Source organism: Cynocephalus volans, chromosome 4 (assembly GCF_027409185.1).
Source record: "Cynocephalus volans isolate mCynVol1 chromosome 4, mCynVol1.pri, whole genome shotgun sequence".
Classification (NCBI taxonomy): domain Eukaryota; kingdom Metazoa; phylum Chordata; class Mammalia; order Dermoptera; family Cynocephalidae; genus Cynocephalus; species Cynocephalus volans.
Genome location: NC_084463.1, coordinates 158,913,596 through 159,056,196, shown reverse-complemented (window position 1 = coordinate 159,056,196; position 142,601 = coordinate 158,913,596). Strand labels below are relative to the sequence as shown.

Below are 142,601 nucleotides of genomic sequence, written 5' to 3'. Positions count from 1 at the left end.
TTTGTAGCTGGCTTGCTAGGAAGCTGTGAGGTCATGTTGATAGGAGGATAGCTTAGGTTTTGTTTATGGTTATAGCTAGAATTTTGGGGAAATCAGCAGAATTTTAAGTTTGGTTACATGGCTATGGTGTTTGGTCTAGGGGTGATACTGGAGGAGAGAGCCTGGGGAGGTCGGATAGCTGACCTCAACCCATCCTGTCCTCTATCAGGTTTTTGACTCTGCCACAGGGAAGAATTCAAGAGCTGAGTCACAGTAGAAAGTGAAAACAGGTTTAATGTAAAGAATAAGAAATACAGACTTCACAGGGAGAGTGTGACCTAGTTCCAGAGACTGAGCAGCAGCTGCAGCAAGTTTAATACAAAAGTAAGAAATAAACAATTTATAGAAAAAGTGCGGGCTGGCTCCAGAGACTGAGGAACAGCCCCGCCTTCTTCCTGGATTCAACTTTACAGCTTGGCTATCTATACATATTCATGCTATATAATGAATATTCAACTAAGGGACTGGTCCCCAGTTATGTACTAGGTTATGTAACAGGTTTGCACATGCTCAGTTCGTCTCCCTTATGGCATGCTCATTGGTCAAATTCCATCACATGCATTGAATACACTTAGAATATTCAAAGTGCTCTATAGTACATCCAGTGAGAAGTCACTCAAGTAAACTCCTTCTTACTGAGCATGCTCGGCCACCAAGATAACACAAGTCTCCCTCCTGTGGTCTCAATCTCCACGTGCTGGTACCAAAAATAGGTGCTACAAGCAACACTAGCTCAAGACTCAGAGGAGAGGCTTGAGTCCTAGGGGAGTGGTTTGAGACCCTGGGGAGTGGCCTGGAACCCAAAGCCAGGGAGATCGAGCACCTCCTATCTCAAGGGTATATTCAAACTGTGGCCTCCGTTTTGATTTCTCTTTAACAATATACTCATATATCTATTCAAAATTAGTTTTTTAAAAATTAGACTTGTTGAAGAATAATTTACAAATGGTAAAATTTACCCTTTTAGTGTACAATTCTATGAGTTTTGACAAATGCATATGATCATATAACCATCACCATGATACAGACATAGAGGAGTTTCCTTGTGTTCTGTCCAGCCAAACCCAGGGCTGGAGTTGCCCCAAAAGTGGTGGTAGGAAAGTTTGTGCAAGGGAGCACCCCAAACCAACCCAAGATAGGGTTGGTTGGGATTCTGAACAAAGCAGCATTTAATGGCAGGCTGAGCAGTCCGAAGCATTTATCAGGGAACTTATTTACAGCAGGCTGGAGTGTCTTCTTGATAAGCAACAAGACAGAAGATGAGGGCCGGCTGTGGCTCACTCGGGAGAGTGCAGTGCTGATAACACCAAGTCAAGGGTTAAGATCCCCTTACCGGTCATCTTGAAAAAAAAAAAAGATGATCGAGACAGAAGATGATATGAGTTCAGGCATGTCTGTAACGAGGGGGTTGGTTTATGAAGTTTATATGAGGGTTTAAGGAATTTGGTTCATGACGGGGGCCAGTTTTTACATGTTTAGCACCATGTCTGATTTTTTAGTGTTTCATTCAACAACCTAAAAACCTTTATCAGTGGCTGGGAATGTTCAAGGCCTTGGTTGGGTTCAAGCCTGCAAGGGAAACATGCAGCTGGCCAGATCACAGATCAGTCAAGGTAGTCTGTTTCTCAGACAGGACAAAGAAAGAAAGTGGGGGAACTGGGGGACTCTACACCTCCCCACCTAAATTCCTCCAGGCCCCTTTGTTGTCAACCCCCACACACCCTCCCACACCTCCAGCTCCTGGCAACCTACGGTCTTCATTCTGTCCCTATAATTTTGCCTTTTCCAGAATGTCGTATAAATGGAACTGTACAGAACGTAGACTTTTGTGTCTAGTGACTTTAACTTACCATAATGCATTTGGGGATCTTTTATGTTGTAGCATGAGTCAGTACTTTTCTACTTTTTGTTGCTAGATAGTATCCATTGTATGGACGTATTGCCCTTGGTTTATCCACTCTCCCGCTGAAGGACATTTTGGATGATTTTCAATTTTTGACACTAATTATTAGAGCCACTATAGGTATTCCCATACAGGCTTTTTTTGTATGCATAAACATAGATTTTCATTTCTCTTGGGTAAATCCCTAGGAGTGGGATTGTGGGGTCATAGTTAAGTGAATGTTTAACTTAATAAGAAACTGCCAAACTGTTGTCCAAAGCACCTCACCAGCAATACAGAAAAAGGGGCCCTTAACTGGGTGAAAGAAGAAATTCATCCTAGAGACGGGAGACTGAGGGACAGGACAGGGAAAATTACAAGCTGAGAAGGAGAGATTTGGGGTTGGTGGGTCCTGAGGGGTACAGATGGAGGAGACAGTGTATTTTTCTCGTGAAAAAGAAATTCTTGGCGACACATTTTTATGCCTGTATTAATCTTGTTTCCTCCAGCCTCCCCTTGTTTTTGGGATCTGTAGCCCAGGCAAGGCTGGGTGCTAAATCTTGTTTTTCTCCTTGCCAGAGAGTCACTCTGCCTCCATCTCTGCTCCTGCAGCTGGAGTAAGCTGGGACAGAGACATTTTAAAAATGCCCTTTGAAAAGAAAATAAAAACTGGTGAGCTAAAGCGTCAACACACACACACACACACACACACACACACACACACACACACACACCAAGTAAGTTGACATGAACTGGCTGTTCAGAGGCTGACATTATACCAACAAGCTTTCTAGAGCCAGGCTGCTTCCAGCAGGTCCATCATAAACCCCGACATCCATCAGCCACTGCCTGAGGATTCCAGGTGTCATCACTTTGTGACTGTCTCATTCCAGCTTCCCAGGAAGCCTGGGTGAGGCCAGGAGGCTGGGGTCCCCTTTACAGCTGCCCTGCTCGGGACCAGCGCTGAGCCCCCGTGGCCCTGCCCAGGACTGAACTCACTGTTTCTGCAGGTGATATCATGTCTCCCATGACTGACAAGGCCATAGTGAAGAAGGAACTACTGTCTGTGGTGGCCGGGAGAGACAAGTACTGGGTCAATAACAAACACGATGGCAAGTATCCACCACTGCCTGGAAATAAAATTGTCCAGCGGGCGGAAGAGCTGGTGGGGGAGAAGATGCCCTATTCGCTGATCTGCAGGAACTGCGAGCACTTTGTGAATGAGCTGCGCTACGGGGTCGCCCGCAGTGACCAGGTGCGTCCTCAGCAGTGTCCTCTTCCCCAGGAACTGGACCATTCCCTCAGCTGACGCTGGCTGGGTACTAGGATGGGTAGAGTGTATTGTAGGGGCTATTGTCGGAATCCTGCCAACATAGCCAGTTGTATGGTTAGGGCCCACAGACCCTTCAAACCTGTTATACAGACTAGGTCATAGACCCCTCACATGCCAGGCTGGGACACCAGACCCCTCACGTGCAGGTCCACGAGCTAGGTAATTTAGAAAGATCCTGGGAGCCACTGACAGATGACATGAGCTCAGTCCTCAGCTTCCTCAGCAGCAGCAGTAGTGGTGGCCTCCCTGTGGGCCCCCTGGGGGGATCCCGGGGGCAGGGGGCACTATGGATCAGAGCCACTCGTCCTTTATACTTAAGTCAGATAGCCCAGGACACCTGGGTGTGAGTCAGACGACCCAGGAACACCTGGGTGCACATGTGCAATTACATTAGACAATAACCGAGGAACACCTGGGCACACATGCATATTTATATCAAATGCTCGGCAAGACTCTGAATCCCAGAGGGACCCTGACCATTTATCGTGACTCCCTACAGTAGAGATAGAGCATGAACAAGACAAAATAGCAGAGATGGGATCCTGCCTTCGAGGACGATACAGCGGGGTGGGGGTGAGGGTGGGGAGAGAGGCAACTGTGCAGATCAGTGCAATTAGGCGGGTGATGGCCAAGGAAGCGGGTCATGGACATGACAATCACCCCCTTGCTGAGCCCTCCCTGGCTGCCTGGCCCTGAGATGACCCTCCACAGCCCTAGAGGCAGGTTTTAATATCCCCATGTTACAGGCAGAGAAACTGAGGCTACAGTGCTTAAGTAACTTGTCCAAACTCATTAAACTATTAGGTGTGGGGTGTCTAGTACCTGTCAGCCAGATGCAGAGGGGGAAGTTGAACCCGGGTGTGTTTCTGCTCCCAGGGCCCTGATCAAGGAAGCCTTCACAGAAGAGGTGACACCGGAGCTGGGCCCAATTTACTTCTTTTTTTTTTTTTTTTGTCTTTTTCGTGTCCGGCACTCAGCCAGTGAGTGCACCGGCCATTCCTACATAGGATCCGAACCCTCGGCAGGAGCATCGCTGCGCTCCCAGCGCCTCACTCTCCCGAGTGCGCCACGGGCTCGGCCCCCAATTTACTTCTTTTGATTAATCTGAAAGTGGAAAATGAGCTGGAGATTTCCAGGGATGAGGGGCGATAAGGAGCGTAGGCAGAGGGAACAGTGTGAGCCAGGAGGAGGCAAAGCCTGTGTCGCGTTGGGCTAATGTTTTCTGTAAAGGGCTGGAGAGTAACTATTTTGTTTTGTTGGCCAGGTGGTCTCGGTCTCATTACTGTTCTTTGCCGCGGTAGCTCTGCAGCAGGAAAGACGCCGCAGACAATATGTCAGTGAATGGGCGAGGCTGTGCTCCAATAAAAGGATTTAGGATTTTATTTTTATCTATTTCCAAAAGGAGATGGCAGGCTGGGTTTGACCCTGTTGGGAAAAATAGGAAAATGTCAGGGCCCCTCCGGTGTTCAGAGTCCTGCCGGGCATTTGCTGTGTACGAGTGTATGTGTAAGTTGTGTATGGGCACCCAGGGGTCCAGGGCTGTGGACTTACGTATTAAAGACTAACAGCCCTGATCCACAGCGCTTCTCAGAACTCTCAGAGAAGCCACTAGGACAGTTGCTCCTAGATCTGAATAAAACCCATTCATTTTTCTATACCCACGGCTCCCAGAACCTTTTTCCCCCTATTACCTAGCTCACAGACCTGCGTGTGGAGGGTTTGTAACCCAATCTCTGCAACAGACTCGAGGGGTCTGTAAGCCCGAGCTTTACAGACCCATGGGCCATAGTTTGCCAACTCCTGGTGTGAAATATTCTGAAAAACACATAACGCCTCACACATTTTTGCGTGACAGCAAACATTTAAGAAATCCTAAATGTAAAAAATTTGCACAGGATGGAACTTTCGGCATATTGCGTATGTGCTTTATGTGCATATTTTCTTCACACCTTGGAATTGCACATGTAGCTTATCCAATTAGTGAAAAATGTTTTTGTGTAATTTAAACAGCCAAGCCAGGCCTCATATCAAACCAATTAGCCAAATCAGACTCAATTTCTTTTAGGAAAAAGACAATTTTTCAATTCAAATAAGCGTGTTAGTGCACATTTCCAGGACACCGTCGTGTCACTTTAGAATTCTAGTGCTGTGGTGGCACGTGTAAGGCAGGGCGCCTCCCTCCACAGGCTGCGTGTTCCTTCCTGGAGCCCTCGCTGTCCCCGCTGGGGGGGTGTCCAGGGGTGTTTACACATTAGCCCCTGCACATAGATTCAGGATGGGGGAGGATTCAGCTCTTCTTTCATGAAGTAGGGGAAGGGGAGGGGGTAAAAAGAGGGGTGGGCAAGGAGAATCCACACCTTCTGGAAGGGAGCTCCCCCAGGATGGAGCCCACGCTGCTGTGGTCACCAGGACACGGTGGGAAGTGCTCCTTGGTGCCCAGCAATGACTCTGCTGATGGGGTCTCCCTCCATTGAGCTGGGGAGGGCAGACCTGTCTCTGGATGGGAGGGTGGCTTGCTGGAGGGTGGGCTGGGCCGCCTTATCGTGCATCTAGCAGCACTTCCAAAGGCTGTGCAGAAGCCCAACGATCAGTCTGGCAGAGCCTGATGTTAGCGGGCGGTTGGCATCTGCAGTGCTTCTGAGCGCTCAGGACTCAAGTGAGCAGGGGCTGGGGGAGGCCGTTCTCTCATACCAAGTTCGTCCCTTGCCCTGGGGCCTCCTTTTTGAGCCTCTTCTCCTCTGCAGGTGATGCATCCACCTGCCCTTCTCTCTCCCTCTCACTCTTCCTCTCTGCCACCTCTGTCTGTCTAGAAAGACCTTCTCTGTCGGTCTCAGCTCATCTCTCTTCTTCTCTCTCTTCAAGAAAGTGGGCTTGTGAGAACTGCAGAATTCTCCATACATAACGACTCCATCCAAACCCTGCCCTAATGGACGACCAAACTCTCCCATGGCTTGTAGCAGCACAAGCCTGTGTCCCTGGCACGAGCCCAGCCCCCCATTAAAGTGCCTGCTGGAGAAAGCTCTGTGCTGCCAGGAGAATTACCATTTGTTGTAGCCACACCTGACCATAGACCCTGACCTTCCCAAGCACTTCCTAAAAAGGTCTTACATTTGTGAATCCTTCCTCTGTCCCTTGGAGATGCATATTTATCTCTTACAGCTCAGAAGTGTCTTCCTCGAGGACCTGAAAGTAATTCCTTTGACATATCATCATGGGAAGGACAGGCCTCTGTGTCCTAATCTCTGTGTGAGGACAGAATCCTAAGTCTGATCACTGCCCACCCCAGGCACAGCTGTCCTCACCGAGATGCCCCTGACCAGCTTTGGTCCTTTTTCACCTCCCTGCCTCTGCTGAGCCCCTGCTACAACCCCTCCCCACCCCATCATCTCCCTTTAAAACACCCAGTCATGGGACTTCTGGTCACGGTCCCCAGCATCACTCTCTCCCATAAATCAACTAATTTACTACTATTAAAAAGCAACAACAGCCAAGCTGGGGCTGCTAGAGTTCAGGGGAAGAGGAGGAGAGACCTATAGAGTTCACGAAGGCGGGAGAAGCCACGATGAAAGAAAGAAAAAAACCTCTCCAACCATTTCAAATCCCAGCCACTTCCAGGCTGGAGCTGCTGAGTGCACAGAGCAGGAGCTTGCAAAAAGCTGCAGCTGTGCCCTTTGGATGACGTTTCTTGGAGGGGGCAGGGGAGAAGAGGGCCTTGGTGTCCGCCAGGCCAGCGATCCCACTTATTGGGTTCCTGTGGACCCACATAAAACCGAGGAGCCACAACAATTGAAAAAAAGGAGCCACTCAGAGGATAGTGAGAGATTGCAAGGGACTGGAAAGCACGGCCTGTCCCGTGGGAAGTGTTTGCAGCACAGGTGGTGGGGGAGACAGGCCCATCGGGGGAACACTGGGGCACAGCAAGGACAGCTGATCTGTCCCCCAATCAGTGTAGGACCCCTCAGAGGAGACTGGTCAGGAATATAGAATTGCATGGGGTGCAGTTTGATGAAAAGAATCAGGCCCAGACCAGTGTTTCTACACAACCCAGGTGCACTGCATTTCACTAAACCCGGGAGTACCTATAAAGTCAACCATTGAAACCAGAGCTGCCTTCCCAAGGGAATCAGCAGCAAAGCAGCAATTTAGCCCAACCACAGAGCTCAAGTACTGGTCCCCACAGGAAGTTCCCCCACTTTGGAAGTAAGCAAAGGACAACAAATTAGTTACAGTGCAGAGTTTAAGTTGTGGGAACTGCAAATAATACAACACAGAACTGAAAGGAAAAACAACGTACCCAGAGACAAAGTTTGATATTAACTAGTAAAGATCTCATTTCCCCTAAGAACACCTGTAACACTTAGAAGGACCTGAAGTCCCCTGGGCTACCAAGCCAGAAAGCGGGGAGAGCAGGGGGCCTCAGCCATGACCTGTGACACCTGCAACCAGTCCTGAGGTTGGGGGCCACAGGCCTTGGTCACCCCCCACAAACATGAGCAACCAGCCCAGCGACGACCAAAAAGCTGCTGCAGGAAGTGCCCTGTGCTGTCCTGAGCTGGGGCGGTGAGGGGCCGAGGGTCCTGGCCACATTACCCTACATGTACAGTTGCCCCATGATGACCACCGAGCCACAGAAAGAAGGGCCCTGGGTTCCCGAGTTGGGGTGGTGGAAGGCTGGGGCTTTTGCCACACCCCCCTGACATCTGCCCTGTGGGAATGAGGGGGTGGGGGGTGCCACAGGCCTCAATCCTGCCCCTCCTGTTTCCTTCACCACATTTCCCTCCCCTTTTCCCTCTCCCCATCCCTCCCGACTGTTTTGCAACAACATCATTGGATGTACAAAATAGGATTAATAAAATAAATAAATAAAAATAAAAATTAAACCAAAACTAAACAAAAAACAAAACGCCCAGTCACCTCTGCACAAATCAGAGTGGAGCTCAGCTCTTTCGCCTGTTCAGTAGCCATCGCTGAATGGTCTGTTCTCACTGCTTTAACTAATGTCCACCTTTGTTCATCTTTGACACTGGAAACGTTTCTGAGTGTCTTTGAATAAAAGAAATAAAGCCTTTTCCCCCCTCTGGTTTCCAGCCACTCACATCGTTCAAATTCATTGATATTCCACAGAAATCTGCTCTTTGGTCGCTGTTTGGAATACCTGCATCCTTGGTGGTGACGGACTTAAATGCACGTGGTGGGAAGTCAGGCGGGTCTGAGCCTCGTCCCTCTCCCCCGTGTGGCTTTTCCTGAGTTCTTACACTGTCTATCCTCAGTTTTCCCCTCTGGAAAGTGGGAATAAGAATGCCTACATCACAGGGTTGTAATAATAACAATTAACAGGCAGATGAAGAAGAGTCCAGAGCCCGTGATGTGCCCAGCCCAGTGCTGACAACTAGAAAGCAGCCGTTCTTGTCTTGTTTTTGGTCCCCTCCACCTCCAGTTCCACCTGTGCTGGTCTCTTAGACACAGTGACGAGGGCAGAGGTGGCCCACAGGATCAGAGTGGGCAGTCTCAGCTGCTGTCTCTCCGGTCCACACCAGCTGCGCTGGGACCCCAACGCTCAGGGTCACCCTCACATCTCCACCGTTTTTTCAGAGTTTCCGCTTCCTTTTGCAGAAGCCCCTTCCTATCAGCGCAGGCGAGGCCGTCTTATTTCACGGGAGCACATCCTCGTGCTACGCACAGTCCAGCCTTTGTCAGCAGAGGAACCCTGAGCACCTGCTCTGTGCCTGGTCATGTGCCGAGCACTGGGTACCAAGAACACTGCAGGCAGGTCCCTGCCCTCAAGCCCTGGATGCTGAGAGTTCCCTGGGTGATTTCCCCCATGTCACACCCGCTTCTAGGCTCCCAGTCGGCCAGCCCTGACCTAGACCGTCGGGGCACTGTCCCTCTGTCCTTTCCACAGCCACCCCCTGCAGGTTTATTTGGCTTTAAACGCCCACTGGGTGTGTGGAGTCTCCCTGCTTTGAGTCTGTATTTCACACCGAGGGCTCCTTCTTGCATTCATTCTTTCCCCCCGGGCACCTCCTCTCCTCTCCTGGCTGGCCTGACCTCTGGGCATCCTCCATCCCTGCCAGTATTTGTTCCTTCTGTGATTCGGGAAAAGGGGACAAGTCCAGATGGATCTTTCCTGAGCTGCAGGCTCCTGGTGTATGTATTCGAGGTCTGACCCTTGGTGTTGAGTGTGACGCTCTTTCTCTTCTGTCACAGGTCACTTATGCGTTTGTGGCTGCAGTTGTGACTAGCCTGGTTCTTGTTGTCACCATCGGGATTTCTGGCTTCATTGGGATTATGCTGGGCAGCTAGAGGAAGAGCAATAAATCCAAGGAATCGTCCAGACAGCAGCCAGTCAGGATGGGGGCATCCTGCTTAGCCAGCAGGAGTGGGGCTTGATTTATTGATTTCACTGTGTGATTATGAATGCTTATTTTAGCAGAGCTAAATAAAAGCTTAAGAAGGTGTTATTTTAGAGAAATGTCACTTAGCATGAACTCTGTTAAAGACACAGTAGGGTTCTGTTCAGGTTGAATGTGTGTGTTCCCTTCCCACCTCAAGTTCATATGCTGAAGCTCTAACCCCCAGTGTGATGGTATTTGGCAGTAGAGCCATTGGGAGTGTGAAAGTTGTCAGAGTCAAAATGGGGTGACATGTGTCAAATCCTAATGACATGGAGCTGGGGAAGGGCACGAAGAAAGAATTCTCATGCACGAATGCCTGATACCAAGAAGTATCATAGAAGACTCTGCCAAACCACAACCTAGCACAAAAGCCATTACAACTTAACACAAAAACACTTCTGCTAGGACATCTGCCCAGCACCTGCCTGTCTAACATTGGGCTGACACCACACTTGTTACTGATCCTTGTGGTAAAGCACAATTGTTTCAAAACAACTTATGCAGCCTTCATTGTTTTTTCCTTTAAAAACCCCATCTTCCTTTGTGTCCCTGAATGTGCGCATAGTTTACAAAGGCACTGTATTCCACATTGCAATGCCCGCTTTACATAAGAATAAACTTATTATCTTTGAAGAATCTCTCTTTGTCTGTTATTTAGTTTGAAATGATGTAATTAGGTGTAGGGGAGATCATGAGGGTAGAGCTCCTATGATGGGATTAGTGTCCTTTGAGGAAGAGGAAGAGAGACCAGAGCTCACTCTGCCATGTGAGGACCTAGTGAGAAGGTGATTGTCTGCAAGCCAGGAAGAATGCCATCACCAGACACCAAATCTGTTGGCCCCTTGATCTTGAACTTGTGGCCTGCACTACTGTGAGAAATAAAGGTCTGCTGTTTAAGCCACCCAGGCTGTGGCACGTTGCTGTAGGAGCCTGAGCTGACTAATGCAGGCTCCTGCCCTGTGACGGGGACGTGGGTCCTGGCCGTCCACTGCTTCTCTCCATTTCCTCTTGGAGGGCTGTGTTCTTTTCATGGTGTGAGGATACACAAGGGGCAGAGGGGACACAGATGGGACTGATGGACGAGAACAGAAAGCACTGGCCTGCCAGGGATGGAATTGTGTGTGGATTCTCGGCCATGGACGTGACTCAGGCCCCAGGGCTCCCCACCACCCTGATTCCAACACAGATTAGCGTCATTCTTTCCCCCTGCTCGGCATGTCTTTCCTCTGCCATGTCACTTCCTCCTCCTCAGCAGTCCTGCTTCCTCACTCCTTCTGCTTGCCACAACCCCCGAGTCTCTCCTCCATGCCCACCTGGCTTCCCTTCCCTATCAGGTCAGATTCATCTGTCCCAGCTGATGCTCTGTGTTCCCAGCCTACTTCCCAACAGGGAATCTGATTGGCTCAGCTCATCACAGCTCAGCCAACCCATAGGCTGTTCTTGGATCACATGGCTCCACTGGCCAATCAGCTCTGCCTGATGCGCGAGTGACACGATTCCCACTCAACTGCCCAGGCAGTTTCCCTTGGAGGGTTGCCAAGGTCCATGATTGACACCCCTGTACAAGGGCAGCTGGAGAGGGGCAGGACCCGGCTCCAACCTTTGGCCCCTCAAGAACCATGGAGACCCTGGGTCTAGTCTCAGGGGAGATTTGTTGCCTGGAATTAAAGGCTGGTGCTCATGACTGTCCTTGGATCTGATTCCACAGTCTACCACTACTACTTGTAAAATAAAATCTTTGAGTCCAAATCTTTGATTTAGTTTTTCATGTCTCCAATGCTCATTTCATTAGAAGGCATCACGAGTGGAGAGACAGAAGCAAGACAGCTCTCTTTCTTTAACCTCACCCCTTTCCTGGCCAGACCGCCCCTCCATGCTGAGGGCCTGTGGTGTGAAGAAGGCGGCGGCCAGCACGAGTGAGGGGGGCCCGCTGTGGTTGTAGGACCTGTTCTGTGGGACACAGCCCGTCACCCACCGTGGCAAGTCAAGCTGAGCTATCACAAGGTCATGCACATCAATGGGCTTCTGTCTGGGAAATAATGACTGCCAAGTTTGCATAGGGGCCAGGCTAATCTTCTCTGTGTCTTTCCAGTTTTAGTATACATGTTGCCAAAGCGAGCCCTGACTGACAAGTTTGAATGAGTTCAACCCTACAACTTCAAATCTTTCTCTCAAATTACATTGAGAACAAATGTCAGAGCAAATTTCACCACACAGAGGCATTTGTTAATCTGACTCACCAAAGGGGCACAGAGCCGTTCATTTATCCTGTTCTGAAAGCCGAATGTCACAGTCCTCTCTCCTTCTAGATGCTGTGACCACATTTTGCATGAAAGGTCCATCAACACAGGATTCCATTGCTCCAATGTCACCATTAGGCAACTGAAAATCCAGTGCAGAGGCTGGCCACGCCAGGTGCATGCAGGAGCCACCCCTAAAGACGCAGGCTCCAGGACTCTGTCATATTCTGTCCCTGCGGGAGTGGGAAAGGTCTCTAAAATATTTAGCCAATCCACGTCTCATTAATAGCACTGATTTCACCAGTGAGAGATCATTTCTAGACTCCGATTATAGTGGTTATCAAGTCTTATTTTTTCCAAGAAAAAATCATTTCCCACATGCAGTATGCTAATGAGAAAAACACCTGGTGATCGGAGATAAAGATAGGTTACAGTAGACAGGGCTTTCAGGCACAATGCCAGCTGACTGCCCCTGCGGTACGTTTTCATGATTGGAAAGCTGCCCACACCTGGGGAGTTCTTCAGGGAACTTAGCCTCTGTCTCTTTTGTTTTTCAAGCAGCAGGGGAATATACACGGGGACTGAGCATGCTGTCTTCTGGAAAAGTCTCAAGGAAAGAGACCGTCTGGAGCTGCCTAGAGAGCAAAGCAAACAGGGAGGGTGACAGTCTTATGGTTCCAATATCAGCCTTCAGGGGCAGGGCCCCCATACCCTGGCCTCCTGCCTCCACCCTGGACCAGCCCCTCCTGAGGGTGGGCACAGAGCCCCAGCCTTTCTTGCCTTCCTCAAAGCTCTGAAATCTGGACTGACCCTCCTGCTGGTAGAATGCAGGGGATTCCATGAAAACTGTGGGTGTGCGTTGTCTTCAAGTCCTCCCACCTCCCACGTTTCCTGACTGCTTGCTGTCTCCCACACTGCTGGATTTGAGGGTCCCAATGGTCCCAAACGTAAACTGTTCCCGCACTTGCGGTAGGGAGAGGCACATTGGTGAAATAACCACAATTGAAACTGTGAGAATCAGTGGGAAGGGCAGGTACATGGACACCTGAGATACCCGACAGGGGGATTTGACCTGAGTGTGGAGGCCAGTTCACCCTGGAGGGGCCTGGATCATCCCATTGTCCCTCACTGTGGGACAGTTGATCCTGGGCAGGTCATGAAGGCTGGGGAGCTGAGCCTTAGACTGCAAGAAGGGAGAAAGCCTCTTCCTTCCTTTCCACTTCTGGTTATTGGGCCTGGACTCTGGATAGAGCAGCCAGGCTTCTAATCTGGAGGTAGCCTTGGAGCAAGGCAGGTATGGATGCTTCTAGAAATCCCAAATGGAGCCTGGCATTTCAGCCTGGGAATCTGAGCAAAGTCCCCTTCTTGTAGTAATTAGAAGTTGTTCACTTTGCACTTGAAGCTTCCAGTCGCCCTGAGCCTCTAGCAGAGTCTTGTTTATCATTACAGCCTGGTCTCTACTGTGCTGCAGGAGTAGAGCAAACCAGCTTTCTCCTGTGTGGGAAAGCACAGCCCAGGGGAGGGTGATGTCTCCAGTCCTAAAGCCATAGTGCTGGTGGGTGTGGTGACCACCCTGGAGGATAGTCAGATGGAGTGGCCATTCAGTAGGCACAGGCTAGGGTGAGGAAGCATGAGAGCACGGGGACCTGGGCATTGGTGAGGCCAAGCAAGGGCAGAGGCACCATGGAAGCAGCAGAGGATATTCTGACGTGGTTGGTTCTCAGCATTCAACCCAGGGGCAGCACGAGCCATGGAAGTCTGGGCATGGAAAGAAAATATAACTCCATCTGATAGTCACAGGTGGGTGAGGAGTAGACCTTTGAGTTAAAAAAGAAAAAAAAAACTTTTTTAAAGGAGGACCAAGTGACGGAGGTAATTGGAAGGATGCTGGGAGATGTTTAGGTGTCATAAGGGGATTTAGTCGCAGTCGACTGGGAGGTAATTACATTTTTTCCTGCACTTGAGATTAAAATTAATTCATTAATATAAAAAGAATTTTTTTTGCTTCCCGAGATGCACAGATAAAAGTATTGATGCACAATTATTTCGATGTTAGGTCTTTGTAGAATGACGTAGACAATTCACTGAGCGTCTGCTGCATATCAGACATGGGCTGGGCACCTTCTGTCCATCATCTCATGTAATCCTCCCTTCATCCCCTGACATGGATCATTTCCCCCGTCTCAGAGAGGATGGAACGGAGACTCCGAGAGTCACGCGCTTTCCCCAAGGCCACACAGCTAGAAATTGCTGGAACTACCCAGCAGGTGTTCAATCAACGTTACTTTCTTTCTTGCTTGCTAAGAAGTCTACAAATACATAGCAGACGTCCTTTTTGGAGGAACAGGTAGGTACATTTATTGACTGTTGGATCCTGTTACAATGAGACCATCCTCAGCCATTGAGACAGGGATGGGGAGAGAGGGAAGGACTAGAGACAGCCTGAGACAGAGAGCGAGGGTCAGGAAGACAAGGAGCCGGGGAGGCCTGTCCCCTCTGGGGTGTCCACAGCTGCTACTAACACAGGATTTTGTGGCTGCTTCAGGCTGTCACTGGTTTTGGCGTATCCTACTAAAAGCAGCGAGTCCAACGGCACCCAGAATTCCGAATACCGTGGTTGCAAGTCCTCCAATTGCAGCCCTTTCCACCTGCAAAGCAAGGGGCTCTGGTTGAGTTCACAGCAAGTCCAGGCAGGCTCTTTTTCCCACTCAAGGGCCCAAGGGCTCCACTTAGCCTTCTGCCTTTCCTCTTCTTTCCCTTCCCATCTGGCCGGACCAGAGTCCTGTCTCAGGAGGATGTTGGCTGTGTCCCCAGGGACTCCATTTATTGGGTCGTGAGCACTTCTGATGTTGGGCTCGTTGGGCTTGTCCTGAGAATTGGCTGATGGAATAATTTTGAGTGAACTTCCCAGGTGAGGACATTTGTTCCTGATTTGGGGGTGGGCTTTGAAGAGGGTTTGTGCCCGGTTTCGTGGGGCCAGAGCTGCAGGGGCCAGGCTGGATAGTGTTATGCGGTCTGGGTTCTACCTGAGCTCCACCTCTGCAGAGGGAGGGCTGTGGCAGAAGCCAAGGGGAGACGTAGGGAGACCATGGCCACGGGCAGTACACTTCGGGTTCACTGCGTGCTGTTCACAAGTGCAGCCTCGAAGCTTCTATCTCCAGCCCCATCTCAATCCTGAACTCAACTCTACTCCACATCTCTAGCTGGATGCCAAATGGGTCACTTCCGGTATCACACTGCCACGCCAACTCTTGACTTTCGTCCCCAAACCTGCTCCTCCCTCCATAATCCGCATTTCATCAAGAGCCCCATCTATCCAATCACTTTGGCCAGGACCCTGGAGGTGCTGAGGTGTAGCGGTAACAAGCAGAGACTCTAGAAAGGGACACCTGGGGATTGAATCTTGGTTCTGTCACCTATTAGCTGTGTGTTTTGGAGCAACCAACTTGGAAGACTGAGAAGGGACAAGCGGTGGAAGCTGTGTCCGGATCTTACATAAAAATGCTCCTGAGCTCTTACGAAGGCCCATGGATCCTGAACATCCCTTATTTGAGAGCTCTTGGGGGCTTAGCAGACCTGTCATGGTCCTGGGTCAGCCTAGACCCTCCTGATGACCTACGCGGTTTCAGGAGCTGGTCTCAGAGGCCAAGGATCCCACGTTAGAGCTGGCCAGGCCCTCAGGAGTCCTCCATCCAAGTCCTCCTCTGCACATGAAAAGCAAGGCCCAGGGGGGACGTGGCCTGTCTACAGATCCTCTGTGCGCTAGACGCAGATCTGGGAGGGGAGCTCAGACTTCCTGACTCCCAGTCAGCAGGTCCTGAGAGATGGCTTTAGCATCTCTCACATCTTCCCTTTGGCTGCACAGCCCAGTCAACCCTGCCCCAAGCAGACCTCCCGGTGGGACACAGATCACCCAGAGAAGGCCTTACCTGCCTGCAGCGTTCCTTGCCGTATCTCAGATCGGTGACAAAGTGCTCACAGTTCTTTGTCACAAAACTGTACTCGACCTCCTGACCAACCTTCTCCTTTGCAGATTTGATGATCTCGCTCACAGGAAGTGGTTTATACTTGCGGTCCAAGTCGTTGTTGACCCGGTAGCGACAGCCCCCCACCACGTCCTCCAGGAGCTCCCGTTTCACCACTGCTCTGTCGCTTGGAATCGAGGAGAAGCTGGCGGAGCTGGCCTTGGGGCACTTACCTGGAATCAGAGACACCTCGTTGGGAGCAGCAGGGGAGGGCGAGGTAGGGAGAGAAGAGGACAAGATGGCAAAGAAGGACCAAGGGAATCCATTGTTGAGCTGGTGATGTTTGTCTTTTCCAACCTGTGATCGGAGGATTCACAGATTTTGATTTTCTTACTTCATAAGATGTAAATATTATTTCAAGACAATGAACGTTGTGTTGCCAAAGGCTGCCACAGTGTTCCATCATGTGCACGTCCATCATTTACGTGACTAATCCCCTATTATTGGTCATTTAGGATTTTGAAGAATGTTCACCCTTATAAACAATGTTAATAAAACATATTATTTGTTCATCTCGGTCCTCTGTATGTTTCATAGAGAGATCTCATTGGTTTTAGTACCCACTGTGCTTCAGATACTATGCTGTGCTGATTTTCATGTATTACGTAATTTAATCTCCTTTTTAATTTTTAGGAAAATATCATTATCTTCATTTGACAACCGGTATTGCCCACAGAGAGAGTATCAGACTCTGCTGTGCTGAGAAAAGTCCTACAGCAGGAGGCGAGACTGCTGCTCTCCAGCCCCAAAGAGCAAGTTCCTTCCCCTGCGCTGAGCTGACCTTAGGGAGCCCCTCACCTGAGTGTCTTCTGTCGCATGACCTGGCACAGTTCTGGCCACCTTGGTGGGTTCACAGAGAAGCTATCAAGTGATAGATCCAAATTCCCTTCTAAGGTGAGTCCAGATGTTATTTTGTAAGGGGGTCGGTAGCTCCTGAGCACAGTAATTAGGCTCGTCCCCCCCCGACCTGTATTTCTAATCTCGAGGCCGGGGGTCAGAGGGAGAACACGCCTAATAATTGGGCTCAGTAGCTCATGACCCTCTTCAAAAATAAGAGGGTCTGTCGTAGGACTTTTCCCAGCACAGCAGATTCTGATGTTTGTACTTGAAACCCTCTTAAGAAAATCCTCTTTAAAAACATTCACACCCTGGAAGTGAGGCACGAAGAGGACCATGTGTTCTCACTGTCACGCGTCATCTTACAAGGTCTGAAGGGTCATCCGGATTAGGTGGGCTGGATTTGCCACTTACCATCCATTGAGACTTCATTACTCTGTCATAGAAGATGAGTGCTTTAGAAAACTGATAAGGTGCCAGTGTCCTGTTCTGAGGGTGATGACGATGATTTTTTCCCATGGCAGTGCCAACGCCGGGTGAAAGGAGGACACCGAAAGCTGCGGGGCCTGCTCTGCATCTCATGCCGCCCTCGCTTCTGTTCTTTCGTTCACCATCTGCACGTCTGTCTCCTGCATTCTCCTTTCAACTGGCTTTGACATCTTCTGCTTCTCTTATTAAGGAGTTAAAGAAATCACTGACATGTGCTGTCTACACACGGCTATGAGAATTTTTCTTTATGTGTAAACCAGTAAAAACTACTTCTGTTAAGGAGTATTAAGAAGATAAATCATAAGAAACAGAGGACATAGGATGAGAAAACATTTTTCTTCATGAGAAACGTTCTTTAGACCCCGGACCTTCAGAAACTTGGCTGGCTTAAGTCATTCCAGATCTGTGGACCAGGGTAACCTGGCTTTGAGCTGGAGTGAACTGAGGCTGAAGCAGCCCAGCTACACTGATGGAGCCAAGGGCCACGTCCCCTGTCCTGTGGGGACCTGTGGAACCCACCGTGCTTACTGCGGGGCACATGTGGACACACTCTCTCATCAAGACTTCTCATGGAGAATGCGTCTGCCCACTTGGGGTTCCCTTGCTCAACTCTGTCTTTCAGTGGTTTTCTTGTCTTATTAACAAGTATTTCGAGAGTTACATTTTCAGCTGTCCTTACTTAGAGGTGCCAGGTGGACCACGTAGCCATCTCCCACATAGATGGCCCAGTGCTCATAGCTATTGTGAAAAATCTCAATCAGGTCTCCAGGCTTGGGCTGTTGGAGTGACTGTAACAGAAAAAGCAGAGATTGTAGGGAGGGCATTTTAGGCCAAAGAAGAAACCCTGGCTCGGGGTGAGGGGGGCAGCAGCTTGGCCCGGGGACACCTTCCTGATGTTCATCACCTTGTTGGAACCTGGGGAGGGATGAGCTGCTGTCCCCCAGGCATCCCCAGCTGTCCTGTTTAGAGGCTCCACTGAGTGGAGTCACCAACCTTGGAAGCCTGGAAAATGACCTTGTGGAATGCAGGAGAAGAGGCTAGTCTGGGTGAGTGTGTCACAGGAGTGTGTCTGTGAGCACGGTGAGGATGCACATGCACGTGTACAGGTGCGTGGTGCACGCGCTCATGAGCCTGTTGACAGCACAGCCTGCGTGCTCAGCCCTTTGCAGAGGTTGGAGCAATTTGGGGAAGGAAGGGGAGTCTGGAGCTGTCTGTCCTCTGCAAACTCACCCTCATGTCCTCCTAACACCTGCTTGAGATCGGCCATGGCCCTCACAGCCAGCTCCTCCTCACAACAGCCTCCTTCCATCCTTGGGACACCCATCCTTGGAGGTGACAGCATGTGATACAGGGACTGACAGTGTCCTGATGGTACCTGAGCTTAGAGTGGCGTCTTGGGGGCCATCAGCTCCCACCACTGAGGAGAATGCCCCACTCACGGAGCAGGCCTCTGCCGGGCACTTGTCCCACATTAACTGCAGTCTCTAACACCCATGGAACAGAGGGAGACATTGAAGATCAGAGAGGTCGAGGGTCTTGCCCAAGAACGCTCGGCTGGGAAGAGGCCAAGCTGGGTCTTCTCTGCCTGCTCCTGCCCCTGCTCCCTGCCTCGCCCCTGCCTCCCTCCCCTGCCTCTCTCCATCCCTCCCCTCAAGGTCCCAACCCAGGACAGCGCAGCTTCTTGATTGGAGAATTTCTCGGTTTTCCCCTTCCTCGTGCTTGTCCTCAGTGGGTGACAGACGCTCCTCCTACCCCCATCCCATGCTGTCCAGTCAGAGCGCAGAGACAGCTCACCTTTGCCCCCTCCTCATGCCAATCTCCACCCAAAAAAAACAGACCACACAGACTCCAGAAGTTTCTCCTGATTCACTTTCGCGTGCGTCCATCTCCCGTCCCCTGACGTGGTTCAGAGCAGCCTGTCCCTGCCTCCGGGACACCACGGCCTCCTGACCGACCTCCCCCTCCTGTCTCTGCCCTCCATGTCCAGTCCCGTGACCCACAGTGGTCTTTCAAGGGCACACTGGCCATGACCTTCCTCTGGCTTCAGGAGCAGGACACACACTTGGGCAGCTCTCAGGCCCTTCCTGACCCTCACTCTCCTCACCATCCCTGGGCTCTGCCCCTGAGGCTGACCCAGTGACCTGTCCACCCCTCCCCACGTCTCTACTCCGTGGCACATCAGGGTCTCTCTGCCCAGCCCCGTCCCCACACCCACTCTTCACCGTCCCCCTTCCCTGTCAGTCTCCCCCCAGCTGGAGGCCGCCCTCACTGCTCCAGCCTGGCTCAGCTGCCCCACTCTGGGCCCCGGGCCTGAGACCCCACCTCCCCTGCAGGGATCATGCTGTGCTGTGTTCCCTGGGCCTGTGTGTGCCCCCTGGGCTGTGAGGTCCGTGCAGGAACATCCTACGTGCTCGCCCCTCCTATATGTTCCTTTGGGATCCAGCAAAGGGCCTGGCATGGATGGGGCAGGGGAATTAGACAAGGAAGAGCAAGAGAGGATCAGCGGTGCCAGGACTCCTGCCCACTCCTCCTCGTGTCAGCCCGAGGCGGCCACATCAGCCAGGGCATCCAGAGCCAGAGACGGTCTCCATGTGGGGATAACAAGGGAACTTTTAGCTCTAACGCTAAATGTCTACAACTACGGTCAGGGCACAGTCAACAGTTGCTGGTGGCTGAAGAAATGTGATCTTGGGCTCTACCCGGATAAAAAAATGGCTTTGCCGTTAACAGAGCCCTGATTTGCATCATTAGCAATAAAGCTATCCCCCAGAATCACACGATGCACACACAGTGGAATGTCCTCCGGAACTTGCAGGACATTTCCCAGAATTGTTTCATTTCCAGTAATAGCCGGAGTCCAACTGTTGCTTTTCAGCTACACACCTCTTGGCTCAGCCTGTCCTTTCTTGGAGCTTCTGAGATTGACAATCTGGGCCGATGGGAGGGGCGAGGTCAGAGTTCAGAATGCTGGAATTAGAATGTACTTTGCAAGGCAGGACAAAGCTGTAGAGGAAATAGGAAACAGAAAGGACTGCGGCCAAGAAGGGACCAAACCCCACTCAGCAGCAGAAACAGACAATGTGGGAATTCACTCAACGCCCAAGACCCAGGGTCCCCTCACAGGCCCACCCCTGGCTTCTGCCCCAGCTGTGTCTGGTGAGTAGGCCCCAGGCTCAGGCAGGTGCAGTTTCTGGAACCCCATAGGTGCCTCCCACAATGGGGTCCCAGGCTTCCCCATTATGCCAGATGTAGAGTAGAGGCCGACTCTGTCCAGAGACCTCACAGTCCAGGAGGAAAAATGAACTTTTAAACGACAAATACAGTTGGCCTATGAATGACAGATACAGATAGGGAAAGCCTTCTGAAGACAAGCTCTGGAGTCAAGTGCTCCCAAGGTCAGGAGCCCAGAATGAGGTTGTTGACGGAGGGGAGTCTCCCGCCCACTGGAGAGTGAGTTATGGAAACTTCCAGGGGACTTACTGGAGCCACCTGGAAAGCAGGGCAGCGCCTGGTGCTCTGTGGCTTGTGGACCAGCTTGTGGACCGAGGTTGAGAATTTCAATTTCATTTTCCTTTGGACCCCATTCAAAAAGGATTTAAAGACTAAACATTTTTAAGAGAATCAACTCTTTAAAGACTAGATGTGTTCTCTGAGTGGAAAGGGTAATGGTGACCGACATGAAAACACGGACTCGGTGGTGCTTCAGAGCCATGTGAGGAGCAGCCGGAGTCGGAGGGCAGCCCTGCATCCCTGTCCCTGCTGGAGAAATCAGTGGTCACTCTGACAAGGACGCTGTGCAGCTGCTCCTTCCACAGGAAATGGAAGCATTTAGAGGCAAGGAGGTATCAACTCCCAATGCACCACATAGGTCCTCGTCTCCCAACATCCTCAGGAAATATTGGGCAGAGACCATGGGAGCAGGCCAGCGGGGCTGCTTCATTCCACAGGATGCCCTGGAAGTGGTGGGCACCTGAGGCCATGTGGGGCAGGATCTCCTTGCCCCATCAGGATGCACTTGGCTGCAAGAAGCAGAGCGAAACTAAAAGAGGCTTCAGCAGCCTGGACATTCATTGTCTCCATAACAAGTAGATGGAGCAGGGACTCAGGTTTGGTTCAGGGGCTGAGCAAGGCCTCTAAGGACCTGGGCTGTTTCCACCACACTGATCCTGTGCCTGCAGTGCTGCCCTGCATGGCACTCTATGGCACTAAAACCCCAAATGGTTCATTTTCACGTGGCAACGTTCAGAAGAAGGAGAGGAAGACGTGTCTCACCATCTGTCTCTTTTGTCAGGGAGTAAATCTTTCCCATGAGCCCCTGGCTGGCTGGATCCCACTGTTCAATGACCAAACTGGGTCACATTTCCATGCCCAAACCAATCATGAGCAAAGGGGCAGGGGCCTCCCTGGTAGGCTCAGACACGCCAGTGCATCACCTGGGCCTGAGGGAGGGGCTCCTGCTGCCCATGAACATCAGGGCTCCGTAAGCCCAGGAGCAGGTGACATCGGTGAGTGTGTGTGTAGAGTGGCTATGCTCACATGGTGTCCTCTCATGAGCCCAGAATCTCCTTGAGGTCAACAACTCTGTCACATTCACCAGTGTTCACCCTCCCCCTGTCACAAAAAGAGCCTTGAGCACATCAAATGATCAAGACATATTTATGAAGTGAATGAGTCATGAAAGAGTGATGATGGGTGGGTGGAGATATTTGTTCTGCTCTGAGGCGGCCTCCCGCAAGAATGCGCTCACACGCTGCTCGTGCACACAAGCGAGTTTATTCACTCCAGCTGGCCAGCGACCGTCTCTCAAGGAGCAACCAAGGGAGAACGGCCCTGGGCCTTGGTCTTGGGGGGTTTTTAAAGGCAGAGAGCAAATGCTGTTGGCACACGGGTTTGTCCAGGTGCTCAAAGCAAGCTGGGGAGCTCGGTTACAGAAGCCAAGAATGAGCTGTTCGAGCAATCAAGCACACAGGTTGTGGTTGTGTGTGGTTCCTGTTCCCGTGTAATAGTTCACTGTGTGTGGCTCCTGTTTCTATGCAACGGTTTTTGTTTCTATGATAAGGTCAACCGTTTCTCATTCAAAGGGCGGTTAGTCTGCAGGTCAGATGGGGGCAAAATGGAGTTACTTAGGTTAAGCAAGCAATTCTACAGAAGCAGATAGCACACGTTATGAGGGTGTAGGGAGCTGTATTTCAGTTCCTCCAATCCACAAGCTCACACACAGCGAAGCACACGGATGTGTGTGCACGAAGGCCCCATGCGTGGATGACCACACGCACACAGGTGCACATGCCCTCGGGAGGGCCTCTGTGTTCAAATCCATTTTAAATTCTTATCTGCTTTTATATAGAGGAACAGCAGAATTTCCCAGGTGGAATTAAAGAAATAAGGCCAGGATGGAAGCAGTTGGAGGGACATTTCCCTCAGTTTGCCAGGGAAGGAAGAACCTGGGTTATGGAAGCTCAGAAAGGGAGAACTTCTTTTGTTACTGGCGAAAGAGACTTCGAGAATTTTTAGCTTTGCGTATTTGAAATATTGGAATTTACGCTTTGAATACTATGGCGGAGGCGCTGGTGAGTTCCTGCGTTCTCAGGTGGCGGTTGGCTTCTTCGTATGGCCAGTTGGTTAGACAGCTCCGACCTGGAACACAGAGGAGGCACGTGCGTGAGAGCAACGAAGGACAGACGTGCACCGAGGCCTTCACACCACAGGGCTCCTCCTGCTCCTGGGCAGGCAGCCAGGAACATGAAGGCCCCTGTGGTCTCCACTTTCTTGAGGGCATCTTTCCACCCTCTTAGGAGCTCCATACTCACCTGTTTTGTTCATGGTCTCCAGAGTGGGAATTTGAGCGCTTACGGCACCTCCTCAGGATACACACAGCAGCTACCACCAACACAGTGACAATAACAACCTGCGGGATCTGCAGCAGAAGAGAGCAGAGGACGTGAGCCTGGGCTGGGGGTCCGGCCGTCTGAGCTCCAACAGTGGCTCTGCTGGGCCATGTCTGTGGCTTGGGAAAGTCCCCAACCCTCTCTCAGTCACATGGGGACAATCGTGCACCAGGTTTTTGTGAGGATGAAGTGTGGGTGTAGAAGAACGTTCATCTTATTTGCTGCCAGTGCTCCCCTGAGGGAAAGGTGGTCATTGTTGGGGATCCCCTCGATGGGTGCCTCAGGTCTGGAGGAGAGCGGAGGCTGCGCTCTGCAGTCAGAAGGTGAAACAGTGAACCTGCTCTGTGCGGGAGGGAACAGGAGCTGAGGGATGCACAAGCCCTGGAGGGAAAAGCGAGGGGACTGGGGGAGGAAGACGGAGCTGAGCGGCGAGGAAGGTGCAGCCTGCAGCAGAAGCTCCCGTGACAGACGAGGCCTCACAACTGCCCTCAGGAACCAGTAGGCTGCTGGGCTCGGTGTAAACCTCCACCGTCCCTTCAGCTACTGAGACAAGCTTCTGGGCTTGTGACACTGGCATTTCGTGAGGGAAGGAATTGGGGCTGTCCCTTTGCCTTGGGAAAAAGCATCAGTGAAGTGATCCCCAAATTGAAGTGCTTGAGCAGCAGCAGGCGGTGGCCAGGAGGACTGTGAGCCTCCCCGTGCTGTCCTCCGGGAGCAGCCAGGAGCCTGGGTCTCCCCAGTACTGGGAAGAGAGTTTGAGTAGAATCCATTTCATCGCAAAGGTCGAGGGATGACCCCAATTGCCACTTGGGATCCAATTATCTGAGATAATAAATATGATAGCAAAAGGGCCAAAGAAATGTTTCCTGTTATGATTTAGAAAACTAGCGTTGGCGACAGCCAGCTGCTGGGGGAACCCTCCCGTGTGGAGAGGCCACTCCTTAGCTCCTGTCCTCCTCCTCGCTGTCTAGTTAGCAAGTGGCTAAGAAAAGCCTCCCGAGAGCCACAATCCAGTGAGAGACAGACAGACGTGCACAATTCGAGTTCCCATGGAAGGGGGCCCAGCTATGCCGCAGCAAAAGAGAGGTCAGGACACTGGGCAGAAGGAGATTGATTCTTAGGAGGGGACTTAGAGAGGGTGGGGTGGGAGTGGTGTCCCCGCAGAGGGAAAGGCAGGGTGAGGATGGCCCCATCAACAAGTCACAGCCGCTTACAGGAGAAGGACCCTCCAAATGACGCTGGTACTTGCCAATTTTTTTTTTGGAACAAAAATCTTTTTATACGTAGAACCTTCCATGGAGAAGTGGTCCCTCAAGCAGTGAGACACGTCTTCTTTGAAGGGAAATAATTGGTGCTGTTGGAGCCCTGGAGGCCTCCATTGCTTGAGTCATTCTTTGCAGAGCTCTGGCGCAGTCTCGCCCCCCATGCTCAGTGGGAGGACGGGGGTCTGAAAGCGAGGTGGGCGCTGGGCACGGGGCGGGTTCTCTCTCTGAGATCACACATTTGCAGAACTGAGATGAGAAGCCGCGTTTTCTGACTCAAAAATGACTGCCGTCTCCTCTGCAGGGCACTGGCTGTGCCGCTGGGGCTTAGTCTCTCCTACCCTCCCCCGTCTCCCGCTCCTTGGCTCCTCAACCAGCCTTTCTCTGCTCCCTAATTTCTCACGCTGGGCCCTCCATGCCTCCTCGGGTGGTTCTATCCCAGCAGGAAAAGCCCCACATGTAAGAGGATTGGAGACAGCAAGTGTAGACAATCCTTTTAAGGGTTTCTATACACGGAGGGCCAAGCCTGGGAAAACTGACTTTGTGAGGTGGCAGAGTTTTATTTGGATGTGTGTATTGTGTGTGTGTCTGCAACCCAACCCCCTCCCCACACCCACACTGCCTCTTTCCTCCTCCCCATCAGTCTCTCCGCAGCTGGAGGCCGCCCTCACTGCCCCAGCCTGGCTCAGCTGCCCCTCTCTGGACCTCAGGTCCTGTGACCCCACCTCCCCTGCAGGTATCATGCTGTGCTGTGTTCCGTGGGCCTGTCTGTGCCCCCTGGGCTGTGAGGTCCGTGCAGGAGCATCCTACATGCTCGACCCTCCTTCCTGCGTCTCTGTGATTCAGCAAACGGCCTGGCATGGATGGGGCAGGGGAATTAGACAAGAAAGAGGGATGGAGGATCAGTGGTGCCAGGACTCCTGCCCAGCTCCTCCTCGTCTCAGCCCGAGGTGGCCACGTCAGCCAGGGCATCCAGACGAAGAGACGGTCTCCATGTGGGACTCATAAGAGAACATTCAACTCTAATGCGAAATGTCGACAACCGGGGTCAGAGTCCTGTCAACAGCAGCTGCTGGTGTCCATCTGGGCTACACAACGGAAGGCCAGGGTATAGTCCCCAGGATGGGAAAAGCCTTTGCAGCTCTGGGCACAGTTGCCCTCCTTTTCACTAGAAATGAAACTTGCCTTCCAGGAAGTGTTTGAGTTTCAATGGTGGCAGGAGTCCCGCTTGCTCTTTTCCAGCTGCGCGACACCGCTCTCAGCGCGCCCCACCCCGGAACTTCTCTAACTCAGAATGTTTGAGATACTGGGAGAGAAGGCCTCAGAGATTCTAAGAGTGCAATTAAAATGCACTTTGTAAGGTGGAACACATGCCATGACAGAAAGAGGAGAGAGAAAGGACTGTTTGGGGCTGATGAAGGACCAAAGCCCCGCCAGCAGCACAAGCGGACACCATGGGGAACCGCTCACGTCCCAGACCCGGGGAGCCCCCATAGCCCAGGCCCTGCTTCTTCCCCAGCTGTGTCTGATGAGCAGCCCATGCCCCACTCAGACTGGCACAGCCCGGAAACCCCGCAGCTGCTGCCACATGGAGGTCCCCAGGTCTCCCCGCTGTGCCAGACGCAGAGAGGAGGCCACCTCTGCCTAGAGACCTCATAGTCTATGAGGAAAATGGACTTTTTTTTTTTAAAGATGACCGGGAAGGGGATCTCAACCCTTGGCTTGGTGTTGTCAGCACCACGCTCAGCCAGTGAGCAAACCGGCCATCCCTATAGAGGATTCGAACCTGTGGCCTTGGTTTTATCAGCATCGCACTCTCCCGAGTGAGCCACGGGCCGGCCCTGAGGAAAATGGACTTTTAAAAGAGAAATATTTTTTCATGAAAGCCCTCTAAAGACAAGCTCTGGAGTTAAGTGTGCCCAAGCCCAGGAAGCCAGACTGAAGTCCTTACAGGAGGGGAAATGCCTCCCCACTGTAGAGTCAGTAATGGAAAGTTCCAGGGGACTTACCAAAGTCATCTTGACGGCAGGGCAGTGTCTGGTGCTCTGCTGTTTCTGTCCCAGTTTTTATATCAAGTTGAGAATTTCACTTTCATTTTCATTCTAGCAATGCCCCTCTTGACGAAAACATTGCCTTAAATGGAGAGGATAATGATTAGCTCTCAAGGAACGGGATAATGACTACCTACCTCAAAACATGGGATCACCGGTGTGTGAAAGCCACCTCAGAAACATCCAGAGTAGAGGAGCCCCACATTTCTGTCCCTCGCTGAAAAAGCCAAGGTCTCTTCCAGCGAGAACCCTGGGCAACAGTTCCTGTCCCAAGCAGAAAAGGCATTTAGAGACAGAGAGATGCTGACCCTCAATATACTTCATAAGACATTGTCTAATTATAACCTCCAGAAAATACTGAGCCACAAGCCATGGAGGCAGAGCAGAGGGGCTCCTGTACCCTGCAAGAAAAGCCCTGCAGCTGGTGGGTGCCTTAAACCAAGTGGGGACCAGGAGCTCATGCCCCATTGAGATGCATTTGTATGCAAGACACATGATGAGTGAAAGGGTCTTCAACAGCCTGGTTGATCATTGTCTCCATAAAGGGAAAACAAGAGGCAGGTGATCCAGATTCTGTTCCACAGGTCACCAAGGCCAAGGACCCACACTCTTTCATCTTTCCATCATTCTGCTCTTGTGTCTGCAGGTCTTTGCTGTCAGGTCCTATATGGCTGCAGCAGCCTCAAGCATCATCTGTAAGGAAGACTGGACCACACATGGTGAAGCTTCTAGATGTGAAGGAGGAGGTGTCTGCCCCACCAACACCAGAGCCTTGTTCTCCTGGGAGAAGGTGAGTGGTTGTGATGGGGGTAAGGATAGCTCTTGGTTAGGAACCGAAAAATCTAGCATACCCGTCGGTTTTAGTCCGTTCTGTGTTGCTATAACAGAAATACTTGAGACTGGGTAATTTATAAAGGAAAGAGGTTTATTTGGCTTACGATTCTGGGACAGCTGCGTCTGGTGCGGGCCTCGGGCTGCTTCTACTCATTTGAAAACAGCAGCAGGTGGTGGGTAGAAGCAGATCACATGGCAAGGGGAAGCAAGAGAGACAGAGAGAGAAAGTGCCAGGGTCTTTTAAACAACCAGCTCTCGCAGGAACTGATAGGGTGAGAACTCGCTCATTTCTCCCTCCACGTAGGGAGAGCACTAATCCATTGAGGAGGGATCCACCCCCATGATTCAAACACCTACCAACACTGCCACATTGGGATGAACTTTGCACGTGAGTTTTGGCAGGGACAACACATCCAAACTCTATCACCTACCCTGCAAGTTCCAGCCACCTCATTAGCCCCAAACTCCAATCACTGTCTTGACAGCTTAATGAGATTGCCAAGCTCTTCTTTCCTTCTCCTTCCCTGCTGTGGAGCCTGGGAAGGGCCACCCGGCAGAAATCTGATATTAACTAGTAAAGGTCTCATTTCACCTAGGAACACCTAAAACACGTGGAAGGACTGGATGTCCCCTGGGCTACCAAGCCAGAAAGGGGTGATGGCTGAAGACCTCAGCCATGACCCATGACACCTACAACTAGTCCTGAGTTTGGGGGCCTCAGGCCTTGGTCAACCCCCCCCAAACATGAGCAAGCAGCCCAGGGATGACCAACAAGCTGCTGCAGGAAGCTCCCTGTGCTGTCCTGAGCGGGGGCGGTGAGGGGCCCTGTGTCTTGGCCATGCCACCCTACATCCACAGCCAGCCCAGTGATGACCACCGAGCTGCAGAAAGAAGGGCCCTGGGTTCCCGAGTTGGGGGGATGGGAAGTGGGGGCTTTTGCCACACCCCCCTGACATCTGCACCCAGCCCAGCAATGACCAAGCCCCCTAATCTGCCTTGTGGGAATGAGGGGTGTGAGGTGCCACAGACCTCAATTCTGCCCCTCCTGCTTCCTCCACCACATTTCCCTCCCCTTTTCCCTCTCCCTGTCACTCCCAACTGTTCTGCAACAACATTATTGGATGTAAAAAATAATATTAATAAAATAAGTAGATTAAAATTAAAATTACACCAAAACAAAACAAAAAACAAAACGCCCAGTCACCTCTGCACAAATCAGAGTGGAGCTCAGCTCTTTCCCCTGTTCAGCAGCCATCGCTGAATGGTCTGTTCTCACTGCTTTAACTAATGTCCACCTTTGTTCATCTTTGACACTGGAAACGTTTCTGAGTATCCTTGAATAAATAAAACAAAGCATTTCCCCCACTCTGGTCTCTAGCCACTCACATCGTTCAGATTCTTTGATATTCCACAGAAATCTGCTCTTTGGTCGCTGTTTGGAAAACCTGCATCCTTGGTGGTGACGGACTTAAATGCACGTGGTGGGAAGTCAGGCGGGTCTGAGCCTCGTCCCTCTCCCCCGTGTGGCTTTTCCTGAGTTCCTTACACTGTGTAGCCTCAGTTTTCCCCTCTGGAAAGTGGGAATAAGAATGCCTACATCACAGGGTTGTAATAATAACAATTAACAGGCAGATGAAGAAGAATCCAGAGCCCGTGATGTGCCCAGCCCAGTGCTGACAACTAGAAAGCAGCCGTTCTTGTCTTGTTTTTGGTCCCCTCCACCTCCAGTTCCACCTGTGCTGGTCTCTTAGACACAGTGACGAGGGCAGAGGTGGCCCACAGGATCAGAGTGGGCAGTCTCAGCTGCTGTCTCTCCGGTCCACACCAGCTGCGCTGGCACCCAACCCTCAGGGTCACCCTCACATCTCCACCGTTTTTTCAGAGTTTCTGCTTCCTTTTGCAGAAGCCCCTTCCTATCAGCGCAGGCGAGGCTGTCTTATTTCACGGGAGCACATCCTCGTGCTATGCACAGTCCAGCCTTTGTCAGCAGAGGAACCCTGAGCACCTGCTCTGTGCCTGGTCATGTGCCGAGCACTGGGTACCAAGAACACTGCAGGCAGGTCCCTGCCCTCAAGCCCTGGATGCTGAGAGTTCCCTGGGTGATTTCCCCCATGTCACACCCGCTTCAAGGCTCCCAGTCGGCCAGCCCTGACCTAGACCGTCGGGGCACTGTCCCTCTGTCCTTTCCACAGCCACCCCCTGCCGGTTTATTTGGCTTTAAACGCTCACTGGGTGTGTGGAGTCTCCCTGCTTTGAGTCTGTATTTCACACCGAGGGCTCCTTCTTGCATTCATTCTTTCCCCCCGGGCACCTCCTCTCCTCTCCTGGCTGGCCTGACCTCTGGGCATCCTCCATCCCTGCCAGTATTTGTTCCTTCTGTGATTCGGGAAAAGGGGACAAGTCCAGATGGATCTTTCCTGAGCTGCAGGCTCCTGGTGTATGTATTCGAGGTCTGACCCTTGGTGTTGAGTGTGACGCTCTTTCTCTTCTGTCACAGGTCACTTATGCGTTTGTGGCTGCAGTTGTGACTAGCCTGGTTCTTGTTGTCACCATCGGGATTTCTGGCTTCATTGGGATTATGCTGCGCAGCTAGAAGAAGAGCAATAAATCCAAGGAATCGTCCAGACAGCAGCCAGTCAGGATGGGGGAATCCTGCTTAGCCAGCAGGAGTGGGGCTTGATTTATTGATTTCACTGTGTGATTATGAATGCTTATTTTAGCAGAGCTAAATAAAAGCTTAAGAAGGTGTTATTTTAGAGAAATGTCACTTAACATGAACTCTGTTAAAGACACAGTAGGGCTCTGTTCAGGTTGAATGTGTGTGTTCCCTTCCCACCTCAAGTTCATATGCTGAAGCTCTAACCCCCAGTGTGACGGTATTTGGCAGTAGAGCCATTGGGAGTGTGAAAGTTGTCAGAGTCAAAATGGGGTAACTTATGTCAAATCCTAATGACATGGAGCTGGGGAAGGGCACGAAGAAAGAATTCTCATGCACGAATGCCTGATACCAAGAAGTATCACAGAAGACTCTGCCAAACCACAACCTAGCACAAAAGCCATTACAACCTCCCACAAAAAACACTTCTGCTAGGACATCTGCCCAGCACCTGCCTGTCTAAACTTGGACTGACGCCACACTTGTTACTGATCCTTGTGGTAAAGCACAATTGTTTCAAAACAACTTATGCAGCCTTCATTGTTTTTTCCTTTAAAAACCCCATCTTCCTTTGTCTCCCTGAATGTGCGCATAGTTTACGAAGGCACCGTATTCCACATTGCAATGTCCGCTTTACATAAGAATAAACTTATTATCTTTGAAGAATCTCTCTTTGTCTGTTATTTAGTTTGAAATGATGTAATTAGGTGTAGGGGAGATCATGAGGGTAGAGCTCCTATGATGGGATTAGTGTCCTTTGAGGAAGAGGAAGAGAGACCAGAGCTCTCTCTGCCATGTGAGGACCTAGCGAGAAGGTGATTGTCTGCAAGCCAGGAAGAATGCCATCACCAGACACCAAATCTGTTGGCCCCTTGATCTTGAACTTGTGGCCTGCACTACTGTGAGAAATAAAGTTCTGCTGTTTAAGCCACCCAGGCTGTGGCACGTTGCTGTAGGAGCCTGAGCTGACTAATGCAGGCTCCTGCCCTGTGACGGGGACGTGGGTCCTGGCCGTCCACTGCTTCTCTCCATTTCCTCTTGGAGGGCTGTGTTCTTTTCATGGTGTGAGGATACACAAGGGGCAGAGGGGACACAGATGGGACTGATGGATGAGAACAGAAAGCACTGGCCTGCCAGGGATGGAATTGTGTGTGGATTCTCGGCCATGGACGTGACTCAGGCCCCAGAGCTCCCCACCACCCTGATTCCAACACAGATTAGCGACATTCTTTCCCCCTGCTCGGCATGTCTTTCCTCTGCCATGTCACTTCCTCCTCCTCAGCAGTCCTGCTTCCTCACCCCTTCTGCTTGCCACAACCCCCGAGTCTCTCCTCCATGCCCACCTGGCTTCCCTTCCCTATCAGGTCAGATTCATCTGTCCCAGCTGATGCTCTGTGTTCCCAGCCTACTTCCCAACAGGGAATCTGATTGGCTCAGCTCATCACAGCTCAGCCAACCCATTGGCTGTTCTTGGATCACATGGTTCCACTGGCCAATCAGCTCTGCCTGATGGGACCAGTGACACGATTCCCACTCAACTGCCCAGGCAGTTTCCCTTGGAGGGTTGCCAAGGTCCATGATTGACACCCCTGTACAAGGGCAGCTGGGGAGGGGCAGGACCCGGCTCCAACCTTTGGCCCCTCAAGAACCATGGAGACCCTGGGTCTAGTCTCAGGGGAGGTTTGTTGCCTGGAATTAAAGGCTGGTGCTCATGACTGTCCTTAGATCTGATTCCACAGTCTACCACTACTACTTGTAAAATAAAATCTTTGAGTCCAAATATTTGATCTATTTTTTCATGTCTCCAATGCTCATTTCATTAGAAGGCATCAGGAGTAGAGAGACAGAAGCAAGACAGCTCTGTTTCTTTAACCTCACCCCTTTCCTGGCCAGACCCCCCTCCACGCTGAGGGCCTGTGGTGTGAAGGCGGCGGCCAGCACGAGTGAGGGGGGCCCGCTGTGGTTGTAGGACCCGTTCTGTGGGACACAGCCTGTCACCCACCGTGGCAAGTCAAGCGGAGCTATCACAGGGTCATGCACATCGACGGGTTTCTGTCTGGGAAATAATGACTGACAGGTTTGCATAGGGGCCAGGCTAATCTCTGTGTCTTTCCAGTTTTAGTATACATGTTGCCAAAGCGAGCCCTGACTGACAAGTTTGAATGAGTTCAACCCTACAACTTCAAATCTTTCTCTCCAATTACATTGAAAACAAATGTCAGAGCAAATTTCACCACACAGAGGCATTTGTTAATCTGACTCACCAAAGGGGCACAGAGCCGTTCATTTATCCTGTTCTGAAAGCCGAATGCCACAGTCCTCTCTCCTTCTAGATGCTGTGACCACATCTTGCATGAAAGGTCCATCAACACAGGATTCCATTGCTCAAACGTTACCATTAGGCAACTGAAAATCCAGTGCAGAGGCTGGCCACGCCAGGTGCGTGCAGGAGACACCCCTAAAGACGCAGGCTCCAGGACTCTCTCATATTCTGTCCCTGTGGGAGTGGGAAAGGTCTCTAAAATATTTAGCCAATCCACGTCTCATTAATAGCACTGATTTCACCAGTGAGAGATCATTTCTAGACTCCGATTATAGTGGTTATCAAGTCTTATTTTTTCCAAGAAAAAATCATTTCCCACATGCAGTATGCTAATGAGAAAAACACCTGGTGATCGGAGATAAAGATAGGTTACAGTAGACACGGCTTTCAGGCACAATGCCAGCTGACTGCCCCTGCGGTACGTTTTCATGACTGGAAAGCTGCCCACACCTGGGGAGTTCTTCAGGGAACTTAGCCTCTGTCTCTTTTGTTTTTCAAGCAGCAGGGGAATATACACGGGGACTGAGCATGCTGTCTTCTGGAAAATTCTCAAGGAAAGAGGCCGTCTGGAGCTGCTAGAGAGCAAAGCAAACAGGGAGGGTGAGAGTCTCATGGTTCTAATATCGGCCTTCAGGGACAGGGCCCCCATACCCTGGCCTCCTGCTTCCACCCTGGACCAGCCCCTCCTGAGGGTGGGCACAGAGCCCCAGCCTTTCTTGCCTTCCTCAGAGCTCTGAAATCTGGACTGACCCTCCTGCTGGTAGAATGCAGGGGATTCCATGAAAACTGTGGGTGTGCGTTGTCTTCAAGTCCTCCCACCTCCCACGTTTCCTGACTGCTTGCTGCCTCCCACACAGCTGGATTTGAGGGTCCCAATGGTCCCAAACGTAAACTGTTCCCGCACTTGCGGTAGGGAGAGGCACATTGGTGAAATAACCACAATTGAAACTGTGAGAATCAGTGGGAAGGGCAGGTACATGGACACCTGAGATACCTGACAGGGGGATTTGACCTGAGTGTGGAGGCCAGTTCACCCTGCAGGGGCATGGATCATCCCACTGTCCATCACTCTGGGAAAGTTGATCCTGGGCAGGTCATGAAGGCTGGGGAGCTGAGCCTTAGACTGCAAGAAGGGAGAAAGCCTCTTCCTTCCTTTCCACTTCTGGTTATTGGGCCTGGACTCTGGATAGAGCAGCCAGGCTTCTAATCTGGAGGTAGCCTTGGAGCAAGGCAGGTATGGATGCTTCTAGAAATCCCAAATGGAGCCTGGCATTTCAGCCTGGGAATCTGAGCAAAGTCCCCTTCTTGTAGTAATTAGAAGTTGTTCACTTTGCACTTGAAGCTTCCAGTCGCCCTGAGCCTCTAGCGGAGTCTTGTTCATCATTACAGCCTGGTCTCTACTGTGCTGCAGGAGTAGAGCAAACCAGCTTTCTCCTGTGTGGGAAAGCACAGCCCAGGGGAGGGTGATGTCTCCAGTCCTAAAGCCATAGTGCTGGTGGGTGTGGTGACCACCCTGGAGGATAGTCAGATGGAGTGGCCATTCAGTAGGCACAGGCTGGGGTGAGAAAGCATGAGAGCACGGGGACCTGGGCATTGGTGAGGCCAAGCAAGGGCAGAGGCACCATGGAAGCAGCAGAGGATATTCTGACGTGGCTGGTTCTCAGCATTCAACCCAGGGGCAGCACGAGCCATGGAAGTCTGGGCATGGAAAGAAAATATAACTCCATCTGATAGTCACAGGTGGGTGAGGAGTAGACCTTTGAGTTAAAAAAGAAAAAAAAAACTTTTTTAAAAGAGGACCAAGTGACGGAGGTAATTGGAAGGATGCTGGGAGATGTTTAGGTGTCATAAGGGGATTTAGTCGCAGTCGACTGGGAGGTAATTACATTTTTTCCTGCACTTGAGATTAAAATTAATTCATTAATATAAAAAGAATTTGTTTTGCTTCCCGAGATGCACAGATAAAAGTATTGATGCACAATTATTTCGATGTTAGGTCTTTGTAGAACGACGTAGACAATTCACTGAGCGTCTGCTGCATATCAGACATGGGCTGGGCACCTTCTGTCCATCATCTCATGTGATCCTCCCTTCATCCCCTGACATGGATCATTTCCCCCATCTCAGAGAGGATGGAACGGAGACTCCGAGAGTCACGCGCTTTCCCCAAGGCCACACAGCTAGAAATTGCTGGAACTACCCAGCAGGTGTTCAATCAACGTTACTTTCTTTCTTGCTTGCTAAGAAGTCTACAAATACATAGCGGACATCCTTTCTGGAGGAACAGGTAGGTACATTTATTGACTCTTGGATCTTGTTACAATGAGACCATCCTCAGCCATTGAGACAGGGATGGGGAGAGAGGGAAGGACTAGAGACAGCCTGAGACAGAGAGCGAGGGTCAGGAAGACAAGGAGCCGGGGAGGCCTGTCCCCTCTGGGGTGTCCACAGCTGCTACTAACACAGGATTTTGTGGCTGCTTCAGGCTGTCACTGGTTTTGGCGTATCCTACTAAAAGCAGCGAGTCCAACGGCACCCAGAATTCCGAATACCGTGGTTGCAAGTCCTCCAATTGCAGCCCTTTCCACCTGCAAAGCAAGGGGCTCTGGTTGAGTTCACAGCAAGTCCAGGCAGGCTCTTTTTCCCACTCAAGGGCCCAAGGGCTCCACTTAGCCTTCTGCCTTTCCTCTTCTCTCCCTTCCCATCTGGCCGGACCAGAGTCCTGTCTCAGGAGGATGTTGGCTGTGTCCCCAGGGACTCCATTTATTGGGTCGTGAGCACTTCTGATGTTGGGCTCGTTGGGCTTGTCCTGAGAATTGGCTGATGGAATAATTTTGAGTGAACTTCCCAGGTGAGGACATTTGTTCCTGATTTGGGGGTGGGCTTTGAAGAGGGTTTGTGCCCGGTTTCGTGGGGCCAGAGCTGCAGGGGCCAGGCTGGATAGTGTTATGCGGTCTGGGTTCTACCTGAGCTCCACCTCTGCAGAGGGAGGGCTGTGGCAGAAGCCAAGGGGAGACGTAGGGAGACCATGGCCACGGGCAGTGCACTTCGGGTTCACTGCGTGCTGTTCACAAGTGCAGCCTCGAAGCTTCTATCTCCAGCCCCATCTCAATCCTGAACTCAACTCTACTCCACATCTCCAGCTGGATGCCAAATGGGGCACTTCCGGTATCACACTGCCACGCCAACTCTTGACTTTCGTCCCCAAACCTGCTCCTCCCTCCATAATCCGCATTTCATCAAGAGCCCCATCTATCCAATCACTTTGGCCAGGACCCTGGAGGTGCTGAGGTGTAGCGGTAACAAGCAGAGACTCTAGAAAGGGACACCTGGGGATTGAATCTTGGTTCTGTCACCTATTAGCTGTGTGTTTTGGAGCAACCAACTTGGAAGACTGAGAAGGGACAAGCAGTGGAAGCTGTGTCCAGATCTTACATAAAAATGCTCCTGAGCTCTTATGAAGGCCCATGGATCCTGAACATCCCTTATTTGAGAGCTCTTGGGGGCTCAGCAGACCTGTCATGGTCCTGGGTCAGCCTAGACCCTCCTGATGACCTACGCGGTTTCAGGAGCTGGTCTCAGAGGCCAAGGATCCCACGTTAGAGCTGGCCAGGCCCTCAGGAGTCCTCCATCCAAGTCCTCCTCTGCACATGAAAAGCAAGGCCCAGGGGGGACGTGGCCTGTCTACAGATCCTCTGTGCATTAGACGCAGATCTGGGAGGGGATCTCAGACTTCCTGACTCCCAGTCAGCAGGTCCTGAGAGATGGCTTTAGCATCTCTCATATCTTCCCTTTGGCTGCACAGCCCAGTCAACCCTGCCCCAAGCAGACCTCCCGGTGGGACACAGATCACCCAGAGAAGGCCTTACCTGCCCGCAGCGTTCCTTGCCGTATCTCAGATCGGTGACAAAGTGCTCACAGTTCTTTGTCACAAAACTGTACTCGACCTCCTGACCAACCTTCTCCTTTGCAGATTTGATGATCTCGCTCACAGGAAGTGGCTTATAGTTGTGGTCCAAGTCGTTGTTGACCCGGTAGCGACAGCCCCCCACCACGTCCTCCAGGCGCTCCTGTTTCACCACTGCTCTGTCGCTTGGAATCGAGGAGAAGCTGGTGGAGCCGGCCTTGGGGCACTTACCTGGAACCAGAGACACCTCGTTGGGAGCAGCAGGGGAGGGCGAGGTAGGGAGAGAAGAGGACCCCGAAAGCTGCGGGGCCTGCTCTGCATCTCATGCCGCCCTCGCTTCTGTTCTTTCGTTCACCATCTGCACGTCTGTCTCCTGCATTCTCCTTTCAACTGGCTTTGACATCTTCTGCTTCTCTTATTAAGGAGTTAAAGAAATCACTGACATGTGCTGTCTACGCACGGCTATGAGAATTTTTGTTTATGTGTAAACCAGTAAAAACTACTTCTGTTAAGGAGTATTAAGTATATAAATCATAAGAAACAAAGGACATAGGATGAAAAATCATTTTTCTTCATGAGAAACCTGCCTTAGATTCCGGACCTTCAGAAACTTGGCTGGCTTAAGTCATTCCAGATCTGTGGACCAGGGTAACCTGGCTTTGAGCTGGAGTGAACTGAGGCTGAAGCAGCCCAGCTACACTGATGGAGCCAAGGGCCACATCCCCTGTCCTGTGGGGACCTGTGGAACCCACCGTGCTTACTGCGGGGCACATGTGGACACACTATCTCGTCAAGCCTTCTCATGGAGAATGCGTCTGCCCACTTGGGGTTCCCTTGCTCAACTCTGTCTTTCAGTGGTTTTCTTGTCATATTAACAAGTATTTCGAGAGTTACATTTTCAGCTGTCCTTACTTAGAGGTGCCAGGTGGACCACGTAGCCATCTCCCACATAGATGGCCCAGTGCTCATAGCCATTGTGAAAAATCTCAATCAGGTCTCCAGGCTTGGGCTGTTGGCGTGACTGTAACAGAAAAAGCAGAGATTGTAGGGAGGGCATTTTAGGCCACAGAAGAAACCCTGGCTTGGGGGCAGGGGGGCAGCAGCTCGGCCTGGGGACACGTTCCTGATGTTCATCACCTGGTTGTAACCGGGGTAAGGGTGAGCTCCTGTCCCCCTGGCATCCACAGCTTTCCTATTTAGAGGCTCCCCTCAGTGGGGTCACCAACCTTGGAAGCCTGGAAAATGACCTTGTGGAATGAGGGAGAAGAGGCTTGTCTGGGTGAGTGTGTTACAGGAGTGTGTCTGTGCGCACGCTGAGGATGCACATGCACGTGTACAGGTGCGTGGTGCACGCGCTTGTGAGCCTGTTGACAGCACAGCCTGCGTGCTCAGCCCTTTGCAGAGGTTGGAGCAACTTGGGGAAGGGGAGTCTGGAGCTGTCTGTCCTCTGTAGACTCACCCTCACGTCCTCTTCACAACTCCTCCCATGGTCCCGAAAGCCACCTGTTCCTCACAACAGCCCCCTTCCATCCTTGGAGGTGACACCCTGTGATACAGGGAATGACAGTGTCCTGATGGGACCTGAACCTAGAGTGGCGTCTTGGGGACCATCAGCTCCCATGACTGAGGGGATTGCCCCAGTTATGGAGCAGGCATCTGCTGGGCACTTGTCCTACGATAACTGCAACCTCTAACACCCAGGGGAAGGCATTGTCACCCCATGGCACAGAGGGGGACATTGAGGATCAGAGAGGTCGAGGGTCTTGCCCAAGAACGCTCGGCTGGGAAGAGGCCAGGCTGGGTCCTCTCTGCCCGCTCCTGCCCCTGCTCCCTGCCTCGCCCCTGCTCCCTCCCCTGCCTCCCTCCTTCCCTCCACTCCAGGTCCCAACCAGGACAGCGCAGCTTCTTGACTGGGAAATTTCTTGGTTTTTATCTCTCTTCGTGCCTGTCCTCAATGGGTGACAGACACTCCTCCTACCCCCATCCCAGGCTGTCTAGTCGGAGCCCAGAGGCAGCTCACCTCATGCCCTCACCTGATGCCAATCTCCACCCACCAAAACCAGGCCACACAGACTCCAGAAGTTACTCCTGATTCACTTCCGCGTCTATCTCCCGTCCCCTGACGTGGTTCAGAGCAGCCTGTCCCTGCCTCCGGGACACCGTGGCCTCCTGACCAACCTCCCCCTCCTGTCTCTGTCCTCCACATCCAGTCCCCTGACCCAAAGTGGTCTTTCAAGGGCACTATGGCCATGACCTTCCTCTGGCCTCAGGAGCAGGACACACACTTGGGCAGCTCTCAGGCCCTTCCTGACCCTCACTCTCCTCACCATCCCTGGGCTCTGCTCCTGAGGCTGACCCAGTGACCTGTCCACCCCTCCCCACGTCTCTGCTCCTCGGCACATCAGGGTCTCTCTGCCCAGCCCCCTCCCCACACCCACGCTTCATTGTCCCCCTTCCCTGTCAGTCTCCCCCCAGCTGGAAGCCGCCCTCACTGCTGCAGCCTGGCTCAGCTGCCCCACTCTGGGCCCCGGGCCTGAGACCCCACCTCCCCTGCAGGGATCATGCTGTGCTGTGTTCCCTGGGCCTGTCTGTGCCCCCTGGGCTGTGAGGTCCGCGCAGGAGCATCCTACGAGCTCAACCCTCCTTCCTGCTCCTCTGGGATCCAGCAAAGGGCCTGGCATGGATGGGGCAGGGGAATTAGGCAGGAAGAGGGACAGAGGATCAGCGGTGCCAGGACTCCTGCCCAGCTCCTCCTTGTCTCAGCCCGAGGTGGCCACGTCAGCCAGGGCATCCAGGGCCAGAGACGGTCTCCATGTGGAGATAACAAGGGAACTTTTAGCTCTAATGCTAAATGTCTACAACTACGGTCAGGGCACTGTGAACAGAGCCTAGTGGCTGAAGATATGTGATCTTGGGCCCTACCTGGACAAAAAAATGGCTTTGTTGTTAACAGAGCCCTGATTTGCATCAGTAAAAATAAAGCCCTTCCCCAGAATCACAGGATGTACACACAGGTAACTAACCTCTGGAACTTGCAGGACATTTCCCAGAAGTGTTTCATTTCCAATAATAGCCTGAATCCACCTGTTGCTTTTTAGCTACACACCTGTTGGCCCACCCTGTCCCCTTCCTGGAGCTTCTGATAATGACAATCTGGGCTCATGGGAGAGGAGAGTTCAGAGTTCAGAATGCTGGAATTAGAATGCACTTTGCAAGGCAGGGCAAACGCCACGGACGAAAGAGGAAAGAGAAAGGACTGTGGCTGAGAAGCGACCACACCCCACCCAGCAGCAGAAACAATGTGGGAAATCATTAACTTCTCAAGAGCTGGCATCCCTCACCAAGGCCACGGGTTCGGATCCCTGTATAGGGATGGCCGGTTATCTCACTGGGTGAGCGTGGTGCTGACAACACCAAGTCAAGGGTTAATATCCCCTTACTGGTCATCTTTAAAGAAAAAAGAGCTGGCGTCCCCCAGTAAGCCCAGCCCCTGGTTTCTGCCCCAGCTGTGTTTGATGAGTAGGCCCCAGGCTCAGGCAGGTGTAGCTTCCAGAATCCCCACAGCTGTCTCCCACATGGGGGTCCCCAGGCCTCCCCACTGTGCCAGATACAGAGGGGAGACCCATTCTGCCTGAGGACCACACAGAACAGCAGGAAAAATGGACTTTTAAATGACAAATAGTTTTTCATGAAGGCCTTTGAAAGACAAGCTCTGGAGTTAAATGTTCCCAAGGCCAGGAGCCCAGACTGAGGCTTTTGGAGGAGGGGAGTTTCCCAGCCGCTGTAGAGTGAGTCATGCAAAGTTGCACTTACCGGAGCCATCTGGAAGGCAGGGCAGTATGTGGTGCTCCGTGGCTTGTGGACCAGCTTTTGTACCAAGGTTGAGAATTTCACTTTCACTTTCTTTCTGACACTACTAAAAAAGGACTTACAGACTAAACTTATTTTAAGAGAAACACCTACTTAGAAACTAGATATTTTCTCTAAGTGGAAAGGGTAATGATTACCTGCATCAACACATGGAATCGTTGGTGCTTCACAGACATACAAAACTCAGAATTTTTTCAGTCATGATAAAAAAAATTCTCAAGTTAGCCTCAATGTCATCACTGGGAGATCACAACGTGCACCTCCTCCCTGGCCTGCACCACAGGCTGCTTTTCCCTGGAGGCTGTGGCTGTAGGAACATGTAACATAATAAAATATATGTATTTCGTCTCTGCCCCCAGTTCCTGGCACAGAGCTCTTACAACCCTTGCAATTTCCTGAGCGATAGGGAGGCTAGGAGAATCTTTTATTCTAATATTTGGTCTTTGACACCAGTTTTGACATGGAGCTCCTGATCCCTTGGAATTTCCTCAGTGACAGGAGCACCTTTTGTCCTACTGAGGTGGCTCTTGCTGGGCTCCTGGATGGGGGCTGGACGCCATATAGGCCAAACCACGGTTGGAAGCTTGGAACTTTCAGCCCCACCCCTCCTCCTCCGGGAAGGGGGAAGGGACAGGAGTCTGAGCTAATAAACAATCATTCCTACATGAAAAACCCTGAACTACAGGGTTCAGAGGGCTTCTGGGTTGCTGAATACTTGGATGACGGCATGCCCAGAGAGGGCATGTAAACCCCACACTCCTTCCCACATCCCTCGCTCTGTGAATCTCTTCCATCTGGCTGTTCTTGTGTGTTCTCTGCAACATCCTTTATAATAAACAAGTAAATGTAAATAAAGCTCTTGCCTGGCTTTTGTGAGCTGCTCCAGCTAATGACTGGAAACCTCTAATTTGTGGCCAGTTGGTCAGAAGTTCCAGGGACTTGGACTTGCAATTAGCATCCAAACTGGGGGCGGGGTGGTGGAGGTTGTGAGACTGAGCCCTTAACTTGTGGGATCTCACCCTAATTCTGGAGGTCAGATGTGAGCGTATGGATTTGGAGCTGCTGAGTGCACCACTGGATATGCCAGACTGGTGTGTGGGGAGAGGTTTGGCTGCAGCTGCACATACGGGAGTCATCGTCACAGAGAAGGTGTTTCATGTCACCAGTCTGGGTGATACTGACGAGGCGGTGAGGAGAGAGAGGACACAAAAGAGGACCAAGGATGGGACTGAGACTGGGGTAAGAGAAGCAGCAATACAGGAGACAGAGGGGAGCAGCCAGCAAGGGTGGAGCCTGGGAGCCAAGTGAAGACCTTCAGACAGGAGGAATGACGGGGACGTGCAGCACAGCAGGTCCCTGGAGAGCGAGGCTCCAAGTGTGATCAGAGTGGGTTCCAGAGAAAGCAAGAGTGACAGGATTGGACACAGCAAGTGTAGACAATCCTTTAAAGGATTTTTCTACATAGGTGACCTAGCCTGGAAAAAATGACCTTGTGCGATGGGAGAATTCTACTTGGATGTGTGTATGGTGTGTGTGTGCACACACGTGCACGCTGAGGATGCACATGCACGTGTACAGGTGCGTGGTGCACGCGCTCGTGAGCCTGTTGACACCACATCCTGCGTGCTCAGCCCTTTGCTGAGGTTGGAGCAACTTGGGGAAGGGGAGTCTGGAGCTGTCTGTCCTCTGCAGACCCACCCTCACGTCCTCCTCACACCTCCTGTTCAACCTCGGCCATGGCCCTCAGAGCCACCTCCTCCTCACAACAGCCCCCTTCCATCCTTGGGACACCCATCCTTGGAGGTGACAGCCTGTGACACAGGGACTGACAGTGTCCTGATGGGACCTGAGCCTACAGTGGCGTCTTGGGGGCCATTGGCTCTCAGCACTGAGGGGACTGCCCCACTCATGGAGCAGGCCTCTGCCGGGCACTTGTCCCATGATAACTGCAACCTCTAACACGCAGGGGAAGGCATTGTCACCCCTGACCCTGCTCCCTGCCTCGCCCCTGCCTCCCTCCCCTGCCTCCTTCCTTCCCTCCACTCCAGGTCCCAACCCAGGACAGCGCAGCTTCTTAACTGGAAAATTTCTCGGTTTCTATCCCTCCTGTGCCTTTCCTCAGTGGGTGACAGACAATCCTCCTAGTCCCATCCCAGGCTGTCCAGACAGAGCCCAGAGGCAACTCACCTTTGCCCCCTCCTCATGCCAATCTCCACCCACGAAAATCAGACCACACAGATTCCAGAAGTTTCTTCTGATTCACTTCCGCGTCCATCTCCCGTTCCGACATGGTTCCGAGCAGCCTGTCCCTGCCTCTTGGACACCATGGCCTCCTGACCAACCTCCCCCTCCTGTCTCTGCCCTCCACATCCAGTCCCCTGACCCACAGTGGTCTTTCAAGGGCACTTTGGCCATGACCTTCCTCTGGCCTCAGGAGCAGGACACACACTTGGGCATCTCTCAGACCCTTCCTGACCCTCACTCTCCTCACCATCCCTGGGCTCTGCTCCTGAGGCTGACCCAGTGACCTGTCCACCCCTCCCCACGTCTCTGCTCCTCGACACGTCAGGGTCTCTCTGCCCAGCTGCCTCCCCACACCCACTCTTTATTGTCCCCCTTACCTATCAGTCTCCCCCCAGCTAGAGGCCGCCCTCACTGCTGCAGCCTGGCTCAGCTGCCCCACTCTGGGTCCCGGGCCTGAGACCCCACCTCCCCTGCAGGGATCATGCTGTGCTGTGTTCCCTGGGCCTGTCTGTGCCCCCTGGGCTGTGAGGTCCGTGCAGGAGCATCCTACGTGCTCGACCCTCCTCCCTGCTCCTCTGGGATCCAGCAAAGGGCCTGGCATGGATGGGGCAGGGGAATTAGACAAGGAAAAGAGACAGAGGATCAGTGGTGCCAGGACTCCTGCCCAGCTTCTCCTCGTCTCAGCCCGAGGCGGCCATGTCAGCCAGTGCATCCAGGGCCAGAGACGGTCTCCATGTGAGGATAAGAAGGGAACTTTTAGCTCTAATGCTAAATGTCTTAAACTACAGTCAGGGCACTGTCAACAGTAGCTGGTGCTTGAAGAAATGTGATCTTGGGCTCTACCTGGATAAAAAAATGGCTTTGTATTCAACAGAGCCCTGTTTTACATCATTAGCAATAAAGCTTTTCCCCAGAATCACACGATGCACACACAGTGGAATGTCCTCCAGAACTTGCAGGACATTTCCCAGAATTGTTTCATTTCCAGTAATAGCCTGAGTCCAACTGTTGCTTTTCAGCTACACACCTGTTGGCCCAGCCTGTCCCCTCCCTGGAGCTTCTGAAATATAATGATAATCTGGGCTGATGGGAGGGGAGAGTTCAGAGTTCAGAATGCTGGAATTAGAATGCACTTTGCAAGGCAGGACAAATGCCATGGACAAAAGAGGAAAGAGAAAGGACTGCGGCTGAGAAGGGACCAAACCCCACTCAGCAGCAGAAACAGTAAATGTGGGGAATCGCTCAATACCAAGACCCAGGGTCCCCTCACAGGCCCACCCCTGGCTTCTGCCCCAGCTGTGTCTGGTGAGTAGGCCTCAGGCTCAGGCAGGTGCAGTTTCTGGAACCCCATAGGTGCCTCCCACAATGGGGTCCCAGGCTTCCCCATTATGCCAGATGTAGAGTAGAGGCCGACTCTGTCCAGAGACCTCACAGTCCAGGAGGAAAAATGAACTTTTAAACGACAAATACAGTTGGCCTATGAATGACAGATACAGATAGGGAAAGCCTTCTGAAGACAAGCTCTGGAGTCAAGTGCTCCCAAGGTCAGGAGCCCAGAATGAGGTCGTTGACGGAGGGGAGTCTCCCGCCCACTGGAGACTGAGTTATGGAAACTTCCAGGGGACTTACTGGAGCCACCTGGAAAGCAGGGCAGCGCCTGGTGCTCTGTGGCTTGTGGACCAGCTTGTGGACCGAGGTTGAGAATTTCAATTTCATTTTCCTTCGGACCCTATTCAAAAAGGATTTAAAGACTAAACATTTTTAAGAGAATCAACTCTTTAAAGACTAGATGTGTTCTCTGAGTGGAAAGGGTAATGGTGACCGACATGAAAACACGGACTCGGTGGTGCTTCAGAGCCATGTGAGGAGCAGCCGGAGTCGGAGGGCAGCCCTGCATCCCTGCCCCTGCTGGAGAAATCAGTGGTCACTCTGACAAGGACGCTGTGCAGCTGCTCCTTCCACAGGAAATGGAAGCATTTAGAGGCAGGGAGGTATCAACTCCCAATGCACCACATAGGTCCTCGTCTCCCAACATCCTCAGGAAATATTGGGCAGAGACCATGGGAGCAGGCCAGCGGGGCTGCTTCATTCCACAGGATGCCCTGGAAGTGGTGGGCACCTGAGGCCATGTGGGGCAGGATCTCCTTGCCCCATCAGGATGCACTTGGCTGCAAGAAGCAGAGCGAAACTAAAAGAGGCTTCAGCAGCCTGGACATTCATTGTCTCCATAACAAGTAGATGGAGCAGGGACTCAGGTTTGGTTCAGGGGCTGAGCAAGGCCTCTAAGGACCTGGGCTGTATCCACCACACTGATCCTGTGCCTATAGTGCTGCCCTGCATGGCACTCTATGGCACTAAAACCCCAAATGGTTCATTTTCACATGGCAACGTCCAAAACAAGGAGAGGAAGACGTGTCTCACCATCTGTCTCTTTGTCTGGGAGTGAATCTTTCCCAGGAACCCCTGGCTGACTGTATCCCACTGTTCAATGACCAAACTGGGTCACATTTCCACGCCCAAACCAATCATGAGCAAAGGGGCAGGGGCCACCCTGGCAGGCTCAGACACCGCAGTGCATCACCTGGACCTGAGGGAGGGGCTCCTGCTGCCCATGAACATCAGGGCTCCATAAGCCCAGGAGCAGGTGACATCGGTGAGTGTGTGTGTAGAGGTGGCTATGCTCACATGGTGTCCTCTCATGAGCCCAAAAGCTCCTTGAGGTCAAGAACTCTGTCACATTCACCAATGTTCACCCTCCCCCCGTCACAAAAAGAGCCTTGAGCACATCAAATGATCAAGACATATTTATGAAGTGAATGAGTCATGAAAGAGTGATGATGGGTGGGTGGAGATATTTGTTCTGCTCTGAGGCGTCCTCCCGCAAGAATGCGCTCACACGCCGCTCGTGCACAGAAGCGAGTTTATTCACTCCAGCTGGCCAGCGACCGTCTCTCAAGGAGCAACCAAGGGAGAACGGCCCTGGGTCTTGGTCTTGGGGGGGTTTTTAAAGGCAAAAACCACATCCCGTTGGCACACGGGTTTGTCCAGGTGCTCAAAGCAAGCTGGGGAGCTCGGTTACAGAAGCCAAGAATGAGCCGTTCGAGCAATCAAGCACACAGGTTGTCGTTGTGTGTGGTTCCTGTTCCCGTGTAATAGTTCACTGTGTGTGGCTCCTGTTTCTATGCAACGGTTTTTGTTTCTATGATAAGGTCAACCGTTTCTCATGCAGAAGGGTGTTAGTCTGCAGGCCACATGGGGGTAAAATGGAGTTACTTAGGTTAAGCAAGCAATACAGAAGCAGACGGCACACGTTATGAGGGTGTAGGGAGCTGTATTTCAGTTCCTCCAATCCACAAGCTCACACACAGCGAAGCACACGGATGTGTGTGCACGAAGGCCCCATGTGTGGATGACCACACGCACACAGGTGCACATGCCCTCGGGAGGGCCTCTGTGTTCAAATCCAATTTTAAGTTCTTATCTGCTTTATATAGAGGAACAGCACAGTTTCCCAGGCAGAATTAAAGAAATAAGGCCAGGATGGAAGCAGTTGGAGAGACATTTCCCTCAGTTTGCCAGGGAAGGAAGAACCTGGGTTATGGAAGCTCAGAAAGGGAGGACTTCTTCTGTTACTGGCGAAAGAGACTTCGAGAATTTTTAGCTTTGTGTATCTGAAATGTCAGAATTTACGCTTTGAATACTACGGCGGCAGCTGTGGCGGTGGTGAGTTCCTGCATTTTCAGGTGGCGACTGGCTTGTTTGTATGACCACTCGGGTAGACGACGACCACCTGGAAGAGACAGGAGGCACGGGTGTGAGAGCGACGAAGGACGGACATGCACCGAGGCCTTCACACCACAGGGCTCCTCGTGCTCCTGGGCAGGCAGCCAGGAACGTGAAGGCCCCTGTGGTCTCCACTTTCTTGAGGGCATCTTTCCACCCTCTTAGGAGCTCCATACTCACCTGTTTTGTTCATGGTCTCCAGAGTGGGAATTTGAGCGCTTATGGCACCTCCTCAGGATACACACAGCAGCTACCACCAACACAGTGACAATAATAACCTGCGGGATCTGCAGCAGAAGAGAGCAGAGGACGTGAGCCTGGGCTGGGGGTCCGGCCGTCTGAGCTCCAACAGTGGCTCTGCTGGGCCATGTCTGTGGCTTGGGGAAGTCCCCAACCCTCTCTCAGTCACATGGGGACAATCGTGCACCAGGTTTTTGTGAGGATGAAGTGTGGGTGTAGAAGAACGTTCATCTTATTTGCTGCCAGTGCTCCCCTGAGGGAAAGGGGGTCATTGTTGGGGATCCCCTCGATGGGTGCCTCAGGTCTGGAGGAGAGCGGAGGCTGCGCTCTGCAGTCAGAAGGTGAAACAGCGAACCTGCTCTGTGCGGGAGGGAACAGGAGCTGAGGGATGCACAAGCCCCGGAGGGAAAAGCGAGGGGACTGGGGGAGGAAGACGGAGCTGAGCGGCGAGGAAGGTGCAGCCTGCAGCAGAAGCTCCCATGACAGACGAGGCCTCACAACTGCCCTCAGGAACCAGTAGTCTGCTGGGCTCGGTGTAAACCTCCACGGTCCCTTCAGCTACTGAGACAAGCTTCTGGGCTTGTGACACTGGCATTTCGTGAGGGAAGGAATTGGGGCTGTCCTTTTGCCTTGGGAAAAAGCATCAGTGAAGTGATCCCCAAATTGAAGTGCTTGAGCAGCAGCAGGCGGTGGCCAGGAGGACTGTGAGCCTCCCCGTGCTGTCCTCCGGGAGCAGCCAGGAGAGCCTGGGTCTCCCCAGCACTGGGAAGAGAGTTTGAGTAGAATCCATTTCATTGCAAAGGTCGAGGGATGACCCCAATTGCCACTTGGAAACCAATTATCTGAGATAACAAATATGGTAGCAAAAGGGCCAAAGAAATGTTTCCTGTTATGATTTAGAAAACTAGCATTGGCGACAGACAGCTGCTGGGGGAACCCTCCCGTGTGGAGAGGCCGCTCCTTAGCTCCTGTCCTCCTCCTCGCTGTCTAGTTAGCAAGTGGCTAAGAAAAGCCTCCCGAGAGGCACAATCCAGTGAGAGACAGACACAGACGTGCACAATTCGAGTTCCCACGGAAGGGGGCCCAGCTATGCCAGAGCAAAAGAGAGGTCAGGACACTGGGCAGAAGGAGATTGATTCTTAGGAGGGGACTTAGAGAGGGTGGGGTGGGAGCAGTGTCCCCGCAGAGGGAAAGGCAGGGTGAGGATGGCCCCATCAACAAGTCACAGCTGCTTACAGGAGAAGGACCCTCCAAATGACGCTGGTCCTTGCCAATTTTTTTTTTGAACAAAAATCTTGTTATACATAGAACATTCCATGGAAAAGGGGTCCCTCAAGCAGTGAGACACGTGTTCTTTGAAGGGAAATAATTGGTGCTGTTGGAGCCCTGGAGGCCTCCATTGCTTGAGTCATTCTTTGCAGAGCTCTGGCGCAGTCTCGCCCCCCATGCTCAGTGGGAGGACGGGGGTCTGAAGGCGAGGTGGGCGCTGGGCACGGGGCGGGTTCTGTCTCCGAGATCACACATTTGCAGAACTGAGATGAGAAGCTGCGTTTTCTGACTCAAAAATGACTGCCGTCTCCTCTGCAGGGCTCTGGCTGTGCCGCTGGGGCTTAGTCTCTCCTACCCTCCCCCGTCTCCCTCTCCTTGGCTCCTCAACCAGCCTTTCTCTGCTCCCTAATTTCTCACGCTGGGCCCTCCATGCCTCCTCAGGTGGTTCTTTCCTAGCAGGAAAAGCCCCACGTGTAAGAGGATTGGAAACAGCAAGTGTAGACACTCCTTTTAAGGGTTTCTCTACACAGAGAGCCAAGCCTGGGAAAACTGACCTTGTGAGGTGGCAGAGTTTTATTTGGATGTGTGTACAGTGTGTGTGTCCGCAACCCAACCCCCTCCCCACACCCACACTGCCTCTTTCCTCCTCCCCGTCAGTTTCCCCCCAGCTGGAGGCTGCCCTCGCTGCCCCAGCCTGGCTCAGCTGCCCCTCTCTGGACCTCAGGTCCTGAGACCCTACCTCCCCTGCAGGGATCATGCTGTGCTGTGTTCCCTGGGCCTGTCTGTGCCCCCTGGGCTGTGAGGTCCATGCAGGAGCATCCTACGTGCTCGCCCCTCCTTCCTGCTCCTCTGGGATTTAGCAAAGGGCCTGGCATGGATGGGGCAGGGGAATTAGACAAGAAAGAGGGATGGAGGGTCAGCTGTGCCAGGACTCCTGCCCAGCTCCTCCTCGTCTCAGCCCAAGGTGGGCACGTCAGCCAGGGCATCCAGACCCAGAGACGGTCTCCATCTGGGAGGCATAAGAGAACATTCAACTCTATGAGAAATGTCGACAACCAGGGTCAGAGTCCTGTCAACAGCAGCTGCTGGTGTCCATCTGGGCTACACGACGCAAGGCCAGGGTATAGTCCCCAGGATGGGAAAAGCCCTTGCAGCTGTGGGCACAGTTGCCATCCTTTTCACTAGAAATGAAACTTGCCTTCCAGGAAGTGTTTGAGTTTCAATGGTGGCAGGAGTCCCGCTTGCTCTTTCCCAGCTGCGCGACACCGCTCTCAGCGTGCCCCACCCCGGAACTTCTCTAACTCAGAATGTTTGAGATACTGGGAGAGAAGGCCTCAGAGATTCTAAGAGTGCAATTAAAATGCACTTTGTAAGGTGGAACACATGCCATGACAGAAAGAGGAGAGAGAAAGGACTGTTTGGGGCTGATGAAGGACCAAAGCCCCGCCAGCAGCACAAGCGGACACCATGGGGAACCGCTCACGTCCCAGACCCGGGGAGCCCCCATAGCCCAGGCTCTGCTTCTTCCCCAGCTGTGTCTGATGAGCAGCCCATGCCCCACTCAGACTGGCACAGCCCGGAAACCCCGCAGCTGCTGCCACATGGAGGTCCCCAGGTCTCCCCGCTGTGCCAGACGCAGAGAGGAGGCCTCCTCTGCCTAGAGACCTCACAGTTTATGAGGAAAATGGACGTTTTTTTTTAAAGATGACCGGTAAGGGGATCTCAACCCTTGGCTTGGTGTTGTCAGCACCACGCTCAGCCAGTGAGCCAACTGGCCATCCCTATAGAGGATTCGAACCCGAGGCCTTGGTTTTATCAGCACCGCACTCTCCCGAGTGAGCCACGGGTTGGCCCTGAGGAAAATGGACTTTTAAAAGAGAAATATTTTTTCATGAAAGCCCTCTAAAGACAAGCTCTGGAGTTAAGTGTGCCCAAGCCCAGGAAGCCAGACTGAAGTCCTTACAGGAGGGGAAATGCCTCCCCACTGGACAGTCACTAATGGAAAGTTCCAGGGGACTTACCAAAGTCATCTTGACGGCAGGGCAGTGTCTGGTGCTCTGCTGTTTCTGTCCCAGTTTTTATATCAAGTTGAGAATTTCACTTTCATTTTCATTCTAGCAATGCCCCTCTTGACCAAAACATTGCCTTAAATGGAGAGGATAATGATTAGCTCTCAAGGAACGGGATAATGACTACCTACCTCAAAACATGGGATCACCGGTGTGTGAAAGCCACCTCAGAAACATCCAGAGTAGAGGAGCCCCACATTTCTGTCCCTCGCTGAAAAAGCCAAGGTCTCTTCCAGCGAGAACCCTGGGCAACAGTTCCTGTCCCCAGCAGAAAAGGCATTTAGAGACAGAGAGATGCTGACCCTCAATATACCTCATAAGACGTTGTCTAATTATAACCTCCAGAAAATACTGAGCCACAAGCCATGGAGGCAGAGCAGAGGGGCTCGTGTACCCTGCAAGAAAAGCCCTGCAGCTGGTGGGTGCCTTAAACCAAGTGGGGCCCAGGAGCTCATGCCCCATTGAGATGCATTTGTATGCAAGACACATGATGAATGAAAGGGGCTTCAACAGCCTGGTTGATCATTGTCTCCATAAAGGGAAAACAAGAGGCAGGTGATCCAGATTCTGTTCCACAGGTCACCAAGGCCAAGGACCCACACTCTTTCATCTTTCCGTCATTCTGCTCTTGTGTCTGCAGGTCTTTGCTGTCGGGTCCTATATGGCTGCAGCAGCCTCAAGCATCATCTGTAAGGAAGACTGGACCACCCATGGTGAAGCTTCTAGATGTGAAGGAGGAGGTGTCTGCCCCACCAACACCAGGGCTTTGTTCTCCTGGGAGAAAGTGAGTGGTTGTGATGGGGGTAAGGATAGCTCTTGGTTAGCCAACGAAAAATCTAGCATACCCGTCGGTTTTAGTCCGTTCTGTGTTGCTATAACAGAAATACTTGAGACTGGGTAATTTATAAAGGAAAGAGGTTTATTTGGCTTACGATTCTGGGACAGCTGCGTCTGGTGCGGGCCTCGGGCTGCTTCTACTCATTTGAAAACAGCAGCAGGTGGTGGGTAGAAGCAGATCACATGGCAAGGGGAAGCAAGAGAGACAGAGAGAGAAAGTGCCAGGGTCTTTTAAACAACCAGCTCTCGCAGGAACTGATAGGGTGAGAACTCGCTCATTTCTCCCTCCACGTAGGGAGGGCACTAATCCATTGAGGAGGGATCCACCCCCATGATTCAAACACCTACCAACACTGCCACATTGGGATGAACTTTGCACGTGAGTTTTGGCAGGGACAACACATCCAAACTCTATCACCTACCCTGCAAGTTCCAGCCACCTCATTAGCCCCAAACTCCAATCACTGTCTTGACAGCTTAATGAGATTGCCAAGCTCTTCTTTCCTTCTCCTTCCCTGCTGTGGAGCCTGGGAAGGGCCACCCGGCAGAAATCTGATATTAACTAGTAAAGGTCTCATTTCACCTAGGAACACCTAAAACACGTGGAAGGACTGGATGTCCCCTGGGCTACCAAGCCAGAAAGGGGTGATGGCTGAAGACCTCAGCCATGACCCATGACACCTACAACTAGTCCTGAGTTTGGGGGCCTCAGGCCTTGGTCAAACCCCCCCAAACATGAGCAACCAGCCCAGGGATGACCAACAAGCTGCTGCAGGAAGCTCCCCGTGCTGTCCTGAGCGGGGGCGGTGAGGGGCCCTGTGTCTTGGCCATGCCACCCTACATCCACAGCCAGCCCAGTGATGACCACCGAGCTGCAGAAAGAAGGGCCCTGGGTTCCCGAGTTGGGGGGTTGGGAAGTGGGGGCTTTTGCCACACCCCCCTGACATCTGCACCCAGCCCAGCAATGACCAAGCCCCCTAATCTGCCCTGTGGGAATGAGGGGTGTGAGGTGCCACAGACCTCAATTCTGCCCCTCCTGCTTCCTCCACCACATTTCCCTCCCCTTTTCCCTCTCCCTGTCACTCCCAACTGTTCTGCAACAACATTATTGGATGTAAAAAATAATATTAATAAAATAAGTAGATTAAAATTAAAATTACACCAAAACAAAACAAAAAACAAAACGCCCAGTCACCTCTGCACAAATCAGAGTGGAGCTCAGCTCTTTCCCCTCCCTGTTCAGCAGCCATCGCTGAATGGTCTGTTCTCACTGCTTTAACTAATGTCCACCTTTGTTCATCTTTGACACTGGAAACGTTTCTGAGTATCCTTGAATAAATAAAACAAAGCATTTCCCCCACTCTGGTCTCTAGCCACTCACATCGTTCAGATTCTTTGATATTCCACAGAAATCTGCTCTTTGGTCGCTGTTTGGAAAACCTGCATCCTTGGTGGTGACGGACTTAAATGCACGTGGTGGGAAGTCAGGCGGGTCTGAGCCTCGTCCCTCTCCCCCGTGTGGCTTTTCCTGAGTTCCTTACACTGTGTAGCCTCAGTTTTCCCCTCTGGAAAGTGGGAATAAGAATGCCTACATCACAGGGTTGTAATAATAACAATTAACAGGCAGATGAAGAAGAATCCAGAGCCCGTGATGTGCCCAGCCCAGTGCTGACAACTAGAAAGCAACCGTTCTTGTCTTGTTTTTGGTCCCCTCCACCTCCAGTTCCACCTGTGCTGGTCTCTTAGACACAGTGACGAGGGCAGAGGTGGCCCACAGGATCAGAGTGGGCAGTCTCAGCTGCTGTCTCTCCGGTCCACACCAGCTGCGCTGGCACCCAACCCTCAGGGTCACCCTCACATCTCCACCGTTTTTTCAGAATTTCTGCTTCCTTTTGCAGAAGCCCCTTCCTATCAGCGCAGGCGAGGCCGTCTTATTTCACGGGAGCACATCCTCGTGCTACGCACAGTCCAGCCTTTGTCAGCAGAGGAACCCTGAGCACCTGCTCTGTGCCTGGTCACGTGCCGAGCACTGGGTACCAAGAACACTGCAGGCAGGTCCCTGCCCTCAAGCCCTGGATGCTGAGAGTTCCCTGGGTGATTTCCCCCATGTCACACCCGCTTCTAGGCTCCCAGTCGGCCAGCCCTGACCTAGACCGTCGGGGCACTGTCCCTCTGTCCTTTCCACAGCCACCCCCTGCAGGTTTATTTGGCTTTAAACGCCCACTGGGTGTGTGGAGTCTCCCTGCTTTGAGTCTGTATTTCACACCGAGGGCTCCTTCTTGCATTCATTCTTTCCCCACCGGGCACCTCCTCTCCTCTCCTGGCTGGCCTGACCTCTTGGCATCCTCCATCCCTGCCAGTATTTGTTCCTCCTGCGATTCAGGAGAAGGGGACAAGTCCAGATGGATCTTTCCTGAGCTGCAGGCTCCTGGTGTATGTATTCGAGGTCTGACCCTTGGTGTTGAGTGTGATCCTCTTTCTCTTCTGTCACAGGTCACTTATGCGTTTGTGGCTGCAGTTGTGACTAGCCTGGTTCTTGCTGTCACCATCGGGATTTCTGGCTTCATTGGGATTATGCTGGGCAGCTAGAGGAAGAGCAATAAATCCAAGGAGTCGTCCAGACAGCAGCCAGTCAGGATGGGGGCATCCTGCTTAGCCAGCAGGAGTGGGGCTTGATTTATTGATTTCACTGTGTGATTATGAATGCTTATTTTAGCAGAGCTAAATAAAAGCATAAGAAGGTGTTATTTTAGAGAAATGTCACTTAACATGAACTCTGTTAAAGACACAGTAGGGCTCTGTTCAGATTGAATGTGTGTGTTCCCTTCCCACCTCAAGTTCATATGCTGAAGCTCTAACCCCCAGTGTGACGGTATTTGGCAGTAGAGCCATTGGGAGTGTGAAAGTTGTCAGAGTCAAAATGGGGTAACTTATGTCAAATCCTAATGACATGGAGCTGGGGAAGGACACGAAGAAAGAATTCTCATGCACGAATGCCTGATACCAAGAAGTATCATAGAAGACTCTGCCAAACCACAACCTAGCACAAAAGCCATTACAACCTCCCACAAAAAACACTTCTGCTAGGACATCTGCCCAGCACCTGCCTGTCTAACATTGGGCTGACGCCACACTTGTTACTGATCCTTGTAGTTAAGCACGATTGTTTCAAAACAACTTATGCAGCCTTCATTGTTTTTTCCTTTAAAAACCCCATCTTCCTTTGTCTCCCTGAATGTGCGCATAGTTTACGAAGGCACTGTATTCCACATTGCAATGCCCGCTTTACATAAGAATAAACTTATTATCTTTGAAGAATCTCTCTTTGTCTGTTATTTAGTTTGAAATGATGTAATTAGGTGTAGGGGAGATCATGAGGGTAGAGCTCCTATGATGGGATTAGTGTCCTTTGAGGAAGAGGAAGAGAGACCAGAGCTCTCTCTGCCATGTGAGGACCTAGCGAGAAGGTGATTGTCTGCAAGCCAGGAAGAATGCCATCACCAGACATCAAATCTGTTGGCCCCTTGATCTTGAACTTGTGGCCTGCACTACTGTGAGAAATAAAGTTCTGCTGTTTAAGCCACCCAGGCTGTGGCACGTTGCTGTAGGAGCCTGAGCTGACTAATGCAGGCTCCTGCCCTGTGACGGGGACGTGGGTCCTGGCCGTCCACTGCTTCTCTCCATTTCCTCTTGGAGGGCTATGTTCTTTTCATGGTGTGAGGATACACGAGGGGCAGAGGGGACACAGATGGGACTGATGGACGAGAACAGAAAGCACTGGCCTGCCAGGGATGGAATTGTGTGTGGATTCTCGGCCATGGACGTGACTCAGGCCCCAGGGCTCCCCACCACCCTTGATTCCAACACAGATTAGCGTCATTCTTTCCCCCTGCTCGGCATGTCTTTCCTCTGCCATGTCACTTCACCTCCTCAGCAGTCCTGCTTCCTCACTCCTTCTGCTTGCCACAACCCCCGAGTCTCTCCTCCGTGTCCTCCTGGCTTCCCTTCCCTATCAGGTCAGATTCATCTGTCCCAGCTGATGCTCTGTGTTCCCAGCCTAGTTCCCAACAGAGAATCTGATTGACTCAGCTCATGACAGCTCAGCCAACCCATAGGCTGTTCTTGGATCACATGGCTCCACTGGCGAATCAGCTCTGCCTGATGGGACCAGTGACACTATTCCAACTCAACTGCCCAGGGAGTTTCCCTTGGAGGGTTGCCAAGGTCCATGATTGACACCCCTGTACAGGGGCATCTGGGGAGGGGCAGGACCCGGCTCCAACCTTTGGCCCCTCAAGAACCATGGAGACCCTGGGTCTAGTCTCAGGGGAGGTTTGTTGCCTGGAATTAAAGGCTGGTGCTCATGACTGTCCTTAGATCTGATTCCACAGTCTACCACTACTACTTGTAAAATAAAATCTTTGAGTCCAAATATTTGATCTATTTTTTCATGTCTCCAATGCTCATTTCATTAGAAGGCATCAGGAGTGGAGAGACAGAAGCAAGACAGCTCTGTATCTTTAACCTCACCCCTTTCCTGGCCAGACCCCCCTCCACGCTGAGGGCCTGTGGTGTGAAGGCGGTGGCCAGAGCGAGTGAGGGGGGCCCGCTGTGGTTGTAGGACCCGTTCTGTGGGACACAGCCTGTCACCCACCGTGGCAAGTCAAGCGGAGCTATCACAGGGTCATGCACATCGACGGGTTTCTGTCTGGGAAATAATGACTGACAAGTTTGCATAGGGGCCAGGCTAATCTCTGTGTCTTTCCAGTTTTAGTATACATGTTGCCAAAGCGAGCCCTGACTGACAAGTTTGAATGAGTTCAACCCTACAACTTCAAATCTTTCTCTCCAATTACATTGAAAACAAATGTCAGAGCAAATTTCACCACACAGAGGCATTTGTTAATCTGGCTCACCAAAGGGGCACAGAGCCGTTCATTTATCCTGTTCTGAAAGCCGAATGTCACAGTCCTCTCTCCTTCTAGATGCTGTGACCACATCTTGCATGAAAGGTCCATCAACACAGGATTCCATTGCTCCAATGTCACCATTAGGCAACTGAAAATCCAGTGCAGAGGCTGGCCACGCCAGGTGCGTGCAGGAGCCACCCCTAAAGACGCAGGCTCCAGGACTCTGTCATATTCTGTCCCTGCGGGAGTGAGAAAGGTCTCTAAAATATTTAGCCAATCCACGTCTCATTAATAGCACTGATTTCACCAGTGAGAGATCATTTCTAGACTCTGATTATAGCGGTTATCAAGTCTTATTTTTTCCATGAAAAAATCATTTCCCACATGCAGTATGCTAATGAGAAAAACACCTGGTGATCGGAGATAAAGATAGGTTACAGTAGACAGGGCTTTCAGGCACAATGCCAGCTGACTGCCCCTGCGGTACGTTTTCATGATTGGAAAGCTGCCCACACCTGGGGAGTTCTTCAGGGAACTTAGCCTCTGTCTCTTTTGTTTTTCAGGCAGCAGGGGAATATACACGGGGACTGAGCATGCTGTCTTCTGGAAAAGTCTCAAGGAAAGAGGCCGTCTGGAGCTGCCTAGAGAGCAAAGCAAACAGGGAGGGTGAGAGTCTCATGGTTCCAATATCGGCCTTCAGGGACAGGGACCCCATACCCTGGCCTCCTGCCTCCACCCTGGACCAGCCCCTCCTGAGGGTGGGCACAGAGCCCCAGCCTTTCTTGCCTTCCTCAAAGGCCTGAAATCTGGACTGACCCTCCTGCTGGTAGAATGCAGGGGATTCCATGAAAACTGTGGGTGTGTGTTGTCTTCAAGTCCTCCCACCTCCCACGTTTCCTGACTGCTTGCTGTCTCCCACACTGCTGGATTTTAGGGGTCCAATGGTCCCAAACTTATACCGTTCCCGCACTTGTGGTAGGGAGAGGCACATTGGTGAAATAACCACAATTGAAACTGTGAGAATCAGTGGGAAGGGCAGGTGCATGGACACCTGAGATACCTGACAGGGGGATTTGACCTGAGTGTGGAGGCCAGTTCACCCTGCAGGGGCATGGATCATCCCACTGTCCCTTCCAATAGCCCTGAGCTTCTAGGGGAGTCTTGTTCATCATGACAGCTTGGTCTCTACTGTGCTGCAGGAGTAGAGCAAACCAGCTTTCTTCTGTGTGGGAAAGCACAGCCCAGGGGAGGGTGATGTCTCCAGTCCTAAAGCCATAGTGCTGGTGGGTGTGGTGACCACCCTGGAGGATAGTCAGATGGAGTGGCCATTCAGTAGGCACAGGCTAGGGTGAGGAAGCATGAGAGCACGGGGACCTGGGCATTGGTGAGGCCAAGCAAGGGCAGAGGCACGATGGAAGCAGCAGAGGATATTCTGACGTGGCTGGTTCTCAGCATTCAACCCAGGGGCAGCACGAGTCGTGGAAGTCTGGGCATGGAAAGAAAATATAACTCCATCTGATAGTCACAGGTGGGTGAGGAGTAGATCTTTGAGTTTAAAAAGAAAAAAAAAACTTTTTTAAAGGAGGACCAAGTGACGGAGGTAATTGGAAGGATGCTGGGAGATGTTTAGGTATCATAAGGGGATTTAGTCGCAGTCGACTGGGAGGTAATTACATTTTTTCCTGCACTCGAGAGTAAAATTAATTCATTAATATAAAAAGAATTTTTTTTGCTTCCCGAGATGCACAGATAAAAGTATTGATGCACCATTATTTCGATGTTAGGTCTTTGTAGATTGACGTAGACAATTCACTGAGCGTCTGCTGCATATCAGACATGGGCTGGGCACCTTCTGTCCATCATCTCATGTGATCCTCCCTTCATCCCCTGACATGGATCATTTCCCCCGTCTCAGAGAGGATGGAACGGAGACTCCGAGAGTCATGCGCTTTCCCCAAGGCCACACAGCTAGAAATTGCTGGAACTACCCAGCAGGTGTTCAATCAACGTTACTTTCTTTCTTGCTTGCTAAGAAGTCTACAAATACATAGCGGACGTCCTTTCTGGAGGAACAGGTAGGTACATTTATTGACTGTTGGATCTTGTTACAATGAGACCATCCTCAGCCATTGAGACGGGGATGGGGAGAGAGGGAAGGACTAGAGACAGCCTGAGACAGAGAGCGAGGGTCAGGAAGACAAGGAGCCGGGGAGGCCTGTCCCCTCTGGGGTGTCCACAGCTGCTACTAAAACAGGATTTTGTGGCTGCTTCAGGCTGTCACTGGCTTTGCTGTATCCTACTAACAGCAGCGAGTCCAATGGCACCCAGAATTCCGAATACCGTGGTTGCAAGTCCTCCAATTGCAACCCTTTCCACCTGCAAAGCAAGGGGCTCTGGTTGAGTTCACAGCAAGTCCAGGCAGGCTCTTTTTCCCACTCAAGGGCCCAAGGGCTCCACTTAGCCTTCTGCCTTTCCTCTTCTCTCCCTTCCCATCTGGCCGGACCAGAGTCCTGTCTCAGGAGGATGTTGGCTGTGTCCCCAGGGACTCCATTTATTGGGTCGTGAGCACTTCTGATGTTGGGCTCGTTGGGCTTGTCCTGAGAATTGGCTGATGGAATAATTTTGAGTGAACTTCCCAGGTGAGGACATTTGTTCCTGATTTGGGGGTGGGCTTGGAAGAGGGTTTGTGCCCAGTTTCGTGGGGCCAGAGCTGCAGGGGCCAGGCTGGATAGTGTTATGCGGTCTGGGTTCTACCTGAGCTCCACCTCTGCAGAGGGAGGGCTGTGGCAGAAGCCAAGGGGAGACGTAGGGAGACCATGGCCCCGGGCAGTGCACTTCGGGTTCACTACGTGCTGTTCACAAGTGCAGCCTCGACGCTTCTATATCCAGCCCCATCTCAATCCTGAACTCAACTCTACTCCACATCTCTAGCTGGATGCCAAATGGGTCACTTCCGGTATCACACTGCCACGCCAACTCTTGACTTTCGTCCCCAAACCTGCTCCTCCCTCCATAATCCGCATTTCATCAAGAGCCCCATCTATCCAATCACTTTGGCCAGGACCCTGGAGGTGCTGAGGTGTAGCGGTAACAAGCAGAGACTCTAGAAAGGGACACCTGGGGATTGAATCTTGGTTCTGTCACCTATTAGCTGTGTGTTTTGGAGCAACCAACTTGGAAGACTGAGAAGGGACAAGCGGTGGAAGCTGTGTCCGGATCTTACATAAAAATGCTCCTGAGCTCTTACGAAGGCCCATGGATCCTGAACATCCCTTATTTGAGAGCTCTTGGGGGCTCAGCCGACCTGTCATGGTCCTGGGTCAGCCTAGACCCTCCTGATGACCTACGCGGTTTCAGGAGCTGGTCTCAGAGGCCAAGGATCCCACGTTAGAGCTGGCCAGGCCCTCAGGAGTCCTCCATCCAAGTCCTCCTCTGCACATGAAAAGCAAGGCCCAGGGGGGACGTGGCCTGTCTACAGATCCTCTGTGCATTAGACGCAGATCTGGGAGGGGAGCTCAGACTTCCTGACTCCCAGTCAGCAGGTCCTGAGAGATGGCTTTAGCATCTCTCACATCTTTCCTTTGGCTGCACAGCCCAGTCAACCCTGCCCCAAGCAGACCTCCCGGTGGGACACAGATCACCCAGAGAAGGCCTTACCTGCCTGCAGCGTTCCTTGCCGTATCTCAGATCGGTGACAAAGTGCTCACAGTTCTTTGTCACAAAACTGTACTCGACCTCCTGACCAACCTTCTCCTTTGCAGATTTGATGATCTCGCTCACAGGAAGTGGCTTATAGTTGTGGTCCAAGTCGTTGTTGACCCGGTAGCGACAGCCCCCCACCACGTCCTCCAGGCGCTCCTGTTTCACCACTGCTCTGTCGCTTGGAATCGAGGAGAAGCTGGTGGAGCCGGCCTTGGGGCACTTACCTGGAACCAGAGACACCTCGTTGGGAGCAGCAGGGGAGGGTGAGGTAGGGAGAGAAGAGGACCCCGAAAGCTGCGGGGCCTGCTCTGCATCTCCTGCCGCCCTCGCTTCTGTTCTTTCGTTCACCATCTGCACGTCTGTCTCCTGCATTCTCCTTTCAACTGGCTTTGACATCTTCTGCTTCTCTTATTAAGGAGTTAAAGAAATCACTGACATGTGCTGTCTACACACGGCTATGAGAATTTTTCTTTATGTGTAAACCAGTAAAAACTACTTCTGTTAAGGAGTATTAAGTATATAAATCATAAGAAACAAAGGACATAGGATGAAAAATCATTTTTCTTCATGAGAAACCTGCCTTAGATTCCGGACCTTCAGAAACTTGGCTGGCTTAAGTCATTCCAGATCTGTGGACCAGGGTAACCTGGCTTTGAGCTGGAGTGAACTGAGGCTGAAGCAGCCCAGCTACACTGATGGAGCCAAGGGCCACGTCCCCTGTCCTGTGGGGACCTGTGGAACCCACCGTGCTCACTGCAGGGCACATGTGGACACACTATCTCGTCAAGCCTTCTCATGGAGAATGCGTCTGCCCACTTGGGGTTCCCTTGCTCAACTCTGTCTTTCAGTGGTTTTCTTGTCATATTAACAAGTATTTCGAGAGTTACATTTTCAGCTGTCCTTACTTAGAGGTGCCAGGTGGACCACGTAGCCATCTCCCACATAGATGGCCCAGTGCTCATAGCCATTGTGAAAAATCTCAATCAGGTCTCCAGGCTTGGGCTGTTGGCGTGACTGTAACAGAAAAAGCAGAGATTGTAGGGAGGGCATTTTAGGCCACAGAAGAAACCCTGGCTTGGGGGCAGGGGGGCAGCAGCTCGGCCTGGGGACACGTTCCTGATGTTCATCACCTGGTTGTAACCGGGGTAAGGGTGAGCTCCTGTCCCCCTGGCATCCACAGCTTTCCTATTTAGAGGCTCCCCTCAGTGGGGTCACCAACCTTGGAAGCCTGGAAAATGACCTTGTGGAATGAGGGAGAAGAGGCTTGTCTGGGTGAGTGTGTTACAGGAGTGTGTCTGTGCGCACGCTGAGGATGCACATGCACGTGTACAGGTGCGTGGTGCACACGCTTGTGAGCCTGTTGACAGCACAGCCTGCATGCTCAGCCCTTTGCAGAGGTTGGAGCAACTTGGGGAAGGGGAGTCTGGAGCTGTCTGTCCTCTGCAGACTCACCCTCACGTCCTCTTCACAACTCCTCCCATGGTCCCGAAAGCCACCTGTTCCTCACAACAGCCCCCTTCCATCCTTGGAGGTGACACCCTGTGATACAGGGAATGACAGTGTCCTGATGGGACCTGAACCTAGAGTGGCATCTTGGGGACCATCAGCTCCCATGACTGAGGGGATTGCCCCAGTTATGGAGCAGGCATCTGCTGGGCACTTGTCCTACGATAACTGCAACCTCTAACACCCAGGGGAAGGCATTGTCACCCCATGGCACAGAGGGGGACATTGAGGATCAGAGAGGTCGAGGGTCTTGCCCAAGAACGCTCGGCTGGGAAGAGGCCAAGCTGGGTCCTCTCTGCCCGCTCCTGCCCCTGCTCCCTGCCTCGCCCCTGCTCCCTCCCCTGCCTCCCTCCTTCCCTCCACTCCAGGTCCCAACCAGGACAGCGCAGCTTCTTGACTGGAAAATTTCTTGGTTTTTATCTCTCTTCGTGCCTGTCCTCAATGGGTGACAGACGCTCCTCCTACCCCCATCCCAGGCTGTCTAGTCGGAGCCCAGAGGCAGCTCACCTCATGCCCTCACCTGATGCCAATCTCCACCCACCAAAACCAGGCCACACAGACTCCAGAAGTTACTCCTGATTCACTTCCGCGTCTATCTCCCGTCCCCTGACGTGGTTCAGAGCAGCCTGTCCCTGCCTCCGGGACACCGTGGCCTCCTGACCAACCTCCCCCTCCTGTCTCTGTCCTCCACATCCAGTCCCCTGACCCACAGTGGTCTTTCAAGGGCACTATGGCCATGACCTTCCTCTGGCCTCAGGAGCAGGACACACACTTGGGCAGCTCTCAGGCCCTTCCTGACCCTCACTCTCCTCACCATCCCTGGGCTCTGCCCCTGAGGCTGACCCAGTGACCTGTCCACCCCTCCCCACGTCTCTGCTCCTCGGCACATCAGGGTCTCTCTGCCCAGCCCCCTCCCCACACCCACGCTTCATTGTCCCCCTTCCCTGTCAGTCTCCCCCCAGCTGGAAGCCGCCCTCACTGCCCCAGCCTGGCTCAGCTGCCCCACTCTGGGCCCCGGGCCTGAGACCCCACCTCCCCTGCAGGGATCATGCTGTGCTGTGTTCCCTGGGCCTGTCTGTGCCCCCTGGGCTGTGAGGTCCGTGCAGGAGCATCCTACGAGCTCAACCCTCCTTCCTGCTCCTCTGGGATCCAGCAAAGGGCCTGGCATGGATGGGGCAGGGGAATTAGGCAGGAAGAGGGACAGAGGATCAGCGGTGCCAGGACTCCTGCCCAGCTCCTCCTTGTCTCAGCCCGAGGTGGCCACGTCAGCCAGGGCATCCAGGGCCAGAGACGGTCTCCATGTGGAGATAACAAGGGAACTTTTAGCTCTAATGCTAAATGTCTACAACTACGGTCAGGGCACTGTGAACAGAGCCTAGTGGCTGAAGATATGTGATCTTGGGCCCTACCTGGACAAAAAAATGGCTTTGTTGTTAACAGAGCCCTGATTTGCATCAGTAAAAATAAAGCCCTTCCCCAGAATCACAGGATGTACACACAGGTAACTATCCTCTGGAACTTGCAGGACATTTCCCAGAAGTGTTTCATTTCCAATAATAGCCTGAATCCACCTGTTGCTTTTTAGCTACACACCTGTTGGCCCACCCTGTCCCCTTCCTGGAGCTTCTGATAATGACAATCTGGGCTGATGGGAGAGGAGAGTTCAGAGTTCAGAATGCTGGAATTAGAATGCACTTTGCAAGGCAGGGCAAACGCCACGGACGAAAGAGGAAACAGAAAGGACTGTGGCTGAGAAGCGACCACACCCCACCCAGCAGCAGAAACAATGTGGGAAATCATTAACTTCTCAAGAGCTGGCATCCCTCACCAAGGCCACGGGTTCGGATCCCTGTATAGGGATGGCCGGTTATCTCACTGGGTGAGCGTGGTGCTGACAACACCAAGTCAAGGGTTAATATCCCCTTACTGGTCATCTTTAAAGAAAAAAAGAGCTGGCGTCCCCCAGTAAGCCCAGCCCCTGGTTTCTGCCCCAGCTGTGTTTGATGAGTAGGCCCCAGGCTCAGGCAGGTGTAGCTTCCAGAATCCCCACAGCTGTCTCCCACATGGGGGTCCCCAGGCCTCCCCACTGTGCCAGATACAGAGGGGAGACCCATTCTGCCTGAGGACCACACAGAACAGCAGGAAAAATGGACTTTTAAATGACAAATAGTTTTTCATGAAGGCCTTTGAAAGACAAGCTCTGGAGTTGAATGTTCCCAAGGCCAGGAGCCCAGACTGAGGCTTTTGGAGGAGGGGAGTTTCCCAGCCGCTGTAGAGTGAGTCATGCAAAGTTGCACTTACCGGAGCCATCTGGAAGGCAGGGCAGTATGTGGTGCTCCGTGGCTTGTGGACCAGCTTTTGTACCAAGGTTGAGAATTTCACTTTCACTTTCTTTCTGACACTACTAAAAAAGGACTTACAGACTAAACTTATTTTAAGAGAAACACCTACTTAGAAACTAGATATTTTCTCTAAGTGGAAAGGGTAATGATTACCTGCATCAACACATGGAATCGTTGGTGCTTCACAGACATACAAAACTCAGAATTTTTTCAGTCATGATAAAAAAAATTCTCAAGTTAGCCTCAATGTCATCACTGGGAGATCACAACGTGCACCTCCTCCCTGGCCTGCACCACAGGCTGCTTTTCCCTGGAGGCTGTGGCTGTAGGAACATGTAACATAATAAAATATATGTATTTCGTCTCTGCCCCCAGTTCCTGGCACAGAGCTCTTACAACCCTTGCAATTTCCTGAGCGATAGGGAGGCTAGGAGAATCTTTTATTCTAATATTTGGTCTTTGACACCAGTTTTGACATGGAGCTCCTGATCCCTTGGAATTTCCTCAGTGACAGGAGCACCTTTTGTCCTACTGAGGTGGCTCTTGCTGGGCTCCTGGATGGGGGCTGGACGCCATATAGGCCAAACTACGGTTGGAAGCTTGGAACTTTCAGCCCCACCATTCCTCCTCCGGGAAGGGGGAAGGGACAGGAGTCTGAGCTAATAAACAATCATTCCTACATGAAAAACCCTGAACTACAGGGTTCAGAGGGCTTCTGGGTTGCTGAATACTTGGATGACGGCATGCCCAGAGAGGGCATGTAAACCCCACACTCCTTCCCACATCCCTCGCTCTGTGAATCTCTTCCATCTGGCTGTTCTTGTGTGTTCTCTGAAACATCCTTTATAATAAACAAGTAAATGTAAATAAAGCTCTTGCCTGGCTTTTGTGAGCTGCTCCAGCTAATGACTGGAAACCTCTAATTTGTGGCCAGTTGGTCAGAAGTTCCAGGGACTTGGACTTGCAATTAGCATCCAAACTGGGGGCGGGGTGGTGGAGGTTGTGAGACTGAGCCCTTAACTTGTGGGATCTCACCCTAATTCTGGAGGTCAGATGTGAGCATATGGATTTGGAGCTGCTGAGTGCACCACTGGATATGCCAGACTGGTGTGTGGGGAGAGGTTTGGCTGCAGCAGCACATACGGGAGTCATCGTCACAGAGAAGGTGTTTCATGTCACCAGTCTGGGTGATACTGACGAGGCGGTGAGGAGAGAGAGGACACAAAAGAGGACCAAGGATGGGGCCTGAGACTCGGGAAAGAGAAGCAGCAGCACAGGAGACAGAGGGGAGCAGCCAGCAAGGGTGGAGGCTGGGAGCCGAGGGAAGAGCTTCAGACAGGAGGAATGACGGGGACGTGCAGCACAGCAGGTCCCTGGAGAGCGAGGCTCCAAGTGTGATGAGAGTGGGTTCCAGAGAAAGCATGAGTGACAGGATTGGACACAGGAAGTGTAGACAATCCTTTAAAGGATTTTTCTACATAGGTGACCTAGCCTGGAAAAAATGACCTTGTGCGATGGGAGAATTCTACTTGGATGTGTGTATGGTGTGTGTGTGCACACACGTGCACGCTGAGGATGCACATGCACGTGTACAGGTGCGTGGTGCACGCGCTCGTGAGCCTGTTGACACCACATCCTGCGTGCTCAGCCCTTTGCTGAGGTTGGAGCAACTTGGGGAAGCGGAGTCTGGAGCTGTCTGTCCTCTGCAGACCCACCCTCACGTCCTCCTCACACCTCCTGTTCAACCTCGGCCATGGCCCTCAGAGCCACCTCCTCCTCACAACAGCCCCCTTCCATCCTTGGGACACCCATCCTTGGAGGTGACAGCCTGTGACACAGGGACTGACAGTGTCCTGATGGGACCTGAGCCTACAGTGGCGTCTTGGGGGCCATTGGCTCCCAGCACTGAGGGGACTGCCCCACTCATGGAGCAGGCCTCTGCCGGGCACTTGTCCCATGATAACTGCAACCTCTAACACGCAGGGGAAGGCATTGTCACCCCTGACCCTGCTCCCTGCCTCGCCCCTGCCTCCCTCCCCTGCCTCCCTCCTTCCCTCCACTCCAGGTCCCAACCCAGGACAGCGCAGCTTCTTGACTGGAAAATTTCTCGGTTTCTATCCCTCCTGTGCCTTTCCTCAGTGGGTGACAGACAATCCTCCTAGTCCCATCCCAGGCTGTCCAGACAGAGCCCAGAGGCAACTCACCTTTGCCCCCTCCTCATGCCAATCCCCACCCACGAAAAGCAGACCACACAGATTCCAGAAGTTTCTCCTGATTCACTTCTGCGTCCATCTCCCGTTCCCTGACATGGTTCCGAGCAGCCTGTCCCTGCCTCTTGGACACCATGGCCTCCTGACCGACCTCCCCCTCCTGTCTCTGCCCTCCACATCCAGTCCTCTGACCCACAGTGGTCTTTCAAGGGCACTTTGGCCATGACCTTCCTCTGGCCTCAGGAGCAGGACACACACTTGGGCAGCTCTCAGGCCCTTCCTGACCCTCACTCTCCTCACCATCCCTGGGCTCTGCTCCTGAGGCTGACCCAGTGACCTGTCCACCCCTCCCCACGTCTCTGCTCCTCGGCACGTCAGGGTCTCTCTGCCCAGCTGCCTCCCCACACCCACTCTTTATTGTCCCCCTTACCTATCAGTCTCCCCCCAGCTAGAGGCCGCCCTCACTGCTGCAGCCTGGCTCAGCTGCCCCACTCTGGGTCCCGGGCCTGAGACCCCACCTCCCCTGCAGGGATCATGCTGTGCTGTGTTCCCTGGGCCTGTCTGTGCCCCCTGGGCTGTGAGGTCTGTGCAGGAGCATCCTACGTGCTCGACCCTCCTCCCTGCTCCTCTGGGATCCAGCAAAGGGCCTGGCATGGATGGGGCAGGGGAATTAGACAAGGAAAAGAGACAGAGGATCAGTGGTGCCAGGACTCCTGCCCAGCTTCTCCTCGTCTCAGCCCGAGGCGGCCATGTCAGCCAGTGCATCCAGGGCCAGAGACGGTCTCCATGTGAGGATAAGAAGGGAACTTTTAGCTCTAATGCTAAATGTCTTAAACTACAGTCAGGGCACTGTCAACAGTAGCTGGTGGTTGAAGAAATGTGATCTTGGGCTCTACCTGGATAAAAAAATGGCTTTGTATTCAACAGAGCCCTGTTTTACATCATTAGCAATAAAGCTTTTCCCCAGAATCACACGATGCACACACAGTGGAATGTCCTCCAGAACTTGCAGGACATTTCCCAGAATTGTTTCATTTCCAGTAATAGCCTGAGTCCAACTGTTGCTTTTCAGCTACACACCTGTTGGCCCAGCCTGTCCCCTCCCTGGAGCTTCTGAAATATAATGATAATCTGGGCTGATGGGAGGGGAGAGTTCAGAGTTCAGAATGCTGGAATTAGAATGCACTTTGCAAGGCAGGACAAATGCCATGGACAAAAGAGGAAAGAGAAAGGACTGCGGCTGAGAAGGGACCAAACCCCACTCAGCAGCAGAAACAGTAAATGTGGGGAATCGCTCAATACCAAGACCCAGGGTCCCCTCACAGGCCCACCCCTGGCTTCTGCCCCAGCTGTGTCTGGTGAGTAGGCCCCAGGCTCAGGCAGGTGCAGTTTCTGGAACCCCATAGGTGCCTCCCACAATGGGGTCCCAGGCTTCCCCATTATGCCAGATGTAGAGTAGAGGCCAACTCTGTCCAGATACCTCACAGTCCAGGAGGAAAAATGAACTTTTAAACGACAAATACAGTTGGCCTATGAATGACAGATACAGGTAGAGAAAGCCTTCTGAAGACAAGCTCTGGAGTCAAGTGCTCCCAAGGTCAGGAGCCCAGAATGAGGTCGTTGACGGAGGAGAGTCTCCCGCCCACTGGAGAGTGAGTTATGGAAACTTCCAGGGGACTTACTGGAGCCACCTGGAAAGCAGGGCAGCGCCTGGTGCTCTGTGGCTTGTGGACCAGCTTGTGGACCGAGGTTGACAATTTCAATTTCATTTTCCTTTGGACCCTATTCAAAAAGGATTTAAAGACTAAACATTTTTAAGAGAATCAACTCTTTAAAGACTAGATGTGTTCTCTGAGTGGAAAGGGTAATGGTGACCGACATGAAAACACGGACTCGGTGGTGCTTCAGAGCCATGTGAGGAGCAGCCGGAGTCGGAGGGCAGCCCTGCATCCCTGCCCCTGCTGGAGAAATCAGTGGTCACTCTGACAAGGACGCTGTGCAGCTGCTCCTTCCACAGGAAATGGAAGCATTTAGAGGCAGGGAGGTATCAACTCCCAATGCACCACATAGGTCCTCGTCTCCCAACATCCTCAGGAAATATTGGGCAGAGACCATGGGAGCAGGCCAGCGGGGCTGCTTCACTCCACAGGATGCCCTGGAAGTGGTGGGCACCTGAGGCCATGTGGGGCAGGATCTCCTTGCCCCATCAGGATGCACTTGGCTGCAAGAAGCAGAGCGAAACTAAAAGAGGCTTCAGCAGCCTGGACATTCATTGTCTCCATAACAAGTAGATGGAGCAGGGACTCAGGTTTGGTTCAGGGGCTGAGCAAGGCCTCTAAGGACCTGGGCTGTATCCACCACACTGATCCTGTGCCTATAGTGCTGCCCTGCATGGCACTCTATGGCACTAAAACCCCAAATGGTTCATTTTCACATGGCAACATCCAAAACAAGGAGAGGAAGACGTGTCTCACCATCTGTCTCTTTGTCTGGGAGTGAATCTTTCCCAGGAGCCCCTGGCTGACTGTATCCCACTGTTCAATGACCAAACTGGGTCACATTTCCACGCCCAAACCAATCATGAGCAAAGGGGCAGGGGCCACCCTGGCAGGCTCAGACCCCCCCAGTGCATCACTTGGACCTGAGGCGGGGCTCCTGCTGCCCATGAACATCAGGGCTCCATAAGCCCAGGAGCAGGTGACATCGGTGAGTGTGTGTGTAGAGGTGGCTATGCTCACATGGTGTCCTCTCATGAGCCCAGAAGCTCCTTGAGGTCAACAACTCTGTCACATTCACCAGTGTTCACCCTCCCCTTGTCACAAAAAGAGCCTTGAGCACATCAAATGATCAAGACATATTTATGAAGTGAATGAGTCATGAAAGAGTGACGATGGGTGGGTGGAGATATTTGTTCTGCTCTGAGGCGTCCTCCCGCAAGAATGCGCTCACACGCCGCTCGTGCACACAAGCGAGTTTATTCACTCCAGCTGGCCAGCGACCGTCTCTCAAGGAGCAACCAAGGTAGAACGGCCCTGGGTCTTGGTCTTGGGGGGGTTTTTAAAGGCAAAAACCACATCCCGTTGGCACACGGGTTTGTCCAGGTGCTCAAAGCAACCTGGGGAGCTCGGTTACAGAAGCCAAGAATGAGCCGTTCGAGCAATCAAGCACACAGGTTGTGGTTGTGTGTGGTTCCTGTTCCCGTGTAATAGTTCACTGTGTGTGGCTCCTGTTTCTATGCAACGGTTTTTGTTTCTATGATAAGGTCAACCGTTTCTCATGCAGAAGGGTGTTAGTCTGCAGGCCACATGGGGGTAAAATGGAGTTACTTAGGTTAAGCAAGCAATTCTACAGAAGCAGACAGCACACGTTATGAGGGTGTAGGGAGCTGTATTTCAGTTCCTCCAATCCACAAGCTCACACACAGCGAAGCACACGGATGTGTGTGCACGAAGGCCCCATGTGTGGATGACCACATGCACACAGGTGCACATGCCCTCGGGAGGGCCTCTGTGTTCAAATCCAATTTTAAGTTCTTATCTGCTTTATATAGAGGAACAGCACAGTTTCCCAGGCAGAATTAAAGAAATAAGGCCAGGATGGAAGCAGTTGGAGAGACATTTCCCTCAGTTTGCCAGGGAAGGAAGAACCTGGGTTATGGAAGCTCAGAAAGGGAGGACTTCTTCTGTTACTGGCGAAAGAGACTTCGAGAATTTTTAGCTTTGTGTATCTGAAATGTCAGAATTTACGCTTTGAATAGTACAGCGGCAGCTGCGGCGGTGGTGAGTTCCTGCATTTTCAGGTGGCGACTGGCTTGTTTGTATGACCACTCGGGTAGACGACGACCACCTGGAAGAGACAGGAGGCACGGGTGTGAGAGCGACGAAGGACGGACATGCACCGAGGCCTTCACACCACAGGGCTCCTCGTGCTCCTGGGCAGGCAGCCAGGAACGTGAAGGCCCCTGTGGTCTCCACTTTCTTGAGGGCATCTTTCCACCCTCTTAGGAGCTCCAGACTCACCTGTTTTGTTCATGGTCTCCAGAGTGGGAACGTGAGCGTTTACCGCACCTCCTCAGGATACACACAGCAGCTACCACCAACACAGTGACAATAACAACCTGCGGGATCTGCAGCAGAAGAGAGCAGAGGACGTGAGCCTGGGCTGGGGGTCCGGCCGTCTGAGCTCCAACAGTGGCTCTGCTGGGCCATGTGTGTGGCTTCGGGGAAGTCCCCAACCCTCTCTCAGTCACATGGGGACAATCGTGCACCAGGTTTTTGTGAGGATGAAGTGTGGGTGTAGAAAAACATTCATCTTATTTGCTGCCAGTGCTCCCCTGAGGGAAAGGTGGTCATTGTTGGGGATGCCCTCGATGGGTGCCTCAGGTCTGGAGGAGAGCGGAGGCTGCGCTCTGCAGTCAGAAGGTGAAACAGTGAACCTGCTCTGTGCGGGAGGGAACAGGACCTGAGGGATGCACAAGCCCCGGAGGGAAAAGCGAGGGGACTGGGGGAGGAAGACGGAGCTGAGCGGCGAGGAAGGTGCAGCCTGCAGCAGAAGCTCCCGTGACAGACGAGGCCTCACAACTGCCCTCAGGAACCAGTAGTCTGCTGGGCTCGGTGTAAACCTCCATGGTCCCTTCAGCTACTGAGACAAGCTTCTGGGCTTGTGACACTGGCATTTCGTGAGGGAAGGAATTGGGGCTGTCCCAGCTGCTCGGGGAACCGTCCCGTGTGGAGAGGCCGCTCCTTAGCTCCTGTCCTCCTCCTCGCTGTCTAGTTAGCAAGTGGCTAAGAAAAGCCTCCCGAGAGTCACAATCCAGTGAGAGACAGACACAGACGTGCACAATTCGAGTTCCCACGGAAGGGGGCCCAGCTATGCCGCAGCAAAAGAGAGGTCAGGACACTGGGCAGAAGGAGATTGATTCTTAGGAGGGGACTTAGAGAGGATGGGGTGGGAGCGGTGTCCCCGCAGAGGGAAAGGAAGGGTGAGGATGTCCCCGTCAACAAGTCACAGCCGCTTACAGGAGAAGGACCCTCCAAATGACGCTGGTCCTTGCCAGTTTTTTTTTTGAACATAGAATCTTCCATGGAAAAGGGGTCCCTCAAGCAGTGAGACACGTGTTCTTTGAAGGGAAATAATTGGTGCTGTTGGAGCCCTGGAGGCTTCCATTGCTTGAGTCATTCTTTGCAGAGCTCTGGCGCAGTCTCGCCCCCCATGCTCAGTGGCAGGACAGGGGTCTGCAGAACTGAGATGAGAAGCCGCGTTTTCTGACTCACACCTGGCTGAGGAATGTGAACTTTAATCCTGAAGCAACTGGGAACCATAAAATATTTCTGGGAGGGGAGGGAGTCAAGGTGATTGTGATAAATGACATGGTCACTAAGTTCTCTGGGGAGAGGCTTTTCTCAGAAATCTTGGAGAGAGGCGTCTTCAGGTCTCTTGGAGAGAAAAGGACACAACAACAATTCGCGGCTACTGTGTACTGAGTGCACACCACAGCTGGAGCATTTTTGAGAGCGAGGGTTCCTGACATGTCAAATGTGTGTCAGGCACAGTGGTGGTACTTGAGGTCCAGCAGTGAATGAAGCAGGAAAACCTCTCTGCCCTTATGAGGCTCATACTGTGGTGGGAAGAGGCGGGCACTAAACACAAAACGTAACACACAAGTCACCTGCACAGGGCCATAGAAGGTGCTCAGGTTGGCAAATGTAGATCAGAGGAAAGGGAGCGATGCTGGGACAGCGTGGGGTGCAGCTCGAGGTAGGGTGTCGGGCGATTCAGGTGAGGAAGGGAAAGAGGGAGCTCTCAGGGTATCTGACGGGAGAACTTCTGCACAGAGGGAACCTTCCAGGCCTGGCGTGTCTGACAGAACATCAAGGACGTTGGTGAGGCCGCAGGGTTGAGGGCACCGGAGGGCAGATGTATCTAGGCCACTGGAAGGATGTGGCTTTTTTTCTTGGTAAAATGTGCAGCAGTGGAAGGTTTTGAGGAGAGAAGTGACAGTATCTGCAACTTCACAAGGGTCGCTCCGCTACTGTGTCGGGACAGCTCTGCGGAGGCAAGCGTGGGAGCAGGGGGAGCCGCGGGAGGCTGTTCCCGTGGCTGAGACGAGAGACACGGTGGCTCGGGTCAGCGTGGAGATGCAGGACCCGGGGCAGACGTGTGGATGCTGGAAGCACATGGAAAGTAGAAGCCACAGGACTCCCCTAGGAACTGGCTGTGCGGTGTGAGTGAAAGGCAGGGCTCAGTGACCACTCCAAGCGTTTGTCCTGAGTGACTGGAAGGATGGGGTTGCACCGACTGGAATGAGGAAAACTGAGTGGAGAAAGTTTGGGAAGAGAAACCTGGAGATCAGATGTGGCCATGAGAATTAGGAGCTACTCATTCGAGAGTCATCGTCACAGAGAAGGTGTTTCATGTCACAGCCTGGGTGAGACTCATGAGGCGGTGAGGAGAGGGAGGACACAGAAGAGGACCAAGGATGGGGCCTGAGACTCGGGAAAGAGAAGCAGCAGCACAGGAGAGAGGGGAGCAGCCAGCAAGGGTGGAGGCTGGGAGCTGAGGGAAGAGCTTCAGACAGGAGGAATGACGGGGACGTGCAGCACAGCAGGTCCCTGGAGAGCGAGGCTCCAAGTGTGATGAGAGTGGGTTCCAGAGAAAGCATGAGTGACAGGATTGGACACAGGAAGTGTAGACAATCCTTTAAAGGATTTTTCTACATAGGTGACCTAGCCTGGAAAAAATGACCTTGTGCGATGGGAGAATTCTACTTGGATGTGTGTATGGTGTGTGTGTGCACACACGTGCACGCTGAGGATGCACATGCACGTGTACAGGTGCGTGGTGCACGCGCTCGTGAGCCTGTTGACAGCACATCCTGCGTGCTCAGCCCTTTGCTGAGGTTGGAGCAACTTGGGGAAGGGGAGTCTGGAGCTGTCTGTCCTCTGCAGACCCACCCTCACGTCCTCCTCACACCTCCTGTTCAACCTCGGCCATGGCCCTCAGAGCCACCTCCTCCTCACAACAGCCCCCTTCCATCCTTGGGACACCCATCCTTGGAGGTGACAGCCTGTGACACAGGGACTGACAGTGTCCTGATGGGACCTGAGCCTACAGTGGCGTCTTGGGGGCCATTGGCTCCCAGCACTGAGGGGACTGCCCCACTCATGGAGCAGGCCTCTGCCGGGCACTTGTCCCATGATAACTGCAACCTCTAACACGCAGGGGAAGGCATTGTCACCCCTGACCCTGCTCCCTGCCTCGCCCCTGCCTCCCTCCCCTGCCTCCCTCCTTCCCTCCACTCCAGGTCCCAACCCAGGACAGCGCAGCTTCTTGACTGGAAAATTTCTCGGTTTCTATCCCTCCTGTGCCTTTCCTCAGTGGGTGACAGACAATCCTCCTAGTCCCATCCCAGGCTGTTCAGACAGAGCCCAGAGGCAACTCACCTTTGCCCCCTCCTCATGCCAATCTCCACCCACGAAAAGCAGACCACACAGATTCCAGAAGTTTCTCCTGATTCACTTCTGCGTCCATCTCCCGTTCCCTGACATGGTTCCGAGCAGCCTGTCCCTGCCTCTTGGACACCATGGCCTCCTGACCGACCTCCACCTCCTGTCTCTGCCCTCCACATCCAGTCCTCTGACCCACAGCGGTCTTTCAAGGGCACTTTGGCCATGACCTTCCTCTGGCCTCAGGAGCAGGACACACACTTGGGCAGCTCTCAGGCCCTTCCTGACCCTCACTCTCCTCACCATCCCTGGGCTCTGCTCCTGAGGCTGACCCAGTGACCTGTCCACCCCTCCCCACGTCTCTGCTCCTCGGCACGTCAGGGTCTCTCTGCCCAGCTGCCTCCCCACACCCACTCTTTATTGTCCCCCTTACCTATCAGTCTCCCCCCAGCTAGAGGCCGCCCTCACTGCTGCAGCCTGGCTCAGCTGCCCCACTCTGGGCCCCGGGCCTGAGACCCCACCTCCCCTGCAGGGATCATGCTGTGCTGTGTTCCCTGGGCCTGTCTGTGCCCCCTGGGCTGTGAGGTCCGTGCAGGAGCATCCTACGTGCTCGACCCTCCTCCCTGCTCCTCTGGGATCCAGCAAAGGGCCTGGCATGGATGGGGCAGGGGAATTAGACAAGGAAAAGAGACAGAGGATCAGTGGTGCCAGGACTCCTGCCCAGCTTCTCCTCGTCTCAGCCCGAGGCGGCCATGTCAGCCAGTGCATCCAGGGCCAGAGACGGTCTCCATGTGAGGATAAGAAGGGAACTTTTAGCTCTAATGCTAAATGTCTTAAACTACAGTCAGGGCACTGTCAACAGTAGCTGGTGGTTGAAGAAATGTGATCTTGGGCTCTACCTGGATAAAAAAATGGCTTTGTATTCAACAGAGCCCTGTTTTACATCATTAGCAATAAAGCTTTTCCCCAGAATCACACGATGCACACACAGTGGAATGTCCTCCAGAACTTGCAGGACATTTCCCAGAATTGTTTCATTTCCAGTAATAGCCTGAGTCCAACTGTTGCTTTTCAGCTACACACCTGTTGGCCCAGCCTGTCCCCTCCCTGGAGCTTCTGAAATATAATGATAATCTGGGCTGATGGGAGGGGAGAGTTCAGAGTTCAGAATGCTGGAATTAGAATGCACTTTGCAAGGCAGGACAAATGCCATGGACAAAAGAGGAAAGAGAAAGGACTGCGGCTGAGAAGGGACCAAACCTCACTCAGCAGCAGAAACAGTAAATGTGGGGAATCGCTCAATACCAAGACCCAGGGTCCCCTCACAGGCCCACCCCTGGCTTCTGCCCCAGCTGTGTCTGGTGAGTAGGCCCCAGGCTCAGGCAGGTGCAGTTTCTGGAACCCCATAGGTGCCTCCCACAATGGGGTCCCAGGCTTCCCCATTATGCCAGATGTAGAGTAGAGGCCGACTCTGTCCAGAGACCTCACAGTCCAGGAGGAAAAATGAACTTTTAAACGACAAATACAGTTGGCCTATGAATGACAGATACAGGTAGAGAAAGCCTTCTGAAGACAAGCTCTGGAGTCAAGTGCTCCCAAGGTCAGGAGCCCAGAATGAGGTCGTTGACGGAGGGGAGTTTCCCGCCCACTGGAGACTGAGTTATGGAAACTTCCAGGGGACTTACTGGAGCCACCTGGAAAGCAGGGCAGCGCCTGGTGCTCTGTGGCTTGTGGACCAGCTTGTGGACCGAGCTTGAGAATTTCAATTTCATTTTGCTTTGGACCCCATTCAAAAAGGATTTAGACTAAACATTTTTAAGAGAATCAACTCTTTAAAGACTAGATGTGTTCTCTGAGTGGAAAGGGTCATGGTGACCGACATGAAAACACGGACTCGGTGGTGCTTCAGAGCCATGTGAGGAGCAGCCGGAGTCGGAGGGCAGCCCTGCATCCCTGGCCCTGCTGGAGAAATCAGTGGTCACTCTGACAAGGACGCTGTGCAGCTGTTCCTTCCACAGGAAATGGAAGCATTTAGAGGCAGGGAGGTATCAACTCCCAATGCACCACATAGGTCCTCGTCTCCCAACATCCTCAGGAAATATTGGGCAGAGGCCATGGGAGCAGGCCAGCGGGGCTGCTTCATTCCACAGGATGCCCTGGAAGTGGTGGGCACCTGAGGCCATGTGGGGCAGGATCTCCTTGCCCCATCAGGATGCACTTGGCTGCAAGAAGCAGAGCGAAACTAAAAGAGGCTTCAGCAGCCTGGACATTCATTGTCTCCATAACAAGTAGATGGAGCAGGGACTCAGGTTTGGTTCAGGGGCTGAGCAAGGCCTCTAAGGACCTGGGCTGTATCCACCACACTGATCCTGTGCCTATAGTGCTGCCCTGCATGGCACTCTATGGCACTAAAACCCCAAATGGTTCATTTTCACATGGCACCGTCCAAAACAAGGAGAGGAAGACGTGTCTCACCATCTGTCTCTTTGTCTGGGAGTGAATCTTTCCCAGGAGCCCCTGGGTGACTGTATCCCACTGTTCAATGACCAAACTGGGTCACATTTCCACGCCCAAACCAATCATGAGCAAAGGGGCAGGGGCCACCCTGGCAGGCTCAGACACCGCAGTGCATCACCTGGACCTGAGGGAGGGGCTCCTGCTGCCCATGAACATCAGGGCTCCATAAGCCCAGGAGCAGGTGACATCGGTGAGTGTGTGTGTAGAGGTGGCTATGCTCACATGGTGTCCTCTCATGAGCCCAAAAGCTCCTTGAGGTCAAGAACTCTGTCACATTCACCAATGTTCACCCTCTCCCTGTCACAAAAAGAGCCTTGAGCACATCAAATGATCAAGACATATTTATGAAGTGAATGAGTCATGAAAGAGTGATGATGGGTGGGTGGAGATACTTGTTCTGCTCTGAGGCGTCCTCCCACAAGAATGCGCTCACACGCCGCTCGTGCACAGAAGCGAGTTTATTCACTCCAGCTGGCCAGCGACCGTCTCTCAAGGAGCAACCAAGGGAGAACGGCCCTGGGTCTTGGTCTTGGGGGGGTTTTTAAAGGCAAAAACCACATCCCGTTGGCACACGGGTTTGTCCAGGTGCTCAAAGCAACCTGGGGAGCTCGGTTACAGAAGCCAAGAATGAGCCGTTCGAGCAATCAAGCACACAGGTTGTGGTTGTATGTGGTTCCTGTTCCCGTGTAATAGTTCACTGTGTGTGGCTCCTGTTTCTATGCAACGGTTTTTGTTTCTATGATAAGGTCAACCGTTTCTCATGCAGAAGGGTGTTAGTCTGCAGGCCACATGGGGGTAAAATGGAGTTACTTAGGTTAAGCAAGCAATACAGAAGCAGACAGCACACGTTATGAGGGTGTAGGGAGCTGTATTTCAGTTCCTCCAATCCACAAGCTCACACACAGCGAAGCACACGGATGTGTGTGCATGAAGGCCCCATGCGTGGATGACCACACGCACACAGGTGCACATGCCCTCGGGAGGGCCTCTGTGTTCAAATCCAATTTTAAGTTCTTATCTGCTTTATATAGAGGAACAGCACAGTTTCCCAGGCAGAATTAAAGAAATAAGGCCAGGATGGAAGCAGTTGGAGAGACATTTCCCTCAGTTTGCCAGGGAAGGAAGAACCTGGGTTATGGAAGCTCAGAAAGGGAGGACTTCTTCTGTTACTGGTGAAAGGGACTTCTAGAATTTTTAGCTTTGTGTATCTGAAATGTCAGAATTTACGCTTTGAATACTACGGCGGCAGCTGTGGCGGTGGTGAGTTCCTGCATTTTCAGGTGGCGACTGGCTTGTTTGTATGACCACTCGGGTAGACGACGACCACCTGGAAGAGACAGGAGGCACGGGTGTGAGAGCGACGAAGGACAGACGTGCACCGAGGCCTTCACACCACAGGGCTCCTCCTGCTCCTGGGCAGGCAGCCAGGAACGTGAAGGCCCCTGTGGTCTCCACTTTCTTGAGGGCATCTTTCCACCCTCTTAGGAGCTCCAGACTCACCTGTTTTGTTCATGGTCTCCAGAGTGGGAACGTGAGCGTTTACCGCACCTCCTCAGGATACAGACAGCAGCTACCACCAACACAGTGACAATAACAACCTGCGGGATCTGCAGCAGAAGAGAGCAGAGGACGTGAGCCTGGGCTGGGGGTCCGGCCGTCTGAGCTCCAACAGTGGCTCTGCTGGGCCATGTGTGTGGCTTCGGGGAAGTCCCTAACCCTCTCTCAGTCACATGGGGACAATTGTGCACCAGGTTTTTGTGAGGATGAAGTGTGGGTGTAGAAGAATGTTCATCTTATTTGCTGCCAGTGCTCCCCTGAGGGAAAGGTGGTCATTGTTGGGGATCCCCTCGATGGGTGCCTCAGGTCTGGAGGAGAGCGGAGGCTGCGCTCTGCAGTCAGAAGGTGAAACAGCGAACCTGCTCTGTGCGGGAGGGAACGGGACCTGAGGGATGCACAAGCCCCGGAGGGAAAAGCGAGGGGACTGGGGGAGGAAGACGGAGCTGAGCGGCGAGGAAGGTGCAGCCTGCAGCAGAAGCTCCCGTGACAGACGAGGCCTCACAACTGCCTTCAGGAACCAGTAGTCTGCTGGGCTCGGTGTAAACCTCCACGGTCCCTTCAGCTACTGAGACAAGCTTCTGGGCTTGTGACACTGGCATTTCGTGAGGGAAGGAATTGGGGCTGTCCCAGCTGCTCGGGGAACCGTCCCGTGTGGAGCGGCCGCTCCTTAGCTCCTGTCCTCCTCCTCGCTGTCTAGTTAACAAGTGGCTAAGAAAAGCCTCCCGAGAGGCACAATCCAGTGAGAGACAGACACAGACGTGCACAATTCGAGTTCCCACGGAAGGGGTCCCAGCTATGCCGGAGCAAAAGAGAGGTCAGGATACTGGGCAGAAGGAGATTGATTCTTAGGAGGGGACTTAGAGAGGGTGGGGTGGGAGTGGTGTCCCCGCAGAGGGAAAGGAAGGGTGAGGATGTCCCCGTCAACAAGGCACAGCCGCTTACAGGAGAAGAACCCTCCAAATGACGCTGGTCCTTGCCAATTTTTTTTTGAACAAAAATCTTTTTATACATAGAACCTTCCATGGAAAAGGGGTCCCTCAAGCAGTGAGACACGTGTTATTTGAAGGGAAATAATTGGTGCTGTTGGAGCCCTGGAGGCCTCCATTGCTTGACTCATTCTTTGCAGAGCTATGGCGCAGTCTCGACCCCCATGCTCAGTGGGAGGACGGGGGTCTGAAGGCAAGGTGGGCGCTGGGCACGGGGCGGGTTCTCTCTCCGAGATCACACATTTGCAGAACTGAGATGAGAAGCCGCTTTTTCTGACTCAAAAATGACTGCTGTCTCCTCTGCAGGGCACTGGCTGTGCCGCTGGGGCTTAGCCTCTCCTACCCTCCCCAGTCTCCCGCTCCTTGGCTCCTCAACCAGCTTTTCTCTGCTCCCTAATTTCTCACGCTGGGCCCTCCATGCCTCCTCGGGTGGTTCTATCCCAGCAGGAAAAGCCCCACGTGCTCTTCCTGCCCGCCTGTCCCAGTGGATGGGGGGAGCTGGAGGTCAGGGTGAGGGAGAGGCTGGAAGGGAGGTGAGCTGTGGGCGCGGAGGATGGAGCCAGATGCCTGGAAGGACACACCTGGCTGAGGAACCTGGACTTTAATCCCGAAGCAACTGGGAACCATAAAATGCTTCTGGGAGGGGAGGGAGTCAAGGTGATTTTGATAAATGACATGGTCACTAAGTTCTCTGGGGAGAGGCTTTTCTCAGAAATCTTGGAGAGAGACGTCTTCAGGTCTCTTGGAGAGAAAAGGACACAACAACACTTCGTGGCTACTGTGTACTGAGTGCACACCACAGCTGGAGCATTTTTGAGAGCGAGGGTTCCTGACGTGTCAAATGTGTGCCAGGCACAGTGGTGGTACTTGAGGTCCAGCAGTGAATGAAGCAGGAAAACCTCTCTGCCCTTATGAGGCTCATACTGTGGTGGGAAGAGGCGGGCACTAAACACAAAACGTAACACACAAGTCACCTGCGCAGGGCCATAGAAGGTGCTCAGGTTGGCAAATGTAGATCAGAGGAAAGGGAGCGATGCTGGGACAGCGTGGGGTGCAGCTCGAGGTAGGGTGTCGGGCGATTCAGGTGAGGAAGGGAAAGAGGGAGCTCTCAGGGTATCTGACGGGAGAACTTCTGCACAGAGGGAACCTTCCAGGCCTGGCGTGTCTGACAGAACATCAAAGACATTGGTGAGGCCGCAGGGTTGAGGGCACCGGAGGGCAGATGTGTCTAGGCCACTGGAAGAATGTGGCTTTTTTTCTTGGTAAAATGTGCAGCAGTGGAAGGTTTTGAGGAGAGAAGTGACAGTATCTGCAATTTCACAAGGGTCGCTCCGCTACTGTGCCGGGACAGCTCTGCGGAGGCAAGCGTGGGAGCAGGGGGAGCCGTGGGAGGCTGTTCCCGTGGCTGAGACGAGAGACACGGTGGCTCGGGTCAGTGTGGAGATGCAGGACCCGGGGCAGACGTGTGGATGCTGGAAGCACGTGGAAGGTAGAAGCCACAGGACTCCCCTAGGAACTGGCTGTGCGGTGTGAGTGAAAGGCAGGGCTCAGTGACCACTCCAAGCGTTTGTCCTGAGCGACTGGAAGGATGGGGTTGCACCGACTGGAATGAGGAAAACTGAGTGGAGAAGGTTCGGGAAGAGAAACCTGGAGATTGCATGTGGGCATGAGAATTAGGAGCTACTCATTCGAGAGTCATCGTCACAGAGAAGGTGTTTCATGTCACAGCCTGGGTGAGACTCATGAGGCGGTGATGTCAGAGAGGACACAGAAGAGGACCAAGGATGGGGCCTGAGACTCGGGAAAGAGAAGCAGCAGCAAAGGAGACAGAGGGGAGCAGCCAGCAAGGGTGGAGGCTGGGAGCCGAGGGAAGAGCTTCAGGCAGGAGGAATGACGGGGACGTGCAGCACAGCAGGTCCCTGGAGAGCGAGGCTCTGAGTGTCATGAGAGCAGGTTCCAGAGAGACCAGGAGAGAAGAGGATTAGAGACAGTGAATGTAGACAATCCCTTTAAGGGTTTTTCTACATGGAGGGCCAAGCCTGGGAAAACTGACCTTGTGAGATTGCGGAGTTTTATTTGGATGTGTGTACAGTGTGTATGGAAGGATAGTGATTAGCTCTAAAAGAACGGGATAATGAGTACCTACCTCAAAACATCGGATCACTGGTGTGTGAAAGCCACCTCAGAAACATCCAGAGTAGGGAAGCCCCACGTTTCTGTCGCTGGCTGAAAAAGCCAAGGTCTCTTCCAACAAGAACCCTGGGCAACAGCTCCTGTCCCAAGAAGAAAAAGCATTTAGAGACCGAGATTCCGACCCTCAATATACCTCATAAGACGTTGTCTAATTATAACCTCCAGAAAATACTGAGCCACAAGCCATGGAGGCAGAGCAGAGGGGCTCCTGTACCCTGCAAGAAAAGCCCTGCAGCTGGTGGGTGCCTTAAACCAAGTGGGGGCCAGGAGCTCATGCCCCATTGAGATGCATTTGTATGCAAGACACATGATGAGTGAAAGGGGCTTCAACAGCCTGGTTGATCATTGTCTCCATAAAGGGAAAACAAGAGGCAGGTGATCCAGATTCTGTTCCACAGGTCACCAAGGCCAAGGACCCACACTCTTTCATCTTTCCGTCATTCTGCTCCTGTGTCTGCAGGTCCTTGCTGTCGGGTCCTATATAGCTGCAGCAGCCTCAAGCATCATCTGTAAGGAAGACTGGACCACTCATGGTGAAGCTTCTAGATGTGAAGGAGGAGGTGTCTGCCCCACCAACACCAGGGCTTTCTTCTCCTGGGAGAAGGTGAGTAGTTGTGATGGGGGTAAGGATAGCTCTTGGTTAGGCAACGAAAAATCTAGCATACCCGTCGGTTTTAGTCCGTTCTGTGTTGCTATAACAGAAATACCTGAGACTGGGTAATTCATTTTTTTTTTTTTTAATTTTGTTGATATACATTGTGGAGACTGGGTAATTCCTAAAGGAAAGAGGTTTATTTGAGTTACGATTCTGGGACAGCTGCATCTGGCATGGGCCTCAGGCTGCTTCTACTCATGGCAGAAAGTGGCAGGCAGCCAGCGAGTACAAGAAGATCACATGGCGAGAGGAAGCAAGAGAGAGAGAGAGAGAGGAGGTGTCAGGGTCCTTTAAACAATTGGGTCTTGTCGGAACTAATAGAGCGAGATCTCACTCACTACCCCTCCTCCCCCAGGGAGAGCATGAATCCATTCATGAGGGATCCGCCCCCGTGACTCTATCAGTTTCCAACACTGCCACATTGGGGATCAAATTTCCACATGAGTTCTGGAGGGGACAACACATCCAAACTCCATCACCATCTGTCTCCTAGTCCAGTATAACAAAGATAGATTTGTCTAGGATTTGTATTAGTCAGCTCTGGCTGCTATAACAAAATGCCACAGACTTGGTGGTTTAAACATCAGAAATTTATTTTCTCACAATTCTGCAGGCTCCAAGTCCAAGGCCAAGGTGCCAGCATGATTAGTTCCTCATGAGGCCTCTCGTCTTGCCTTGCAAACAGCAGCCTTCTCATTGTGCCCTCCCATGGTCTTCCCTCTGTGCTTCACATGGAGGGAGAGCAAGTTTGCTGGTGTCTCTTCTTATTTGGGTGCTAATCCCATCACGAGGGCTCCACCCTCATTACCTCATCTAAACCTAAATATCTGCCAAAGGTCCCCACTACAAATACCATGACCTTTGGGGCTAAGGTTTCAATCTATGAATATTCAGGGACACAAACATTCAGTCCAAAACAGGGCTACAAAGAGACTAGAACCAGTTCACAATCAGACGAGTTCTCTATAGGTTCAGGAGAAGTGGGAACATGTGGCTCACTGGAGACGAGAAGAGAATGCAGTAAGCCTGCAGAGGTAAGCAGATCCCCACTGGTGAAAGCTCATGGCCAGGGGACTCTGGAAGGGCACTGTCCCTCCCTTTAGTGCCCCCTGACCCCTAGTCTCCTTGATCAGACAGCCCAGACACACTGGTCCAACATCCATTGACCCCTCTGGCCTTGGCCCTAGGCCTGGCACTACCCACTCTGCATCCAAGTTACATTAACCCTTAAATTCCCTATAGATGTGCCTTTGCATGATTTTCTTTGTTTATACTATGCTTGGGATTTGTTGAGTTTTTCAGGTCTCTGAGTTTATATTTTTCATCAAATTTGTAAAATTGTTGACCTCTACTTTCAATATTTTTCTGTGCTAGTCATTTTCTCCTCTGCTTCTGGGGATCTAGTTACATATATATTGGACCACTTACTGTCTCACAAATCACCAAGGCTCTGCACTTTTTAAAAAATGTCTCTGTACTTCAATTTTTATGTTTTTTTATTGACTTGTCTTTAAGATCACTTATGCTTTCATCAGGAGTGCATAACCTGCATTTAATATTATCCAGCGAACTCTTCACTTAAGAGATTGTGTTTTTCATTTAAAATGTTCCATTTGCTCCATTTCATGGCTTCCATTCTTCAAATAAGATCCCTTATTTTTCAAATAAGTTCCCCAGTTATGGTCTTATTCTCCTTTAAATACTTCAACATATTTATGGTGGCTGCCTTAAATTCCTTGCCTATTAATTTCATAATCTCTGTTATTTCAGGATCTGTTTCTAATTGTCAATCTACCTCTTGGTTATGAGTCATATGTCCCTCCCTTTGTATGTCTATTGATTTTTATTGTATACTGGACATTATAAATGCTGCATCATTGAGTGTCTGTATTTTGTTGTCTTTTTTGATGGGGTGTTGAGTGGTGGTGTTTTTTTCTATCATGAAGTTACTTTACATGGGACTAGCTCATTCCATTGAGGCTTGTGTTTAATCTTTGGTAGTGCATGCATAGAATTTCTTTTATTCTAGGGCAGATGAGTCATGCTCTTAAAGCATTGCTGGTCTTGGAGTTTTACTGCATATCTGTGGTGTGCAATGAGGTCTCTCCACTCTGAAAGACCAGAATTTGAATATCTCCTCGCCCTGTGTTGCTATCAAGCTTGTTGTTTCTTTGAGATTCTACTTTTTCTCATATTTGTTCTTGCTGGTCCTTATGAAGTCTTGCTTTGCACATATGTACTTGTTATTCAGCCAAATACTCAAGATGTCAATACAGATTATTGAAGTTCTTTCATCTCACAACTTATGTTTTCTCACTACCCTACTCTATTGTCCATTTTGTGTTGCTAGAATAGAATACCTGTGACTGGATAATTTATAAAGAACAGAGGTTTATTTGGCTTACAATTCTGGGACAGCTGTGTCTGGTGTGGGCCTCAGGCTGCTTCTACTCATATTGGAAAGCGGCAGCAGCTGGTGGGTACAAGCAGATCACATGGCAAGAAGAAGCGAGAGACAGAGAGAGACAGAGAGAGAAAGTGCCAGAGTCTTTTAAACAACCAGCTCTCGCAGGAACTAATAGAGTGAGAACTCGCTCATTTTCCCCACCACCTAGGGAGAGCACTAATCCATTCAGGAGGGATCCACCCTCATGATTTAAACACCTACCAACACTGCCACATTTGATCAACTTTGCACATGAGTTTTCACAGGGACAACACGTCCAAACTCTATCAGCTACTCTGCAAGTTCCAGCCACCTCATTAGCCCCAAACTCCACTCACTGTCTTCCCAGCTTAATGAGATTGCTGAGCTCTTCTTTAGTTCTCTGTCCCTGCTGTGGAGCCTGGGAAGGGCCACCAGGCAGAAACCTGTGCTCGTTGTGGAGCTTATTTCATTTGTTCCTCTTCTCCCAAGTTTCCAAGAGCCATGCTGACTGTTGTTCAATCTCTGAAAATAGTTATTTCATATATTTTTCCGAGTTTCATGGCTATTTATAGTAGAAGTGCTACTCGTACCAAGTACTCCCCCAAAATTCTCTTGAACTTCCTCTTCACATTTTGATAGTTCCAACCTTGTGACTCCTGCTTCCCAATGTAGAATCTGAAAAACTACATTTCTCACAGTGTGAAAGGTGAGACTTAGGTTCTGTTATCATACACAACCACAGGAGATTTGGTTTGGTAGTGAGTTGTACTGAAGAAACAGGCTGGCTAAGCAGCATTTGTTTTCCTGATGCAATATTGCTTATTGTGGCTTCCATTTTTTGATGGGAAATTCCTTATATTTTTAATTGCTTTTTCTGCATAACAGCTCAAATATAGAGTCAAATACAATATGATGAACACAAGTGAAGGTGCGTAGATAAGCCACAGCTTCCTTAACAGGCTCAGGTATTACTAGATGGGTCCAGCGTGAAGCGAGTTCCTGTCACATGCAGCATGCTTCAGCCTTGCTGTCACTCATCGGGCAACTGCCCTCTATGGGAGTGGTAGGGACTTTGCTATGGGAGCCCTAGGAAATAAATACAGTAAAGAAGTGCTCAAGGAATCACATAGATATGACAAAAGAATATAGAATCCAGCTTCAAGGGGACACCCACTGACAAAACCAGGACAGTTTGAGCATCAAAATAAATAAGGAGAAATTATTACTCACTGAGTAAAAATATCCTCAATCCACACTGACATAAATAAATACATAGATACATTCACACCTAAATGGGAGAGAAAGGAAAGGTCTTTCTAATGGAAGAATGTCAAATAATAAATCTAACAGAAATGATGGAATTTAGAAAAAAGTCAACATTTGAAACCATAATAATAACTAATTCGGCCAACAACTATCAATGGGCGCTAAACCTAGTGAGCCAAAGTTTGATGAGAAACAGGATATTTCCAAAGTCACAATGTATCTCCCCACAAACTGATTATTAAAGGTAACTTTACAGTGGACAAACCTGATGACAGCCACTTTATCCAAGTGGTCAAAGTGAACATCCTCAATAATGAGACACAGCAAATCACACGCCCCTGATACCACGCACTGAGAAGGACAGAGCTTTGCCCCTGTGATATTCCTGACAACGGCGTCTAGCTCGAATCCAATCATAAGCAAACACCCAGCCAATCCAAATCCAGAGCTGTGCCCTACAACAGCTGGCCTGTATTCATTCTTCAACGTTGTCACAATCATGAAAGACATAGAGAGACTGAGGATGGTTCCAAATTAAATGAGACTGAGCAAACCAGACAACCAAATACGTGGCATGATCCACCACTGAACCCTGAACTGGAAAAAAATAAATATAAGACATTATCGAGATACCTGGCAACTTTGAATATGCACTATGGATTAGATCAACAGTAATGTATCAATATTATAATTACAATATTGACAATTATACTCTAATTTTATAAGAGAATGTTCTCCTTCTTGAGAAACACACACTGAAGTTTTGGGGGATGAAGGGAAGTATATTCAACTTACTCAAAAATACTTCAGAAAAAATGAGAGAGAGAGAAAGTGTTCAGGCCAAAGGCATACAAGAGTTCTTTGTACTACTTTTGCAGCATTTTTGTAAGACTGAAATTATATCAAAGTATAGTTACATTAAAAAACAAGTGCAGTTTGTCCAGTGTCTCTTTTTTCCTTATGATACTTTGTTTTAATAGGTCTCAAAATTCTGTGACAGATTTCTGGTCCAGTTGTGTCCGTTTAAAAAGCACTGATTTGATTAGGATTTCCAGTCAAGATGGTAGAACAGATGGTCCCCAGCGTCACTCTCTCCTACAAACCAACCAATTTACAACTATAAAACTGCAACATCAGCCAAACTGGGGCCGATGGAGCTCAGGGGAAGAGGAGGAGAGATCTACGGAGTTCCTGAAGATAGGAGAAGCCATGATGAGAGAAAGAGAAAACTGCTCAGGGCATTTCAGGCCATGGCCACTTTAAGGCTCCAGCTGCTAAGCACATGGAGCAGGAGCCGGCAGAAGCTGCAGCTGTGCCCTTCAGATGGAGTTACTTGGAGCCAGCAGGGGAGAAGAGGGGCTTGGTGGCCTCCAGGACAGCAAGACCACTAAGAGGGTTCCCATGGACCCAGGCAGGAGCGAGGAGCCAGAACAGCTATAAAAGGGGAGCCATTCAGAGACCAGTGAGTCATCGCAAAGGATCTGCGTGGGGCCTGTCCCATGGGAAGTGTTTGGAGCACAGGCGGTGGGGGAGACAGGCTCACCTGGAGAACACTGGGACACAGCAAGGACAGCCAATCCGCCCCCCAGGCAGCACAGGACCACTCAGAGGAGACTGGTCAGGAATGCAGAATTACATGGGTACAGTTTGATGTACCCATGTACTCAGGCCTAGATTGGAGTTTTTACACAAGCCAGGTGCCAATGGTCTCTGGAGAGTCAGAAGTAGCTATAAGGTCAACCATTAAACCCTGAGCTGCACAAAAAGCCTTCCCTAGTGAAACAGCAGCAAAGCAGAAATTTAGCTCAACCACACAGCTCAAGTACTGGTTCCCACAGGAAGTTCCCCCATGTTAGAAGTAAGCAAAGGACAAAAAATTAGTTCCGGCCCAGGCATACCACCACTGCCTTCAAGCCAACCAGGGGACATGAGCCATGGAGCCGGGGACTGGACACCACTCTCACATCCAGGCATACCACCAGCGCCTTGGGGCCTACCTGGGGTCCCGAGTCATGGAGAAGGGGACCAGAACCCCTCCGACAACCAGGCACACCTTGCCAGCACCTCAGGGCCGGCCCAGGGACCCAAGGCATGGAGAAGGGGAGCAGACCCCCTGCCCACAACCAGACACTCCACCAGCACCTCATGGCCCTGCCTGGGGGCCCACGAAATGGAGCCAGGGACCAGACACTCCCCACAACCAGGCATACCACCAGCACCAAGGAGCATGCCAAAAACATCACCTCCTTGTGGGTGGCCCACCACAGCCACCACAATAACCAGGGCTGCCACAAAAGCGTCTAGACACCGCAACCACCATGCAGATGGTCTCCCTGCTACTGGAGTGCATTGACACAAGGAGAGTCATCAGCAGAGACCAAAAAGAAGAGGATGTCTCTCTCCACAAAGCCCATTTCAGAGTGACAGAAGAAGCATCTGCTCTATGATAATATTGGGGAACCTGATCACACCTCTGAGCATTGGACAAATCATCTAGGCAACAAATCAAGAGTAACCGTTATTCTTTCAGAAGGAGAGAAAAAATCTAGGGTAATTAGATGGGGGAGGGTGTGGGAGAGGCGGATGGTGCAAGAATGGACAAGGGGCATAAAGAATTAATTGTGATTTTTAACAATACATATGCTAGGAATATTGATTTGATCAACATATCTCAATGTCAAACCCCAAAAGTATGTATAATCAAATTTGATTTAACAAACAAATTTTTTTTAAAAAGCACTCATTTTTTAAAACTAATTGCTTAAAATTTCCATACACAAACACAAATGACTCACATTTGCCTTTCTTTCTGACGTTTTTATGATGCACCGTTATCATTAACTAGTCTTTTACTGTTAAAATTAAATGGCCAATTGAGACAAATAGTTGTGAGGCTTAGCTCTGGCTACTTTAACAAAATGCCATAGACTGGGTTGCTTAAACAACACAAGTTTATTTCTCACAGTTCTGGAGGCTAGGAAGTCCAAGATCAGGGTGCCAGCATGGTCCAGTTCAGGTGAGGGTCCTCTTCCAGGTTGCAGAGCAAGCCAGCTCTCTGACCCCTTCTTGCAATGTCCTCATTACCTCCCAAAGCTCCCATCTCCAAATGCCATCACACCAGGATTAGGGCTTCAGCATACAAATTTGGGGGGACACGAACATTCAGTCCATAGTCAGCATCGTACTTGCACTACTGATTAAGACTGGGGTGGGCAGGTGTTTGGGATCACATTCGTTTGGCATCCGTCTCATCCACTGCCGTGATGACAGCAACTGTCTGTCTCAACCATCAACAGCAGCACGACCTAGAGGAGGACAGACAGAAAAGCTCTCAGCAGCGGGGGCTTTCCAGTAACCAAATCAACAATGGCAGCATTTGTCATCGGTTCACTCTGAGGATGTTCTCGTCTCACTTAACAAGAGGCCACCCCAGGCTTTCAAGGTCATCATTGTGTTTATTTGATTTCTCTTCATTATCTTCCCAAAGTGGAAAACCCCTCTTCATTTTTTTTAATGCCACGCATTCAGTCGCCCACCCTCCCAGCACCTGGAGGGGCAGGAGGAGCTGCAGTGCTGAGCAGGAGGAGGTTTCGCTGCAGAGCTACAGGAAGGTTGGTCCAGATTCCTGGAGTCTCCCTCCGTGCTTCCCCAGGCTCGGCTCCTTCCCTCCCTTGGCCTTGGCCACCAACCAGGACCCTCCACCCTCCTCCTACCCCTACCTGCCAGCACCCAGGAGTAAGCCCGAAAGCTGGGTGAAGACAATCTGACTAAGCAGCCTGACGTTTGTCATGGACAGTAGCCCCCCACCCCTTATTATGGTTTTGCTTTCTGGGGTTTCAGTTACCAGCAGTGAATCCTTGTCCAAAAATATTAAATGGAGAGTTTCAGAAATAAACCATTTGTAAGTTTTAAATTTTGTGCCATTCTGAGTAGCGTAATGAAATCTCACTCCGTTCCATACCGTCCTGCCCGGGATGTGAACTGTCCTCTGTCCAGTGGATTCACGCTGTCGTCATGCCCGGTGGTCACTCCGTAGCCTTGTCAGTCATCAGATTGACTGTTGTGTGATTTCAGTGTTTGTGTGTAAGGAACCCTCATTTGGCTTAATAATGTCCCCAAAATTCAAGAGTAGTAATGCGGCATATTTTTACAATTGTTCTATTATATTATTAGTTGTTATTGTTAACCTCTTACTGTGCCTAATTTATAAATTAAATGTTATCATACGTACGTATGCATAGAAAAAAACATAGTATATATAGGTTTGGTATCATCCACGGTTTCAGGCATCCACTGGCAATCTCAGAACATATCCCCCATGGTTAAGGGGGATGACTGTATTAGAAAATCTAGGAGAAGGGTCTAATAGAAGTGTATTTAAAGCAACACGTAAAGAATCAGTTCAAATTGTCATAGGTAAAGTACGAGTTGAGTTTGATCTTCAGGAAATGATCAAGAAATTTCCACAATGCAGCAATGTGACAGCACATGTGTGGTAAAGTGCCATGGCAGTTAGCGTAACAACACAGACCTCAGGCGCCTGGCGGAGCTGGCTCTGTCTCAGATGTATTCATATTACAAATCGAGACCATTCTTTACTCCACGTTCACAGGTGAATAGGTGTGGGGAAAACACATAACGTAGTGCTTTGCCCTCTATGCTCTTACTCAGTGACAGTCATCACAGGATACTGATTCCTGACTTCTGTGACCAAGTGTGTGGGGATTTCTCCCCACTGACAAGCAAGGAAGCAGTTCTCCAGCAGACACCAGCGGGGTGTCCTCCAATTCAATTCGGACACTGTCTACCTTGAGATAGTGTCAGATCCCACAGGTTGAGGGCTCGGCCCCCAAGCCCGCCCCCCACTTCAGATGCCAATTACAAGTCCAGGCTTCTGGAACTTCTGACCAACCAGCTATAAATCGGGGTTCCCACAACCCCCTCCGTAGATTCCATTAATTTGCTTGAGTGGCTGACAGAACCCAGGTTAATATGTACTCACCTTTACCTGTTTATTATAAAGGATATTACAAGGATACAGATGAGGAGGTGCACAGGGTGGGGTATGGGAGAAGGTGTACGGAGCTTCCATGCCCTGCCCAGGAGCACCCTCCATCCAGAACCCCCACGTTCAGCTACCCAGAAGCTCTCTGAACTCAGGCTCCTTGTTTTCTTATGGAGGCCTCATTACATAGCTGTGATTGATTAGATCCTTGGCCACTGGTAGTCATCTTAACCTTCAGTCCCTCCCTCCTCCCCTGAGGGTGCAGGTGGGACTGAAAGTCCAGCCTGCTTTTTTCCTGTGACCAGCCCCCATCCTGAAACTCCCTACAGACTGCCAGCCATCATGAGCGTACAAACACACTCTCATCGCTTTGGAGATTCTAAGGATTCTAGCTGTGTGCCGGGAGACGGAGAGGACCACTAAATATATATTTCACAACAACACAACAGGACGAGAATACTTGCATTTCATGAAAAAATACAGACATATAAAATCTGGAAATATTCCCCTCAGTTCAGAAGGAACAGGGGAAACTGGTGAATTTTGGAGTGGCTGGTCCATTAACAGGTACAATGGCAAAACACACACTGTGATAACAGCTTCATTTTCGATGGCTGCTGAGGTAACTGAAGAAATACGCTGTTACTGCCTGGCCAACATCTGGTCTCTTTTTCTACAGAAACAGCCAAAGGAAACCCTCCTATGTTACTATTCCCACAAATCCACCACCCACATTCAGGAAGCCAGAACACTGGACTGATGATTTCACTGACTTTGTTTTAAAGAGTTGTCGGGCTGAGATCACAGATTCCTCTGCCCATCCTGTGCAAGTCGCAAGTCAGGTAGCTGAAAGAAGATTCTAGCAGCCTTAGGCACCAAAGACATGCTTTATTCCAGATGTGAGCTCTGCTGGCTTTCCCTGCTCTGCTGACCCCACAGTTCAGAGCAGTTGACTCTTTTTACATTACAAATACACAATAGTGGCCACAGCCAAGGATTCCATAAGCACACATGTGCGGTTATACTACTCTTATATAACTTATTCACAGTGTATGTGCTAAAATGTGCTGAATCATGTCCTGCCTGGTAAGAGGGCAGAGAGCCTGACTAAACTGTTTCTATTTTCCTTGAAGTCCACCTCTTCAGGGTCTCTTGCCAGACAGTATTTGAGTCTGAGATCTTCTGTGATGCTCCCTTAGCGAGAATCGATGATCCTTGCATCAGCCACAAAATAGTCTGCAGCAACATGCTACTAGAACCCAAGCACTCCCTTCCAGTACAGCTAATGTCCACCTCCAGAGGACAACATATTGGCCCACCATTCCTGGAAAGGGTCTCCAGTCATTTTTTGAACACCATGAACCTCACTGGTTAATCACTACAAAGTCTTACTATCATTATGATGATAGGGATATACACACAACATTCTGTTTAAACTAGGTCCAGTTAGCAGTCAACTTTGGGATGATTTTCCATGGGAATTCTGTAGCCACACTGGTGGGAAACTTGGTGCAGATCCAGCAAGCACACACATTTGCCATATGAGCATATGTATGTGCCCAGTCGGTTATGGAGTTGGCAGCCACAAGACTATGGGCAAAAGGACAAAAACATTATTGGCACCAGTAGAGGGAGTTCTCGCCCTCTGGCAGAATACATGCCAGCTTACCATCCTGAGAAAGAATGGTTGCAGGAACACATGTCTTACCTGGTTTATGACACCATACATTATCAGTTAACACTGTTGGATCTGTAAGTTGTACATGTGACAGTATAGGGGAACTCATGACTGGCCACAATGACAGTATAAATGTACCCTTTAGAATAGTGTTTGTCTGTTCCAGGCTATGTTAGCTTTACACAGGGAGGCCAAGTACTCATCACCCAAGATGAAATTTGTAAATCTTCTTCTAATACTCTCCCCCAAGGTCCAGTTAGGCCTACCCAATGTAGAAGAGGGCTTCTATTTTCCGTGGCCATTCCCATTGTACTGTATGTCCCCGTTGTAAACAGGTTGGGGCTGGTAAGTGTCGCCTCTCCCTCAGGGTGATGGAGACAGAGACACAAAGGATTACTCAAAGCCCATTTTTCCAGAGCAGTGAGAGGCCCAAAGGGGTTAAATCCCAGGAGACGACTTCTTCAAGAGAGAAGGAATTCCTGGGAAATGACCCCAAATCAAGGCTTTTCTCGGTTTTTTATTGTGCAGGCCAAAAGTTACAGAAAAGAACACAGGTGATTAATCAGTCATAGTGAAAACAAACAAACTTGCTACATAACAACTTTCATTAAAGCAGGTGCAACTTAAAAATAGTTTAAGCAATTTACCATCAGAGTCATAAAACTAAGCTATGTGACATACAAAAGAACCAATGAGATAATCGTTATGGCAACACTTAGTTCCCTAGGAAACTTAGAGATGCAGTTGAAGGTGATTGGCACCTAATTGGCAGAGTAGCCTTGAAGCTTTCTGTACACCTATTTTCCCATAATTAGGTTTAGCAGCACCAAGGGTGTCTGCCCTTAGAGCAAGCACTTATGCTGCGTTACAATTCTCATATCCACACCAGAGACCTTTTAGTTCTGTAAAAGTTTTCTATTTTTTCCCAAACTTAGCATTTCTACGGGCAATACTAAAAGGTTAGGTTCTTTTTCAAACTAAAAGTCTCTGGCCCTGCTATAACTAGGGACCGTGGCCCCACTGTGCTACAGCCTAAACTAAAGGGATTTGGCCCTTCTAACAGCTAAGGACTGTGGTCCTACTAAGATAAAGATCCTACTAAGTTACAGCCTGATCTAAGGACTGTGGTCCTTCTAACAGCCAAGGGCTGTGGCCCTACTAAGCTAAAGGTTAAGGCCCTGTGAAATACATGTTCTTTATTAGTGTTAGCACCCTCTACAGGTGAGAGAATATTTCCATTCTTACCATATTCAGGTTTCAGAAGCTCATCCTTAGTAGTAACCTGCAATTGATAGGTGCTGCAGCCCTATGCAACAGAGCCTTCACTGCAGAGGACCCACTCTTGCGAGGTTTCTCATTCAAGATTCTGACTGTTGAGCACAAACCCCTCACCCTTGTTGGGTTATATGTACATCTAATTCAAAAGGCTTAGTGGGTTCAGCCACTTGTAGAGCTTGCACTTGCTGGATTGCCTCTTTGTAGCATGGTAAGACCATTCTACTTCCTCAGTCCAATCCCGGGGGCTCCTTCCTTTGTTAGTGTGTACAGCAGGCATGCCATTTGGGCCATATGGGGTACAAAAGCTTTCCAGTACCCCCAAAGTCCCAAATATGTCTGTAGCTGAGCTACTGTTGTGGGCTGGGGATATGCCTGTGTCTTATCTATAATAGCATCTGGGATGACTCATGTCTTACCTGACCAAACAACTCCCAAGAATTTGACAGACAGCCCAGGTCCTTGCACTATGGTTGTGTTCACGGCCCAACCACATTGTTCCAAATGGTCTGGCAGCATTGGAGCCACCTTGCTTAAATCTGCAAGAGAATCAGAGATTAGTAACACATCATAAATATAATAAAACATTGTAAACATGCCAGACCTAGTCCACTTGGCTAGGTCCCCAGCCACTAAACTATGACAGATGGTTGAGCTATGCGGATAGCCTTGAGGCAACACTTGAAAAGTCCATCATCTTCCTTCCCATGTGAAGGCAAACTGATCTTGGCTCTCAGCTGAGATTGGAATAGAGTAGAAAGCATTTGCCAGGTCCAGTACATGATGATAAGTTCCCAGCTGAGTCATCAGCTGATCCATTAAGTTGTGAACTGCAGGCACAGCTGCATGCAAAGGAGGCACTACTTTGTTTAGTTCTCGATAGTCCACAATCATTCTCCAAGTATCATCAGGTTTTTTCACTAGCCACACTAGGGCATTAAAGAGGCTATGTGCAGGATGAATGATGCCAGCCTTTTCTAATACCAATATAGTGACACTTATCTCCACATGCCCTTCTGGCAGATGATACCATTTCACATTGACCACATGTCTTGGCTTGGGTAACACCTGTAACACAGTCTTTACTGTCCAGATCTGCAGGCAAAATTCTTCAACCATTGCTTTCAGGTGCAACCCACAAAGCACATCTACACCCAAGATATACTCAGCCACTGGGGACACATACACAGTACATACATGGGGGAGAGGGGGCACTCATCCTATGCCCAATGGCAAAGACACAGCTTTGACTTTAATAGTGTGTGCTCCATAGCCATCAACATTCACTGTAGCTCCCTGAAACTTGTCTGGGTTGCCATGTATCAGGCTACGTTGTGGGCTGGTATCCACCAATGCTAACACATGCTGTACATTATGCCCTCCACCCCTAGATCCCACAACTACAGGAGCCAAGCAGCTACGGCTTCTCCCTGATCCGCTGAAACTGTTTCCCCAAGTCAACCAGTGGATCGCCTACCAGTACGCCACCCAGTCCCATGGGCTGCTCACTTTTCATTTTCTGATGAACAACAGGTCATGCCAGGAGATGCACAGGTTCTCCCAACTCAACCTCTGATTTGTCATCATCCTCGGCTTCAGGAACGAGTGTGACCTGTTGCTGTACTTCAGTCACCAGCGTGTCTGCCTTTTGTTTCCATGCCACATCATGGAGTTCCTGGTCCATATTGGCTTGCAATGTGGTGAGCAGCAGCCATCCCATTCTACCAGCTGCCCTCCGGGACCCCTCGACTTTCACTGTAGAGCTCAACACATTGAGAGCTTTCTCTGTGCTCTCAGAGGACCCATCCACTTGGTCCCATGATTCCAGTGGTGTCCAACTCCACAGGAATGCTGCCACTGAATACCAATGTTTGAGAGCGGCCACATATCTTCCCCCTCCCCAAGGGCTCATGGCTCCCTTACCTGCTCATCTGGCCGACAACACCAATTGTCAGGCTGAGATCACAGATCCCTCTGCCCCATCCTGTGCAGGTCACGAGTCAGGTAGTTGAAAGAAGATTCTGGCAGCCATAGGTACAACAGACATGCTTTATTCCAGACGTGAGATCTACCAGCTCTCTCTGCTTTGCTGACCCCACAGTTCAGAGCAGTTGTCTCTTTGTATATTACAAAGCACACAATTGTTGCCACAAACCAAGGATTACATAAGAGCACATGGGCAGTTACACTGCTCCTATATAACTTTTTCACAGCATATGTGCTAAAATGTGCTGAATCATGTCCTGTCTGATAAGTGGGGAAAGAGCCTGACTAAACTATTTTACTTACAAAAGTGCTTGGCGAGGAATCCTGAGTTGAAAGCTACTGCTTTTCAAAGCAACGTAACTTTTACAGCATCTTTTCATCAAGGATGTAGCACCTCTATCGATATTAAAAGACCTGATCACAGAAGCTATGAAGATCAAAGCTAAAAGACATGAAGAACCGCAGCAAGAATTGAAAGAGGAAGAAGAAAATTCAGATGAAGATGCACCGATTTCCCACATGATGGTGCAGACCAGTTTGGAAAGCGTGGGCGTGATGCAGGCCACAAGCACAGCAACCGAAGGGGCGCAGACCATATGGGACATACCAGCACGATGTCAGAATCTGACTTGGAACCATTGTGATAAACAAGAGGATGAGGAAGGAGAAGACGGAACGGTGGAAAAAAAAATGCAACTTCACCACAAGGGCAAACACCATCTTTACAAACTCCTTTGATAAGCAGGACTTACAAATTAGAGTCATGAAAACTGTAACCAGAATATTCATGAATCCTTCCCTATCTCCCAAAAAATTTTTCATGACAGCTAGAAAGTTTTTGAAGATGGAGAATTGACTTTTTTCAAAAATCTAAGTTTAGGAGAACTATAGATGCAATTAAAAGCACTGGACCCTACGATCGATGAGAAATAGAAGAGTTTCATCACAGATACACTGTGAAAAGGGAACTTATTCTGGAGGCAATGATGCGAAGAAAAGAAGCAGCAAAACTTTTTGAGTCTAAATTCTTCCCTGTTCATTTTTATAGCTATTCTGGATATGAAAAAATTACTATGAAGGAAAGAATCATGGATTTTTTAAATCCCTGTGATTTGTGCTCTACAACTAGGCAAGAGTCAAAAATTCATGGTGGTACATACCCAGGAAAATTCCCAAAAGACAGAATTTACCATTGTATCTATCCACTATATTTTCATTCTTAAATGATGAAAACAACAGAAATGTGTCTTTCTCTTTATGTCAGCTGCCTACCAGCAATAACACTATGTTATAAAAGGAGGCTGTGTTTACAGACATTGGTTATACAGCACTGAAGGACTTTATGTTACAACATTCTTTATTTCTATCCAGTAGCCTACTATTTGTATCCCCTTAGATAAACTTATTTATTTATTTATGCTATTTCATTTTTTTTTTAAGGGCAAGATAAAGATAGCTTTGGTAATGGTAGGGATGTATTAATAGACGATCATATACAATCAAATTATACTTCAAGCAGAGAGCTATAGGGTACAGTCCTTGATTTTCAGGATAGTTTTCTGAAGTAAAGCAATAATGGCAATCATATTCAAATGAGCCAGGCAATAATTTCATTTTGACCTTTCAAAATTATATTTGTTTTTTATTTCTGATGTTTGGTACAACTATATATATAGTTAGAACTATATATATATTTAGGTTAAACATTTAAAATGATTAAAACCAAAGAAATCAATAGATCCCTTGTACTAAAAATGTGTGGTAAACATTTTTTTTTAATGAAACCTTAAAACAAATGCAATTTGTTAATATTATTTCATGTCTCCTGTGTAGGTCTGATAGCTAAACTGTATTGAACTGTACTAAGCTCATCAGATTTATTTCTATGAAAGTGTGCTCTATTGTCACAGGACTATTTTGTTGACTTCATGTATTTCCCGGAAATTGGTAAACATCATGCACTGACAATAACATAATAGCAAAAACAAATTTGTACTAACCTGTATAAGCCTTGGGGATTGAAAAAAAACAGATTAAAACCATTAAAAAGAAACCGTTTCTAAGCTGAATGCACATTTGTATGATTGAGCCAGTCATTTCCTAAGCTACGTATGGTTATCTTCATTGTGTTTGTTATTTTGTATGTTTACTCTGTGTAAATCATAAAAACAAATAAATTTTACTATGCCACCCAAATTAAAAAATAAAAAATGTCCTGCATGCAGTCTTTAAAATGAGTGAACAAAACCATGTCCATTTTGTGAAAAGCCTCCCAAACATTTCACATTCTCATTTCTCATATTAAAGGCCCCTCTCTTTCCCTGAATAAGTAACTGTCAGGTGACCATTCCAATAAAGCTCTGCCTATGCACCATTGCCAATCCTAATCCCATCAACTGCTCTTGGCTCTGGGGAAGATTAAATAAGATTGAATATGTGGATGAAGCTGCTTAGCAATGGCTGACGTGCACCTGCACTTCCCAGAGACATGCTGCCTGGAGGGAGGAACACAGGCTCTCTGAACAGACTGTCTGCGTTTCAGTCCCAACACCTGCACTGACTAGGTTTGCTATCTTGGTTCAGTCACTTAGCCTTTCTGGAAGTCAGTTTTTCATCTATAAAATGGAGATGGCAGTAGAAGTGGCCTTACACCGTAGTTGGGAGTATTTCATGAGTTAGTAGTTCTAAACACATAGAACAGTGGCTGGCACATAATAAAAACCATACAAGTATGATGGTCATCCGTCATGGCTTGCCTTACCTTATCTCAGTTCACACCCATTGTCCTAGAATAATTATTAACAGGATCCCCTTTTACTATCAGAAGTGGAAGATGGAAAGACTGTTAAAAGTATCTCTCTCAAGTATTCTATGCTAAACTTGTAAGCTAATTCCAATTTCTCAGATGCTGCTACTCAGTACAGATTTATTGACTAACTCTTGTGTATTTGTCTTTGTTTTAGGCCACATGGAAATCAATAATTTAAGTAAATAAGTAAATAAACTGTCCCTGTCCTCATGGTGGTCATATTTTGGTGGATGGAGACAAATAAAGAAAAAATAGTATTATGCCACGTAGTGTTAAGTGCTATAGAGAGAAACAAAGCAAGTTAAGTCAGATGAAGAACGCTAGGGTCATGGAGGTGGCTATTTCATATAAAACAGTCAGGGAAGGTGTCACCGATAGGGTGGTAATTGAGCACAGATCTGAAGGAAGTGAGGGAGAAAAAATGTGCATAGGTGTATATATATGTGTGTGTGTGTGTGTGTGTGTGTGTGTGTGTATATATATATATGCATGGGTGTGTGTATAAAATATTCTGGGATATACATATATATATATATACATACACACACACAGGTACTTCAAAAATTTCATTGAAAAATGAAATTAAAGTATAATAGAAATCTTTTCATGAACTTTTTGAAGTACCCTCATATATCATTCTAAGCTATATAAAACATTCCAGGCTATCATAGATTAAAACTGGCCACAAATTATTCACAACTCTTCCCACCGAGATTCGGTCTTCTTCCCCACCCCTTGCATCTAGGCTGGCCTGAGACTTGCTTTGACCGATGGAATGTGGCAGGGGTGATCTTGTACGAATGTTGATCCTACTCTTCAGAAAGGCTCGTAACATTCCCTCCCCCACTTGTGCTACGTCTTGAACCCTAAGACTTAGATGCAAAAAAGTCCAGGCTAGACTTCTGAATAGTGAGAGACGTCATGCAGAGAAGCCAAAGCCCGCCAGCTGTACCAGTCACCCATCTGAAACATCAGACATCTGAGTGAGGCTGTCTTGGAACGATCAGCCCCAGCCAAGCTACCAGGTGACTGTGGCTGTGTTAGTGACTTCAGGCAAGACTGTAAGAAAATAATCTAAGTGATTCATTTACAGAAATGACTTAACTGAAGGTGTCTAACTGGCCCAACCCGAACATTGTCTGACCAAGACTCTCCGCCCATTCCCAGAGAGTCACTGAACAGACAGAGCTCTCCTTGACATGATAGTCAGTTACTAGCACCTTTTGTTTTCTTCATTTCCTAGTGTTTCTCCCTTCACAGGGCTTTAGTGGGCCTTTTTCTTTTTCTTTCATAGTCTTGTCCTGAGCCCTCAGACAAAAAAATTCCTCACAAGGGGATAATAAATCTTAGGTGACATTCGGGAAGATTGTGCACTCCATTGTACTCAGCCAATGATGAACTGGGGGGAGGGACTTGTGCACTAGGGAATAAATTGCTTGCTGTGACTGTCTCAGGTGTGTCTGTTCCCATTCACAGACACCTGAATCTTGCAAGACCATTATTAAAGTCTCACTTTGCTGTACCTCGAGTCTCCATGCCCATTCTTTGGCATTGGATGGGTGCGGGCATTTTTCTCACAAAGACCAGTAGAACAACTGCCCAGCCGAGTGAAAACCAAAGCACTCACCTACCGAATTGTGAGCAAATAAAATGGTTGTTGCTTTAAGCAGCGAAGATTGGAATGGCTTGTTACACAGCTACACATAACTGATTCTCAGACAGAGGACTCAACAAGGACAGAGGTCCTGAGGGCAGATCATGTTTGTTGTGTTCAAGGATGAAAGTTAGTGTTTCTGGAGTAGAGTGAGTTAGCCCTGAGGGCAGCAGAAGGAGATGTCGGGAAGAGATCTGTTTTTATAAAGGCTTTGGCTTTTGATCTGAACCAGCTGGGAAGCCATTGGAGGGAAACAATCAGAGGAGAAACATGATCTTTGTTTTAATACAACTTCTCAGGTTACTAAATGAGGACTACACTAAATGGGGCAATGGTGTATGCAGGGATGCCAGTTAGGAGACTAGCATAGGCACCCAGGAAAGAGAAAATGTTGGTTTCAATAAGGGTGGTACAGGTTATTGGAAAAGGTCAGAATCTGCATACACTCTTAAGGCAGAGCCAAGAGATTTGCTGATGGAATGAATGAGGGGCACAAAAGAAAGGAGCTGCATTTGAAGATTTTTTTACCTGAACCAGTGAAGTGATGGAGTTTTCATTTACTGAGCTGAAGAAGACTATGGGAGGACTTTGTGGTTGGGGGAGATGATCAGAAGTTCCATTTGGGCATGTCAGGTTTGTGATACCTGTTGGACATCCACTGAAGAAGTGATGTCTGGAGCTGAGTATACAACTCTGAGATTCTGGGGATCGGTGTGAGCTGAGAAAGCATCAAGATACAATGTGAGGAGTCACTGGCACAGAGTTGTAAAGGTAGTGTCGCAGGTTGGGTTCCCCAGAAAGCTAACTCTGAAACAGAGACTGGTGTGCAGAAAGTTTATTAGAGACTGCTGGCAGGATCAATGTCTGTGCAGGCAGAGGAAGGGAGTGGGACTGGGCAAAGGGAGAAGTTGAGATGATGGGCAGTCTTACCAAGGCTTCAGCCCAATCCACGGGAAGCTCAGAAACTGGGATAGCCCTTCAGAGCTGTCCTCAATTTGGGCAACAGAGCTGAAACTTTGAACATTCACATGACCAGTCATTGAATGTGGGCTGCCTTAAGGAAGAGGTTGTGACCTTAAGTGAGGCAACTTTCTTTTTTTTTTTTTTAAAGATGACTGGTAAGGGGATCTTAACACTTGACTTGGTGTTGTCAGCACCATGCTCAGCCAGTGAATGAACCAGCCACCCCTACATAGGGATCCGAACCCATGGCCCTGGTGTTACTAGCACCACACTCTCCCAAGTTAGCCATGGGCCAGCCCGAGGCAACTTTCTTCAACTGAAGCAATTCTCAGAGAGGGCTGACAGTTGTGAGAATACAGCCTTCAGTCCTTAAGGGGGGATCTGGACTGCACAGTTCTGCATCTGACAGGTGGTATTTAAAGCCATGCAACTGGATGAGATCACCCAGGGGGAAGGATATTGATATAAATAGGTTAAAGATGGTCCCTGTGTATTGGCCCCAATGTTTACTTCTTCACAGTAAGCTAGGACTCTTAGCCCAAAGCCCACCAGCAGCAAACTCAAATTCTTGCACATTTCAATTGCTTTAAATATACACCAAATAACCATATATATATTTTTGGCCATTCAAAGTCTGTCTGCATTGCATACCCTGCAAAACTGCACCCACATCTACTAGCTAGAGATGAGACAAACCTTCTGGATAGAAAAGACCCCAAGTGCCTGCTGCCTTTCTGGGCTCTCTGATCCAGAGACTCCTCACTTTGCTGCTGAGGAACATTGCCCAGATATGTTAAGTCCCAGTAGTTCCCTTGTCCTTTTCCCCTTCTGCGTGGTGGCCTCACACCACTCTCCGTGGAAGGTCTCCTGCTGTCAGTGACTTCCTCTCTCACGCAATCCTGTCCAAGTGCTACCCAAGAAAGCTTATAATGAAATACTGCCATCTTGTGTTCTGTCTTTTCCCAGATCAGCACGCAGATCCCCACATTCACCCCAGGGATCTGGCCAAGAAAAGGTGCCCAAGTACAAAGCAGTAGGTACAACAGTATTCAGAGGTTGGATAGGGAGGAAAGAGGGACCAGTAACATGGAAGGAGAAATGACATTGGGGTGTGTCAGGAGGCAAGTGAAGAAACTGTTTCAAGCCCCCAGGGTCATCTACATTGTATCCCTCACCACACAATTTATTACACCTGTCGTTGCGTCTCTGCCCTCCAAAGTGGAAGCTCCCAATTTGGGGAGGGAGAGAGTTTGTCTACACTGTTCGCCAATGTCCACAGCATCTAGAACAGATCACGTAGTAGCAAATCTGTAAATATTTGTTGTAAAAATGAGTGAATTATTGAATGAAAGATTTGTTTGAAACAATGGTTTTAATACTAGAATACTACAGGAGAGCTTCTATTCAAGGCAAAATGGCATAAGCTTTTAAGTGCACCTTTTTATAAGTGGCAACCAAAAATGTAGGTTTTATTATGTGTCTTTGAGGTCTTTACTAAACATCTTTGATATATGGCTTGATTTCTAGAGATGGCAAAAATAGCTGTATTCCATGCCATTTCCTCTAACTAAAAAGAAATAGGATATTACCTAGTTGACCGGCTTTCTTCAAGCAGATTCAGTTAGCTTAACTTTTGTACATAGCTGTTTGCATGCAAAAATAAAGAAAACTTACGGACACATACACACTTAGAATGATTTCTATAAAGTTTGTCTCACTCGGCAACTTTCAAAAATGTATGCTTTCCTCTTTAAGAATATGTCTTCACCTAATCTTCAGGTTTTAACTAGCCTCAAGAATTTCATAAGCATCAGTAATAACTTCTGGGTTTTTTGTGGGAGCAAGAGGTAGTGAGCTGTAATTCCAAATAGTTTCCTTTAGCTCAATTTCCTTGGTGAAATTCCCAGTTACAATGGAAGCCAGATACAAAAGACTACACACTGTATGATTCCATTATATGATATTCCAGACAAGGCAAAACTATGGGGACAGGAAACAGATCAGTAGGTTTCCAGACTTGAGTATGAGATGAGGGGGTTGGCTGCAAAGGGCACAAGAAGACATTTTTGGTGATGGTTACACGATTATGTACATTAGCCAAACTGGAAATTTAGGGCAAACTGTATTGCGTGTGAACTGTATCTGGCATACCCTCCAACCAAAGACCTCTGTGAACACACCTGTAGTTGAACAAGTTGGGTTTCTTACTAGTTGCAGCAAGAGAAAACACACCTCATGGGGGAAACTATAGGGAAACCACGGGACATCTCAGTTAAGAGGGTGTTAGAAAGAGGGCTGGCCTGTGGCTCACTCGGGAGGGTGCGGTGCTGATAACACCAAGGCCACGGGTTTGGATCTTATGTAGGGATGGCCAGTTGGCTCACTGGGTGAGCGTGGTGCTGACAACACCAAGTCAAGGGTTAAGATCCCCTTACCAGTCATCTTAAAAAAAAAAAAAAAAAAAAGAGGGTGTTAGAAAGAACCTATTGGAGTATTTGAGTTTGGGTTTCATGTTCTAGATTGGATGCTGTCAGAAAGCTTCTTAATAAGTCATCTCAATAAATTTCATCTATCAGGAAGGCAGACTAGTGTGTGGATAAAATGATAATTCGTAAAGAAAAAATAGTCATTCATTTTAGCCAAGAAAAAAAAACTTAAAAAAAAAATAATTAAAAATTAAAACATATATTTTAGCCAGGAGAAGTATTATTGGATATTTTGTGGTTGGCACAGTGATCTTGCTTTATCTGTGCTTAGACAAAATTATGAAGTGGTCTTGTTTTGTCTCACTTTATCATGGTCTCAGAATGGTCTTGTCTGAGGCTGATTCTCTGTGAGATTATTTATGTTCAGTAGGAGAATAACACGTCCTAGCTGTAAGGACAGATCAGCTTCCAGATGACAGGGGCTGCTTTTATTTAATTATTTTTTCTTTCTCAGGCCTCATTTTTTTTTTTAAAGAAAAAAATTCCCAGGTGTGATGTTTTCACAAAAGTATGACAATATAAAAGCAACTCATAGTTTCCAAATAAGTCACCCATCTGAAGCCTCAGGAAGAAACACCTCTCAAATATTTCCCTTTTTCACTGTCTTCCCATGAGGCATCAACTGTGAAATGTAGGCTAACAGCAAAACTGCAGCTGGGAAATGGAAACATGTACAATAACCCTAAACCAGAGCAGCTGCACAGATATCAGCAGGCCAGTCATTCATAGAAACAGAGTGAGCCAGCCTTGCTTAAAACAGAAGAGAAACATTTTCAAACTCATTTAACCCTCACAATAGTCCTAAGAAATAGATACTATTATTGTCTGTTTTAACTAAGTAACTTGCCCAGGATCTCATGGATTGTAAGTGGGAGAAGTGGGACTTGATTTGAAGCAGTTGGGTTTTCCTGACTCACTGCTAGGAAAGAAAACTAAAAAAAAAAAAAAATCAACAACCAGAACATGGATTTACTCCAGATGAAGCTAGCAGTCAGATCAACACTTTAAATTAAATAGTTTTCAGTGAAAGAAATAAACAAAAGAACAACTTCCATTTTAGAAAGGAGCCTTGGGGTCAGGTGAAGGTAACTGTGAATAAACAAAATCAGAAATCTTGGAAATGAAAAATGTAGTCATTGCAGTACACACACACACACACACACACACACACACACACACACACACACACACATTCACTCACTCACAATAAGCAGGACAAAATGCAGCTCAGGAACAACTGATGAAGTGAAGTACGAGATCGTGTGACGGCACTCGCCCAAAATATAACTTAGAGAAGTAATGACAAAAAGTACACATGTGATAGAGTAGTTAAGAGACACGGAACACAGACTAAGAGCCTCCAGCAATACATAAAGATGCCAGCAGCCCCCTCTGCCCAGGAACAGGCAAGAGAGCATGCCTGGGATCGTAGGCAAAGAGCCAAGGGCAGTACCCCCAGCCCAAAAGCAGACAAGAGAGCAGGCCAAAACACTACTTCTGCATGAATGGCTCACCACAGCTACGGCCACAGCCACAGCCACGGCTGCCAAAAGAGCAGCTCAATTCCACAGCAGCAGACACAGCCACCATGCAGGTGGCCTGCCCGACACTCCACTGCATTGACGCAAGGAGAGTCACCGGCAGAGACCAGAAAAAAAAGAGGACGTCTCTCTCCTCAAAGCCCTCTCCAGAGTAAAAGAAGAAGCAACTTCTCTACCAGATGGCCAGACATCCATGTAGAGATACTATTACTAAAACCCCGAAGGTCCATTTGCTCACCACTCAATAGCCAATAATTGAGAGACAAGTGTTGGTGGAAGGAAAGGTAGCCTTTGATCAGGAAGCCGGCAGCCTGGGGAAATGGTGGGCTCATGTCTCCAAGACCCTCTCTGCTTTTCCCAGACTTGCCAAAGGGTTTTACAGGGATGGGTGGTAGGGGGGCTGATCCATGGTGATCTTAGCAGGGACGTGCAAGCATGATCATGAAACTGCAGATAAACATCAAAGAACTTCTCGGGTGGGAGCTGATTCACGGTGACCCTCCTCCATGAAGCCAAGTCACGGATTCAGTTCCTGTTAACCTCAGAAAGGTCTAGTTAGTAAGCTGGTGAAGAATGGCCACCGGGGTTAATAATTTCTTTTATAATTATCCTGCGTACAATATGAGCAAAAGCCATTATGTTCTAGCAATCATGTGAACAAGAACCTTATATTCTAATGTCCAGCTGCAAGCTAGGCAGTACAGGTTACAAGAGTAAGAAAAAAACTTTTTAATTTAGAAGTGTTTTTTTTTTTTAAAGATGACCAGTAAGGGGACCTTAACGCTTGACTTGGTGTTGTCAGCACCACGCTCTCCCAAGTGAGCCATGGGCCAGTCCTTAATTTAGAAGTTTAACAAAACTTCTGTTCAACGTGTTACAAATTCCCCACTCTCAAATGTTTCATTTCATTTCTATGAAATAAGGGGCATCAGGTTCGTTCTGGCTGCTTCGAGCTGGACGGGGACTAGGATGAGGGATTCGGAATGAAACATATTACTTTCTTTTTATGGTTTTCTCTGGTCCCATTTTGGGGAGCAGAGTTTTGTAGCATAATTTGGGATTGGGGAGTGAACATCCTTTGGGTCAATCACTCTTACGTTCCCATGCAAAGATTGCAGCAACAGTATACATGGCAACAAAGAAAAATTCCTAAAAATACTATAATTACTAAAACTATTAAAATCTTTTCCACCAGGATAATCCCCCTCCTCCTCCAAGCCAGGAGGAGACCCAATCAGTTAAAGACAAAGTAGGATCAGACATAGAAAAAACCTGCCATTGCATATCTTCTCAGGCACATGAAATATTGGCTCAATTATCAGGAATATATACACAGCGTTCAGCTTTAATTATAGCACAAGTCCCACCTTGAGCTGTCATTAGCACGTCCAAAGCCATTCTATCTTGTTAAACAGCTTTTCTTATCAGGCTCATTTTTGAGTTAATTAAAGCTATTTTGTGTACAGTGTGTTTACAGAGAGTTGGTTTAATCTAGTCTAATTTGGGGGTATTATTGGGCAAATGGTCATAAGTACGGCTTCTTTGTTTCCAGCAGAAGGTGGCAATACAACTTAAGTGCCCAATGGTGAGAGTTAGATAACCACCAAGGTAGGCCTGACATGCTGGAAAGAGGAAGTATCCCACATGTCCATCAAAAATCTACTTGTAGCCTGCCAACATGGTGTTGGGCCCATGGTGAAAAAACAAGTTGGAATCGTTTGTTTGACACAGCAAACATATGCATAAGAGTAGCAATAGAAAAAGTTATTAAAATCCATGGTGTTAATTACTTTCCTTTTTTAAATAGAAGTTCGAGGTCCTCTAACAGCTCATCAATCCATGAATCAAGCTTAGGTTCCTCTTTTGGTGGTGCTTTTACACCTGTACGTGATAAATTCAAGGCTCAATATTGGCGAGCTTTAGGAGGGGATGGGTGGTCAGCAAGATATCATAAGGACCCATCCATTTCTCAGTCAGTGGGTCTGCGCCTTGGTCTCACCACATCTTTGGCAGCATTCTGTCTCGGGTTGAACGGGGTGTAGGGGTGGTGAGGGTAAAGTTGCCAGGGGCAGAAGCCCTGGAGCTTGGGCAGCATTCTGATTACCCTACATGTCTGGAGGGTTTAATGTGGTTAGCAAGCTGTGCTCCTTGCCCTCCTTTTCCTCTGTACAATGGCTTTCTGTGACGGCCTCAATAGCTCCTTCTTTCCCCTTCCTCCGTACCATAAGCTGTGAGCCTTCCTGTGAGGAGTCTTTAGTACGTAACAACATAAAAGCTTGTATATAAGGAATTTCATCTCACTTTCCTGACCTCTGATGAAACAACTCCAATTAGAGGATAGTATAATAATTAAGGAAACCAAGAAAACCTGTTGGATCCATGTTTTCATTAACCAAGAAAATTCTTAGAGCCACTTGCAGCCACTAGATGCCAAATTCAGAACCTCTGTTTAGTGAGCCCACATCAAAAACTGAGATCCCTTCTACATATTTTCCTTCCACCCTGATCCAAATCTCTAGCCTTGGGTTTCTAGTAAAATAAATTAGCAAAATATTTCTATTCTTTTGGTGTATGTTGTACCTCCTTGTGGGTCATATTTTGTACCTCACCCTCAGAGGCCTGTTTGGGCTTGAGTCTGGTTATAGGTCTAGAAGCAATGAAAGGAGATGGAGACAGGTCCTGTGGTGGATCAAGAGTCTCATGGAAGGCAACTCCTTCAGGGGAGGTCACTACAGGTTTTGGAGGAAAACGGAGATTCACCTCCTATGATAAGGGAGGGCAGGTTGCTTCTATTGACAAAGGCAGCTCAACAGTATTTAGGAGTTCAAGGTCTCCAGCCTCATTGGAATCTGCCTGTGTGTCCCCATCCCAATGTCCTCTCAATTAATGCCCTAACTGCAGCATAACATTGCATTAAGGATGGGAATTCAATTTGCATTGAGATCAGTAACCTGTAAGACTTAGCTTTAGGTTTGGTTTTCATTAATCTGAACTCTGTGGTTACAAAAGACAGGGTTTCTTTTAGAACCATTCCAGATGCTTCCTGGTCACTTACTCAGAATTGGAACTTGGAACTGAAAGCCCTGAGATCATTACTTTCTTCCCCCGTATTCTTCAGCCACCAACCAAACCCAGTTTACTTCTTCCTATTATTAAAATGAGCATATTTGAGAGACATATATTTTTTTAAAGATGCAAATCAAATTTAAGATAAAAATACAATGTCTGAAATGAAAAATGTACCAGATGTTATTAAAACCAAATTAGATACTGCAGAATAAAAGATTAGTAAACATAAGGACAGCAATAGAAACTATCAATAATGAGATAGGAAGAAAAATAAAACCAAAATAAGTGAAAAGTTCATCAGAGAGATGTACACTAAACTTCAAGCAGGGTAAAATAGCTGTAATTAAAGTCCCAGGAGGAGCAGAGAGAAGGGATCACAGAAAAAAATAATTGAATAAATAATGACTAAACATTTTCCAAATTTGCTAAAAGCTATGCACCTACCTATCCAAGAAGCTCAACAACCCCAAGCACAAGAAACATGAAGAAACCTACATCAAGGCACATTATAATCAAATTGCTGAAAACCAGTGATAAAGAGAAATTCTTAAAAGCAGGCAGAGAAAAAGTGCATTGTATACTGAGAAACAAGGATGAGAATGACAGCAGATTTCACTGGAAACAATGCAAGCCAGAGGGCAGTGGAGCAACATTTTTAAAGTACTGAAAGAATAATTGTCAACAGAGAATTCTATACTCGGTGAAAAAATCTTTCACAACTGAAGGCAAAATAAAGACTTCACCAGATATGCAAAAGCTAAAAGAATTCATCATCAGAAGACCCACACTAAGATGTTGAAGACATTTCTTCAGCAGAAAGAAGATGATACCAGATAGAAATCTGCATCTGAACAAAAGATCGAAGAGCACCAGAAATGGTTAATATGTGGGTAAATATAAAAGACATTTTTCTTAGTTTTTTAAGAAATAACTGATAATTTATTTCACAAGTAAACAGAGCTTTGATAAGGATTTTAAAAGCCTTGAAAACACTGTCAAATAATTTGACCTAATTGGCCTTTATAGAGCACTCCAGACAATAAAGCATGTGGGAAGAGAATGTACTTTTTTTTCCAAGTTCACATGAACTATTTACCAAAACAGATCATATTCAGGGCCATGAAACAAGTCTCACTAATTTTATAAGGATGACATTTATAGAAAGTAAGTTCTGTGACCACAATGGAATTAAATTAGAAATAAAAAATAAAAAGATTTGTTTGGAAACCTCCAAATATTTAAAAATTAAGTAAAACACACTTCTAAGTTATCCATGATTTTTTTTTAAGTACAAGAAAAATTAGAAAGTATTTTGAACTGAAAAATAATAAATGTAACATATCAAGATTTGTGAGATATAGCTAAAGAGGTATTTACAAAGAAATTTATAGTATTAACTTACATTAGAAAAGAAGAAATGTCTCATCAATGATCTAAGCTTTTATCTTAGAAACTAGGGAATCGAATCATATAAAAACCAAAGAAGGCAAAGAAAGGAAATAATAAAGATAGCAGAAGTAATTAGTAAAATAGAAAAAGAAAAAAGAAAAACATCAATGAATCCAAAGCTTGATTTTTGAGAAGAACAATAAAATTGATTTTAAAAATCCAGCCCCAGGGACAGATTTTGGGGTGGGGGGGGCAAGTCAGCAAACTTTTTATGTAAAGGACCAGGTGGTAAATATTTTAGGCTTGACATGCCAAAAAGCTGCATAATCTGCCATCGTACCACAAAAGCAGCCACAGACAATATGTAAATAAATGAGAATAACTGTTTTCATGGACCTTGCAAAACAGGCAGTGGGTGGCCAAACTTAGGCTGCAGGCCACCATTTGCCTAATATAGATCAATGGAAAAAGAATAAAGAATCAAGTAATAGAATGACACAAATATAGTCACTTGATTTTTGACAGAACTGCCAATACAAATCAATAGAGAAAGGATAAATTTCTTTGAAAAATGATGCTGGAACAATCAGACAGCCATAGCAAAAATATCAACCTCAACCCTTGCCTTACCCTTTGTTTTTGTCCGTTTTGTGTTGCTATAACAGAATTACCTGGGACTGGGTAATTTATAAAGGAAAGAGGTTTATTAGGCTTATGATTCTGGGACAGCTGCATCTGGCACGGGCCTCAGGCTGCTTCTACTCATGGCAGAAAAGTGGCAGCAGCCGGCGGGTACAAGCAGATCACATGGTGAGAGGAAGCAAGAGAGAGAGAGAGGACGTGCCAGGGTCTTTTAAACAACAAGCTCTCATGGGAAGTAATAGAGCGAGATCTCACTCAGGCCCCCCGCCCCCAGGAAGAGCATTAATACTTTCTTGAAGGATCAGCCCCCATGACTCAATAGAGTCAGGGACTAATAGAGCAGAACTCACTCATTTATTTCCCCTCCCCCAGGGAGAGCATGAATCCATTCATGAGGGATCCGCCCCCATGACTCAATCAGTTTCCAACACTGCCACATTGGAGATCAAATTTCCACATGAGTTTTGGAGGGGACAACACATCCAAACTCCATCACCCTTAAACAAAAAATTAGCCCAAAATAGATCACTGACTTATATATAGGAGCTAAAATTACAAATCTTCTGAAAGAAAACACAGGAGAAAATATTTGTGATCTTAGATTAGGCAAAGATTTTTTAGATACAACACACACACACACACACAAACATAAAAAAGTGTAAAAATAAAAATCAATAAATTTGATGTCATCAAAATTTTAAAATTTCCTCTTAAACACACTGTTATAAAAATGAAAAGGCAAGTCACAGACTGAGAGAAAGTATTTGATAACATACAGTCAAAAAAGGACTATATCAGAATATATTTAAAACTTTTACAACTCAGTAATAAGAAAAACAACCCCAATTTCTAAAATGGCAAAAGATTTGAAGTGACACCTTCCAAAAGATATATACTGATGGCAAATAAACACATGAAAATATGCACAGAAGCAGGCTCCAGGGAAAAAAAAGAAAAGAAAGAAAATATGCACAACAGCATTAATTATTAGGGAAATGGAAATTAAAATCACAGTAAGATACAATTATAGATATATTAGAATGACTACATTTTTTTCAACTGACCACACCACATATTAACAAGGTTTGGGAGGTTCTGGAACCCTCATACACTGGTGATAGAGATTTAAAGTGGTACAAACACTTTAGTTAACAATTTCTTTTAAAATACTGTTTTAAGACACATACACACACAAAATATACACCTACATATAACTCAACAATTCCACTTTCAGTTCAAGTTCAAATCTGAAAGCAGAAGACTGATGTCCCAGCTTGAAGGCATACAGAGAGAGAGAATTCTCTCTCACTCAGCGCTTTGTCCTAGTCATGCCCTGAATAGATTGGATGAGGCCCACCAGCATTGGGAAGGGCAATATGCTTTCTCAGTCTACCAATTCAAACATTAATCCATTAATCCCATCCAGAAATGGATCACAGACACACCTAAAATAATGTTCAATCAAATGTCTGGGCACTCCATGCCCCAGTCAAGTTGGTACAAAATTAACTTTCACAACTAGCAATACCAAGTATTGCTAAGGATGTAGACTGTACATTGCAGAGAGACAAAAAGAGACTCTCACATGTGGCCAGCAGAAATGTAAACTGGCATAACTTTAGAAAGAAGCTGGTTAGAAGTGAGAAAAGTTAAAGATGTGTGTACACTATAATCCAGCGATGCCATTTCTAGGGATGTACTCCAGAGAAACTCTAGCACAAATATTGAATATTTACAGCAATAGTGTTCATAATGGTACAAACTGGAAGGAGCTCAAAAGTAACCCAGCAAAGAAGAGAAAATAAATTATGGAATATTTATGCAATAGCATCCTCTAGAGCAATGAAAATGAATAAACTTGAATTACACGCATCAATACAAATATACATACGCCAAAAATAAATAAATAAAGAAGAATCTTCAGAATGTTTAGTATTTTACCATGTATGTAAGTCTAAAATGAAAAATGAAACTACACATTGTTTAGAGATACACACATATCTTTTAATAATTTAAAACACATTCAGAAATAATAAAATAATAATGTCAGTTAAGAAGATCGGATACTTCTGGAGATATAAGGAGGAGACTGGAATCAAAATACATATATATATATCTCCAGGGATTCAAATTTGCACAAGTCAGCTTCATTTCACCCTCCTGTTAAAGGCACACTCCTAAACATTTTGCACACACATCTCCCTTTGAGAGGGCATTCCAAACACCATGCACTCCAGCTTCCAGCATCCACACCATTTGTCCACCAGCCTGGCCACACAGTGGTGTGTCTCTTGGATCACTTTTACAATGTGATTGGACTCAGTGCACCCAGTCCTATACCAGCAGCTCAGCTGCTGTGTGTTGTGAGAGGTAAAAAGTTACCTGCAGAACTGGAAATAATATTTCCATCTGCAGGACAATGTACTCACTGGTGCCCCTGGCTAAACTGAGAGGGGATAAAAGTACAGCCAAGATAATGCCTTTGGTTTTTGTTCTCTCCTCTAGGTGAGAGGAGAAAGGGCCCAAAAAATTCCCAGAGGTGTTCTGGGTGAGCCAAAAGTTTGCGTTACTTGCTCCTGAGTGAAAGGGTAAAAGTTAAGTCCTTTCATAGAACTGAAGCAAAGCTTTATTTTAATTTTTAATTTTATTTTGTCAATATACATTGTGGCTGATTATTGTTCCCCATCACCAAAACCACCTTCTCTCCCCCCTCCCCCCCCACCAACAATGTCCTTTCTGTTTGCTTGATGTATCAACTTCAAATAATTGTGGTTGTTATATCTTCTCCCCCCCCCCGGTTTTGTGTGTGTGTGTGTGTGTGTGAATTATATATTAATTTTTAGCTCCCACCAATAAGTGAGAACATGTGGTATTTCTCTTTCTGTGCCTGACTTGTTTCACTTAATATAATTCTCTCGAGGTCCATCCATGTTGTTGCAAATGGCAGTATTTCATTCGTTTTTAAAGCTGAGTAGTATTGCATTGTGTAGATGTACCACATTTTCCGTATCCACTCATCCGATGATAGACATTTGGGCTGGTTCCAACTCTTGGCTATTGTAAAGAGTGCTGCGATGAACATTGGGGAACAGGTATACCTTCGACTTGATGATTTCCATTCCTCTGGGTATATTCCCAACAGTGGGATAGCTGGGTCATATGGTAGATCTATCTGCAATTGTTTGAGGAACCTCCATACCATTTTCCATAGAGGCTGCACCATTTTGCAGTCCCACCAACAATGTATGAGAGTTCCTTTTTCTCTGCAACCTCTCCAGCATTTATCGTTCATAGTCTTTTGGATTTTAGCCATCCTAACTGGGGTTAGATGGTATCTCAGTGTGGTTTTGATTTGCATTTCCCGGATGCTGAGTGATGTTGAGCATTTTTTCATACGACTGTTAGCCATTTGTATATCTTCCTTAGAAAAATGCCTACTTAGCTCTTTTGCCCATTTTTTAATTGGGTTGCTTGTTTTTTTCTTGTAAAGTTGTTTGAGTTCCTTATATATTCTGGATATTAATCCTTTGTCAGATGTATATTTTGCATATATTTTCTCCCACTCTGTTGGTTGTCTTTTAACTCTTTTAATTGTTTCTTTTGCTGTGCAGAAGCTCTTTAGTTTGATATAATCCCATTTGTTTATTTTTCCTTTGGTTGCCCGTGCTTTTGGGGTTGTATTCATGAAGTCTGTGTCCAGTCCTATTTCCTGAAGTGTTTCTCCTATGTTTTCTTTAAGAAGTTTTATTGTTTCGGGGTGTATGTTTAATTCTTTAATCCATTTTGAGTTGACTTTAGTGTATGGTAAAAGGTATGGGTCTACTTTCATTCTCCTGCATATGGATATCCAGTTATCCCAGCACCATTTGCTGAAGAGGCAGTCCCTTCCCCAGTGAATAGGCTTGGTGCCTTTGTCAAAGATCAGATGGCTGTAGGTGTGTGGGTTGATTTCTAGATTCTCTCTTCTATTCCATCGATCAGTGTGTCTGTTTTTATTGAAGCAAAGCTTTAGATAAACAAGAGGAGAGAAAAATTCCAGTCATTTCTTCGGCCTAGCTGCTGCTACTACTATAATAGTTTGGGGAGGAGGGCCTCACCTTGCCCCAAATTCTAACCAGAATCTTCCCCAGCATCTAAATGTTGAATGCTGCTAAGGGGGTGAATAAATTGGCAATGAAAAAGAATAAAATTTTTAATGGCTTTGTATTTTGCGGCTCTTTCATCTGGATGTACAATTTAAATTAATGTAAAATGTTGTATGCTTATAATTTTATAAATGCTGGAGAGATCATCGCAATCAGGGAAAGCTGCAAAGAAAAAGTTTTGGCGGGACAGAACTTCCTTGCTTTTTGCTGCCAGTGGGCTGGTTGGAATTTAAATTGTTAGAATATTAAAAACAAATAAGTGTCTATAACTGATAATTTTGGCTATGATTTTTCCCTATTGGAGCGTCTGGGAAAAGGGGAGGCAACAGGAGAAAGAGGCCTTCTCCAGATGGAGATATACTTTGGGAATTTTAAAAAGAAGGTTTTAGTTTGCTAATGAGCTCTTGTGAGATTACGTGTCTGATCCTTAGAAGCTGATTATCCAGCCTAATATGGGTCAGTTTGGACTCTAAGACTAACAGAGCAAAAAGGGCTTAGGAAAGACATGCTCATCACTTAGAATACAACCATCAGCCCTATAGCATCTCAGTTTTGCTGCTGCTGAAGAAAGTCCACTGGCTTTTTTGGAATCCTGAATTCATAGACCCAAATTGCCTGGACCCAACTCTGAGCTAAAACCTGACACTGTCTACCCTGGGCTGTTTCAGCCTCAGCACAATCTATGCTAAACGGAAAGCAGGTATGTGTGGTTTTTTTCTGATAATAACCAAGTACACATCATACAAGCAATTCTCTAATTCTCCAACACCAACTGAGTGTTCAGCCATCCAATTCAATTCTTACACTAACTACCCAGAGTTAACATCAGGTTCCAGGTAGAGGGCGCAGTCCCACAAGACTTCAGATACCAGCAGCCAATGGAGTTCCCCAGCTACGCACACTTCTACCTGGCTGACTACAAATGTGGGGGTTCCCACAAAGCACCCCCCAAGTTTGATAACTCCCTAGAACAACTCACAGTACTTAGAAAAGGGCTTTACTTATGATTACCAGCTTATTATAAAAGGTACAACTCAGGAACAGCCAAGTGGAAGAGATGAATAAGGCAAAATTGGCAGGATGGGGGAGGGAGGATTGTGCAGAGCTTCTATCGTTCAAGAGAAGATTATTCAATGATATTTGCGTCAGCTTCAAATAAACAACACAGAGACCAGCTCTCCAAAACCAAGAGTTTGTTCAGGAATAGAGAAGAATTGCAATTTCAGATACACTTGCTATGCTGGAACATAGGCCCATCCAAAAAGGTTGGGGCAAGGGAAGGTTTTTGTTTTTGTTTTGTTTTTTTAAAAAGGAAGCTCATGTAAGCTGTTTTGAAAGAAAAACCATTGGTTACTGGGGCTTTTTTCAGGAGTTGGTGTTAGCTCCACAAAGGAGACAGCCATTGTCAGGTAAATGTCCTTGTGCAAGTGGCTTACCTGAAATACTACAGTTTTGAGGAATTCTTGGGATAGTTTCTGTCATAAGCATACCTGCATGAGGACCTGTCCTTCATGGCCTTCCAGCTCCATTTTATTAGAGTTTGACATAAGTGACTCCATTTCGGTACTGGCAACTTTCACATTTGTAAAAAGCATGGTAAGAAATACTTTATTCAGGACCATATTGATAGGTACAGGAACAACTAACTGCAATGGGATTTTGCAGTGGAACAGGGGGAGAGATAGAGCTCAACTTTGACTACAGATGGGCAAGTGGGAATTTGTAGCCAAGGAGCAGGGTGGGGGTAAGTGGATAAAAAATGACTAAGAGGAAACATCAGGGGTAAGGGGGTATCTTAAATCATTTTGTGCCACTATAACAGAATATCTGAGACTGGGTAATTCATAAAGAAAAGAGATTTATTTGGCTGACAATTTTGATGATGGGAAAGTCTAAGATTGAGCAGCTGCATCTGGCGAGGGCCTCAAGCTACTTCCACTCATGACAGACAATGGAAGGGGAGCAGGTGTGTGCAAAGAGATCACATGGCATGAGAGGAAGCAAGAGAGAAAAACCAAGGGAGCCAAACTCTTTGACAACCCAAGAACTTACTCACCCCCGAGATAGGACATTAATTCATTCATGAGGGATCTGCCCCAATGACCCAAACACCTCCCACTAAGCTCCACCTCTCAGCACTGCCACACTGGGAATCAAAGTTCAACTTGAGTTTTGGCAGGGACAAACCACATCCAAACCATAGCAGGGGGATTCTGGCTAAACCACCCTAACAGGATTCTTGCTGAGACAGACCAGGGTGATCAGACATTACCTGGAGGGTGGTGGAGGATGAGGAACCTGACCAGATATTGGGGGAGAGGGGGTTGCTAAACTGTCTTTACCTCTTTGCTAAAGTCGGATTTTACAAAGAAGTACACAGATGGGCCTAAGAGAAGTTTCAGGAGACTGACTAAAGTTTGGTCAAGCAGAGAATTTTTGTCACTATGCCCTCCCTGACCCAGCCATCCCCCCACCACATCAATGTGTTCAACAACCCAGAAAGTCTCCCAACCCCATCATGTATGACTTTTTATGGAAGTTTCATTATATAGACATTATTGATTAAATAATAATAGCCCCAATCCTGAAGCTCCCCCTAACTGAGAGTTACCTCATTAGCATAAACTCAGGTTTGATTGAAAAGAGCTCATTCTAGGGCTGGCTGTGGCTCACTTGGGAGAGTGCAGTGCTGATAACACCAAGGCCACGGGTTCGGATCCTATATAGGGATGGCCGGTTAGCTCAATGGTTGAGCATGGTGCCGACAACACCAAGCCAAGGGTTAAGATCCCCTTACCGGTCAACTTTTAGAAAAAAAAGAAAGAAAGAAAAGAAAAGAGCTCATTCTGAATAACAAAAGACATCCCTATCGCTCGGGAAATTCCAAGTGTTTTAGGAGCTCTGTTCCAGGAATTGGGGGCAAAGGCCAAATATATATATATATGAATAGTCTTACTAAGGTGTGTGTACCAGCAGAAAGGTGATGGATATAGAATCAGGCCATCTGTCCGTCATCGTAAACTCTGGAAAGCCAATCACAATTAGCCAACAGTAGTGAGACACCCCTGAGAGGGGTCAAATTCTAATAGGAGTGGGTGGGGAGGTCGCAGTTCCTGTGCTGTGCAACTCATCAAAAAAATTATACACCGTGATCAAATGGGATTCATCCCAGAGATGCAAGGGTGGTTCAACATATGCAAATCAGTAAATGTGGTACACCACATTAACAAAATCAAGAACAAAAACTATATGATCATCTCAGCATATGCAGAAAAAAGCTTTTGACAAAATTTGACATCCTTCATGATAAAAACTCTCAACAAATTAGGTATAGTAGAAAGATATCTCAACAATAAGAAGCATATATGACAAACCCACCATCAATATGATCCTGAATGGGGAAAAGCTTAAAGTTTTTCCTTTGAGAGCAGGAACAAGACAAGGATGTCTGCTCTCACCACTCTTATTTAACATATTATTGGAAGTACTTGCCAGAGCAATTAGACAAAAGAAATAAATAAAGGGCATCCAAACAGGAAAAGACAAAATCAAGTTGTCCCTGTTCACAAATGACATAATTCTATATATAGAAAACATGAGGCACTCCACCAAAAAACTCTTAGAGCTGATAAATAAATTCAGTAATGTTGCAAGATACAAATCAATATACAAAAATCTGTAGCATTTTTATACTCTAACAACAAACTATCAGAAAAAGAAGTCAAGAAAGCAAGCCTATTTACAATAGTCACACACACACAAAAAAACCTAGGAATCAATTGAACCAAAGAGGTGAAAGATTTTTACAATGAGAACTACAAATCACTGCTGAAAGAAATAAAAGAGGACACCAAAAGACGGAAAGACATTCTTGTTCATGAACTGGAAGAATCAATGTAGAAAAATGTCCATATTACCCAAAGCTATCTACAGATTCAATGTCATCCCCATCAAAACACCAATGACATTCTTCACAGAAATAGAAAAAAACAATCCTAACATTCATATGAAGCAACAAAAGACCCCAAATAGCCAAAACCCTGAGCAAAAAAAATAAATAAATAAAGCTGGAGGCATAACAATTCCAGACTTCAAGTTATATTACAAAGCTATAGTAACCAAAACAGCATGGCACCAGCATTAAAACAGACACTTAGACAAACGGAATTGAATAGAGAACCCAGAAATCAACCCAGTTTTTTACAGCCAATTGATTTTCAACAAGGGCATCAAGATTATACAATGGGGAAAGGAGAGCATCTTCAATAAATTGTGCTGAGAAAACTGGATATCCATATGTAGAAGAATAAAACTAGATTCATACCCTGCCATATACCAGAATCATCTCAAAATGGATTAAAGACTTAAATATAAGACCTGAAACTATAAAACTCCTAGAAGAAAACATAGGAGAAACACTTCAGGATATAGGACTGCGCAAAGATTTTATGAATAACATCCCCAAAACACAGGCAACGAAAGAAAAAATAAACAAATGGGATTAAATCAAACTAAAAAGCTTCTGCACAGCAAAGGAAACAATCAACAGAGTGAAAAGACAACCTACAGAAAGGGAGAAAATATTTGCAAACTATGCATCTGACAAGGGATTAATATCCAGAATATACAAGGAACTCATACAACTTTATAGTAATAATAATAATAATACAATTTAAAAATGGGCAAAGGAGCTGAATAGACATCTCTCAATGGAGGACATACAGATGGCCAACAAGTATATGAAAAAAATGCTCAACATCACTAATAATCAGGAAAATGCAAATCAAAACCACTTTAAGATATCATCTCACCCTAGTTAGACTGGCTATTATAAAAAAGACAGAAAATAACAAACGCTGGTGAACATGCAGAGAAAGAGGAACCCTTCTGCACTGCTGGGACTGTAAATTACTAGAGCCATTATGGAGAACACTGTGGAGGTTCCTCAAACAACTATAGATAGAAATACCATGCAATCCAGCAAAACTGGGTTTGTATCCGAAGGAATGGAAGTCATCATGTAGAAAGGATACCTGCACTCCCATGTTTATCACAGCTCTATTTACAATAGCCAGGCTATGGAACCAACCTGAATGTCCATCAATGGACGCTTTTGCTGTGTCTATTGAGAAAATCATATGGTGATTTTGTTGAGGTGGTGTACCACATTTACTGATTTGTGTATGTTGAACCATCCTTGCATCTCTGGGATGAATCCCACTTGATCATGGTGGAAGGACCACCACAATCCAAGGACCCTGGAACTTCTCAAAGGATCTATAAAAGAGAGATGTCAAAACTAATTGGACTTGTCTGATAAGTTGAATTAAATGGGAAGCATCATCAAGACATAAAATGGTGTTTAACATTTTTTTCTAGATACATTATATAGATATATTGATATGTGTTCCAAAGTTGTGTAAGGTTCTTAGAAAGCTGTGTCTTAATATAAATGCTATCAGTCATAATCTTGATTCAATTATTCAAAAACTGGTATGTCTTCAAAAAAAGAGTCATGGAAAATCTGACAGGTACAGGTTCCTGACAACTTTAAGTTCATACCATTGGACTGAATTTCCAAAATTCTAATAAAGAAACTGATGGGTTTATGAAATTGCTGACCAAGGTCAAAAAAGCAAAAGTTAATTACATAAACCTGAATTAACTGATAAAAAGAATTATGGTTTTTTTATAATTTCTTCATTTTGAAACATTGCTGGTTCTCTTAATGTTTTGTTTTCAAGACTTAAGATACTCTTTTAAGATATAAGAGCTTGCTAAATTAAACGTTTGTGAGAAAAATTGGAACATTTAGTTTTCTCTCTACTTGATCCCTCCAGGACTTTAAAACTATTCATGAGTATTGTTATTGTATGGCAATATAGTTATCTGCATAAGTTCAAAAAGAATATGTTCTTCTTGTAACAGGACACAGTTGGAGACACTGGTTATTTTACCAAGGCTTTGACTGGAATGTCATATTTTCATGTTTGCCTTAAGGAATTGAGGTTGACCCTTTTAGGGAGCCAATAAAAAGCCACTTGGAAAGACTGGCCTGATACCTTCTCTACATGATTACAAGATCCCTGGCCTTGCAATAAGTAAAGAACATACTTTCCAACAAGCCAGAACCTCAAAATTTTGGGGACCTCCAGAAGAGAGGAATTCACCCAACTCACACAGGTAATCAAAGAGTAAGTCAAATCCTTGGCTTGGCTTCTTACGTCCCAAGAAGCTTTTGAAGGTCTAATCTGAGATTCCTTATAAAAGCCGCAGCAAAGCCAACTCAGAAAGAGCTTTATGCAAATAATCTGGCCAAAAACTAAACTTATTTTGCAGATAAATTAGTCTTGTCATAAATATCTTTGATAAAATTGGGAAACTCGGAGAGAGAAATTATTTTTCAAAAGGAAACACTAGCACACCTGTTATTAGATTCTAGTCCTGTCTTTGAATCTGTTAATAAAAACTTATCTTCCAGACTACAACAGTTCCCCATCAAGATTATAACACAGGGATTCCAACCCATTCCCTCCTAAGAGGAACTGAGTCCCTATAAATCACTAGATAGTCGGTGAGAGATTTTTACAGCTCCAAAATGTAGGCAGGGACTACACCCATGGCCAGTAGGAAGCAGTTTCGGAAGAAAGACCTCCGGCCCCTTTCTCCTTAAGAAAAAAAAGGATAAAATCTCCCAGGGAGGAAAGAAACAGAGTAAGCCTAGGCCTGTGAACCAAACTGACTCCATTTTCCCTGCAGAGGACACTTTGTTACTTTTCCACTCCTCAGTCATGAGACCCCCAAGGCAAATGATTACCCCATGGCCGGACCTGATAAAATAGAATGAGATAAAAGAGGAAACAGATATTTACTGAGTTACAAAACCCCTCCCCAAGGCTTGTTTACCATAATTGCAAAATTTAAGTTACAGATTAACCTTAAGACCCTTTTAGGAATTCCCGCATGCACACAAAGCTTGAAGGTGACCACTACAATTGCCATCCTGGGGTGACGATGATGAACAACTCTGCCATCTTGGACTGACTGAGCATGCACCATGACACAACCAGGAAGAACAGAATGGACCACCTCCAGTGATGCTGACCTATACCCCTTCACTCCTTTCCCTATAGAAAACCCTGACAGCTCTTGGGGAGCTAGCTTTACTGTCACTAACCCCCTTAAGCAAAATGGTGCAGCCTCTATGGAAAATGGTATGGAGGTTCCTCAAACAATTGCAGATAGATCTACCATACGACCCAGCTATCCCACTGTTGGGAATATACCCAGAGGAATGGAAATCATCAAGTCGAAGGTATACCTGTTCCCCAATGTTCATCGCAGCACTCTTTACAATAGCCAAGAGTTGGAACCAGCCCAAAAGTCCATCATCAGATGAGTGGATACGGAAAATGTGGTACATCTACACAATGGAATACTACTCAGCTATAAAAACGAATGAAATACTGCCATTTGCAGCAACATGGATGGACCTTGAGAGAATTATATTAAGTGAAACAAGTCAGGCACAGAAAGAGAAATACCACATGTTCTCACTTATTCGTGGGAGCTAAAAATTAATATATAAATTCACACACACACACACACACACACACACACACACACACAAACCGGGGGGGGGGAGAAGATATAACAACCACAACTACTTGAAGTTGATACGACAAGCAAACAGAAAGGACATTGTTGGGGGGGAGGGGGGGAAGGAGAAGGGAGGGAGGTTTTGGTGATGGGGAGCAATAATCAGCCACAATGTATATCGACAAAATAAAACTTAATAAAAATAAATAAATAAATAAACAAAAAATAAAAAAAATTTTTTTAAAAAAGACAGAAGCAGAGAACTCCATCCCCGATCCTTTTTTTCCCATATATATGTATAAAAAGAGAGGACCATTAGGTCTCATGACCAGCTTAACATCAGCAGAGCCATGTTAAGCAACTTCCCACCCTTTTCTCCCTCCCCTTCCCCTCTTTCTGCTCTAGGAACTGGTCAGTGAATTCTTCTCCTAGGAATAAGCAAACATGACTGTTATCATTAAAGGAACATCTTGCTCAAGCATATGGGCTGCAGAGAGCAGGCAATTGGGCTGGTTGGGGAGGAATACTTTGGGAAGGATGCTTTGTACTGGTAAATGTATGTGGTGGCAACACAAACCAGAAGCCTATATCCTAACTGAACAGATGTTATTGGACCACAAAGGTTGCATCACCTACCACTGATTTCAAAATTGCCAATAACTCTGCCAGATGTCTCCCTCAAGGTCTTATAAAACCCGTTCTTTCCTTTGTTCAGGGGAGCTGATCTGAATTGGTCTCCCCTCCACACTGGTGGAATAAAGCTTTTTGGCTGAAATAGCACCTGGCTTGGGTCTCTAATTTCCACATCTTCCTGAACCTAACAGTACAAAAGCTGGTCCACAAGCCATGGAGCACCAGACACTGCCCTGCCTTCCAGATGGCTCCTGTAAGTGGAGCTTTCCATAACTCACTCTACATGGGCAGAGACCTCCCCTCCTATAAAAGCTTCAGTCTGGGCTCCTGGCCTTGTACATTAGTCTGTGCATGTTGCTTATAACAAAATACTTGGAACTGGGTGATTTATAAAGAAAATAAAACTTATTGCTTACAGTTCCTGAGACTGGGAAGTCCAAAGTCCATCTGGTGGTGGCAACAGTGACCTAGGGGTCTCACATTGCAAGATGGTGGAAGCACAGAGAGCAAAGAGAGAGAGACAGACTCTCCTCTTCTTCTAAAGCCCTCAGAACCACGCCCCTGACCACCATTTTTAACCATTCACTACTGCACAGACCTACAGTCCAATCACCTCTTCAAGACTCCATCTTTCAATTAACATAACAGAATTTCCCATTCTCTTAACAGTCACAGTGGGGCTAAGTTTCTAATACATAAAACTTGGGGGACACAAATCAAGCTTCAATGAGTTTTGGGGGGACATAATTCAATCCACTACACCTTGGGAACACTTAACGCCAGAGATGGATTTAAAAGGCTTTCATGAAAAACTATTTGTCACTTAAAAGTCCATTTTTCCTGCAGTACTGTGTGAACCCCAGGCAGAATGGGCCTACTGTCTGTACCTGGCATAGTCGGGATGCCCAGGGACCCCCATGTGGGAGGCAGCTGTGGGGGTTCTGGAAGCTACAACTGGAATAAAGCATGTCTGTTGTGCCTAAGGCTGCTAGAATCTTCTTTCAACTACCTGACTTGCGACTTGCACAGGATGGGCAGAGGAATCTGTGATCTCAGCCCGACAACTCTTTAAAACAAAGTCAGTGAAATCATCAGTCCAGTGTTCTGGCTTCCTGAATGTGGGTGGTGGATTTGTGGGAATAGTAACATAGGAGGGTTTCCTTTGGCTGTTTCTGTAGAAAAAGAGACCAGATGTTGGCCAGGCAGTAACAGCGTATTTCTTCAGTTACCTCAGCAGCCATCGAAAATGAAGCTGTTATCACAGTGTGTGTTTTGCCATTGTACCTGTTAATGGACCAGCCACTCCAAAATTCACCAGTTTCCCCTGTTCCTTCTGAACTGAGGGGAATATTTCCAGATTTTATATGTCTGTGTATTTTTTCATGAAATGCAAGTATTCTCGTCCTGTTGTGGTGTTGTGAAATATATATTTAGTGTTCCTCTCAGTCTCCTGGCACACAGCTAGAATCCTTAGAATCTCCAAAGCGATGAGAGTGTGTTTGTACGCTCATGATGGCTGGCAGTCTGTAGGGAGTTTCAGGAAGGGGGCTGGTCACAGGAAAAAAGCAGGCTGGACTTTCAGTCCCACCTGCACCCTCAGGGGAGGAGGGAGGGACTGAAGGTTAAGATGACTACCAGTGGCCAAGGATCTAATCAATCACAGCTATGTAATGAGGCCTCCATAAGAAAACAAGGAGCCTGAGTTCAGAGAGCTTCTGGGTAGCTGAACGTGGGGGTTCTGGATGGAGGGTGCTCCTGGGCAGGGCATGGAAGCTCCGTACACCTTCTCCCATACCCCAGCCTGTGCACCTCCTCATCTGTATCCTTGTAATATCCTTTATAATAAACAGGTAAAGGTGAGTACATATTAACCTGAGTTCTGTCAGCCACTCAAGCAAATTAATGGAACCTACGAAGGGGGTTGTGGGAACCCCGATTTATAGCTGGTTGGTCAGAAGTTCCAGAAGCCTGGACTTGTAATTGGCATCTGAAGTGGGGGGCGGGCTTGGGGGCCGAGCCCTCAACCTGTGGGATCTGACACTATCTCAAGGTAGACAGTGTCCGAATTGAATTGGAGGACACCCCGCTGGTGTCTGCTGGAGAACTGCTTCCTTGCTTGTCAGTGGGGAGAAATCCCCGCACACTTGGTCACGGAAGTCAGGAATCAGTATCCTGTGATGACTGTCACTGAGTAAGAGCATAGAGGGCAAAGCACTACGTTATGTGTTTTCCCCACACCTATTCGCCTGTGAACGTGGAGTAAAGAATGGTCTCGATTTGTAATATGAATACGTCTGAGACAGAGCCAGCTCCGCCAGGCGCCTGAGGTCTGTGTTCTTACGCTAACTGCCATGGCACTTTACCACACATGTGCTGTCACATTGCTGCATTGTGGAAGTTTCTTGATCATTTCCTGAAGATCAAACTCAACTCGTACTTTACCTATGACAATTTGAACTGATTCTTTACGTGTTGCTTTAAATACACTTCTATTAGACCCTTCTCCTAGATTTTCTAATACAGTCATCCCCCTTAACCATGGGGGATATGTCCTGAGATTGCCAGTGGATGCCTGAAACTGTGGATGGTACCAAACCTATATATACTATGTTTTTTTCTATGCGTACGTACGTATGATAACATTTAATTTATAAATTAGGCACAGTAAGAGGTTAACAATAACAACTAATAATATAATAGAACAATTGTAAAAATATGCCGCATTACTACTCTTGTGTTTTGGGGACATTATTAAGCCAAATGAGGGTTCCTTACACACAAACACTGAAATCACACAACGGTCAACCTGATGACTGACAGGGCTACGGAGTGACCACCGGGCATGACGACAGCGTGAATCCACTGGACAGAGGACAGTTCACATCCTGGGCAGGACGGTATGGAACGGAGTGAGATTTCATTATGCTACTCAGAATGGCACAAAATTTAAAACTTACAAATGGTTTATTTCTGAAACTCTCCATTTAATATTTTTGGACAAGGATTCACTGCTGGTAACTGAAACCCCAGAAAGCAAAACTATAATAAGGGGTGGGGGGGCTACTGTCGATGACAAACGTCAGGCTGCTTAGTCAGATTGTCTTCACCCGGCTTTCGGGCTTACTCCTGGGTGCTGGCGGGTAGGGGTAGGAGGAGGGTGGAGGGTCCTGGTTGGTGGCCAAGGCCAAGGGAGGGAAGGAGCCGAGCCTGGGGAAGCACGGAGGGAGACTCCAGGAATCTGGACCAACCTTCCTGTAGCTCTGCAGCGAATCCCCCTCTTGCCCAGCACTGCAGCTCCTCCTGCCCCTCCAGGTACTGGGAGGGTGGGCGACTGAATGCGTGGCATTAAAAAAAGTGAAGAGGGGTTTTCCACTTTGGGCAGATAATGAAGAGAAATCAAATAAACACAATGACGACCTTGAAAGCCTGGGGTGGCCTCTTGTTAAGTGAGACGAGAACATCCTCAGAGTGAACCGATGACAAATGCTGCCATTGTTGATTTGGTTTCTGGAAAGCCCCCGCTGCTGAGAACTTTTCTGCCTGTCCTCCTCTAGGTCGTGCTGCTGTTGATGGTGGAGACAGACAGTTGCTGTCATCAGGGCAGTGGATGAGACGGATGCCAAACGAATGTGATCCCAAACACCTGCCCACCCCAGTCTTAATCAGTAGTGCAAGTACGATGCTGACTATGGACTGAATGTTCGTGTCCCCCCAAATTTGTATGCTGAAGCCCTAATCCTGGTGTGATGGCATTTGGAGATGGGAGCTTTGGGAGGTAATGAGGACATTGCAAGAAGAGGCCAGAGAGCTGGCTTGCTCTGCAACCTGGAAGAGGACCCTCACCTGAACTGGACCATGCTGGCACCCTGATCTTGGACTTCCTAGCCTCCAGAACTGTGAGAAATAAACTTCTTATGTTTAAGCAACCCAGTCTATGGCATTTTGTTAAAGTAGCCAGAGCTAAGCCTCACAACTATTTGTCTCAATTGGCCATTTAATTTTAACAGTAAAAGACTAGTTAATGATAACATTGCATCATAAAAACGTCAGAAAGAAAGGCAAATGTGAGTCATTTGTGTGTGTGTATATGGAAGTTTTAAGCAATTAGCTTTAAAAAATGAGTGCTTTTAAAAAAATTTTTTTTGTTGAATCACATTTGATTATACATACTTTTGGGGTTTGACATTGAGATATGTTGATCAAATCAATATTCCTAGCATATGTATTGTTACAAATCACAATTAATTCTTTATGCCCCTTGTCCATTCTTGCACCATCCGCCTCTCCCCCACCCTCCCCCATCTAATTACCCTAGATTTTTTCTCTCCTTCTGAAAGAATAACGGTTACTCTTGATTTGTTGCCTAGATGATTTGTCCAATGCTCAGAGGTGTGATCAGGTTCCCCAATATTATCATAGAACAGATGCTTCTTCTGTCACTCTGAAATGGACTTTGTGTAGAGAGAGATCCTCTTCTTTTCTTTGGTCTCTGCTGATGACTCTCCTTGTGTCAATGCACTCCAGTAGCAGGGAGACCATCTGCATGGTGGTTGTGGTGTCTAGACGCTTTTGTGGCAGCCCTGGTTATTGTGGTGGCTGTGGTGGGCCACCCACAAGGAGGTGATGTTTTTGGCATGCTCCTTGGTGCTGGTGGTATGCCTGGTTGTGGGGAGTGTCTGGTCCCTGGCTCCATTTCGTGGGCCCCCAGGCAGGGCCATGAGGTGCTGGTGGAGTGTCTGGTTGTGGGCAGGGGGTCTGCTCCCCTTCTCCATGCCTTGGGTCCCTGGGCCGGCCCTGAGGTGCTGGCAAGGTGTGCCTGGTTGTAGGAGGGGTTCTGGTCCCCTTCTCCATGACTCGGGACCCCAGGTAGGCCCCAAGGCGCTGGTGGTATGCCTGGATGTGAGAGTGGTGTCCAGTCCCCGGCTCCATGGCTCATGTCCCCTGGTTGGCTTGAAGGCAGTGGTGGTATGCCTGGGCCGGAACTAATTTTTTGTCCTTTGCTTACTTCTAGCACGGGGGAACTTCCTGTGGGAACCAGTACTTGAGCTGTGTGGTTGAGCTAAATTTCTGCTTTGCTGCTGTTTCCCTAGGGAAGGCTTTTTGTGCAGCTCAGGGTTTAATGGTTGACCTTATAGGTACTTCTGACTCTCCAGAGACCATTGGCACCTGGCTTGTGTAAAAACTCCAATCTAGGCCTGAGTACATGGGTACATCAAACTCTACCCATGTAATTCTGCATTCCTAACCAGTCTCCTCTGAGTGGTCCTGTGCTGATTGGAGGGCAGATTGGCTGTCCTTGCTGTGTCCCAGTGTTCTCCAGGTGAGCCTGTCTCCCCCACCGCCTGTGCTCCAAACACTTCCCATGGGACAGGCCCCACGCAGATCCTTTGCGATGACTCCCTGGCCTCTGAATGGCTCCCCTTTTATAGCTGTTCTGGCTCCTTGCTCCTGCGTGGGTCCATGGGAACCCTCTTAGTGGTCTTGCTGTCCTGGAGGCCACCAAGCCCCTCTTCTCCCCTGCCGGCTCCAAGTAACTCCATCCAAAGGGCACAGCTACAGCTTCTGCCGGCTCCTGCTCCATGTGATCAACAGCTGGAGCCTTAAAGTGGCCATGGCCTGAAATGCCCTGAGCAGTTTTCTCTTTCTCTCATCATGGCTTCTCCTGTCTTCAGGAACTCCGTCAGCATGGCTCTTGGAAACTTGGGAGAAGAGGAACAAATGAAAGAAGCTCCATAATGAGCACAGGTTTCTGTCTGGTGGCCCTTCCCAGGCTCCACAGCAGGGACAGAGAACTAAAGAAGAGCTTGGCAATCTCATTAAGCTGGGAAGACAGTGATTGGAGTTTGGGGCTAATGAGATGGCTGGAACTTGCAGAGTAGCTGATAGAGTTTGGACGTGTTGTCCCTGCGAAAACTCATGTGCAAAGTTGATCAAATGTGGCAGTGTTGGTAGGTGTTTGAATCATGGGGGTGGATCCCTCCTGAATGGATTAGTGCTCTCCCTAGCTGGCGGGAGAAATGAGCGAGTTCTCACTCTATTTGTTCCTGCGAGAGCTGGTTGTTTAAAAGACCCTGGCACTTTCTCTCTCTGTCTCTCTCTGTCTCTCTTGCTTCCTCTTGCCATGTGATCTGCTTGTACCCACCAGCTGCTGCCGCTTTCCAATATGAGTAGAAGCAGCCTGAGGCCCACACCAGACACAGCTGTCCCAGAATTGTAAGCCAAATAAACCTCTGTTCTTTATAAATTGTCCAGTCTCAGCTATTCTGTTCTAGCAACACAGAATGGACTGATACAGTAGGGTAGTGAGAAAACATAAGCTGTGAGATGAAAGAACTTCAACACTCTGTATTGACATCTTCAGTCTTTGGCTGAGTAACAAGTACATATGTGCAAAGCAAGACTTCATAAGGACCAACAAGAACAAACATGAAAGAAAGAAGAATCCCAGAGAAACAACAAGCTTGACAGCAACACAGGGCTTGGAGATATTCAAATTCTGGTCTTTCAGAGTGGAGAGACCTCATTGCACACCATAGGCATCCAGTAAAACACCCAGATCAGCAATGATTTAAGAGTATGACTCATCTGCCCTAGAATGAAAAATTCTATACATGCACTACCAAAGATTAAACACAAGCCTCGATGGAATAAGCTAGTCCCACGTAAATTAACTGCCTGATAGAAAAAAACACCACCACTCAACACCCTATTAAAGAAGACAACAAAATACAGACACTCAATGATGTAGCATTTATAATGTCCAGTATGCAATAAAAATCAATAGACCTATAAAGGGAGGGAAATATGACTCATAACCAAGAGGTTGATTTACAATTAGAAATAAATCCAGAAATAACAGAGATGATGGAATTAACAGGCAAGGAATTTAAGGCAGCCACCATAAATATGTTGAAGTATTTAAAGGTGAATAAGACCATAACTGGGGATCTTGTCTGAAAAATAAGGGATCTTATTTGAAGAATGGAAGCCATGAAAAAGCAGCAAATGGAACATTTTAAGTGAAAAACACAATCTCTTAAATGAAGAGTTTGCTGGATAATATTAAATGCAGGTTATGCACTCCTGATGAAAAGATAAGTGATCTTAAAGACAAGTCAATAAAAAAACATAAAAATTGAAGTACAGAGACATTAAAAAAAAAAGTGCAGAGCCTCGGTGATTTGTAAGACAGTAAGTGGTCCAATATATATGTAACTAGATTCCCAGAAGCAGAGGAGAAAATGAATAGCACAGAAAAATATTGAAAGAAACAGAGGTCAACAATTTTACAAATTTGATGAAAAATATAAACTCAGAGACCTGAAAAACTCAACAAATCCCAAGCATAGTATAAACAAAGAAAATCATGCAAAGGCACATCTATAGGGAATTTAAGGGTTAATGTCACTTGGATGCAGAGTGGGTAGTGCCAGGCCTAGGGCCAATGCCAGAGGGGTCAATGGATGTTGGACCAGTGTGTCTGGGCTGTCTGATCAAGGAGACTAGGGGTCAGGGGGCACTAAAGGGAGGGACAGTGCCCTTCCAGAGTCCCCTGGCCATTAGCTTTCACCAGTGGGGATCTGCTTACCTCTGCAGGCTTACTGCATTCTCTTCTCGTCTCCAGTGAGCCACATGTTCCCACTTCTCCTGAACCTATAGAGAACTTGTCTGATTGTGAACTGGTTCTAGTCTCTTTGTAGCCCTGTTTTGGACTGAATGTTTGTGCCCCTGAATATTCATAGATTGAAACCTTAGCCCCAAAGGTCATGGTATTTCTAGAGGGGACCTTTGGGAGATATTTAGGTTTAGATGAGGTAATGAGGGTGGAGGCCCGTGATGGGATTAGCACCCAAATAAGAAGAGACACCAGCAAACTTGCTCTCCCTCCATGTGAAGCACAGAGGGAAGACCATGGGAGGGCACATTGAGAAGGCTGCTGTTTGCAAGGCAAGACGAGAGGCCTCATGAGGAACTAATCATGCTGGCACCTTGGCCTTGGACTTGGAGCCTGCAGAATTGTGAGAAAATAAATTTCTGATGTTTAACCCACCAAGTCTGTGGTATTTTGTTATAGCAGCCAGAGCTGACTAATACAAATCCTAGACAAATCTATCTTTGTTATACTGGACTAGGAGACAGATGGTGATGGAGTTTGGATGTGTTGTCCCCTCCAGAACTCATGTGGAAATTTGATCCCCAATGTGGCAGTGTTGGAAACTGATAGAGTCACGGGGGCGGATCCCTCATGAATGGATTCATGACCTCCTTGGGGGAGGAGGGATAGTGAATGAGATCTCGCTCTATTAGTTCCGACAAGACCCGATTGTTTAAAGGACCCTGACACCTCCTCTCTCTCTCTCTCTTGCTTCCTCTCGCCATGTGATCTGCTTGTACCTGCCGGCTGCCTGCCACTTTCCGCCATGAGTAGAAGCAGCCTGAGGCCCATGCCAGATGCAGCTGTCCCAGAATCATAAGCCAAATAAACCTCTTTCCTTTATAAATTACCCAGTCTCAAATATTTCTGTTATAGAAACACAGAACAGACTAAAACAGACGGGTATGCTAGATTTTTGCTTGCCTACCGAAGAGCTATCCTTACCCACATCACAACTACTCACCTTCTCCCAAGAGAACAAAGCCCTGGTGTTGTTTGGGCAGACACCTCCTCCTTCACATCTAGAAGCTTCACCATGAGTGGTCTAGTCTTCCTTACAGACGATGCTTGAGGCTGCTGCAGTCATATTGGACCCGACAGCAAGGACCTGCAGACACAGGAGCAGAATGATGGAAAGATGAAAGAGTGTGGGTCCTTGGCCTTGGTGACCAATGGAACAGAATCTGGATCACCTGCCTCTTGTTTTCCCTTTATGGAGACAATGATCAACCAGGCTGGTGAAGCCCCTTTCACTCATCATGTGTCTTGCATACAAATGCATCTCAATGGGGCATGAGCTCCTGGGCCCCACTTGGCTTAAGGCACCCACCAGCTGCAGGGCTTTTCTTGGAGGGTACAGGAGCCCCTCTGCTCTGCCTCCATGGCTTGTGGCTCAATATTTTCTGGAGGTTATAATTAGACAATGTCTTATGAGGTATATTGCAGGTCGGCATCTCTCTGTCTCTAAATGCCTTTTCTTCTTGGGACAGGAACTGTTGCCCAGGGTTCTCGCTGGAAGAGACCTTGGCTTTTGAGCCAGGGTCAGAAATGTGGGGCTCCTCTACTCTGGATGTTTCTGAGGTGGCTTTCACACACCAGTGATCCGATGTTTTGAGGTAGGTAGTCATTATCCCGTTCCTTTAGAACTAATCATTATCCTCTCCATATAGGGCAATGCTTTCGTCAGGCTGAGCATTGCTAGAATGAAAATGAAAGTGAAATTCTCAACTTGATATAAAAACTGGGACAGAAACAGCAGAGCACCAGACACTGCCCTGCCGTCAAGATGACTTTGGTAAGTCCCCTGGAACTTTCCATTACTGACTCTACAGTGGGGAGGCATTTCCCCTCCTGTAAGGACTTCAGTCTGGCTTCCTGGGCTTGGGCACACTTAACTCCAGAGCTTGTCTTTAGAGGGCTTTCATGAAAAAATATTTCTCTTTTAAAAGTCCATTTTCCTCAGGGCCGACCCGTGGCTCACTCGGGAGAGTGCGGTGCTGATAAAACCAAGGCCTCGGGTTCGAATCCTCTATAGGGATGGCCGGTTCGCTCACTGGCTGAGCGTGGTGCTGACAACACCAAGCCAAGGGCTGAGATCCCCTTACCAGTCATCTTTTAAAAAAAAACGTCCATTTTCCTCATAGACTGTGAGGTCTCTAGGCAGAGGCCTCCTGTCTGCGTCTGGCACAGCGGGGAGACCTGGGGACCTCCATGTGGCAGCAGCTGCGGGGTTTCCGGGCTGTGCCAGTCTGAGTGGGGCATGGGCTGCTCATCAGACACAGCTGGGGAAGAAGCAGGGCCTGGGCTATGGGGGCTCCCCGGGTCTGGGACGTGAGCGGTTCCCCATGGTGTCCGCTTGTGCTGCTGGCGGGGCTTTGGTCCTTCATCAGCCCCAAACAGTCCTTTCTCTCTCCTCTTTCTGTCATGGCATGTGTTCCACCTTACAAAGTGCATTTTAATTGCACTCTTAGAATCTCTGAGGCCTTCTCTCCCAGTATCTCAAACATTCTGAGTTAGAGAAGTTCCGGGGTGGGGCGCGCTGAGAGCGGTGTCGCGCAGCTGGAAAAGAGCAAGCGGGACTCCTGCCACCATTGAAACTCAAACACTTCCTCGAAGGCGGGTTTCATTTCTAGTGAAAAGGAGGGCAACTGTGCCCAGAGCTGCAAGGGCTTTTCCCATCCTGGGGACTATACCCTGGCCTTCCGTTGTGTAGCCCAGATGGACACCAGCAGCTGCTGTTGACAGGACTCTGACCCCGGTTGTTGACATTTCGCATTAGAGTTGAATGTTCTCTTATGAGTCCCACATGGAGACCGTCTCTGGCCCTGCATGCCCTGGCTGACGTGGGCACCTTGGGCTGAGACGAGGAGGAGCTGGGCAGGAGTCCTGGCACTGCTGATCCTCTGTCCCACTTCCTTGTCTAATTCCCCTGCCCCATCCATGCCAGGCCCTTTGCTGAATCCCAGAGGAGCAGGAAGGAGGGTCGAGCACGTAGGATGTTCCTGCACGGACCTCACAGCCCAGGGGGCACAGACAGGCCCAGGGAACACAGCACAGCATGATCCCTGCAGGGGAGGTGGGGTCTCAGGCCCGGGACCCAGAGTGGGGCAGCTGAGCCAGGCTGGGGCAGTGAGGGCGGCCTCCAGCTGGGGGGAGACTGACGGGGAGGAGGAAAGAGGAAGTGTGGGTGTGGGGAGGGGGTTGGGTAGAGAGACCCGGATGTGCTGAAGAACAGAACCAGGGCGAGCTGTGGGTGGGGTGCACAGTCACTGGGTTGACCCGTGGGGCAGAGTTCAGGGAGGGCGAAGAGGGTGAGGGTCAGGAAGGGCCTGGGAGCTGCCCGAGTCGTGTCCAACTCCAGAGGGCAAGGGAAGGTCATGGCCAGTGTGCCCTTGGTAAGACCACTGTGGGTACAGGGGACTAGACATGGAGGGCAGGGACAAGAGGGGGAGGCCAGTCAGGAGGTTGTGGGGTCACGGAAGCAGGGACAGGCTGCTCTGAACCATGTCATGGGATGGGAGATGGATGAGGAAATGATGAAGTGAAACTTCTGGAGTCTGTGTGGCCTGGTTTTGGTGGGTGGAGATTGGCATGAGGTGAGGGCATGAGGTGAGCTGCCTCTGGGCTCTGACTAGACAGCCTGGGATGGGGGTAGGAGGAGCATCTGTCACCCACTGAGGACAGGAACAAGGAGGGAGAAAACTGAGAAATTTTCCAGTCAAGAAGCTGCGCTGTCCTGGGTTGGGACCTGGAGGGGAGGGAAGGAGTGAGGCAGGGGAGGGAGGCAGGGGCGAGGAAGGGAACAGGGGCAGAAGCGGGCAGAGAGGACCCAGCCTGGCCTCTTCCCAGCCGAGCGTTCTTGGGCAAGACCCTCGACCTCTCTGATCTTCAATGTCCCCCTCTGTGCCATGGGGTGACAATGCCTTCCCCTGGGCTGTTGGAGGGTTGCAGTTATCGTGGGGCAAGTGTCCAGCAGAGGCCTGCTCCATGAGTGGGCAGTCCCCTGAGTGCTGGGAGCTGATGGCCTCCGAGACCCCTCTCTAAGCTCAGGTCTCATCAGGACGTTGTCAGTCCCTGTGTTGCAAGCTGTCACTTCCCAGGATGGGTCTCCTGATTCTGGAAGGTGTCAGTTGCGAAGAGGAGATGGCTGTTAGGGCCATGGCTGAGCACGAGCAGGTGTGAGGAGGACGTGAGGGTGAGTCTGCAGAGGACAGACAGCTCCAGACTCCACTTCCCCAAGTTGCTCCAACCTCAGCACAGGGCTGAGCATGCAGGCTGTGCTGTCAACAGGCTCACGAGCACGTGCACAAATCACCTGTGCAAGTGCATGTGCATTGTCAGTGTGCATGTGTGGACACACACACTGTACACACATCCAAATCAAACTCCGCAATCTCACAAGGTCAGTTTTCCCAGGCTTGGCCCTCCATGTAGAAAAACCCTTAAAGGGATTGTCTACACTCACTGTCTCTAATCCTCTTCTCTCCTGGTCTCTCTGGAACCCACTCTCATCACACTCAGAGCCTCGCTCTCCAGGGACCTGCTGTGCTGCACGTCCCCGTCATTCCTCCTGTCGGAAGCTCTTCCCTCGGCTCCCAGCCTCCACCCTTGCTGGCTGCTCCCCTCTGTCTCCTGTGCTGCTGCTTCTCTTTCCCGAGTCTCAGGCCCCATCCTTGGTCCTCTTCTGTGTCCTCCCTCTCCTCACTGCCTCATGAGTCTCACCCGGTCTGTGACATGAAACAGCTTCTCTGTGACGATGACTCTCGAATGAGTAGCTCCTAATTCTCATGGCCACATCCGATCTCCAGGTTTCTCTTCCCGAACCTTCTCCACTCAGTTGTCCTCATTCCAGTCGGTGCAGCACCATCCTTCCAGTCGCTCAGGACAAATGTTTGGAGTGGTCACTGAGCCCTGCCTTTCACTTACACCGCACAGCCAGTTCCTAGGGGAGTCCTGTGGCTTCTACTTTCCACGTGCTTCCAGCATCCACACGTCTGCCCCGGGTCCTGCATCTCCACGCTGACCCGAGCCACCGTGTCTCTCGTCTCAGCCATGGGAACAGCCTCCCGCGGCTCCCCCTGCTCCTACCCTTGCCTCCGCAGAGCTGTCCCGACACAGTAGCGGAGCGACCCTTGTGAAGTGGTAGATCCTGTCCCTTCTCTGCTCAAAACCTTCCACTGCTGCCATTTTACCGAGAAAAAAAGCCACATCCTTCCAGTGGCCTTGATACATCTGCCCTCCGGTGCCCTCAACCCTGCGGCCTCACCAATGTCCTTGATGTTCTGTCAGACACGCCAGGCCTGGAAATTTCCCTCTGTGCAGAAGTTCTTCCGTCAGATACCCTGAGGGCTCCCTCTTTCCCTTCCTCACCTGAATCGCCCGACACCCTACCTCGAGCTGCACCCCACGCTGTCCCAGCATCGCTCCCTTTCCTCTGATCTACATTTGCCAACCTGAGCACCTTCTATGGCCCTTGCAGGTGACTTGTGTGTTACGTTTTGTGTTTAGTGCCCGCCTCTTCCCACCACAGTATAAGCCTCTTAAGGGCAGAGAGGTTTTCCTGCTTCATTCACTGCTGGACCTCAAGTACCACCACTGTGCCTGGCACACATTTGACATGTCAGGGACCCTCGCTCTCAAAAATGCTCCAGCTGTGGTGTGCACTCAGTACACAGTAGCCACGAAGTGTTGTTGTGTCCTTTTCTCTCCAAGAGACCTGTAGACGTCTCTCTCCAAGATTTCTGAGAAAAGCCTCTCCCCAGAGAACTTAGTGACCATGTCATTTATCACAATCACCTTGACTTCCTCCCCTCCCAGAAGCATTTTATGGTTCCCAGTTGCTTCGGGATTAAAGTCCAGGTTCCTCAGCCAGGTGTGTCCTTCCAGGCATCTGGCTCCATCCCTCCGCGCCCACAGCTCACCTCCCTTCCAGCCTCTCTCTCACCCTGACCTCCAGCTCCCCACATCCACTGGGACAGGCAGGCAGGAAGAGCACGTGGGGCTTTCCCTGCTGGGAAAGAACCACCCGAGGAGGCATGGAGGGCTCAGCGTGAGAAATTAGGGAGCAGAGAAAGGCTGGTTGAGGAGCCAAGGAGAGGGAGACGGGGGAGGGTAGGAGAGGCTAAGCCCCAGCGGCACAGCCAGTGCCCTGCAGAGGAGACGGCAGTCATTTTTGAGTCAGAAAACGTGGCTTCTCATCTCAGTTCTGCAAATGTGTGATCTCGGAGAGAGAACCTGCCCCGTGCCCAGCGCCCACCTCTCCTTCAGACCCCCGTCCTCCCACTGAGCATGGGGGGCGAGACTGCGCCAGAGCTCTGCAAAGAATGACTCAAGCGATGGAGGCCTCCAGGGCTCCAACAGCACCAATTATTTCCTTCAAATAACACGTGTCTCACTGCTTGAGGGACCCCTTTGCCCTGTAAGGTTCTATGTATAAAAAGATTTTTGTTCAAAAAAAATTGGCAAGGACCAGCGTCATTTGGAGGGTCCTTCTCCTGTAAGCGGCTGTGACTGTTGATGGGGACATCCTCACCCTGCCTTTCCCTCTGCGGGGACAACGCTCCCACCCCACCCTCTCTAAGTCTCCTCCTAACAATCAATCTCCTTCTCCCCAGTGTCCTGACCTTTCTTTTGCTCCGTCATAGCTGGGACCCCTTCCGTGGGAACTCGAATTGTGCACGTCTGTGTCTGTCTCTCACTGGATTGTGGCTCTCGGGAGGCTTTTCTTAGCCACTTGCTAACTAGACAGCGAGGAGGAGGACAGGAGCTAAGGAGCGGCCTCTCCACACGGGACGGTACCCCCAGCAGCTGGCTGTTGCCAAAGCTAGTTTTCTAAATCATAACAGGAAACATTTCTTTGGCCCTTTTGCTATCATATTTATTATCTCAGATAATTGGATCCCAAGTGGCAATTGGGGTCATCCCTCGACCTTTGCGATGAAATGGATTCTACTCAAACTCTCTTCCCAGTGCTGGGGAGACCCAGGCTCCTGGCTGCTCCCGGAGGACAGCACGGGGAGGCTCACAGTCCTCCTGGCCACCGCCTGCTGCTGCTCAAGCACTTCAATTTGGGGATCACTTCACTGATGCTTTTTCCCAAGGCAAAGGGACAGCCCCAATTCCTTCCCTCACGAAATGCCAGTGTCACAAGCCCAGAAGCTTGTATCAGTAGCTGAAGGAACGGTGGAGGTTTACACCGAGCCCAGCAGCCTACTGGTTCCTGAGGGCAGTTGTGAGGCCTCGTCTGTCCCGGGAGCTTCTGCTGCAGGCTGCACCTTCCTCGCCGCTCAGCTCCGTCTTCCTCCCCCAGTCCCCTCGCTTTTCCCTCCGGGGCTTGTGCATCCCTCAGGTCCTGTTCCCTCCCGCAAAGAGCAGGTTCACTGTTTCAACTTCTGACTGCAGAGCGCAGCCTCCGCTCTCCTCCAGACCTGAGGCACCCATCGAGGGCATCCCCAACAATGACCCCCTTTCCCAAAGGGGAGCAATGGCAGCAAATAAGATGAACATTCTTCTACACCCACACTTCATCCTCACAAAAACCTGGTGCACGATTGTCCCCATGTGACTGAGAGAGGGTTGGGGACTTTCCCAAAGCCACAGACATGGCCCAGCAGAGCCACTGTTGGAGCTCAGACGGCCGGACCCCCAGCCCAGGCTCACGTCCTCTGCTCTCTTCTGCTGCAGATTCCGCATATTGCTCTTGTCGCTGTGTTGGTGGTAGCTGCTGTCTGTATCCTGAGGATTGGCATTACAGGCTCATATTCCCACTCTGAATACTATGAACCAAACAGGTGAGTCTGGAGCTCCTAAGAGGGTGGAAAGATGCCCTCAAGAAGGTGGAGACCACAGGGGCCTTCACGTTCCTGGCTGCCTGCCCAGGAGCAGGAGGAGCCCTGTGGTGTGAAGGCCTCGGTGCACGTCCGTCCTTTGTTGCTCTCACGCACGTGCATCCTGTCTCTTCCAGGTGGGCGCGGTCTACCCGAGTGGTCATACAAACAAGCCAGTCGCCACCTGAGAACGCAGGAACTCACCGCCGCCGCCGCCGTACCATTCAAAGTGTAAATTCCGACATTTCGAACATGCAAAGCTAAAAATTCTAGAAGTCTCTTTCGCCGGTAACAAAAGAAGTCCTCCCTTTCTGAGCTTCCATAACCCAGGTTCTTCCTTCCCTGGCAAACTGAGGGAAATGTCTCTCCACCTGCTTGCACCCTGGCCTTATTTCTTTAGTTCTGCCTGGGAAACTGTGCTGTTCCTCTATATAAAGGCAGATAAGAATTTAAAATGGATTTGAACACAGAGGCCCTCCCGAGGGCATGTGCACCTGTGTGCGTGTGGTCATCCACACATGGGGCCTTCGTGCACACACATCCGTGTGCTTCGCTGTGTGTGAGCTTGTGGGTTGGAGGAACTGAAATACAGCTCCCTACACCCTCATAACGTGTGCTGTCTGCTTCTGTAGAATTGCTTGCTTAACCTAAGTAACTCCATTTTGCCCCCATCTGACCTGCAGACTAACCGCCCTTTGCATGAGAAACCGTTGTCCTTCTCATAGAAACAAAAACCGTTGCATAGAAACAGGAGCCACACACAGTGAACTATTACACAGGAACAGGAACCACACACAACGACAACCTGTGTGCTTGATTGCTCGAACGGCTCATTCTTGGCTTCTGTAACCGAGCTCCCCAGGTTGCTTTGAGCACCTGGACAAACCCGTGTGCCAACGGGATGTGGTTTCTGCCTTTAAAACCCCCACCAAGACCAAGACCCAGGGCCGTTCTCCCTTGGTTGCTCCTTGAGAGACGGTCGCTGGCCAGCTGGAGTGAATAAACTCGCTTGTGTGCACGAGCAGGGTGTGAGCACATTCTTGTGGGAGGACGCCTCAGAGCAGAACAAATATCTCCACCCACCCATCATCACTCTTTCATGACTCATTCACTTCATAAATATGTCTTGATCATTTGATGTGCTCAAGGCTCTTTTTGTGACAAGGGGAGGGTGAACATTGGTGAATGTGACAGAGTTCTTGAGCTCAAGGAGCTTCTGGGCTCATGAGAGGACACCATGTGAGCATAGCCACTCTACACACACACTCACCGATGTCACCTGCTCCTGGGCTTATGGAGCCCTGATGTTCATGGGCAGCAGGAGCCCCTCCCTCAGGTCCAGGTGATGCACTGCGGTGTCTGAGCCTGCCAGGGTGGCCCCTGCCCCTTTGCTCATGATTGGTTTGGGCGTGGAAATGTGACCCAGTTTGGTCATTGAACAGTGGGATACAGTCAGCCAGGGGCTCCTGGGAAAGATTCACTCCCAGACAAAAGAGACAGATGGTGAGACACGTCTTCCTCTCCTTGTTTTGGACGTTGCCATGTGAAAATGAACCATTTGGGGTTTTAGTGCCATAGAGTGCCATGCAGGGCAGCACTATAGGCACAGGATCAGTGTGGTGGATACAGCCCAGGTCCTTAGAGGCCTTGCTCAGCCCCTGAACCAAACCTGAGTCCCTGCTCCATCTACTTGTTATGGAGACAATGAATGTCCAGGCTGCTGAAGCCTCTTTTAGTTTCGCTCTGCTTCTTGCAGCCAAGTGCATCCTGATGGGGCAAGGAGATCCTGCCCCACATGGCCTCAGGTGCCCACCACTTCCAGGGCATCCTGTGGAATGAAGCAGCCCCGCTGGCCTGCTCCCATGGTCTCTGCCCAATATTTCCTGAGGATGTTGGGAGACGAGGACCTATGTGGTGCATTGGGAGTTGATACCTCCCTGCCTCTAAATGCTTCCATTTCCTGTGGAAGGAGCAGCTGCACAGCGTCCTTGTCAGAGTGACCACTGATTTCTCCAGCAGGGGCAGGGATGCAGGGCTGCCCTCCGACTCCGGCTGCTCCTCACATGGCTCTGAAGCACCACCGAGTCCGTGTTTTCATGTCGGTCACCATTACCCTTTCCACTCAGAGAACACATCTAGTCTTTAAAGAGTTGATTCTCTTAAAAATGTTTAGTCTTTAAATCCTTTTTGAATAGGGTCCAAAGCAAAATGAAATTGAAATTGTCAACCTCGGTCCACAAGCTGGTCCACAAGCCACAGAGCACCAGGCGCTGCCCTGCTTTCCAGGTGGCTCCAGTAAGGCCCCTGGAAGTTTCCATAACTCACTCTCCAGTGGGCGGGAGACTCCCCTCCGTCAACGACCTCATTCTGGGCTCCTGACCTTGGGAGCACTTGACTCCAGAGCTTGTCTTCAGAAGGCTTTCCCTATCTGTATCTGTCATTCATAGGCCAACTGTATTTGTCGTTTAAAAGTTCATTTTTCCTCCTGGACTGTGAGGTCTCTGGACAGAGTCGGCCTCTACTCTACATCTGGCATAATGGGGAAGCCTGGGACCCCATTGTGGGAGGCACCTATGGGGTTCCAGAAACTGCACCTGCCTGAGCCTGGGGCCTACTCACCAGACACAGCTGGGGCAGAAGCCAGGGGTGGGCCTGTGAGGGGACCCTGGGTCTTGGTATTGAGCGATTCCCCACATTTACTATTTCTGCTGCTGAGTGGGGTTTGGTCCCTTCTCAGCCGCAGTCCTTTCTCTTTCCTCTTTTGTCCATGGCATTTGTCCTGCCTTGCAAAGTGCATTCTAATTCCAGCATTCTGAACTCTGAACTCTCCCCTCCCATCAGCCCAGATTATCATTATATTTCAGAAGCTCCAGGGAGGGGACAGGCTGGGCCAACAGGTGTGTAGCTGAAAAGCAACAGTTGGACTCAGGCTATTACTGGAAATGAAACAATTCTGGGAAATGTCCTGCAAGTTCTGGAGGACATTCCACTGTGTGTGCATCGTGTGATTCTGGGGAATAGCTTTATTGCTAATGATGTAAAACAGGGCTCTGTTGAATACAAAGCCATTTTTTTATCCAGGTAGAGCCCAAGATCACATTTCTTCAACCACCAGCTACTGTTGACAGTGCCCTGACTGTAGTTTAAGACATTTAGCATTAGAGCTAAAAGTTCCCTTCTTATCCTCACATGGAGACCGTCTCTGGCCCTGGATGCACTGGCTGACATGGCCGCCTCGGGCTGAGACGAGGAGAAGCTGGGCAGGAGTCCTGGCACCACTGATCCTCTGTCTCTTTTCCTTGTCTAATTCCCCTGCCCCATCCATGCCAGGCCCTTTGCTGGATCCCAGAGGAGCAGGGAGGAGGGTCGAGCACGTAGGATGCTCCTGCACGGACCTCACAGCCCAGGGGGCACAGACAGGCCCAGGGAACACAGCACAGCATGATCCCTGCAGGGGAGGTGGGGTCTCAGGCCCGGGACCCAGAGTGGGGCAGCTGAGCCAGGCTGCAGCAGTGAGGGCGGCCTCTAGCTGGGGGGAGACTGATAGGTAAGGGGGACAATAAAGAGTGGGTGTGGGGAGGCGGCTGGGCAGAGAGACCCTGACGTGCCGAGGAGTAGAGACGTGGGGAGGGGTGGACAGGTCACTGGGTCAGCCTCAGGAGCAGAGCCCAGGGATGGTGAGGAGAGTGAGGGTCAGGAAGGGCCTGAGAGCTGCCCAAGTGTGTGTCCTGCTCCTGAGGCCAGAGGAAGGTCATGGCCAAAGTGCCCTTGAAAGACCACTGTGGGTCAGAGGACTGGATGTGGAGGGCAGAGACAGGAGGGGGAGATCGGTCAGGAGGCCATGGTGTCCAAGAGGCAGGGACAGGCTGCTCGGAACCATGTCAGGGAACGGGAGATGGACGCAGAAGTGAATCAGGAGAAACTTCTGGAATCTGTGTGGTCTGCTTTTCGTGGGTGGGGATTGGCATGAGGAGGGGGCAAAGGTGAGTTGCCTCTGGGCTCTGTCTGGACAGCCTGGGATGGGACTAGGAGGATTGTCTGTCACCCACTGAGGAAAGGCACAGGAGGGATAGAAACCAAGAAATTTTCCAGTCAAGAAGCTGCGCTGTCCTGGGTTGGGACCTGGAGTGGAGGGAAGGAGGGAGGCAGGGGAGGGAGGCAGGGGCGAGGCAGGGAGCAGGGTCAGGGGTGACAATGCCTTCCCCTGCGTGTTAGAGGTTGCAGTTATCATGGGACAAGTGCCCGGCAGAGGCCTGCTCCATGAGTGGGGCAGTCCCCTCAGTGCTGGGAGCCAATGGCCCCCAAGACGCCACTGTAGGCTCAGGTCCCATCAGGACACTGTCAGTCCCTGTGTCACAGGCTGTCACCTCCAAGGATGGGTGTCCCAAGGATGGAAGGGGGCTGTTGTGAGGAGGAGGTGGCTCTGAGGGCCATGGCCGAGGTTGAACAGGAGGTGTGAGGAGGACGTGAGGGTGGGTCTGCAGAGGACAGACAGCTCCAGACTCCGCTTCCCCAAGTTGCTCCAACCTCAGCAAAGGGCTGAGCACGCAGGATGTGGTGTCAACAGGCTCACGAGTGCGTGCACCACGCACCTGTACACGTGCATGTGCATCCTCAGCGTGCACGTGTGTGCACACAAACACCATACACACATCCAAGTAGAATTCTCCCATCGCACAAGGTCATTTTTTCCAGGCTAGGTCACCTATGTAGAAAAATCCTTTAAAGGATTGTCTACACTTGCTGTGTCCAATCCTGTCACTCTTGCTTTCTCTGGAACCCACTCTCATCACACTTGGAGCCTCGCTCTCCAGGGACCTGCTGTGCTGCACGTCCCCGTCATTCCTCCTGTCTGAAGCTCTTCCCTCGGCTCCCAGCCTCCACCCTTGCTGGCTGCTCCCCTCTGTCTCCTGTGCTGCTGCTTCTCTTTCCCGAGTCTCAGGCCCCATCCTTGGTCCTCTTCTGTGTCCTCCCTCTCCTCACCACCTCATGAGTCTCACCCGGTCTGTGACATGAAACAGCTTCTCTGTGACGATGATTCTCGAATGAGTAGCTCCTAATTCTCATGGCCACATCCGATCTCCAGGTTTCTCTTCCCAAACTTTCTCCACTCAGTTTTCCTCATTCCAGTCGGTGCAACCCCATCCTTCCAGTCACTCAGGACAAACGCTTGGAGTGGTCACTGAGCCCTGCCTTTCACTTACACCGCACAGCCAGTTCCTAGGGGAGTCCTGCGGCTGCTACTTTCCACGTGCTTCCAGCATCCACACGTCTGCCCCGGGTCCTGCATCTCCACGCTGACCCGAGCCACCGTGTCTCTCGTCTCAGCCACGGGAACAGCCTCCCGCGGCTCCCCCTGCTCCCACGCTTGCCTCCGCAGAGCTGTCCCGACACAGTAGCGGAGCGACCCTTGTGAAGTTGCAGATACTGTCACTTCTCTCCTCAAAACCTTCCACTGCTGCACATTTTACCAAGAAAAAAAGCCACATCCTTCCAGTGGCCTAGATACATCTGCCCTCCGGTGCCCTCAACCCTGCGGCCTCACCAATGTCCTTGATGTTCTGTCAGACACGCCAGGCCTGGAAGTTTCCCTCTGTGCAGAAGTTCTTCCGTCAGATACCCTGAGGGCTCCCTCTTTCCCTTCCTCACCTGAATCGCCCGACACCCTACCTCGAGCTGCACCCCACGCTGTCCCAGCATCGCTCCCTTTCCTCTGATCTACATTTGCCAACCTGAGCACCTTCTATGGCCCTGCGCAGGTGACTTGTGTGTTACGTTTTGTGTTTAGTGCCCGCCTCTTCCCACCACAGTATAAGCCTCTTAAGGGCAGAGAGGTTTTCCTGCTTCATTCACTGCTGGACCTCAAGTACCACAAGTGTGCCTGGCACACATTTGACACGTCAGGCACCCTCGCTCTCAAAAATGCTCCAGCTGTGGTGTGCACTCAGTACACAGTAGCCACGAAGTGTTGTTGTGTCCTTTTCTCTCCAAGAGACCTGTAGACGTCTCTCTCCAAGATTTCTGAGAAAAGCCTCTCCCCAGAGAACTTAGTGACCA

At 49.2% G+C, this 142,601-nt stretch overlaps 4 protein-coding genes and 1 pseudogene across 4 annotated transcripts in view; 2 read left to right on the top strand and 3 right to left on the bottom strand.

The window, feature by feature from the left end:
• The window catches only part of LOC134376788 (phospholipase A and acyltransferase 3-like), a 15,808-nt gene extending 5,523 nt beyond the window's left edge, over positions 1–10,285 (top strand). Inside the window, exons 3-4 of the mRNA XM_063095313.1 lie at positions 2,932–3,176; positions 9,462–10,285. Of these exons, the coding sequence (XP_062951383.1) occupies positions 2,932–3,176; positions 9,462–9,557 (341 nt within the window). The 3' untranslated portion in view covers positions 9,558–10,285. The remainder of the gene's footprint in view (positions 1–2,931; positions 3,177–9,461) is intronic.
• A 4,015-nt stretch (positions 10,286–14,300) lies between these two features.
• On the bottom strand, positions 14,301–18,564 carry LOC134376689 (phospholipase A and acyltransferase 4-like). Its single transcript, XM_063095166.1, has 5 exons — positions 18,471–18,564; positions 18,127–18,155; positions 17,920–18,028; positions 15,819–16,087; positions 14,301–14,537 (listed from the first exon to the last, which is right to left on the bottom strand). Exons 1-5 carry the CDS (start codon positions 18,562–18,564, stop codon positions 14,439–14,441), a joined length of 600 nt encoding a protein of 199 aa, XP_062951236.1. The 3' UTR covers positions 14,301–14,438.
• Positions 18,565–34,572: 16,008 nt separating this feature from the next.
• On the bottom strand, positions 34,573–42,321 carry LOC134376688 (phospholipase A and acyltransferase 4-like). The gene is made up of 5 exons (XM_063095164.1): positions 42,263–42,321; positions 41,749–41,842; positions 37,074–37,182; positions 36,124–36,392; positions 34,573–34,842 (listed from the first exon to the last, which is right to left on the bottom strand). Exons 1-5 carry the CDS (start codon positions 42,319–42,321, stop codon positions 34,744–34,746), a joined length of 630 nt encoding a protein of 209 aa, XP_062951234.1. The 3' UTR covers positions 34,573–34,743.
• Positions 42,322–57,519: 15,198 nt separating this feature from the next.
• LOC134376687 (phospholipase A and acyltransferase 4-like) lies at positions 57,520–76,618 on the bottom strand. Its single transcript, XM_063095163.1, has 7 exons — positions 76,606–76,618; positions 76,347–76,432; positions 69,163–69,269; positions 68,890–68,989; positions 59,991–60,099; positions 59,041–59,309; positions 57,520–57,759 (listed from the first exon to the last, which is right to left on the bottom strand). Exons 1-7 carry the CDS (start codon positions 76,616–76,618, stop codon positions 57,661–57,663), a joined length of 783 nt encoding a protein of 260 aa, XP_062951233.1. The 3' UTR covers positions 57,520–57,660.
• An 11,903-nt stretch (positions 76,619–88,521) lies between these two features.
• Positions 88,522–124,675, top strand: LOC134376686 (serine/threonine-protein kinase 3-like; annotated as a pseudogene).
• The last annotated feature ends 17,926 nt before the right edge of the window (positions 124,676–142,601 follow it).

Bases quoted from the DNA above. Each gene is read 5' to 3' on its own strand.
- LOC134376688 (XM_063095164.1), bottom strand. From the start codon at position 42,321: ATGTCGGAACGGGAGATGGACGCGGAAGTGAATCAGAAGAAACTTCTG. The intron at 41,843-42,262 runs GTCTGATTTTCG...CCTGTGTCACAG, and splicing joins AAACTTCTGGAATCTGTGTG to GCTGTCACCTCCAAGGATGG. The intron at 37,183-41,748 runs GTGTGAGGAGGA...TTTCTGTTACAG, and splicing joins TGGCCGAGGTTGAACAGGAG to TCACGCCAACAGCCCAAGCC.
- LOC134376689 (XM_063095166.1), bottom strand. From the start codon at position 18,564: ATGGGTGTCCCAAGGATGGAAGGAGGCTGTTGTGAGGAGGAGCTGGCT. The intron at 18,156-18,470 runs GTGAGTTTGCAG...ATCCCTCCCCAG, and splicing joins GGTGTTAGGAGGACATGAGG to GTTCCAACAAGGTGATGAAC. The intron at 14,538-15,818 runs GTAAGGCCTTCT...CTTGCTTTGCAG, and splicing joins GCAAGGAACGCTGCAGGCAG to GTGGAAAGGGCTGCAATTGG.
- LOC134376687 (XM_063095163.1), bottom strand. The intron at 68,990-69,162 runs GTGAGTCTGGAG...TGTCTCTTCCAG, and splicing joins GGAGACCATGAACAAAACAG to GTGGTCGTCGTCTACCCGAG. The intron at 59,310-59,990 runs GTAAGGACAGCT...CTCTGGTTCCAG, and splicing joins GGTCCACCTGGCACCTCTAA to GTAAGTGCCCCAAGGCCGGC.